Source organism: Bactrocera dorsalis, chromosome 5, assembly GCF_023373825.1.
Source record: "Bactrocera dorsalis isolate Fly_Bdor chromosome 5, ASM2337382v1, whole genome shotgun sequence".
Classification (NCBI taxonomy): Eukaryota; Metazoa; Arthropoda; class Insecta; order Diptera; family Tephritidae; genus Bactrocera; species Bactrocera dorsalis.
Window position 1 is genome coordinate 45,615,767 of NC_064307.1, and position 144,179 is coordinate 45,759,945.

General features: G+C 34.4%; 2 protein-coding genes across 4 annotated transcripts in view; one reads left to right on the plus strand and one right to left on the minus strand.

Moving 5' to 3' along the window:
* The first annotated feature begins 14,580 nt into the window (after positions 1 to 14,580).
* On the plus strand, positions 14,581 to 102,699 carry LOC105223629 (lysosome membrane protein 2). 2 transcript variants are annotated; one of them, XM_049457539.1, is made up of 10 exons: positions 14,581 to 15,413; positions 56,763 to 57,033; positions 86,060 to 86,151; positions 86,712 to 86,869; positions 99,302 to 99,440; positions 99,508 to 99,711; positions 99,832 to 100,087; positions 100,160 to 100,413; positions 101,677 to 101,802; positions 101,958 to 102,699. In XM_049457539.1, the coding sequence occupies exons 2-10, from the start codon at positions 56,772 to 56,774 to the stop codon at positions 102,297 to 102,299; spliced, it is 1,833 nt and encodes a 610-aa protein (XP_049313496.1). In that variant the 5' UTR covers positions 14,581 to 15,413; positions 56,763 to 56,771; the 3' UTR covers positions 102,300 to 102,699. The 2 variants fall into 2 exon arrangements, with proteins under 2 accessions (XP_049313496.1, XP_049313495.1); XM_049457538.1 differs by lacking the exons at positions 14,581 to 15,413; positions 56,763 to 57,033 and adding an exon at positions 80,813 to 81,119.
* Positions 102,700 to 122,390: 19,691 nt separating this feature from the next.
* The window catches only part of LOC105223617 (LHFPL tetraspan subfamily member 3 protein), a 30,155-nt gene continuing 8,366 nt past the window's right edge, over positions 122,391 to 144,179 (minus strand). Inside the window, exons 2-6 of one of the 2 annotated variants that reach the window (XM_049457581.1) lie at positions 130,420 to 130,620; positions 127,713 to 127,846; positions 127,329 to 127,455; positions 122,984 to 123,226; positions 122,391 to 122,877 (exon numbers count right to left, since the gene is read on the minus strand). In XM_049457581.1, the coding sequence (XP_049313538.1) occupies positions 122,711 to 122,877; positions 122,984 to 123,226; positions 127,329 to 127,455; positions 127,713 to 127,846; positions 130,420 to 130,561 (813 nt within the window). In that variant the 5' untranslated portion in view covers positions 130,562 to 130,620 and the 3' untranslated portion in view covers positions 122,391 to 122,710. Of the gene's footprint in view, positions 122,905 to 122,983; positions 123,227 to 127,328; positions 127,456 to 127,712; positions 127,847 to 130,419; positions 130,621 to 144,179 lie in introns of both variants that reach the window. The other variant, XM_049457580.1, reaches the window with a different exon arrangement.

The window sequence follows — 144,179 nt, forward strand, 5'->3', positions numbered from 1 at the left end:
ACTTAAAACGCAATAACTTCACTTCCAATCAATGAAATGTCATGAAATTCTCACTGGACAATCAACAAAGATAGCAGACTCTAACGCACTAGTCGACACGTAGATGGCGCCACCAGGGTACGCTAGACTCAAAAAGTCCTGCTTACTTTGGAACGTACTTTGAGATGTCAACTGAACGTGTAAATCATGAGAAAGCCCTGTGCAAAGTGGATGGCACGCCCCCTTACTTTTGAACAAAAAAACGACGAGTTGATGATTACGAGCAGTGTTTGGAGATGTTCAAGTGTAATAAACTCGAGTTTCAGCGTCGATATGTGACAACGGATAAAATATTCGAGTGAATTGGGTCGTGTAAAGGACTAAATCGCCGAAAAATGCCGCATTTGAAGAAAAATAATGTGCTGTTTCACTAAGGCATTGCACCCTGTCACAAGTTAGTAAAAAGGATATGAAAAAATATTATGAATTGGGCTTCGAATTGCTTCTGCATTCACTGTATTCTCCAGATCTGGCCCCCAGCGACTATTTCCTGTTCAGATCTCAAAAGAATGCTCACTGAGAGAAATTGTAATCGAATGAAGAGGTGTTCGCCGAAACTGAGGACTATCAAGCAAAGGACATTTCGTAATACAACAAGTAAGGAAGGACTAAGTTCGGGTGCAACCGAACATTTTATGTTCCAGTAACGTGCAAGAATCCAAGCCAGGGAAATACCTTAAGACGTAATACGTCAACTAGTGGATGGGAATCCAAGCAATTTTATATATATTATAAACTGACCAACATATTCAGCATAAGGTTTTTCGGAAAAACGAAAATCAGTATTAGTGGTATGTGGAAGTTGGAGTGGTATTGGCCCGATTTTATCTATTAAATATTATCATGCCACACACTAAAAAAGTGTTCTCTGGGAAACAAGCACAAATCATTTGGAGTAAAGTCAGCCGGATGTTCGAAATTGTAGTTATATGGGGGCTAGATCAAGCTTTCGATTCGATTTTATCTCTTTTTCATTGATATAACTCAAATATTGGCTGATATATGCAGTATAAAGTCATCCGGGAGTTCGAAAATCTTTATATTAGGTATATGGAAGCTCAGGGAATTATTGACCCGATTATATCCATTTTTAATAGACAGAGATACTGTTATGAGGAGAGGATTTTCTATAAATATTAATTGTATATCATATACATTGACCGATATTTTCGGTGAACTGTTGAGACCGGAGTCCACATATTCGGTATTTGGGGGCTTGAACAGTTTTTGTTGGATTTGAACACTTTTTTGTTAGAAGGAGGGATACTTTAAGCAACTATTAGTGCAAATTTTATTCAGTGTATTATATTAATTGCATCTTGATGTGTGCATTGAAAAGTGAAAGAATCAAGTAGTTGTAATCCGTAACATATAAATTTGAGGGGAATATCATGTACTAAATTAAGTCCAAATTGGTCGGTCGCGTACCGAGATATGTGAAGTGGGCGGTGCCACGCACTTTCAATTTTTACCCCATCCGAGGTTATCTTCCGATTTTAAACACTTTTACAACAACAGTACGAGGTCGAATTTGGTTGATGTAGCCTCAGTGGTCTTGGAGATATGTATGTGAAACCTGTTAGAGGGCGGGGCCTGGTCCACTTTTTCAAAATTTTTAGCCGCTGCGATCCCCTGTGGCAAACTAGAGTTCTATATCTTATTTTATTGCTTAGTTATGGCAGTTTCGGTCTCCGTCTTAATTTTTTGTCAAGCAAGATGTGTACCAAGTTTCATTAAGGTATCTTTATTTTCACTCAAGTCACAGGTTGCATGGACGGACAGACAGACAGTCACCCGCATTTTAACTTGTCTCGTCATCCTGATCATTTATATCGCTAAGTTTTAGGTAGTATATACAAACATTAGGTGAACGAAACTTTTATGCTCTGTAGTGACATTGTTGCAAGAGTATAAAAATACTTTACATGGTCCAAAAATACTGTTAAATATTCAGTTTTGTAGGAGTCGGACGTTAAGGATTTCAAGTTCTTAGATATATTTTAAAACGAAGCTTATAATGAGCTCAGGTAATCAGGTTAGCTCCGCATGAAACTCAGAGATCCTCTAAGCTTTAAACTAACCTCCCACTGAAAAGTTTAAAGAAAATAACCTTAAAACTTATTAAGACTAAAACTCAATAACCAAATCAATCACCTTGACCGTAAATTGCGACCTCATTTCAACACCATAAAGCGCTGCATTTATCATAATGAGATGATGTTTTCATATTTTATAGATTTTATTACTTAAAAATATTATATAATTTAAATAAAAGCGTACTTTGTTATTTGGTTTAAAGGAATTTAGGCTGTTTTTTGTTCATAAGGGCATATCGAAATTTATAGTTTACCCACAACAGTGAGCATAGCTATGACTGCTCTTGAACTATGTAATGGCGATATACATACATACCTAAATACAAGTGTAAATCAGTCTGATAAACTAGAACTATGACATTGCTAAATAAGGCGCTAAAATATGTTCATAGACTACATAACCTTCCGCTAAAAAATGTAAAAAAAAAATAAATTCTATAAGTACGCCCCCCAAAAAACCTTATTATTAAGATATACATACACAATTAAATACATATATATGTATATGTGTATATATAGTCCACATGTAATATATGCTCTTGTTTTAAGTACGAACGACATATTTTATTTCATTTCATTTAATTTTACTTAAAAACCTTAAACTTAATTGTTGTTAAGTTGTTATAGACATAGTTGCAGTCGCTGTCGTAGTTGTTGTTGTTGCATTGCCATTGAAATGTTGCATGAAACACTGAAATGAAATATTATGATTGTAACAGTTACGTTAATTAAGTTATTTTAATTGCTTTAACGAGAAACCGAAAACTCCTCTAAGCATCAAAGTAAGTAACTAAGTCGGCAAGTTAGCCTGTAAGTTAGCATTCTCATCAAAAAATAAAAAACGCAACGCACTGTGACAAACAGCAACAATTGACTAATGGGCCGCGCGGATGAATCAAAACTGACCACAAGCTCAAATCCACACACACACATATGCGTGTATGTGCGTGTGTGTGCAAGTACTTGAAAGCGTAATTAATTTTCGCATTGCTTTATATTTTTTATATATTTCATTACTGAGCAAGCACACACTTATCGCTTGAAACTTTGAAGCGCCAGTTTTGACGCGCCGCGCTAGCTGTTGTTGTTGTTGCTGTCGTAGCAGCGGTAATTGTTATAATCTTGACGCTTGACGATTAAGCTTCAAGACAAGCAAGCATTTTAGAAATGCTGCTTATTATTCTTGTTGTTGTTGCGCTTTTGTTTTTGCATTGTAATGTGATGGTGTTTGTTGTTGCAAAATCTAGCGCAGTCACAATCTTTTTAATGAAATAATTTTTGTATTTTTTCTATTTTTTTTGTTTTTGTATTTTTTGTTTTTGTAGTTTTGTTTATGTGTATGTACTTGAATTGGAGCATCTTATTCGCGACACAGTGACATGCAAAGTTGACTTCAATTGTCATTATTGATTTGTGGGGTGCCATCTCGCAGGCGTGGGGAGTTGTAATTACGGGAGCTAAATGAATGATTAGCAAATTGGAGCAGACAATTGATTGTGAAAATTGTGTTTTTTTGTGTGTGTTGTTTATAGTGGCAGATTAATGTTATATTAAGCTAACTATAGATAATTATAATAATTATAAATTAGCTCAAATTGTTTATTAGTAGATTGCATTAGACAAATGATAATAATACACCAACATATTAGCAATACCGTGATAAGTCCCTCTAAAATTTGTAAATTTCATTCCAATTACTCACTTATTAATGTGATTACTTGTCAATTAATAGCCTAATCTGCTCAATTATAGATATAATTAATATTAATAAGAAATTGATTACGCTCACAGTTGATAAGCCAGCAATTTTTCATTTTTGTATTTTTATACTCATGCAACATTTTGCTAAGGATTACATATATCACCTAAAATTAAACGGGATAGATATAGGGTTAAGAATATATAAATAATCAGGATGGCAAGATGAGTTGAAATCCGGATGACTGTCTATCTGTCCGTCCATTCATGCGTGCATGCTGTTGAGATATCTTGATGAGACTTGGTACATATGATCCTCCGCATTATAAGAAGTTTGACATTTTAGATGCCCTGCTGGCTCCCCAATCGTCATTAATTGAACCTATATTTTTTCGTCATTAAGTCACGAATTACGATATGAAACTGTAATTTTGTACAACGAAGCGCATTAACGAGAATTGTTTGTGGTTGGAAAATCTTTAAAAAATTTAAAGTATGTATCTTTTAAAATATTCCGACTACAACCACGCCTACTCTTTATATAACGAAATTTTAAACTCCATCTTATTTTTTCACTTTCCAGTATACAACTCAAGAGGCAATTTGTAAATCCAGATAAAACTTTGCACGAATAGTGCTTTTGAGGTGTGCTACCTTATGGTCAAAAATTGCCCAAGTCGCACCGAAACTATTCAAGCTCTTAGATTCCGAATATGTGGACTAGAGTTCTTATTGCGAACTTTTTACCGAACACGTCGGTCAACCTGTCAGATATACGACTGAAATTCGACAAAAATTTTCCCGACTTTGCTCCTTGCAAGTTCTAAGAGTACGAAATGTTCGGTTAGCCCTTAGTTACTTTTACGATTTAATTTCACTTTAATTTTTTTTATAAATTTTGAAATCAAAATTTCAATATATAAATAGAAATACCTGATTATTTATACAGACGAAGAAATCAAATTTAGAAAAGCACCTTAAGATGTTAGATTAGATTGGTCTGGCCAACTAGTAATCCTTCTTTCTAATCTCTATTAGCTTCGAATTCTTTTCAAAATTCTGTTATTCAGAGAACTCCAAGCAAAACACATACATGAACTTTACATAAATTGCTATATCACGTAAGTGTAAAATATTGTAAATTTGTTGAAAACATTTGTTGTTTTCACGAATAATTCGTAATCAATATTTTTAGTCAGATGATGTACATATGAAGCATATAGTCTAACTGTAAAAGTGAATATAATATACAAAAATATAAAATACAACTCACCTAAGTGTTGACCATATTTATTAATAAATAAATTACGAAAAAGGAAAGCGTTAAACCTTCTTATATATCGTCTCAAGTTGTATGCGAAAGTACTTACTAACGCTAAAAAGCGAACCGCAAACTGCTGAATTAACTTAGAATGTTTGTTGCTGCGTCACCGTGATAAGTTCTAATATACAAGTATATGTTAACTATTTCATTCGATTAGCTAATTATACTAGTTTAAAGTCATTTTGCGACTGTGTTGTTAGAGGTAAAGGTAGGGGTCAACTCACCAACAGGTGGTGCGCGAAAGTCGAGAGTAGCAAGGTGGTCAAGTGTCTTTCCTACTGGAGAGAGGAGAGTATTAGACGATAGGACTTCCCTTTGTTGGGTATTTCTCTTTGAAACTCTCGTCCTTATCGGCAAAAAACTGGTACAGTCGATTTCCACAAGCTTCTCTTTTTCGCCAGAAAAATCTAGCGTCATAGGCAGGAACAGGTGGCAGTCACTTGATGGCAGATCCGGACTATAGTTGGAAGCATGGAGACCTCCTAACCAGGCTTTCGGCAGCTCTATCGGGTCACTATGAATGTGTTTGGCCTGGCGTTGTTCTGATGGTCAAGGCTTCTGGGCGATTATATTCTTCAATCCTGGCTTATTTATCATTTACGCCAGCTCACTGTGATTCAACCACGAAAGGTTTTGCTTGACGCTGTCGTAAGTTACCCACTTTTCATTACCAGTAACAATTTCTTTAAGAATAGATCGATTTGTTGCGATTTACGCAACTGGCATATTTGCTCTTTGTTAATGTCTTTGATGCGTATTCAAACCATACTGCGTCAAGCATTCAGAAAACTGTCCGAGAAATTTTATTGAGTAGACAATCTCACCTTTTTAATTGTATTGTAACCCAATTTTATGTAATGCGACATAAAGAGTATCCATCTTTTTAAAAATAATGAATTTTTTTCACTATATCTTTCGTGCATGAGTAAAAAATCCATTTTCTTTCTAAGCAACTACGTACCTTTAACTTATTTAAAATCATATTACTTTAAATAATATGTATATGTTTATGTCCTTGACTACTCACTAATAAACATGAAAGTTTAATACGTTTGGCAGAAATGCTTGTGGATACATGATCCACTGCGCACTGATACCGTTAATATTACAATTAAATGAAATCTCTTAATCGATCGAGGTAAACCGCTTAACGGATACATAAGAAACTTGAAGAGCCGCAGCCGAACGAAGTTCAGTCATTAAAATGAGGAAGCACCTAAGGATTTTGTTTGTAATGATTTACTGAGAGTGCACATTGAATTACTTTGCTTTGGCATAGCCTCAAATTGTTTTGAACTGCCAAAAATAATACCTCTACTTTTTCATTTAGAAATCTGTAAATATTTTTAAACATTTTCGAAATTTATCTACTTTCTTACATATATACATATTGTATAAACAAATACGTTCAAGTAATTATTTGCCAGTTTTTATACACACAATTGACAATTCTAATTGTTTCACCTCGAATCAAGTGTAACCACTGGAGTACTTGGCACTCGGTCGTCGGCCATTCATTGCTGGTTCCTCGTTCCGCTGTTTTTGCTAAGCATTTTCATTAACCGCAGTCGACATTTTTGTGCATGAACAACTATAATCACAGTATGTTGATAGGTCGGTATGTGTGTGTGCTAATGTGCTTGTTTAACGCTTTCGACTTAATTTAGTTGATTACATATTAGATTTGTAATCGATATTTGATTTGTTTGCATAGTATCTAAATATTCGCAACGCCTCATATTTTGTATGTGTATTTGTGTGTGTATCACCTGTCAGTCCTTATGTTGACGAAAATATGCATCAACAGGCATGAAAATTTAGATTCCACAGTGAATTTTTATACAGAAATAGCAGCAACCTACGCGCATGCGCACACGCTTATCTATATAGGAATGCGTGAGTATGCGTTATAATGTGGAATCGCACAAGTTCAAGTTCAGTGTAATTGCCGATCAATTGTAGATTTAGTCATTTCACTATTTACATTCATTTCAATCACCTCAATCAATTTTTCAAGTATAATTGTCAATATTTAGATTAACCAGTCAGGTTATGTTATACCAAGTGAGTGTGTAATACGTAGAGGCTTTGGAAGCTTCTATAAATAACGAAAGTTATTACCAAGAAAAAGTTGTTTCAATATTATTCCACACAATATGAGTTGCTTATAATTAAAAAAGCAGAAAAAATAAGGAAATTGCTAATAATTTTGAAAATTTGCATTGTCTCTGATATATTGTCCTTAATGGTGGGACTAACTCTCCTTGACATTTTGGTTATATGTTTATATAAGTGTATATCTTGGGTTTTCTTGAAGTACGTACTTAAAGTCCTCTCGTGGAAAGACCAAACTCTACAAGTCACTCATCATCTTCGTCCTGCTTTCGCTAGGAAACTCCAATCGGCGTCAAACAGAGGATGGAAGAACGACGGGCGCGTTGTTGCAAACTCAGCTATAATCGCGTAAGTGGTGTCTACGGCAATAAAGAGGAAGGAGAAGACATATACCATATAATATAAGTCGCCATATATCAATGATATCTCGTCCAAGTCCTCACAGAAAACTTTTTATAAAATTAGAGATGTACACGTAGAGTGGACCATTTCAAGACGTCGATGAGCAAGCGAGTGATGTTCATCTGCGAAAAATATTATCGTAGTTTTGCATAAGTAAGGTCATCAACGACCTGCAAGGTATGTAGGTAGAAGGTTGCATTGCCTACACAGACATGTAACACTCTTCATCAAGGTAAAGTTCCTGAAAACCGTGTATGAGCAAATTCACAGGTACCTCAGCATTTGAAAACGTTCGCGTTCAAACTGGAAGTAAAGTGAATAATTTTGATTTTTTGAGATAGGAAGCTTTCTTGTAAGCCTAATAGCGAGTAGATGGGCTAGTGGTAAAAAGTAAAGTCTCTTACCAAAAGTAGTTTTGTGGCTTTACAATAACAAAATTAAGCCCATTATATTCTACGGGATCTCTGTGAGGAGGAGACCATAAGTACTTTCCTTAAGAACACACAATCCGCTGCACTTAATGCACTCTTTCAAATATTAATCGATCGAAGATATAATAGAAAGGCGTATGGCCACAAACATCGTTCAATACCGGCTTTAAGTTTCGCGAATGTTGTCACCGGATATTGCTGCCATCAATGTAGCAGTGCCAGAGCACAGCTTTTTTCATGGCAGTGACTATCAGAAATATAGCGAACTGCAAAGTTGGCAAGGAAGATGCCCACAGGTCCGGTTACCAATTGCAGAAGCTCTTCGTAGGAAGATTTTAACACTTATTTATTGCTCCATCTAAGCTGGTGGGATTTGAAATTAAATTCTTAAGTAGATTTGTGGTGGGTACAAGGCGTTTTGACGGCACTTAACATCTAATTCTATCCCTATTAGAGTAATTTTTCTGAGTTCAAATAGGACCGATCATAATCAGTCTAAACGTGGTCCTTCTTTGGGGTCAGCCCTATAGCTTAACCTAACCTAAACTTCCCATCAGAAATTGGTGGCAAGACAAACGGGATCAAACGTATAATACGGTTGTTTCTGTACGAACAGGCTTTATTAAATATTTCTCGCAGTTTATAGCAGCCAGGAAGCAAAGTCGTACGTTGCGTGACGAGCTGAGTCGATTAAGGCAATATAAATTTCCGGAATAGCCTTCAATGCGCATAACAGTTCTCGTTTAATGTCCTCAATTGATTCAAAACCGTTTCTCCGGAGCGGCCGTTTGACTTTGCTGAGCAGCCAGAAGTCCCACGGAGCTAAATCAGACGGAAGCGGTGACTGCGGTACGCTATTGATTGAAAATTTGGCAAAAACTCACGAAGAATCAATGCAGTATCCGACGGTGCTTTATAGTATTGCAAATAATTTCGTCCTCTTCTTACGCATAGTTTCGCGCAAACGTCGCAAACCTACGAAATAGTATTCCTTGTTGACAGTTTGGTTAGTCGGAAGGACTTTGGAATGCATCACACCTCGACAATCGAAGAAAACTGTCAACATACCTCACCTTTGCAACGACATTAGCCCAATTGATCATCTGTTTCTGGGTCGTAAGCATTGATCCAAGATTCATTGCTAGTAATAAGACGTTTCATGACATCCTGGTAGTCAGAAAGAATTGTTTCACAGACGTTAACGCGACATTTGTTTTATGAAGAAATTGAGTAATTTTGGTACCAATCATTCTTTCACTTTTTTGTACCCAAATGATCTTTTGAAATAGTTTTCACTGATCTCTCCGATATTTCAATAATGGCAATAAGATCTGTGACTGCTAATCGTCGATTCTCAAGCACCAATCCTTTATTTTCTTGTCGTGTTGATCATCAGTTGATGTTGATGGCTGTCCTGGGTATGGTTCGTCATCAAGGCGTTCTCAACTTTGAATAATTTGTACCAATCTAAAGCCCTTGCTTGCGACAAAAAATTATCACCAAAGGCCTTTTCCAATATTCTGAACGTTTCAGCATCAGAACTTTGATTCCGCAAACAAATTTTAATGAACTTCTTTGTTGAATAATTTTACTCATCGTAAGAATCGCCTAATGCACTCTATGTACTTCTGAAAGGTAAGCGTATGCTAAACACAAATAATTATTTTGATGCGACATTTGGCACAGATGTCACTGACAGTTATAACAATCTGAAAAATAAATATTTCGAAGAATTGGTTGTCAGGCAAACTTAAAAAAAATAAAAAGTCTTACTCTTTTTTGCCCATAGCATTTAGCTGCCATAAAAACTGAATCATGAAAATCAAGTTCTTGTATTAAATCTTTTGTATTTGTGAAGGGTATTAAATTTTCGATGCAACCGAAGCTTAGTTTTTTTCTTGTTTTAACTAAAGTAAGATAATATCTAATTAATATAACGATTTTGCTAATGTAAAAAATAAATAAACACAACCATTGTTATTACTAAAGAATGCCGTAAAATGCATCACAAGAATTCCGTAATTTTATTTGTTTTTGTTGGAAATAAGATTTTTGCTAATAAATGTTTAATTCATAATCAATTATCATTGCTGGGTCATATTCCAGCCACTAATTAAGCGTTTAATTTTAATTCTTATTCGATCGCTCACACGTGACTTTTATAATAGACACTTTTTAGTTGCTTCGTAAATATACAAAAGTATTTTCATAGTTTCATAGTGTCTCTTTAATGTGAAGCACGAGCCGGTTGAATTTTGTGAATACGTGTATTTACTAAATACTGGAGAGGGTAAACAAAGTGATGACTCCATCGGATTTGCGATTTGTTAACTTATTTGTTAAAAATTGCGGGTGTATATGAGTGCATATGACATTTTTCAATTAATTGAATGGATTTGCGGAACACATTTAATAATTTTTTCATAACATGAATTATGAAAATTTACGTTAAAGTAAAGGAATTTTTATGTATTTATATTATTTAAAATATATTTATAGCAAGCAGTAATTTATTGAAAAATAAATTAACAAACAAAGTTAAAATAATATTTTCTGGTTAAGCTTATTCGATTTCACTATTATATTTTTTGTCCTTTGACATTTTCAGTTAAAGTATATTTTATATATTTTAGTAATATATCACGTTCAAAAACACCGATGTTATTAATGTAATTTGCGTTTTATTTATGAAACAATATTTCCTACAAATATGTACTTTCACATATGTTTTTTACGATATATTGCGCCGACATTGTCGTGTCTACTTGTCAAAATCAACGCTGTTGGATTCTGTACTCATAAATATATTTCCCGGAACTCATTAACTTAACGTGAAAACTGAGTGATGGCGCACGATGGGTCTGTGGTTAATTTTTTAATAAGGAAGATAGTTCAAAAAGAAATTTTTGCCAACAAAGTTACGTCCAATTAAAAATTAGTAAGAACGCCAGTTTCCTAGTCGCAACTGATTTAAATATTTCTAGTCAATTATGCCATTTATATATAAATTACATTAACAAAAAAAAATGTAAAAGGGTATAAATCGGAGAACTTTGCTATTTTTCTTCGTCTTCCATATAAAAAAATATATATATAAGAATGTGCAATTAAAGAGTATTTATTTTCTTATTGGTATTGTTTGTAATATTTAATGTTTAAGTGCACTTTTAATTCAATGAATTTATAAATATAAAACAAGAAAATAGTAATGTTCGGCTGCACCGAAGCTATAATATCATTCACATGCGTATTTATTTTGTAGCAAAAAAGTGTATAAAAAGTTCTTTATAATGATTTTGATCGGTTAGTTATATGACAGCTACATACTATAATGGTTCGAACCAAACAATACGTATACGTTATGTAAAATGTGATACATTTCAAGGTTCCTTACTTCAAAAAAAAACACGGAAACTTCATATTATATTTAACGGGGAATATTTATTATTATTTGAAATAACAGTCTTTGGCATTTATTTTTTGAAGATTATCTCTTTCATCTCGGTAGCATCCAAAACATGAAATTATCTGCTCACCGAAGTGTTCTCTTAATAAATCCATTGACTAATGCGATGTGTGGCAAGTAGCACAGTATTGTTGAAAGTAAATGTCGCCAAGATCACAAGTTTCAATTTCAGAAATCAACTAGTCGTTTACCATGGTGCGAGAATTATTACATTCTCACCGGCATCATTTTTGAAGAAATGTGGATCGATGATTCCACCGGCAAACAACTCACACGAAACCGTTGTTTGTTCTCAATGAAAAGACAGCTCTTGAATCTCTTCAGCATGATGTTCGTCACAAATGCGGTAATTTTGCTTGTTTACATACCCACTGAGCCAGAAATGAGCCTCATCGCTGAACAAAATTTGGCTCGAAAACGTCGGATCTTCTTGGAACATTTCAAGAGCTCATAGAGCGAAACTATGTCTCTTGGGAAGGTCGAACTGCTTCAGTTCTTTCAGAAGCTGTATTTTGTACGCTTTCAATTTAAAAACTCGACGTAAAATGCGTCAGTCGTTCCATACGTGAAAGAACTAGATCGTTTCCCTCATTATTAGGGCGGACATGAATTAGACAGCACTTGCTTTATGGGGGATTGTCTATACCCAGAAGAAGGTCTCTATAAAGCAAATATCTATAAATGAAATGAGCACCTAGTCGTCTTTAAAACTATTTTCAATGTAATTCTATTGGCTATGATTACCAAACAAAACATATTCAAGCTATTTTAACAACATTTCAATTGTACGGTTGGTATTGTGCGATAATTTTGTATGAAACTAAACTATGCGCTGCAAAATAATGCTAACAGAACATTTAAAGTCACGATATTTTTCAGTTTGCCAAGTATTGGAGACTGACGAATCCAACAAACACAAGACACACCGCACTATTAAGTTAAACTGATATAAGCAAAAAGAGATAGCAAGCGAGAAAAGTGCTTGTCCTACGAGAGAGATCCTTTCAAAAATTACTATTATTGCCTTAGAATACTAATCTTAACTTGAATACGGTCAAAGTTCCAAAGCAACATATTGACTGAATAAACTTCTGAATAATCCGGACATAATTGACGGAATTATCAACTTGTTTTCCATCTCAGCAACTACTTCCTATTTTCAAAACTCAAAAAGTCACTTCCTGAAAGAAATACTTCATACAAATGAGAAGGTCAAGTGAAACCAAATGTCTATTTTGAAGGCGTGGACATTTAACTCTATAGATACAATATCGAAAAGTCAGAGAAATGCAATACACAAGAGGGATCTCTGTCAAAAAAAAACTTACATATCATCATAAAAAAAAATATTTTATTGAGCTTCAAACAAATGATAAAAGCAAAAGATTGTCGGAGACTCTCTAAACATTCGTTGCGCCATCGTTGACTCAACGAAGAATGTTTAAGCAAAATGGGTTAGTTCAGAAAAGTAAGAATATAGTAGATAGGTTCTCAAAAATACAGTCTTGTACTGGAAGTCACTGACTTCATTAAGCATTCTCGTACTTTCGCCAAGATGAATTCTGCCTCAATTGAAATATGTAAGTTTTAGCAGTCATGCGTTTTGTTGTACTTTCAAGTTTTTACCCTCAAATTGCACATTTTTGGCAAGCCCATATTTTTTATTGTTACCAGCTTGAGGGGAAAAACAGTTCACAGATTCATCAAAGCTTTGCGCGCCTCATAGATTTTGATGTTTGATTTGAATTACGTGAAATTCGCAAGTATTGCGAGCAATTCGCATGTGTCCTTAACATTTCCAAGAATTTCGCACAAGTTGCATGTAAACGCTGCTGTCAACACGGGGTGCGAGTACGCTTTTGAAAAATATTTCCAAAACAAGCAAGTCATTTAGACAACTACTTCTATGTGCACAGCCATACAACCGAGCACAACTGAATACATATGTATATGCCTATATATAGTTTTAAGTATGTATATTTATTTGACACAAACAACAATTGAGCAAAAACAAATCTTAGCTCTCAGTAAACTCAAAAGATAAATAAACATATCGTAGAATGATTCAGAGTCAAGCGGAAATCCCCTTGCAGCAGCAACAACAAATAGGCTTCATGAAAGCCTTGCAAATGACTGATGCCAAATATTGCGGTAAATTATGCGCTCTCCGCTCAATGAAAAGGAAAACTCACCACACCTGCTAAGAGTACTTGAAATCCACGACAATTGAGCTCTAACTTGAACTTCAGACCAGCTCAAAGTGAGTTTCTTAAATTTAAGCTGTGAGTAACTTTTTAAACAATTGAAAATATTGAAATGAGTTATAATTGTCAATGAGTTTTTCGCGTTAAACGCAACTAAAAATAATATAAAACTCAATAAAAAAACGGAGAGATTCACTGGAATCACAAAGCGCTGTTTAAAAATAACTCTCGGAGATAAGCGCCGTTAAGAAATATGAATAAACACAAGCATACATGCCTTCACACCTCTTAACAGCGAGGATGGTGTCACTTTTCGTGCACATATGATCACAATAACGGTATTGTATGCCTTTTGTTATTTCATATACACTGTTGTGTACCTTGAGCCCGGCTTACGGAGTTGTACACAAGCAAGCTAAAGCTGCAGCGCAGCAAACAACACCCTCGTCTACCAGGCGCTCGCGACACAATCACCGATCGCTATCAATCAACTCGCTTGCAAACGATCGCACGTGCCGATGCCGTATGCTCACCACTTCGTCTTTAACTTGGCTAACTAACTGTAAGTTCGTGGTGAAAATGCAACGACACAAGTCACTTGGGAGCCCGACTAGGCTAAATGCTGCGACGCCGCCGCTGCGCAACTGACTTAGTCGGCGCGCTGTGATGTCAAAGCTTTGCGCTACGCTGCCGCTGCAGCGATACGAAGCAGCAAGCCAAACATCATGCATGCGCGGAGTAGTAAGCGTTGCGTCGGGCAGCACTGCTGTTGCCGTAGTTGGGATTTCGAAAACTTCAACAAAACCAACTGACAACTGGCGCGGTCCATTCAAGCGAGCTTTTCATTTCGTCGTGATAACTTCAAAACGAGACACGCTCGCGCGCGCGTCCAGCTTGATGAGCACGCACAGTCGCAGAGATCGGTTGGTTGGCTAAGAGATCACTGCGTTTACTACGGATAAATATGACATTAACGGGAATGCAATTTTACCAGAAAAATATAAATAAATATAAAAAATAAATGTAAGCAAAAAACAAGTGAAAATATATAAAAGCATTTTAGTTGTGCCTTAAAAATTTCAAAAATATAAAAATATTGATACATATTAAGTGTTATAACTAAAACATGAGAAATAATATAAAATAGTGTTTTATTAAAAGAAATTTAGTGTTTAAGTCTAAGCCACGACCGAATAGTACAAAGGATACGCGCACGCGTCATAGTCGTATGTGTTGGCTGAACTTTGAAAAAAAATTAACAAATAAATTTATGAAAGTGCAGTTTAATGTTCCGCTGTCAGTTGCGCTTTTACAGGATATTTTTAATAACGGTTTGTTAATAGTTTTATTTGTGTGTGCATAAAAGTTGTTGTGCAACTTTTTTGGCCGAAATTTGTGTGATTTTTTGTTGGAGAAAATTTCAAGTATATTATATTTCAGTAAGTCTGCAATTCTCTACGCGTTTGAAAATTTGTATTAATATTTTTTTCGAAAAAGTGTTTGCTATGTAATCAGTGTGTTTGTAATATAAGCTTTATAAAACAGAAAACCTTTCAAAGTAGAACGCTTGGCGATTGAGCGCGATCGTGCGGAAAGTGTATTGAGCTGAACTGCTGATTCTTTCACTGAAACTTACAAGTAAGCTAAACTATTCTTATTGTTTTTTGTTAACTTTTAGTTTTTAATTGAACTTAGAAATCACCTTTTGAAGAGTTTCGAAATTTTTTTTTAATAGTTTAAGTGGTTAGAATTTTAAGGATACTTTGGACTGGATAAGGATATTAATAACAAAAAGTAATAATAAAAAAAAATAAAATAAAATAATTTAAATATACCAATAGCAGTAGTAGTAGTAAATAGTAAAAAAGTGGAACTAAAGTAATATAGTGTACTCAAAAAAATTAGATTCGTCAGTGTGAGGAATGTGAAAAAAAATAATATTCTTCAATTTATCTAAAATATATACATTTTAGAACACGAGAAAAATGAAAAAATTATTTATTTTCACAATTTAAGTAAAATAGTATTTTTTTTTAATTTTATTGATTGACCTTAAAGTATTTTCCTAAATTCGAAATTTAAATAAAACTACCGAATTACTTAAAATAAATTTTTTTTATTAAATTTTTATAATGCTATGTTTCAAAGAAATGTTTTTAACTTTATTTCTTAAAATAAAAAAAAAATGTTGTTCATATATATTTTTAAACATCAACTCGAGGTGCGCTAATAAAAGATATAAAAAAATTAGGAAAACGGTTAAAAATTTATTAGTGTGATGTTTTTAATATTTATTAGCGCAGTGGTTTGCCATTGACGTTTTGTATAGCAAAAGATTTGCTAAAAATTTCGTATAAATAACATGTTTTTTTGGAAATTTTAAAATATCAAAACAATATACCGTAAATTAACGGCAAATCGCATTCCAATTGGAAAAAAACAAGAACAAAGTTTTAAAAAAGTCATTTAATTTTATTCAATTGAAACATGAATAATAAACGAAACACAAATTTTCCTTAAAAGAACACAAATAAAAATCATAAAAACACTAAAATTGATTTTAAAAAATGTGAAAATAGATGAACTTCATTTTAATTAATTTTTAATTAATTTTTTTCACATAAAAAATTGTAAAATTTATTTCTTTGATAGTTTATATACTTTTCTGCATTTATTGTTTTTTTTTTTCAACATCAAAAAAAATTTCAATATTTTTAAATTTCACTAAATTTTATTTTTTTTATGCAAGCTTTCAAGAGCAGAGTTTTTAAAATACAAATGGAAATTAAATTATTTGGGCTTACAAATTCATTTATTTATTTTAAAAAAATATAATAGTAAAAGGTTATAGTGAAACTAAAATTATTTTGACTATTTTATTTATTTGTTATGCAACTTTTTTAATTATATAATTTTTTTATAAAAATAATTTTAAAAATTTTCGATTTCATAAAAAACTATGAATTTTGTATTACATTGAATTTATTAATTTATTTATTTGTTATACATTTTTTACATTTACTGCATTTTTTATAAAAATATTTTAATTTCCGAATTAAAAAAATATTGTTTCAAAATTTTGGCAACTAAAAGTTTCGAAAATTAAAAATTAAGTTGAAAAAGCTATTGGAATCTTTCTGTGTTGTCTTAAGTTTTATTCTCTGATTTTCTTTTCACATTACTTCTAAACAGCCATTTTTTAATCTCATAAGAAACAAAAAAATTTAAATAAAAAAATGCGTGTATAAATATTTCAAAAACTTTAAATTTAGTTGAAAAAAATTACAAAAAAATTTAGTTGACAAATAAATTTATTATTATAAATATTAACGAAAAAAATAAAATAAATACAACAATTCAATTATAATTATTATAAAAAAATAAATACAAAAAATTTTCAATTTCAAACAATATTATAAAAACTCAAAATTAGGTTGAAAAAATAATTATTTAAAAGTTTAAAACATATTAGTTAAAAAAAAATTATTAAGATATTAAAAACAAAACTATAATACTCTCTTTAGCAACTTTGTTGCGAGAGTATAAAAATAAATAAAATAGATACAAAAATTTTTCAATCTCAATTTTTTTTTTTGTTTATAAAGTTTATAAAATTTCAAAAACTCCAAATTTAAATTAAACAAAAAATTTATTAAAAATTAAAAAATAATCTTTGTAGTTTTCCGCCGAATTTATGTATTATATGTATATTTTATTTGCATAGTATTTTGTACAAATTTGTGCCAGATTCCATTTTTTATGAATTTTAATGTGCAACTCATTTACTATATAAAACAGCAACAATATCAAAGAATAAAAATAAATTCAATCCATAACTTTTGTACAATAAAATGCAAATAGAACAATAATATTGCATATATATTTTTCACAATGTATTAAAGAAATACATATGTACATATGTATATGCATTAACAACGGTTCTTTTCATCTTAACCCAACTTCAACCAAAATTTAGTGATCATAAATTCCAAATAACTTAAAAAATTATGTATGCAACTATTAGACGATCGTAGTAGTAGATTTAGAATTCAAAAATACCGGAAAGACAATATAAAATTGCATATTATATTAAACTGATTAAATCAATTTTTAAAACAAATATTTGAAATGAAAATTGATTTGCATTACTTAGGACAAACTCGAAGATAACCCAAAAATAATTCCAATTAGCATTTCATATGTTAAATTAAAAAATTTTCACTAAATACCTCCTCTGAAACAACAATAACAAACTTCAAATGATAAGCGCAGTAGCCAAAAGCCGAGAAAAACAATTCAAACCACGAAGTTTAAACTAAAAACACAAGCACAAACACACACAGACATGCACAATCACCAACTAGCCAGCAATTAATTGATCAGCCCGCGAATGTGATTGACGGTGGTCGCCGAGCGCCGCCGAGTATCACCATAAATTAGGCGTATTTCGCAAATTTTGTAATAACCAGTAAAAAATAACAAGAAAAAAAGCAACAAACGCCAAAGAAAACAAACAATCGACAGCGCACAATAGTTGGTCGCAGCATCAGCAATAACAACAAGTGGGGTAAATACAGACAACAACAAATATTAGCCGTTTGGCAAATGTCGCTACACATTCGACGTCCAGCACAACGAGCTAATCGTCAATCGGCTAATCACCGTCGTCTGCGTTCATTTCGCGTATAGGTATTGGCTCTGCCCTGCAGTCGCTACAGCGCCTCATTACGGTAGAGCCGAGTGGCCGGCTGCATCTGCGGCGCACTCTTTGCTTACTTTGCAGACACTCTCCAAATCGCATTGCCGGCCACAATAACAATAACAGTAGCAAGATTAACAATTAACTATGCTCAGCCTGCGTCGACGACGGCGTCTGTGTTTTGGCTAGTAATGAGTAAGCGCGAGCAGCTACGCTGATTTGGCCGCATTGCCTGCATCGAATTGGCAAAATTGCGTTAAGCTGCCGACTACTCTTCTGCTGCTCGTCATCGTCATCTTCAATTGGCTTTTTTGCGATCCAATGTTTTTTGCTACTTTACAACTTTTTGTTGTAATTAATTTCAACTGCTACAGATTAAGTGATGACTGTTAATTGTTTTTTCCTTTTTATATGAGTAAAAAGCTTTAAGTTTAGAAAAAGTAAAGAAATATTATATTCCAATAGTATAGAAGTGAAAAAATACTAATTATGATTTTTAAATGAATTTTGAAAAATTAGCGTTACTTTAAGTTTTATGGTTACAATTTATTTTAAAAGGCAATCTTTTTAATAATATTTTGATTCAAATATCTTTATAGATGATTTTGTGCTACTTTTTAAGGAATTTTATAAAAAGTATGTGAAGGAGCAGGTTTTAAGAAAGCTCTGATTTTACAAATACAAAAGTTTATCCAAAATAAATACTAAAGTGAAGAATAAAAACTCAACAATCGTTGTCATGTCTGAATATTAATGACCTACCCCATAAATAAACTTACATATATATTTCTGATATTCCTTATTGTGTTAATAATATTAAGTTTTTATATGGATTTCTTAAATGTTTAGCTTGCAAATACAAGTGCAATATTTGGTACTCAAATATGGCGGCTCATGAAAAATACAGATTTTATCAATAACTGTTTGAAATCAATGAATTTATGACTATTCCGGAAGTAAAGCTTGAAGTCAAAATTTTCCTAGATAACCATAAAATACCAAATTATGAAGAAAAAGTGAAAAATATGCTGTCAAGTTTTATGATTCTAATAGCAAATATGAGTATCAAGTTAGACTATATCTACGTCATGGAAAAATTGTTGGTATATTTTAAGAAATTAAAGTGAGATACAGAGAGAGGGGTTCCCTTTTATATAAAAGTGATGGAAGAAAGGTATCAAGTTTGATGGGATTGTGCCATTGTGACAGATTATCAACTGGAAAACTATAAAAAAAGAGCTCGTAAAAGGCGTTTAATGCTCAGATATATGTTAACATACTATATGTTCCCTAACATTTGACTCTCTGTGTATTCATTATCTCTATTTTTCATAAAAAAATTGCTATTATGAATGTATGTATATGTACGTTATTTTGTTTCATGTTTTCTGATTTTCGTAATGTAACAATGAAAAATGTTTTTTTTTTTTTGACAGATGTCTACACTAAATAAATATTCAGTAAAATAAATACATTTTTAAACATTATTAATTTATTTATTTTGGGTGATTCGTATATCAATATTTTTAATTTTCTTACTATGGGTGAAAATAAAAAAAAAACAATTACTTTTTTTCAAAAATAATAGTCATGTGTAATAGATTAGCCAAATACGACTGTGGCTTTTAAGTTGAAAAATATCTCAACATTTTTTTTTTAATTATAAAATATCAGTAAATGTTTAAATAAGTTTTTAAAAGAATTTTGATATATTTTTTTTTTTATTTTGTATATTTTTTCTTAGTTCACCTATAGATTTAAAAATAACAACCTCAAATTTAGTTAATATATAAAATTAATAAATAAATTTGCGTTACAACTTTCAAAGCTAAGTCCGGTCATCTTAATCATCGCCATCTATAAATGTGTTTTTTCTCAAAACTAAATTTTTTCAAATTAACTGAAGTTTTAACTCGATTATTTAGACTTTTTCTTATATCTCTCTGTAAAATCCTTGTTTTACCTACCAGTTTTCCAAAGCCAGCAAAAAGTAGTTTAGGCGAGTTCATGTAACATTTGAGGAATATTCATTTATAATAAAAATTATTTTCATAATAATTATAATAAATACAATGATTTTTTTGAAAGTCTGCCATTTGGATCAATTTCATATTTTCAAGCAATCGAAAACTATTTTTTGGTCAATAGCTTACATAATATTGTGTTTTATTATTTTGGCCTTAAGCACAATCCCAGCAGAAGTGGAGAACTCAACAGTTTTAGTAACTTTAGATTTAGTGAATAATTATTATTAATTATTTATTAATTTTGTAAAAATATATCCTCACCTTTCATATAGTAGTTATCTTTCAGCAAATAATTTCCGAAAATTACCTTTTTTAGGCTGTCACTCTTTTTGTGCCCCTGAATGTGACATATTTTCGAAAAATCAGAAAATTATATTTTTTTTATAAGGATTATGCGAAATTTGTTATCAGAAACAATAGAAAACAAATTTCAAAAGATAACATTATAAACTAATCACAAATAATGTAAGATTACCAAAGTGGAAATCACATCAAAATAGATGCTAAAATATAACTATTGAAGCAGCTGTGAATCAAATATCATCATCATAAATTTCACAACCCGGTGCGAGTCCACTTCCTATTTGAATAAAACATATATGAGCAACAAACAAAAATTAATGACTTTAAACGCAGTCTTTGAACAATTTACTAATTCAGATCTAGAACCATAAAACAAAGACAGAACAAATCTGAAAAAAAAAATGTTTTTAATTTTAGAAAATTATCTTAAACTTTTTCGACCTCCTCGACTCATTTTACGATTTATTGCCTTTTCGTATAAAAGTCAACGTAACCAGTGACTACCATATTAACCTCAACTACTAAATTTTACAGTTCAAGTTTGCTATACTTCATAAACATATTAAGTATGTCTGTATACTGTTGTCATTTTTTACTTCTTTTTATTAATTTTCCATTTAAAAAGTGTTTCACATTTCCATTTTCTCTACACTCACTTTGCATTATTCACCTGTCACGCATATTCATACACACGCACATTTACACAAATAATGTATATTTTTGGCAGTTATTGGCTAGTATTGGTGTTGTTGTTGAACCGCTGCCGCCCGCTGTCACTTAATCATTTGTTGTTGCTGCGCTTAGCGCTGCTTCGCATTTACATAATTAAATCGATTTGCAAATACTTGTACACTTATGTACAAACATTGTCTGCCTTTGCTGTTGTTGGTGGCTTACGCGATTAGCAACAGTTGCGGAGTGATGGCAATGTGGTTGTTGTTGCAGGCATACTCATATGCATATGTTTCTATCTCACATAACAACATCGGCGTTGTTTACACCGCTTTCAATTTTGACATTTGACTTGACACACACACACACCTTTAAGTTAACCTGTATTTGTGTGTATGTATGAAGTGTTTTAGCTGAATTTTGGCAAATTGTTTGCTCCCTTTTACTTTAAACGCGCGCTGCTTTTGACTACTTGGAGGCTGTGTCACAGAGTTTCAGCGTTTTGCGCTTGTCAAAAGCCGAGTTTCGTTGGAGTTTTAATAACATACAAAATAACAAGTGTTTAAGCTAAAATTTTTGCTTCTTTTGCGGGCTTTTGAGAAGTGTCACGGCTAATTGAAAGATACAAAGCAAATATCACAATGAAATATAGTGCAAAAGTGATGTGCTTATAGTATGTGTGTGTGTGTGTGTAAGTACGCACATGCATGTGATGCTTGTCAAACTAAAATTTTAAAGCCAAATTTTTATTATATTCATTTGAGCGCTCAAACATGTCAGCAATTATGCAATTTAGAGTGCATTAAGGTGGTGACTTAAAGTATTAACTTATTAGTCTAAAAGCTCAAAACTGCTACATATTTATATTTACACTCTGAAAAAAGTATATTAGGTTTGTCACGAAGCTTGTAACAGCCAGAAGGTAATATCCGAACTTGTCCCTCAGCTTTTGAGTTATTGATTCGAAATTTTGCAAACGTCCTTTTCTCACCAACCAGCTGCTTATATGTCGGTAACGTCGATATCGGATCTCTTTAGCGCATACCTATCATACAAATTGACAGTCAAGTCTTTCTATGGAAAGCTTTTATAACTACGAGACATCTTAATGAAAGTTGGCATAGGTTATTGCCAGAGGCAATGGTGCAAACTCTGAAAAAAGTTTTCAGATCGAGTTACTATGGCATATAGCTGCCAAACAAACTGACCGAAAACAGTTTTTCTAAGGAATCTTTTTTTTTTAACGGTATTATAGCTTCGATGCAATCGAAGTTTATGTTTTTCTTGTTTAGGAAATATTTTGTCCTAATTGTCAAGGATGTCTAAAATTTCCTGACGATAATATTTATTTGCCGAGCTTAGGTGCGAAGCATCTTGAGCGTCAAATCACAAAATTCAGCGAGAGTAGATAAGTATGGATAATAGAAAAGTCAATAGAATCGTTATAACTATACAGATGTTCTTAGAATACATAAAGTCGTTGATGAATAAGTAGAAGGTAAGCAGAAGTTACCACGTTGAATGGAATAAAGTCATAACCAACCAAATATTTGAGAACAATACACTCTCTACCTTGACCTATACAAGATGCTTAAGCTTAATATTGAAATTATGACCATTGAAAGTAAATCATTATAACTTCCTTCTGTTCAACCTAGAGAAGTCAATTCCAAGTTGGACAAAGAAACGAAGCAAATAGGTCTGGCGACGAAGTCGAAATATCTCCTATCATCAAACAAACAGTCGTCACATTCGCGACTAGGCTTCTACGTCACTGTTGACAGTCATATCTTTGAAGTCGTAGACAATTTCGTGTCTTGAAATAAATCACCAAAGAGTTTCTAAAAATTATTACATTTCTATTTCCGAGCATTATAGATCATTAAAATATATCTCTTTTATGCACAACAATATCGACAATTAGCTGCGATTTTAGGTATTTTTCTATCAAACTTATTTTTTTCTTGTATCACTTACCTCCTGGAATAAGCCGAACTTTTAGTATACAATATAATAGGCAACACTCACACACAGAAATCGATTATAAATTGTATTTTTCTTCCCTCGCAAAACAATCAATTTTCGATTTTTATATATCTTGTTGCTCTTCTGTTGCCCAACAGCTGATTTCGGCAAGATGCCTGCCTTCGAAAGCATATAAAAACAAAATGAAAACAGCCAAAAACCCAATCGTGAAATGGCAAAGGTAAAAAATCTCCACACAGCAACAATAACAAAGGCAAGATAGCGAATTTCTGCATAAATTAAATTATTGGCGGATAATGGGCAAGCCACCGACACATATGTATATGTATGAGCGCGTATTTGTATTTTCAGCGTAGAAAGCAGCGAATGACCAAAAATATGTCTGGCATCAGGTAATGCAAATTAGCCGAATGTAAGTCAATGTCAAAGCTAAGAAATGCAAAATTTCTTGCCAAAATAAAAAACAAGGAAAAAAGTTACAAGATACGAGTTAAATATAGCGATAAAAATAAATGTGGCGTTGAAGAAGAAAAAAAACGAAATTACTATAATTCACGCATGAACTTCAGTGCGACAACAACACAACTGTCAATCGCTTAACAAACTAGCAAAATATAGCAATAATAGTAAAAAGGGGAAAATGCAAAAAATTGCTCACTTGACAGACACACACTTTTGTGTTTGTGCGTGTGTGTGTACAACTAACAACTTTGTAATGGCTTGTAATAAAAACTGTGCCCAACGGCAAGGCAACAGCCGCTTAAGTGTGTAGGTCAAGCACGTTTCCTAGTTTTTGGGTTTTTGTTTTTGTATTTGCTATGTTTAACTCTTTACATACACACGCTTACATATACATATACATACATATATATATATGAATATATTATTGGGATTAAACTTTGAGGAGTTGGAGTCAAGCGGAAGCGCAAAAAAATTTGAACTTTGCATAGCTGGTGAAATATGTGTGCACATTAGGGTGCGTCTGAAAACGTTTTTCTTTTTCGCGCTTGGTACTTTTGAAAAATAGGTTCTTAAACAGCTTTAGAAAAACCTCTCCAAGAATGAGAACTTAATTGTAACGGCCTGGCATATACATTAGGGTGGGTTAAACACTTTAAATTTTTTTCTCGTTTGGTAGCCTGAAAAATATGTTCTTAAACAGCTTTAAGAAAGCTTCTCCAATAGCATAACTGGTGAAATATGCATCCACCTTAGGGTGGGTAAAGAACAGATTTTTTTCTCACTTGGTACATTAGATTCTTAGCCACTTTAAAGAAAGTCTCTCTAATAATAAATGATAATAACGGTTAAAATTTGATTATCTTAAAGCAAAGTTTTAATGTTTTTTCTCTAAACATAATTTCTAGAAAAACTGTCGCCCTTATATAGGCATCTACATATGTATATACTATATGTACTTGTATTTTATAGATATGTATTATTTCTGTCCTTTTGTACCAAAATTGCGCGCAAACTATAAAAAACAATAGAAAATAGGAATTTTATTAAGCAATAAGAGCTGAACTATGAAGTAAAAATACTCTCTATGTCTATATATTTATACATAAAAAGTAACAAAATATGTATTTTGCTATGTAAAATAAATATATATATAAATAAATTCCAGTAATATATTAAAAACACACTCGAAACTTCTCAATGGGCATATACGCTTACCAAATGAGCGTTCCAGACGTGCGTCTATTTCAGAAGCGTCGATCTTTGTTGTTGTTGTTAACTGATTTGCATCTCATACATATGTAGAGTACTTACTTATACATCACTCTCTAATTGCTGTTACTAAATTATTTGTTATTTTTTATTTCAACTTTTCTTTTCACTACTTTCTTCTTTGTTATCATTTTTCGTTGCCATTTTTGCTTTTGCCTTATACTCAGCATCATTCAAAAATATTTGTGTATACATAAACATAAATATATATATATGTATATATATACTATAAATTTATACTATATACTATGCCGATCACATTACATTTTGCTGTCTGTTTGCACAAACATTTGTGCTCTCAAGCGCAGCAAATCATTCTAACAGAAAATTTTCCTCATTTAAATAAGCTCCGTACTGTAAGCGTTTGCGTATGTGTCTAAGCAATTACATATAAATAATAAATTGCATAAACACAGTTAACATTAAACTTCAAAATCTGTTGTGTCACCAAAGCGTTAAGCGCACATACATCAATTGTTGCCCGAGTCAAATGAGCAACAAAAGACTTAAGCAACGAACTTTGTATTTTTTTCAAAAGCGAAATCTTTAGCAAATATGATGAGTATTAGCTAACCCAAATGACGTCAAAATAAATCAAGCTCTATTTATAAAAGCTACAAATGTGAGTGCAGTGCTTTCGGCAATTAAATTATGTCTGGCGATTAAGCAGCTGATTAACTGAATATTTGAATATGTATATACGCAACAGCTACATAATTTTCTTTAAATTGGGATATTATTGTTTTTGTTTTAACAGAATATGAAACTGAAAATAAATTTTTTTGCCAATTATGCTATTACAAAGCGGTCTTATCATTCAAATTACTTTCTTTTTTGGGTTAACATATTTAACATTTTATTGAAACCACTCGGTTTCACTCCTCGTAAAAGTTGAAAGTATTAATATTATAAGAAATCCTCTCGTATTCCTAACCCTAGATGTCAATGTGTTTCATGCTGGCTATTATTTCATCAGCGTCACTTGATATTGTTAGGAAAGCACTGATATTTTGATGCTAATTTATCTGGCATATGCTTTAATGCCCAGCGCCTGGATCCATAGTGGAGCCGCATTTAATACAACCGATCTATTTACCTTTTCGAGTAAAAATCACCGGCTGGTACGCACATAGCCTTTATTTACCATCATTCTTCATAAGGGACTTAGGATTTTATTAGCTTTAGCTGCAGTGTATTCTATGTGATCCTTAAATTTGTGCTTTGAGCTATTATTACTCCAGATACTTTAGTTGGGGCTGTGAAAGAATTTCTCACTCACCTATAGTGAGGAATATACTTTTCTCTACCTTTCTAGTACTTATGAGCAAAACTTCTGTCTTTTGCTAAGTCAATTCTAAATGCATTGAGGAGAACCATTGGCGCAAACCGTTTATATGCTAATTGCATTTGCTCCGGAAGTCATCTGGATCACTGCTACCAAAATAAGGTCGTGCGTGTGGAATTAATTTAATGGCTTTTGTTTGGTGTCTCCGTAGCACCCCCTCATACATTAGATTCCATAGACGGGGGTTTAACCGATCCTTGCGATGCTCCACTCGAAATAGAGTAGATGAAAGCACCAATTAGTATCGAATAATAGTCGCCTGTTTTCAAACTAACTTATAGCAATTTTGATAAGATATTGAGGAGCGCGTTTGTCACATAGAGCCTTGATTATGTTTCACAACCAGGGTGATCAGCGTGCAATATTTTTTTGTTCCTTCTTTCCATCTCTTGCCCTTTACTGCGCATTTCGCAGTGTCAATGACATTGTTTAGCGCGTCAATGGTAGATCTCTTGTTTATAAAGGCGTATTGTCTTTCTGATAATCCTCCGGCTTTCTGGATTATTAAATCCAAGCGGTTTCTTACCATACCTTCGTACACTTTGAGATTTGTGTCAAGCAAGCACAAAGATATGATGAAGGTTCCTTCGGAGGCTTTTTCAGTTCAGGAAGTAGAACCAATCGCAGGATTTTCCATGGGTCTTCGTTTGCTTTCACACAGAGTTTTTAAAACAATTATTTTCACTGCGGCCAATGGTTGACTTTAGAAGCTTCTTCTGACTTTTAAATACTCGTCAATCGGTTATAATCAAGGGTCTGTATAGAAATCTTTTCTTTTTGGTCAGATATCTTCATAAAATTTTGTCAAAATTATTGTTTGAGTTAAGGGTACAATCTCTAAAGAACTTGTTGACATCGGATCACTGTAATATATAGACCCCATACAAACGGAGTGATAGAAATAAAGTTATTGTATGGAAAAGTTTTTTATTTGCAGTGGCGGATCCACATGGGGCTTTTGGGGGTCAAACAAATTGATGTCTTTAACTTACGTTGACTCAAACTAGTGTAACATATTGTCAAAAATAAACTATAAAGCAATGACTAACAGGTCATTTCCAGCTAAAACGTCAATGAAAATGTAATAGCAAATTTGTATATGTATAAGCAAAATAAATAAAACTTTATAAACATTTAATACACTAAACTGCCACAACTACATTTATACATTTGCGTAAAAACAATCAAAAAGGTACTTACCTTTGTTTTGACTGCGGTATTTTTACAAAGGTCTTCAAGTACTATATAAATCCATACCAATACACTTTTATATGTGCTTAATTTCCATTCTTAAATGGATATGCTTATATAACTAGCAATCCACACACATACATGCTATAAGTACCACCAACTAATAGCAATTGAGGCGAATTGGCAACTCTGCGTCGTCTAACGTGCGGTTTGCGTGTCGCATCGACGCACTGATGCGTAACGCGGCAAGTTTGTTTAGTACACTATCGTTGTTTTTTGTTGTTTTTCCTAAAGTTTTCCACGCCATGGTTTCTACAACAAATAAAAATCGTTGCAATCGAAGGATTGGCAATAAATTGAAAAAGTTTCTTAAGCAGCGATAAAACAAAAATATGCCACAAATTGTAAATGGCTTTAGCTGTTGTAATATAGCGATATTTTAATCGATTTCTTATTATATATATAAATATATATGCAAACATATATATTACCTTAATATACATGCATATGTATTTAGAATAAATGTTGGGTTCGAAGTAGTGTATGCCTTACTTTTTAGAGGTTATCGAAAGCTTGGTTTGATCGCTGGCTTTTTATGCGCTTTCCAAACATGTTTTTTTACAAATAGATAAATAAAACAATTATATAAATATATTTTGCTATTACTTTCCGCTCTTCCTCCCACCACAGCTAATACAAAGCAAAAAATATTATAAATATAAATATTTGATTATTGCGCGCATTCTTGGTTGGTTCGTTGTTGAATAGTAAAAACCCACAAGAGCCATGGCACTGACAGTGTGCTCGAGAATGCAGCGATGCGCCTTAAGGTAAATGGTGTTAGTTACCCAACACGCCTTTACTAACACACACATATACTTCTATACTTTGACATATGTGTGTATGTAGCTGTTTATTTACGATTTTTTGTGTATTGCTCTGCTAAGTTGTAGGTCCAATGTCAAATGGCGTACTTCAGCATTCGCTTTCAATGTTTTTCTTTGAATGCTACAAAATCTAGATGTGACAAACGGTCACGCCCGCCACGCACCTCACTAATATCAAGACTTTTGTATCCAAAATAAAAAACACAAAACATACAAAGTACAATAAAACAACTGAGAATAAGAGATGAGTGATTAATTATATGTAAAACACTGTTGTTGGGTTAAAAAGAATTATATAATATATGTTATGTCACTTACGAATAATGTCCATGCTCTCCTAGAAGCAGGCAATGTGTTTGAAAATGTTGATTGCTAATCTCACGGCTTATTTAATTGAAGCTATACGAGTATCAATGAGTATGCGAGATAAGTGAGCGTGTTTTGTTTGAAGAATGATGTTTGCTTAGAAAAATGAGTAACAACGCTTTATACATATACTATATTCCTAATATTGTATATAACATGTATCCCTAGTATATCATTTCCATTCAGTTGACATTAATTTAAATATCTGCTTTAATTATTGCTGCACATAAATTGATCACAAAAAGGGCAGAAGTCATTTATAAATTCGCTTTTAATATAGACTAAATTCCGAGGAAACATTTTTATACACTGAATATATATTCCGTATATTCCGTCTGCTATGAAATTTGTTAGACTTAGAAGGAAACATCCGTGATGCTTTAAAAAATATATATGTATACATGATCAATATGACAAGCTGAGTAAAAGCGATATATGCAAACTTATCCTTCAAGTTTTGAGTAATAGATCTGAAATTTTGCAACCGTCTTTTTCTCACCTTCTCATTTGTTGGAAGGACCGATGTCGAACCATCGTAGCATACAGCTGCCGTACAAACTAAGCGCTCGGAATAAAGTTTTTGAATGGAAATCCTTTCCATTTGACGAGATATATTTTAGAAATATTATAATGTCATGGACAACGGTGTAAACTTCGAAGAAATTGCTAAAAGCGGATCACTGTAGCATTTAGATGCCATAAAAACGAAACATGAAGTTTCTGCAAGTAATATTTTGTAGGTGGGAAGGGTGCAACCGAAGTTAAATTTTTTCGTGTTTAGAATATAAAGCCTTCAGACATATGAAACGAGATATTTTTCGCGGTTCCCAAAGTAATTTTTAGCGCGTAGAGGACTGAAAAGCCTGGTGATCCGGATAATGATTATTAAGAATTTTTTCATGATTTTTAAGAGGATATATGGGCCTACGGGTTAAAAAAAAAAATTTTTATCTAATTAATTTTTACAACAGCTCTAGAATATTATCCTAAATTTTCAAGTTGATCCGAGTAATAGTTTCAGAGATACAACTCTAAGAACTTGTGCGGTCGAGGCTAGCTGAGCTAAGAGCTCCGTCTTTAAACGCGTTTTTCTAGAAACTGTGTTTTTGAAGTCGGTTGGCAAGATTTCTCAGAATGTGAAAGAAATTGTTGAAAAAATGCTGTTTTTACGCAAGGAAACCCATATAATCCCATAAGCCAGTTTAGACTTTCTATTTATGAAGACGCCCATATTCCAACAAAAATTTGTACAGCTAGGGTGAAAAAGAATTTTTTTCAATTAAAGCAGGTTGAATTAGCTTCAATGGAAAGCACAAAGTGAAAAATGAGTCCAATGTTGGCTCAAGTGTTCGTTCTTCCGGTAATCCAATTCAGCAATTAAAGTGACGAGCAGCTGCATAGGAAAAGAGGAAATTTCACTTGGCTAAAATAATGTCCTCGACGTAACAAAAAGTAGAAAGTTTACAGATGTGACTTTCACAAAAAATCCATTCGGTTACTAGGAAGTGATTAAAGTGGACGATCTAAAGACCCACGTAATATTTCTCCTCGCTTATTTGTTTCCACGAATTATATAAATGCTTAACTATACCACGAAAAAACGTATTCGTCATCCATCAACAGTTTTTACAAACTCTATGAGCGACTTTGTATATACTTTTGATATTTAATCTATTCCCTTGAACTGTGTAGCTCCTAGATATCTAATAGGAGTAGTAAATAAAACGGGAAAGGACCATGTGAGATATTCCAGCGTTTTTTGAATGGCAATAAGTTTTGATCTTTAGACCAACAACCAGCCTGCGTTCTTTTCTAGATCGAGTGAGCAAAAAACATAGGTGTTTTCTTTGAGGCTCTAACACATGATCTTGGCGATCCTGTCTGATCTTAAGGCATTTTCACTCGGATCCGTCTATCCGCCTTTTCAGAAACTTGATTACGTATTGTTTCCAGCGGCTTACGTATTTCCATTACATGCACCGGTGGCATTTTTGGCAATGACATTCGTCATTTCATTTTTCAGAATTCCTTTGTGACCTTGAGCCCAATATATGCAGCCGCTTTCCAGCAGCCACTACATCTACTGCCTTTCCACTTCCAAGCAACATTCTCTTAACGTGGATTTTTGAAAATTTTAAATATCGTTTATTGGTTATCAATAGAAACAGTTATAAATAATATACAAAAACCCTATTTACTTTCCATTTCTTTTCCTCCCAACCGTTTCATTAACAAATTTAAGTGCTAATTGCAAATTGTGCGTAAATTGTTTCAAAACACAAGCACATGCCTCAGCAACAAAATCAATCAACGAAATTAGGCAAATAATTATTTACCAAAATATTTTAAGTAATGAAATGTATCCATAAATTAGATATGAACTGCGTGATTAAAACACTCCATCAAGTTTTGACACCAAGTCAGATGCACAATTCGCATCGCTTTGTTGTTTTGCGGTGTTTGGTTAACGAAGTTGCCGCGGGCTTTGGGCCAACGTGCGTCTTTGACTTGCCCATAAATACCGTATGAAGTCAATTACACTTCACAGCCACCAAAGTGTAATCAATGTCTTGAATTTTCGCAAACGCACAAATTGAACTTTTGGCATTTGGCAACGCCAGTTTATTGACACCTCCGACGCCGTGTGACGACTGAGCCATTTGCCCGCTCGCTGTGTGCGCAAACTGCTGGTAATGTTTGGGTTTATTTGGGCTATTTATTTTGCAGATATAACACAGTTCACTGTGTCAATATCACACGTCATTTCGATGAGTTGCAAAAATCTAATAAATAGATAAAAAAAATCGAGTTAAATTAAAAGTGAAAAAATGCCGCACTCATGTCGGGCCCTTGGTGTCTGCCTTGACAGTGACGTCTTGTTTTGCGAACAGGTGTTTGTTTATTTACTTTTTTTCCAACTAGGAGTCACTGAAATCAGACTCACTTTCGTTACTTCATTATCACTCTTTTACCCGCCATTTATAAGAAATCTTTCCTAAGTGAGTGCTAACCAAAGGCAAATAAACAAAAATTTTAAGCAGGAAGGATACTAAATTTCAAATGGGCATAAAAGTTGTTGTTGTTGAAAAAAGTTTATACTTTTATTATTTTTGTAGTACTACTTGTGTTTTAGGAAATTTTTGGAAGTAGTTTAGTTTTGTAAATTTGAAAAAGCGAGTTTTTAAAGATTATGCCTCTTTCTCAAACTTTCCGTAAATCAGCTGAAAATATGCTATTTGTTCTTTTCGTTGTATTATTGTCGTTTATTACAAGTTGCTAATAAATTAAAATTTGCTAATATTATAAATTAACACTTGCAATAAATCAATAAATTAATTTTGAAGAGAGACGTCGATTATGTTAGCGATAAGGCATTAATCATATTTTTTTTTTGTTTTCGGTAAAATACAGAGAGCTCTAGCTTCGAAGGTGCACATACCCTACTGTTATCGAAAAGTATGTAAATTCAATATTTTTTCTTCCAAATCAATTTTATCCCCTTCGGAGTAGTCCCCGTCCGATAAGACACACTTTTACTAACGCTTCTTACAATTTTTGGACGGTATAGTCTTTTTCCTTCTTTTATTCGGCTTTGGTCCCTCGATCGTGTCAAAACGGCGTCCGTAGATAAACTTTTTGAGTTTGTTGAAAAGACATAGGTTGCACTGAGGCAAAGCAGGCAAATACTGTGGCTGTGGCACGACATAAGTCGAGTATTTGGCAAAAAAGCAGCGAAGCACCAAAGCAGCATGCCACGGTGCATTATCGGGATGAAATAATTAAGAGTTGTTCACTCATAATTCTGACCGTTTCAGACGAATAACTTTGAGCTATGAGCGGAAAGAATTCATAATGCACCACAACAAGATATTGTCACCTAAAATGCAAAACAACGTATCATCCAAAAAAATCAAAAATCGCTCTCAGATATAATAGTCAATATATAATCATTTTATAATCAAAACACTAATTTGGTTCCAATGTGATTGTATGATAATCAATATATAAGCATTTTATAACCAAAACTTAACTTTCTTTTCAATATCAGTGGTTTTTATTGTAACGTTTTTTCTTCGCCTGTAATCTCATGAAAAGTTATGTTACGTTATTTTGCATTTTAAGTTACCATATATAATATTAAATGGTTAAAAATATTTTTTTAAAAAAACCATTTCGGAAAAAATTAAGTGGATTCTGAACAACTTTAACAACTTTATAAACAGTGTACTTTAGCAACCTTTATATATAGGTTATGTTTAATATTTCGGGATTTGTCAACGCTAGTGTTGTCATCTGGCACTCGCTCATCTTTCACGCAACCTTATACATTTTTGACGGTGTACATACTCAGAACGTATTGGGTTACGAGCGATATTTGTGCTATTTACAGTAACTTAAAATATTCAACTGTGCAAAAATGGAATTAAATCGCTATTTTTGATATACCTTGCGACGGAAATTAACTCATCAAGAGCGCACAGATGAACTTAATTCAATTTTTGACTTTGAAGCTCCATCAAGGACTTGTTATTATCGATAGTATGGTGAATTCAATCGAGGTTCTAGATGATTTTATGACGAATTTCGGGAAGGTCGTACAAATTCTGTTAATTTTCCAGAAAATAGATATTGCTGCTGTGCACAAAATGATATTGCAAGAATATCATCTTTAATATTTGCTTTTGTTCTCTAATCTCAAAATATTAAAAGTTACACTAGTATAGGGTGATAAGTTTTTGTCTGCCATATTTAATTAGAAACATAAAATAATGGCTGAAAGTGCTTAATTTTATTACATTGTAATGTAGGTCGTTTAATAATTATACACTCACAAAATTTCGTATATTTGTATAAATTTTCTTCCTCTTAATACTAAATGTAAGGATTTCCAAGCATCGTTTTGTATATCTTGTCCAATCAGTAATATATATCTGTGGACATTTGACAAAACAACCTCTTTCAAAAAAGCAAATTTTACAGGAGAGCGAAAAAACATGTTTAAAGCTTTGCAGTAGAAATACCTCTTACTATTAAAGGACGAAGTCAATTTAAACTGGATGCAGATCAATAAAGACACGTTTTCCAATCAATTGATTTAAATTAAATATTTTACTTTTCTAGATAAATATAAATCAAATAAATAAGACTTATTGTCAAATGCTTTTTCTTACTGAAAATCAACTTACCTCATACAAGCTGTTTTGTCAAATTTGATTTGTGCAAAAAAAAATCCTCTTTTTTATCTTATCTTGACTTGAAAAGCATTTCTTTTTAGATATGCATTTGACAAAAGAACTTCAATCGAAAGAAGTTATTTTGTCAAACGCCAATTTCTGATTTTACTCAGACGATATATAGAGACAAGCTTTTTTGATAAATGTACGATATGATTTTACGTTTGAAATTCCAACTTATTCGAGACAAGCTCTTTTGTCACCCCGAATATTTGAAAAATTACGAAAGAAGTTGTTTTGATGACTCCATAATTTTTGAACTAACGGTCCTAGGACAATGGCGATAAGACAGAAAAACGCGCCTTGAAAATTCATACATATGATAAAAATCCTGGAAAATTGTCTTATTTCGAGAGAAGTTGTTTTGTCAAATGTCCACAGATATGTATATTATCTTTGTGACATCAACTTAATATACAAAACGATGCTTTTAAATCCTTACATGTACGTCTCTTTCTGATTATTATCTTATAAAATAATCTTATACCATCTTTCCTATGCATATATAATATATCAAAATAATTTCAGAGCTGCCCGCCGATAACTTGACAAATAAGGTAAAAAAAAATTTTTTTTATTTTTTTCGGAGAAAAATTTTAAGTTTATTGATTCAAAAAATTCTACGCATATTATGGTATCTTTTAATTTTATTTTAAGACTTAGTATTGATAAAAATATTTTCTTGAAAAGACGTTTTGCGGTGATCACTAAATCTCTGAACTGGATCCTTTGAAATTAAAAAAAAAATACCAAACAGATTTCGTTAAAGTAATTAATAAACAAAATAAAATTTCTTGACAAAATGGCGTTTTCGAAAAAAAGTAAATTTTTCACCAAAATTTCGGAATTAAATTGTTAAAAAAAATATTTAGTGAATCGATTTTTTGAGTTTTCTAACTAACTGATAAATACATATACCAAAGCCAAAGGCTCTGAAAAGTATGTCATGCCATTTTAGTTGTTGTACTATTTTGGTAAAGGAGTCTAATTGTAGACAACATTTCAGAGAAGCTGATAGCTCAAAATTGAATACCTGGCGCAATAATTTTTCAATTTTTTTTTAGCCTGTACTGGGCATATTAAGCTTGGAAAGACAGAGTCAGAGACCCTACAAATTGTTTTAAATATATATGATATTGTATATTTGCGATATCTTCATGAAATTTGTATGAGATAGTGCCTAAGCCAGTGATGCAATCTCCTAAGTAATTGTTCAGATCGGATTACTATAGCATATAGCTGCCATACAAACTGAATAAAGTTCTTGTACGGAAAACTTTTTCATTTGACAAATTATTTATAAGATATTTGGCATGAAGTTTTGCTAAAGATAGCCCTATAATCTCCGTACATATTTGCCAGATCGCACCACTATACCAAATACCTGCATACAAACTGACTGATCAAACTTAAGTTTTAGTAAAACTTCTTTATTTGTGAATGGTATTTAGCTTCGCTGCAATCGAAGTTAACTTTTTTTGTAAGTGTTACTCATCACTATTTTGACTGAATAATGGCAATTTCATACTTACACATACATGTTTATATTTATTTATGGCATTTTGAGTTTCTAGGAAATATGTAAAATATTTTAAAGACAAGTTTCAATATTCCCTTCAATTTTCGGGCATGATTAAATTTCAATGACTCAATTTCGTCAGTTCGTCTCCTAATTGAAGGGGTTTTCAATAAAAGCCACTGATACTTAAGTGCCTTCAGGGGCAAATATAATGTCTCTATATACACGAGAAATATGCCTACGAGTGCTGCCAGTTGACATGCCTTGAAAAGACTAAACGGACTGCACATAACTTAAAAAAAACCCTTATTAAGAAAATCGCATACGTTTACTTAAAGCAAAATGCGAATTTTCGAGCTATAATAACGGTGCAGCGGCTGCGAGTGCGCTCTACTTAGTGCGAAATTAAATCAAATTAAACAGTAATTGTTGCACCGAAAAAGTGCAAACAAAGCGCAACAAAAAATATTTACAAAAAAATTACAAAAAAATTACAATAAAAACTGAAGTAAAAGGCGGGAATGTTAAAGCACTTAAAAACTGCAGTAAATATCATTGTAGCAATATATTTGCACCAACACACACACATACAAACACAAAAACCAGTGGTAGCAAATATTTATCAAGTTGATGTGCAACAGGTTCGTACGACGGCGAACAATGGAGAGATGCCAGCAAAAACGGCGATAATAACAAGGCAGTGCGAAAATCCAAAAATGCAACAGCGACAACAAAAACAACCAAAGCAAAAATGGCAAGTGACCTTCGCACTACTTTTGAAGCGAAATTATTTAATCAACCAGCGGACACACACACCGACTGGGAGACGAACCGGCCGCGCCGACCGGTGAAGCAGGCTGCGCGCGCTTGCCGTAATTGACAGCGAATCAGTGAAGCAGCAACAGCGGCAGCGTCTGCTGCATGCCGCTTGCTTTACAGTAGCCACGTTGCTGTTGTTGTTGCTGCCACTACTGGTTTTGTGCAACATTTCTTTGTAGCTATAGTTTTTTTCATATTTTTTCGGTTTTTTTTTTGCTCACTGCATATTGCCGCAACACGAAAAGGCTAGCAATACAACAACCAACGCAGACAGCAACTTGCAATTATTTATTGAAACATACGCTGGTATTTACCGAAAAACCCTACGATCACTCACGCACACACACAAGCACTCATGTGTGCACTTTACATTTGTTGCTGCTGTTGTTGCTGCCGATCGCGCTAAGTATTTGCCTCTTTGCCGTTTGTTTGTTTGTCTGCCTCTACAATGTAGACTGCTATTTCATTGTTTACTCCATTTTTGTTAGGTTTTTGTTGTTGTTGTATAGAAAAAGCTAACAACAAAGACGGGGGCCAAAAAAGAAACAAGTGCTGTGCAACGTGCAACAACGGCGCGAACGTTAGTGATCATAATGAGTGGCAAACTAGTTGGCTGTTGGGATTTCCAGCGCACGATCTTTCACAGGTGTGGTGAGGGTAAGCTGGGAGTGTTCCTGCAAACATATGAGTATACTGAACAACCAAATCTGTAGTATAAATTCTTTTCAAGAGGTGGGGAAATTTAAAGTTTAGTAAGAGCACTTTTTCAAAGTTATTTGCTTGTAGAAAAATTTTAATCTTGTATAATTTCAGCAACAACTTCGGACAGTTGTCTTCAATTCGATAAATATTGAATAGAACAAACGATTGATATAAGCTCTAGTCGTTCCGGTATAATCAAATCGAGATATAAGCAAACAGTTATACCAGCTTAATGAGCTATCTTCTTTCTATTTTATATTTTACTAGAGGACCCGTCCACGCTTCACTGTGGCTGATACATAGATAATACTACTACCATCTACATGATTTCTATTAGTTGTATTATAACTATTAGTTAGTGAAATAAAGCATTTTTGTGAAGCAACTTATGTTAGTTTAAAAAAAATGGATCATAAAGCATTTCGTGTGTTAATAAAGCGTTTGGTTTTTTGGGGAAAATACTGTTGAATTTGGGTTGAGGGAAATCCACCGTTGAAAAGATATTTGCTTACCTGGAAACAGGCGAAACGAGCAAAGTAGGTGCCTCGCAAGTTCATTATCCAACAAAAACAGCGAATAACTGATTCTGAGAAGTGTTTCAGTGCTCTCTAATCGGAATAAAGCCGAAATTTTTCATCAGTGATAGAAAGATAGCTCCATCATTTCCCACTGGAGTCCAATCGACAGTCATTATATTGGACTGCACGTGATGAACCTGATGAACCGGTTCTCAGGCGTGGAAAAACGAAAAAGGCGGCGGGAAAGGTTATGACATCAGTCTTTTGGGATGCACGTGGTATAATACATACTCAACGACTGATTACTGAGCCAGTTATAATCTATATCAATGAGTATTTGGTTGCAGTTCTTTTTTTCTATTCCAAATATTTAGCAATTGTGTTATTTTTGAGAAGACACTGTTTAAAATTGTATGCACAGGAAACAAACATTTTAAAGAAATGCTTATGATTTTAAATATAATTTTTGTATTTATGAGTTGTATTAAACTCTCACATAAAGAGATAAAAGGCATCATATGTCCTTACCCTGGTTCTAAGCTACCTCTCCACCTATTTTCAGCCAAATCGGTTCCGCCGTTCTTGAGTTATAAATGGTGTAACTAACAACAACTTTCTTTTATATATATAGATTATACTGAAGAGTTTTGTTGTTGCTTGCACATATAAATATTTTGACAGGAAACAGAAATTGATGAATCGAAGGTAGCTTATATTGTACTTACTGTAAGGAAAAAAGTTGAAATTTATGATTTACCTTCATAAGGACTCCTGCAAGGGAAATCCATCGTATATAACTTGAGGGTTATCAATAATATCTCCTTATTTTGTCCAACATGGGATAGGATAATCAAAAATTAAAAAAAAAATTCTACAACAAAATAATATTTTAACAAGCGGATATCTAAAGATTTTAATTTTATTAAGATGAATAAAATACAGTGGCTATGTATAATATTTAGAGCAAAAAAATGTTATTAATATTAAAAAGTAAATACTGAGATATATCTACATTGGAGTCGGTTTTTTACAGCGCGCCAAAAAAATGGAAAAATCTCGTTTGCGGGAAGCTTTCAATGAATGTGTTCTGAATAACTTTGCCTAAAAGATAAGGGTTAAGGGGTTTGAGGGATCGTAAGAATGTGTTCACCAGTTTTTGAGATTTTCGAATAAAATTGTATACGTTGGCGGTGGGATCCGATCAGACAACTGTATCACATATGTATATCCCATACAACGGACTATTCAGATTTTTAAAATTTGCCTTAAAAGTCTTTAGCTCGAAACCCATAATCTCTTAACAAAAGTTGTTCACTCTGATCCCAGAACATTTTCCGCATACCCGATTTTATAGTAAAAAATCTAGCCCGAAAAATAGACTTAAGAACGTAACCGTATTTTTATGCGGCCAATAACTGTCAATTCGAATACTGAAAATAGTCAAAATAATTTGTGGAATATTTTTTTTTTGCTGCAACAACAAAATAGTTGAAGACATCTCCGCGCTGTACCTTAATCAATTAATTGTAAAAGATACAGATTTTTAACATTTGAGTATATTACAATTAGGTTGGTTGACATTTATAACCGAATTTGCATTACATCATCAAAAGTTTCGAAAAGGATATATATTGATATATTGGGTCTATATCTAACTTTGGGCAGTTTTGTCTTATTAAATTTAAACGGTTATTTAAGAAAAACATGTCCAATAGCATTATTAAAAGTATTGGCTATCTGAAGCCATAATATTTTCCCAAAACTCTGGCCATTTATGTATAACAAATCATAATAACTGCGGCTTGACAACCAAGAATGAATGACTCGTATTCCAGTGAGGTCATTCTTTGTTGAGCGGAAGGAATGGTTATTAAAAGTAATAAGATCTGGGTTCTAAGGTGGGTGAGGGAAAACTTTGCAGCCACTGTTTTCTAATTAGTTTCAAACTGCTCTTTACAACATGAGGCTGAGCGTTGTCAAGAAGGAAAATTATTACCTCGTACCTATTCCCAAACTTTGAACTTTTTGAACAACCGCTAGTTCTAATGGTGTAGTTATTGTTGGTAGCAATTCTTATTAATGGTTTCACACAGTTTCATTATATCTCACGTTCTGCTAATTCCACCAAATACAAAGCATAACATTACTCACCCTAGATATTCGGCTTTGCCGTTATTTTCGCTCGTTGTCCAGATTTCACATTAGAACCCTAAACGCTCTCGCGCTAAATCCATTTTTTATCATGTGTTTAAAAATAGATTTTCTGCAAAACTTCTTTTCTTCAAACCATCTGGTTGACTTCGAAAGACTTTGCAAGCGCTTCTTGGGCTTGTCAAAAATCTTAATCGTAATTTTTGCTATTTCTAATCTTCTAACCGCCCAGGGCGGTTTTGTATTCCAAGTCAAAATCACTACTTTTTAAATCGTACAAGCCACTTTGAGCCCATTCATTCAGCCAGATGGTGAACATAAACTTCCACCAAAATACAACGACTTTGAGCTCAGGTGTTCCTAACATTAAAATAATGAAGACGAACTTCCTTTCTCGAACACAAAGTTTGACATATTTTAGTGAAAAATAAATATTTTTGTGTATACTTCAAAGGAATGACATCTACTAAGAGCAAAAAATAGTAATACTTTGTTCATAATTTTAAAATGCATAATTTATTGATCAAAATCTATATTTACATCTCAAAGTAAAACCCCTTGACTCAAAACGGTTTCCTTCTAGCAGTCGTTTGAGTTTTCTGAATAGCCAGAAGTCACATGAAGCTAAATCAAAAATCGGTGCATTATTAAAAGGTGCAAAAACCAAGAGTTGTCGTCCCATAACTCCTGCCACTTTTTACTTTACTATTCGCGCAAATGACACATAATACTCAAATAGTATTCCTTGTTGACAGTTTGGCCGGTCGGAAATAATTTGGAGTGCACCACAATTCGATAATCGAAGAAAACTGTCAACATAACTTGTTTTTTACCTGATTTGACGTGGTTCTTTCGATTTCGGCTCACCTTTGCCACGATATTCGACCGATTGATCATCTGCTTCCGAGACGTAAGCATAGACTAGAGACTCAGCGCCTGTAATATCAGGTTTCACGACATTCTGGTAATCGGAAAGCATTGTATCACAGTCCTTAATGCGACGGTGTCTTTCGCAAAAATTTAGTAATTTTGGAACGAATCATAGCTTCACTTTTAATAGGCTCAAATGGTTTTTAAAAAGGGTTTTCACTGATTTGCTAATATTTCAACGATGCCAGTAAGATTGCTGACTGTTAATTGTAGATTCTCAAGCAACAATTCCTTTATTTTATTGACGTGTGGATCATTGGCTTATGTTGGTGGCCTTTCTGTACCTGGTTCGTCATCAACGCGTTCACGATCCTCTTTGAATAATCAAAACCCCTTGCTCGCGACAAAAAATGAAATCAGCAAACTTGTTAAGTTAAAAGAGAACTCTATATTCTAGTTTCTAAAAATACTCAATTTAGATCTTTTAAAGTAATTAAAGAAACTAAACTATACAATAGATGTCTCTAGGGTCAAGCACTGGTCGATTAAATCGGTTTATATCTATCTTGGACATTTGTGTCAACATTAACTCAACAAAATATTTGTAGAGATCTGTTTGCATCCCTAACTTGTTCTCAACTAAAAATGTCACTTTTTGAGCCGAGTTCTCGACATTTGCGACTGAGGAGCCGTCCACGCTTAATGAGGCTGACACATACATAGATAATACTATTACTCTACTACTACCATCTATATGATTTCTATTGGGTATTAAAAAAAATATAGAATTTTTGTAAAGCAAAAAAAAATGGATCATAAAGCATTTCGTGTCTTAATTAAGCATTGATTTTTGAGGGAATAAAGGAAAACACTTTTGGACCGTTTTTACACAATAAAGCCTTAAATTTACAAAAAAACGGCGGAAGCAAAGTTGTAGTTGTATAATTTTAAAAAATAATTTATTTAAAAAAAATTATATTTATGACTATACTGTACTATACTTTAGCACTTTTTAACTCTGTCTTTAGTCAGATCTATAAATTCAAGTAGGCAACAATATTTCTTAGAAACATTAAACTTACTCTCTATAACTGCATGCGCATTAGAATAATATTGAAAAATTTTAAAGCCTTTGGCAATTTTCCCTCAACTGTAATAATTTATTGTATTCTCCCGCTCACTCCGCCACAAATAACACTCAGCACTCATTGTGCTATCAGCAGTTTAACTAAATTAATTCTGTCAGACAGCTGAAAGTGCTGCCGGTAAAATTCAGCCGTGTGCTGACCGTCTGTCAAAAGCAGCCAACTGCCACAAGTCCGCCACTCAGCACATGCACCGTTTGCCACAGCAAAAAATGTGCTATTTTATTGTTGTTGTTGTTTGGGAAAACCTGATCCAATGACTTGAGCGCCACACAACAGTTTACTTAGATTCGCGTATAATTTGTGTGGCCATTTATGTGTCTCTGTGCCTCGACTACGTGTGTGTGTTCGTTAGTGTGCGCCTGCTACTTTGAAGCGCAGCGTAACCGGTGTCGGTGTCGTGAACGAAATCGAAAGTGTTACAAATGCTCATTATCACCGCGAAACTTCATTACGACGATTGACCATAAACAGCTGACTGGTTGCCAAGTTGCCCGACTGCCTCAGTGCGCGTTGATCGTTGGCTGGGCGGCGAGGCGGTGTGGCAACATGTGGCTGGCTGCACTGTAGATGCCATGGCTGGACGTTGTTGCATGCACTATCGTTTGCACTGTGGCATTTTCATTCAGTATTTTTAGTGAAATGATTACAACAATCACGGTGCGATCACTTATTATGGCACCAATTGCGAAAAACGCCGACACACACGAGCAACGCAAACGCAAACGCAGCCGCAGACGAAGAAAGTGTAGACGATGTGGCGATGTTGCGATGTTGCAATACCGGCAAAAATTGGCACAGCTGATGGCTGGCTGGCTGATGGCGTGTTTGTCAATTCACGAGCCATTAGTAGTTATTCGAAAATTAACGGTTTCTTAATCACGATTCATGCATTGATGGCGGGCGATAGTCGAGCGAGCGAGTTTCGTTCTTAAGTCTTTGGTTTGCCCGTTGAAAGAAATCGACACACTCAAATTTCGTTAAGTAACTGTGTAGAGTTTTTGTTGTAAATACAACAACCTTACAACAACAACAAATGACAACAAGTGCTCGGCATTTAGTTGGACAGCGTTTATCAATTGGTGAAGGTGTGGTGCAGATATACAGGTACACCCATCGACACCTAATAAATTTGCAAGCCTCTGAGCATGTGTGTGTGTGTTTCTGTGTCTATTGGCTGGGCGTGCAAGCATATCGCGCGGCATAAACCAAATACAAGTATATGCAGATTTTTGCTTTTTTTACATATTTAAAATAACTGGCTGCAAATCGTACGCACTAACTCAACAACAACAACAACGCAATGCTGTTGAAGCAGTCATAGTCACAGCTTGTTATATTGGCTTGGTATCGCCTCTGCAGTCTCGCCAATCTTAAATTTCGCAGATTCAATATTTTTAGCTCGCATTTTTCTTCTTCTTCTTACTTACATATTACATAATGGGCAAAGAAAAGGCGGGAAAGAGTGAAATAAGTGAGTTCGCAAAGATGTTGACCCAATAAAGAGGACTTTAGCAATCGGCAGAAAATGTTGGCAAATTTCGCAAAGACACAGATTTTTATCTGGCTGTAAAATAGTGAATTAATAGTTGTCTGCCAAGGAGTAAAACGGTTTTAGACGTTTAGTTTTTGAAAGCTTGCATAAATACTATGAAAATATAATAATAGAAAAATATTTATGAAAAAGAGAGAGAAGAGAAGAAACTAAAATTGCATCCGTTAAATTTTAAAGATAACTTATGTAGAACAAGATGCTTTTCACTCCAACGACTCCACCAATAAAAACTAAAAAGGAGTCTAAGTCAACAAATAATTCAAAAAAAAGTTCCTTGTAAAAATTTAAATGTACAACAGTTTTCCTTTATTGTAAAGATAATCTCTGGAACTCGAATGTAATCTAGATGAATTACTTCTCATCCACTATTTCAGAGGATTAACACATGTACTGGCTATAAAGTCATTGGCATAACTGACTCAGTAATCTCTAGAATATCTTGCGCAGAGTCTATATGATATTTGGATGGGCTTTGAAAGACATATATGTACATATATCTATCAGCATCTCAGTTGCGATACAACCTTTATGAAGGAAAGGTAAATTAGGTGATTTCGGGGTCATCTATGGGTAGATTCAGAAAATGGACTATTTCAACCATATCCAATCGTAGCGAAAGAGCTGATAAATGAGTCAGCATTATTTTCTGCCGCTCCAAAAACAACAGCTGTTGAATAAGTGGGTTTTAACTACATAAAGGTGGCTTAACACATAGATTTATGGGTCGAATATATCAGTGTCTTGCCTAAATTTTAAGAAGGTTTGCGTGCTGCAATCTCCCCCTAATAATTACTCTAACATGGCAAGATAAGCCGTACTCGTTTTCTGTTATGGGATATTCTTTAACTTCATGGACGTCGTTCACCAGGAGTGGGTCCATGAAGGTGTCAAAGGCTCTAATGTGAATGACAATTAGACAATTGGTTGATTTTTGATCAACGTATTGCTAAAAAGTCGAATCGAATTCTGGGGTGGTTTTCGTGAAATAATCTTTGTAGAAACCACTTTAAAAAAAAATTCACTATGAAACTTCACTGGGAAAGGCATTCCGGAATTGTCGGGAGTACAGTATTCTGAGGTCTGTAGTTTCCTTAACTATAACTTTCGTGTGATTTTAGTATGGTTAAGTGGTTACATGGGCTTACTCGGGTAAAAACTAGTTTTTTAGCAGTTTTTTTCTCATTTAAAAGTTAAATATTTTATTACATTTTTTTATTTTTACAAACATACACTAATTACAAAGAAATTCTAAAAATTTTGGAAAATAATATTTTACTTCGGAAAAAAGATGAGCCCGCGTTGGCAGAATTACTCCAGACATGGAGTCTTTACCTTGTTTCGCTCGGTTTGGTTGACATAACTTTAGTAGTTGGGAAGATATGTATGTACGAGTATTTGAAACATTTTGGAAGACCAATTCTCATACTTCTTGCATTATTATGAGAAACCCTTATAGGTTTGAAGAAAAAGTGCTGTAAAAATTATTTTTGAAATAAATAATTTTTTTTCCTCAGAAAAAAATTATTTCTTAATTTTCACGCCAGCTCTCAAAGTCTCTACACTGTTAAATTATAAAACTTTAGCTTAACTTCAAATGAAATACCCAGAAAAAGACACATCTATTCAACTTAACTCAATAATTACATATTTATATGGTATAACTGCATGAACATAAAATTAATATTTGGGTCAACTGAGTCAAAACTCTTGGCAGATAATAATTAAAATTAATAACTCAAAGCCATAAAGCACTTTACAACTTAAGTAGATAAATATATACAAATGTACATACGTGGTATATACAATGATATATATTTTGGCAGCATTAGAAACTTCAATACACTTCAACTTTATGAATTTCACACATTATTCATATTCATTACTTTAAAGCAGCAACTAAAGCTCGCAGCGCTTATATGACATTTACTTGATGTAATTATACTGTCTGAAAATACACATGTGTTTCAGTATATATGCATAAATACAATGTAGATATCCTTCAACTGTTGTAGAGTATGCACTTCCTTGGCTCACAGGCAATTAATAGAGCAAAGTAACCAATGCTATTGCTTTTTATATGCATGTATGTACATATGTCAGTATCAGCATATGAGTGTGAGTGCAATTAAAAGCAACCTTAATTAATTGTTAGCGAATTATTAAAAACGCATTTAATTGTGCTGCTTCTCAGTTAGTTGCAGCAGTATAAATAGAGCTTAACCTAAATATGTAAATGTAATTAAATTATGCATACATGCATACATTTCATACATATGATTAAACGACGAACCAACAGACTCGCTTAAACCGCCGAGCAAATGTCAAAAATGAGCTAAATAGCTAAGGTTTTCCAAATTTAATAGTGCGAATGAACTTGCCAGCAAGGTTTCATATTTCCAGCTGAACTGAAGTGCCATTTTAGTTTGTTTTCCGTAAATTTTTAACTCACAATATTCAAATGACAGCAGTTGATATGATTTGTCCAGTTTAAATTGAGCTTTATTGCTACTTTTTTTAGAAAATCTAAAGTGCTTGTCACTATTTGTGCGAACTGTGACTCAATTACTATTTGTGTGTTTATTTCGCACAATATTCGCAGGCTAAAGTACAGCAGTTTTTTCACAAAAACTTCATACGACTTTTCTTATGTTTTTGTTGCTTATTTTTGTTGTTTTTTTGTTTGCTCTACAATGACATTTTTCATAACGAACGTCGGTTTTAGGATGCCAGATGTACTATCTGAGCTCGCTTACACACATCAGCACACTTCTATGAGTATACATACCATATAATACAGTATACCTTACAATACATATGCGATTTGCCGGCGAATAGCACACGCAGCTCGCTTATGCGGCAGTGTTTTTGTGCAACAACGCGGCGAAATCATTTTAAATGAGAATTTCGCACTACAACAAACATAAATACAAACTAAAGCGTTACTCCGACTGGCACAATTAATTGTACGCAGTCGCATTTTATGTCAACAGGTGTACAAATCGCTCATACATACATTATCTTATATACACTATCTGATCAACGCAAGTATTATATTGTGTATATGAATATGTATGCGCAAACTGCCAGGCGGAAATATTTTTGTGCTAGTTAACTCAGCTGTTGAGTTGACACTTGACATATATCGTTGTCATTGTATGCTGGATTACGAAAATGTTCTCATACATAGCTAAGAGAAGCATGATACATTACTTGCATATAAAGTTCATTGCTTAAGTCTTTTGTTTAAAGGAGATTTAAATTAATGTTTGTTGAAAGAAATTTTTAAAACCATACAAAAATGTCATTATATTATATTAAAACTTTAAACTTAAAACTTAAAATTTAAAACTTAAAACTTAAAACTTAAAACTTAAAACTTAAAACTTAAAACTTAAAACTTAAAACTTAAAACTTAAAACTTAAAACTTAAAACTTAAAACTTAAAACTTAAAACTTAAAACTTAAAACTTAAAACTTAAAACTTAAAACTTAAAACTTAAAACATAAAACTTAAAACATAAAACGTAAAAATTAAAAATTAAAACGTAAAAATTAAAACTTAAAACTTCGAAGGTAAAACTTAAAACTTAAAACTTAAAACTTAAAACTTAAAACTTAAAACTTAAAACTTAAAACTTAAAACTTAAAACTTAAAACTTAAAACTTAAAACTTAAAACTTAAAACTTAAAACTTAAAACTTAAAACTTAAAACTTAAAACTTAAAACTTAAAACTTAAAACTTAAAACTTAAAACTTAAAACTTAAAACTTAAAACTTAAAACATAAAACTTAAAACATAAAACGTAAAAATTAAAAATTAAAACGTAAAAATTAAAACTTAAAACTTCGAAGGTAAAACTTAAAACTCAAAACTTAAAACTTAAAACTTAAAACTTAAAACTTAAAACTTAAAACTTAAAACTTAAAACTTAAAACTTAAAACTTAAAACTTAAAACTTAAAACTTAAAACTTAAAACTTAAAACTTAAAACTTAAAACTTAAAACTTAAAACTTAACACTTAACACTTAAAACTTCGAACTTAAAACTTAAAACTTAAAACCTAAAATTTAAAACTTAAAACCTAAAATTCAACGCTTAAAAGTTAAAACTTTAAATTTAATTCTTAAAACTTAAGACTTAAAATTTTAAATTTAAAACAAAAAAAAAATAAAATAATATTAAAAACTAATAAAAAAAATAAAAATTAATAAAATAAATGATGTTTAAAATTAAAACATAAAATTAATTTTTTATAAAACTTTATATTTAAACAAAAATTACTTTAAAGTCATATAAATATTAATTTTATAATTAAACTAAAAATTTAATTAAATTAAGAAAAATTAAATTAAAATTAAAAAAATTAAAATTTAATTAAAAATTATTTTTAGTAACTTTCATTTTACGTGAATATAAAAAAAATAAAATTATATCAAAAATTAACATTAAATTAAATGAAAACTAAAGTATCAAATTATATATAAAATGAAAATATAAATTTAATTGCATAAAATTAATTTTGTATTCAACTTAAAACATTAACTAAAATTACTTTAAGGTCAATAACACAATAACTTTTATTAAAACTTAATTATATTAGCAAAAGTAAGTTAATTAAAGTAGAGAAGTAGAAAAAAGTTTAAAATTCAATTGAAATGAAAATAAAAATTGAAATAAAATAAAAAAATTAGGCTAATTATAAAATAAAAATTTAATTTCTATTAATTATAATTCCAAATTTTATATTTTAAATATTGAATTTATTATTTATTTTTATTTTGAGATTTTAGCAACTGAACTCCGTCTAGCATCGCAAAGGACTAAAACATAGACCAGTTTTATAGCTTATTGGCATACCAGATTAACATATACGTAACCTAACCTATTGTCTTATTCAGTGTATAATATTTATTTATTATGCTTATGTACTCATAATTTCCACAACTTCACATTTGACGTTGTATCACGTTTGTTCTCCGTATATTAACTACATAATCATCAATTGCGCGCAGATGTGCCCTCATGCACCTATTTACCCACAATATACTATACATATATGTACTTTCGTCTTCAAGCCATCATTGCATTTTGACTTTCAAATTTTTATACTGGGAGCATTGCAGTTGTTAACAGATTTTGAGCACATAAGCCTATATAAATATGAAAACTAATGCCTGTAAAGTCTTTGACATGTTTAATTTTCTAAACAAATAAATAAAATAGATTTGCACACATTAACACCTTAGCAATGTGACACTTTTATAACCGACTGTATATGTTTACAAATTAATCGCCTCATAAATTTGCGAATTCGAAGGAAAGCGGCTGACGTCAGAAAAATAAACAACAAAATAGTGTATAGATGAGTCTGAGGTACACTCATATTGCATATATGTGTGTAGGAATGTATGGACATGTATGTGTACCTAGTACATTGAACTAAGCAATTGTTTTGAAATCGCTTAAAGTTAATTAGACGGTCAGTGGTAAACAATTGTCGAAATTGAACCTTAGTATAAAGGAAATATATACTTAGATCATCCGCAAATGAATAATGTACTGAATGTACTATATATGTACATAGGGTCATTTGAATTTTAAAGTAGAATCAGGTGTATTTGATCGATATACATTTTGACAAGTACACGGAAATTGTAAACAAAAAATATTTAATTATTCAATACTTATTTTGTCGCCTTCAAAATAATCCACAGTCAGATGTAATACCCCTATGCCAACGATTTTTTCAATTCTCGAAAAACTTTTTTAAGCACTTTTTGGGATGGCCTTCAGCTCCTTCAACGAATTTTGTTTTATCTCTTCGAACGGCTGAAAGCAGATTCTACGGGGCGGCACTTTCAGTTTGGGTAACAAGAAAAAATCCCACGGAGCCAAATCTGATGAATATGGTAGTTTATCGATGGTATTAATAACGTTTTTGGCTTTACATTCGGTTACAATGGTGGATCGACGCGATGGTATATTATTATACTTGTTTACAGTACATTTTTTGCCGAAGAAATTTTAGCTGTTGCTGACTACATATAATATGCTATTTCCAAAAATATAATTTAAATATTTTTATCAGCTCTAGTTTCAGCTATGTAGGTATTACACAGAAAAAAACATGTACTTATTAAAAAAATTTTATTAAGAAAAATAATTAATCATTAAGTTCTAAAAAACTTCGTTTTAAAGCTCTTCCCCGATGCGTAGACTTTGGAAAATGACGTATTAGAGGCTAACAATAGTCAGACAACATATTTTTATCTCAGAAACCCTGATAGCGCTCTTCTATGACGCATAAGTCTTGATGCATAAGCTCTCCCTGCTCTTCGCTCATATCTCCTAAATTTTCCCGAAAGCTCTCTAGGTGACTATGGAAGAAGTGGAGTTTTATACTCATGTTGCATCCCATATTTTTTAATTGTAGCAGAAGGTCTTCTACAAGTTCAATATAATTTTCGGATTTTTTATTTCCGAGAAAATTCTGCATCACAGATACGAATGCTGTCCAAGCCTTTAGTTCTGATTCAGTCATAGAATTTCTAAATTAAGTATCTTTCGTAAGTTGTCTAAATTGGGGGCCATCAAAAATTCCGGCTTTAATCTTTTCCATAGTGAGCTGCGGAAATTTTTGGCAAATGTAAGAAAAGCAGTTCCCATCTTTATCTAGTGATTTTACAAACTGTTTCATGATTCCCAGTTTTATATGTAATCTTGGAAGGATAATTTTATTACGAGCTACTAATGAATTATGGACTATAATGTGCTTTCCAGGCTCCATTTTTTCTATCAAGGGCCAGTTTTTTCTCACCTAATGCTCTTGTTTAGCTCTACTGTCTCAAAGACATATAAAACAGGGACACTTGGTATAACTACTTTGTTGACCGAGAAGAATGTTGACCATTTTTAAATCGACACAAATTTGCCACTCATGGTCATTGTATTTTATTTTGTTCAAGACTAGCGAAATGTTACAATATTTCTCCTTTAACTTTGTGCTGTGGGCAATAGGTACCCCAGCGTATTTATTTCCATTATGTAATAGAATACATTTAAGGATACGTTTTGAGCTGTCAATGAATAAACGCCAGTCGTTTGGTTCGTATCGCTTCAAGCCCATTTTTATCAACAAGTTTTTGATATCTGAACAAAAGGTAATGCCGTTTTCTTCGGAAAAATAACGCCGTAATTCTGCATTTCTTTCACGATAAAAACTTATTTTAGTATCCGAGGATAACAAGTTTTTTTCTTTTAGTCTTGATGCTAACAATTCTGAAGCTTGTTTAGAAAGATTTAAATCTCTTACAAGATCATTCAACTCATTTTGGGAAAAGCGTTTTGGCTCATTAAACATACCTTCAAAATCAGCATCATTTTGTGATGAGCTTGGTCCTTCAATGTCTTGTTCTAATGGTTCAGCTTTTTAGGCTCTGAAAAGTTAGGTGAACGTTGCACTGCACGTTGAACACAACTAGTACTTGTGTACTGCCATTTAGCTCGATTTTTAGTGTTTAAACCGTTTATGTTCACACTACAAAAATAACAGTCTACGAGATGATTTCGTGGTTCTCGCCAAATAGTCGGCGTTCCAAATTTAAAGACACTTCTCTTACCACTTTCCCATAATCTTCAATATTCCGCACAAGATTTACAAACACAATTGGGAGCCCAAGAATTCTTATTTTTATCCAAGAGCACCCCAAAATACTCAAAATAGGTATAGGTAATAAGTGAACAATATCAATCGCAGAATTCGCGGCAACAGACAAAAAGTTCAATACTGTAAACTAGTGTTATCATCGTGCAAAATCCATGAATTGTTCTTCCACAATTCCGGCCGTCTTCGATGGATGTTCTCACCCAAATGCGTCAATATGGCCAAGTAGAACCCTCTATTGATTGTCCGTCATTCCGAAACATATTCATGATGCACCAAGTCACGAATATCGAAAAAACTTATGAGCATCGCCAAGATTTTTCCCCCTCCATTCCGATGATTGTTGACTTGTTTGTATGTCAAACTCATAAACCCATGTCTCATCGTTTCATACTCAAAATATCAACCAAAATCATTCGAGCGAATCATTTGGTCATCAATAAATTAAAAATATACACATATCTACTTGCAGTAAATATATTGGATTATCACTTGTATCACTATCTAAATTCTATTCAATGGCTACAAATATTGCTGACCTCATTCCTTGAGGTAATAAAAATTAATTTTTAACAACACCTCGTTTCAATAATAATGTCCAATTAGTGAATAAACCTTTTACGCAAAGATAATTTTTCTCTCATATTTCTAGGCATTACTTTCTAATTGAATTTTTTACATAGGCATCTATTTTGACGTCATTAGTTTCCGCAATATTTTTTTCGCCAAGTGATAAAGCAAATAATTGAAGACCATATAGTTCATAAAGAAAAAATATTAATTTGTGTCACGTGTACATTTACAAGTGTATTAGCAGTTTTGCGATTTATTGCCGTAAATCGCTGAGTCAATGCGACAAAATTTTATGGTGTTAAAAATGACAAGAGCTGTGTAATGTACACTAGCTAACACAAAAATAGGAACGTATGTGTGAGAAATAACGGGTGATTTTTTTGAGGTTAGGATTTTCATGCATTAGTATTTGACAGATCACGTGGGATTTCAGACATGGTGTCAAAGAGAAAGATGCTCAGTATGCTTTGACATTTCATCATGAATAGACTTACTAACGAGCAACGCTTGCAAATCATTGAATTTTATTACCAAAATCAGTGTTCGGTTCGAAATGTGTTTATCGACAAATTTTGTTCAGCGATGAGGCTCATTTCTGGTTGAATGGCTACGTAAATAAGCAAAATTGCCGCATTTGGGGTGAAGAGCAACCAGAAGCCGTTCAAGAACTGCCCATGCATCCCGAAAAATGCACTGTTTGGTGTGGTTTGTACGCTGGTGGAATCATTGGACCGTATTTTTTCAAAGATGCTGTTGGACGCAACGTTACGGTGAATGGCGATCGCTATCGTTCGATGCTAACAAACTTTTTGTTGCCAAAATGGAAGAACTGAACTTGGTTGACATGTGGTTTCAAGAAGATGGCGCTACATGCCACACAGCTCGCGATTCTATGGCCATTTTGAGGGAAAACTTCGGACAACAATTCATCTCAAGAAATGGACCCGTAAGTTGGCCACCAAGATCATGCGATTTAACGCCTTTAGACTATTTTTTGTGGGGCTACGTCAAGTCTAAAGTCTACAGAAATAAGCCAGCAACTATTCCAGCTTTGGAAGACAACATTTCCGAAGAAATTCGGGCTATTCCGGCCGAAATGCTCGAAAAAGTTGCCCAAAATTGGACTTTCCGAATGGACCACCTAAGACGCAGCCGCGGTCAACATTTAAATGAAATTATCTTCAAAAAGTAAATGTCATGAACCAATCTAACGTTTCAAATAAAGAACCGATGAGATTTTGCAAATTTTATGCGTTTTTTTTTTTAAAAAAGTTATCAAGCTCTTAAAAAATCACCCTATACATGAAAAATATTTGAATAAATAAGGAATTAAATCATTTCTTGTTTTGATGAAGGAAAGAAAATAAATTTAAATAAATAAAATAAAACATATTTTTTATTGTAAAAAAATATTAGAAAAAAAAATAAAATTAAAAAATAAAATAAAATATATAAAATATTTTTTCATTAAATTATTTTTTATTATTATTTTATTTTTTATTAATCATATGAATTCTCTTTTCTTCCAATAAAAATATTAAGATAAAGAACAGGATATTGTTTACCCTGTATATGTATTTCTTTCTCTATATTTCTCTGAAAATTAGAGTAAGCTAAGTTCGGTTGGAATGGAACCAATCCTTTTGAAATCATTGGAACCTAAAACGTATGAAATGTTCAGAGATATACCTTGACTGAATGTGCCTAGTTTCTTGCTCGTTAACAGAAACGTGAAGTCAGACGAACCCTTTGAAATGAATATAAACATTATACAATTTGTTAGTGAGGTGTGAGTAAATTTTCTTAAATTGTAGTACTTAACTAAATATTCTTACGTAAATATTAATATATGCTTATGCCCTCCCTCAACGAACGCAAACGCTTTTAAGCGTTTTATTACATTTTTATATAACACAGTGACAGTGCAAATTCAAAATAACATAAAAACCTCCAATGAACTTTGACTGTTGGCGCTTTGTTTTACTATAGTACTAAACGAGCCCTTCTGACCGAAACTAAATTTGATAGACTTATGGCAAACTTGAAGTATATGGTGCTGAACTTGAACCGGAAATGTAAAACAAATTGTAAACAATTCAAATGGAAAAATTTTGTCTAATTGAAAAAAAGATACGAAAATATTAAACCAGTCTTTTTTTATTGGCGTAGACAACCCTCACGCGGTTATAGCCGAGTTTAAAATTAGTCTCTCATCCGAGGCAGTTTTCTTTTTTTCATTGTGGGAGTTTTTTTACATGGCGGGTTCCAAACTCAGCGCACAGCCCTGGGAAAGGATGTTTCACCTTTTCATTTAAGCTCGCCTTCAAACGGATACTTTTTGGCTACCCAGAAAATACTTGGTCTAAGACCGGAAATCGTAATCTGCTTAAGCCACATGTAAAATAATTATTTCTGGTCACTCTCAAGTGAATGGCGTTCAGAGAACTTTCCTCACTTGAGTGAACTTCTACACATGACTCCATCCTCCTACAACTAGTGTTTGATTTTAATAAAAAATAACAAAAAACGTTAAACGTTACTGCACCGAAGCTATAATACACAATACAATACAACGAAAAGTTTCCGCAAGAGAACTTGATTTTGATCGGTCTGTTTGTATGGTAGCTACGTGCTATATTAGTCTGATCCAAACTATATATTCGAAGATTGTAGTACTGTCTTTAAAAATAATCCAAACCAAATTTCGTTAAAATACAAGTATCTCGTGAAATAAAAAAATTCTACATAAGGACAGCAATTTGACGGCTTAATTTGTATATCAGCCATATGATATAATGATTCGAACCGAAAAATTTCTTCGAAGATTACACCATTGCCTTTGAAAATAATTCTTGCCAAACAGCATGAAATTATCTGGTGAAGTAAAAAAACTTAGAGGATTGAAATTCCGCACTCCGGCTTTTGATGCTTTCCCCAACTAAAAAAAAAATAAAATAAAAATACTTTAATTTGTCACATGTCGGACTATAATATAGGGGGTGTCGTATTTTAGCCTATGGAATTGAATTTCTGAATTGCTATCCAACTTAAGCAGCTGCACTCTCATGAAATCAACACCTTCTCTAGTAAATACATTTATAGCCCGTCATTGGTAAAATATTTCAATTCTTAATAATGATCAGCAAATTCCTTTGTCACTGCATTCCCATACAAATCTCCAGTTATTATTTGTTTATTTGCATATAACCACATAAAATTAATTACAATTGTCAAAAGTATTTAAATATGTTATTAATATCTGAGACCACTTTGAAAATATTTCTAATGAAATCGTGACCAGTTCATAGTTTATGGAGCAACTCGCGCTACTCATGCAGTATGCTGTGCTTATGGAGTGAAATATGTAAATATGGTTATAGAAGATTAGAAAACAGGCAAATTATAAAATAAGCATGATCTTAATTTCATTAAGATATAAGCTGGAAAAAGTATATACATAGTTATTCACTCATTTAATAAGATAATCGAAAATTAAAAAATATATATGATAATTTGAAAAGAAAAGATTATTCAGTATGAAATGCTAAATGTAAATGAAAAAAAAACTAGACTTAATCTAATAAGCTTGAAATAGCCACAAGTTAATTCATAAAGCCTTTGGAACGTTTTGTAGGAAAATTGGCTGAAAAAAGCATTTATGATCCATACATATATCATGTTAATTATAAATAAATCTATACAATTTTGACAGTCATATTTTCTCAATGCTGTCGAGCACATTTTAATATGAATTATATATTACCTCCAATTGAAGAATTTCTTAAAGAGGTGTTTTTTTTTTTCAATTCAATCTAACCATAAGCGATCCGATGGCCGTTATCCGAATACCATTTGGTGTTTATAAGTAATTAAAACGATAACCTCGATACTTGTTGTAGAATAGCTTCATTTTGATCTGCTTTGGTTTATTTTCGCCACAAACACTAAATGTCAAATTTGCTGAGGTTTTTAATAAGTCCATGTTGCTTATAGTAAAAAATCTTCAGCAATTTAAATATATTTATTTAATAATAAATACTTGTATATCACCTTCTTCAGCAAAATTTACAACAACTGCTTGAGTTTTGAGGCGATTTTTGCACTCTTCGATAAAGCCTCTTTACTTTTCTACTAACACCCGCTGCCTAGTAGTAAAATCACAGTTACATAGCCTTCTTCTGAACGGTATGTTATTTCCAATCCATTCTTTATTCATTCCTAATCATCTACAGGTTTTATCATAAACTTATTAGTCATTTGTATGTACAATATATCAAATCGGCACTTTCATATTATACCTTAAAACAATTACTACAAGTATCTCTTTATACTAAATTAAAGAAATATTTCTCCTCTAAGAGAAATTTTATGAGTTTTCCACTATACCTTCTAAGATCTCAAAAAAAATTCTCTTCGGTTGGTATGCTCAGTTTTGATTCCGAGAAAGACGGGATTAACTATAAACTCCAGGAGTTGGTTTAACTGAGCAATTTAAAGAATTATAACCCAAAAACTATTTCAAATGTCGATTAGAAGTTCATAGTAATAGGTTATCCGGGTAGATTTTTTCAATAGCCTTTTTTGATAAATCTCGCGAGAAAAAATATGTGTTCTTTAGTATGATAACAAACATTCCCCATTAAATTTGACGTTTATGTGTACTTTCTTTAAAAAAAGTAGGTAAAGAATGCTTCTGTGAGAAATGGCTCTATCTCAAATGCTTTTTACAATCTTGGCTTAATAAATCACATTGGACAAGGGTCAATAATATTTGAAAAAAATAAGTAGTAGTAGGATAAAGCCGTTTCGAAAATTTTTCGCAAAACTTTTTTTTGTGAAAAATTTAAGCAATCGAGTTTTAGGTTATTTACTTACTGTTTAAACAAAAACAAAAAAACAAATGAACTAATTATAAAAAACCTATATCCAAAATTTTTGGTTTACTAATTAAATCAATAATTCTCTTAACTCTTATTAATCAAATGCAAAAGCCACAAACTTATTAGAATTATTTTTTCAAAATTTCAGCACTAAAACATGGGGTTACAAAAACACTACCTCAGATACGGACGCAGTGCGCGGGATCACATATTGGGTTTGGCGGGCGGAGGGCGACGCAATACCATTGTGAAAACCACCGGCGATAATGGACACAACGGCCACAATAGCGGCCATGGTACACATCATCGATCCGATGGTGGGGGTGGTGGCGGCGGGGAACACGGTGGTATGCCAAATTTAACCAGCCGCCCCACCCCGCTGTCCATGCTAATATCACAAGGAGCTAAAATCAATAACCGTAAGTAAAAGCCACTTAATTAAATAAATAAAACCCAAATTAATTTAATATCAACTACGTGCGATAAGCAAAACAGAAAAAATCATAATAATAATAAATAAATTAAATACAAACAGCAACAGTAAAGAAGCCACACATTGCATATTTTAGCTTGGAAGGCAAAATCTTCTCAAGGAAACCGAGTTAATTTTCCGGTTTGCAAAAGATTTTCGGTTGCCGATATTGCACAGTGGAAATTATACACATACATACATATATACGATATTTATATACATAATTATTTGTTTGGCATGTGTGCGTTTGTACATATGTAATTATGCATATTTCACACTATAGAAAATGGCAATTGGCTTTAAAGTCAATATCACTTCAATTAAACAACAACCACTAACAATGACAACAACAAATCAAAAACTTGTGAAAATTTACCACAATCACACATACTAACATACACATATATGTATATGTATGTGTTATTCTTAAAACCAAAACAGCACTTGGTGCGCGGCTCGGCTCGACTCTGCTCGGCGCCGTCAGTGGCAATGATACTTGCTGCGCGTAGCCCGCGATCTTTGCGATCTTTGCGCAATCCAACATTCTAAAAACAAAACTCGGCGGTTACATGAACGGCACACTTCCGAAGCGTAGGCCATCAAGTGCGCAAACATTGCTAGCCGCCGCCACCGCCAAGCATACAAGCGGCTAATGTGAGTAGCTGAAGTAGCAGCTAGAAGCGGTAGCCAAAAATTGCCAAAGATCGAGTCTTGGCAATTTGCAGCTTGTTGCATTTATTTTCATTCTCAATTCTCATTTTTTTGCTTTTTCAGTTTATTTCATTTTATTTATTTCGCTTTTGTTGCTCTGCGCTTTATTGCTGGCGCACATTGGCAATTTCGGCAATTGCAACAGTTGCTGCAGCACAAGTTCATTTCAACATTTTATACGCGGTCATTTGGTCTCGGCGTGCGGCGCGCTCGGCAAACTCCATTGCAGTCTTATATAATTGGCGTTTAAGTCTAAAAATTCACGTATGGAAAAAAGTTTAAATACAAAAATTACAAAAATAAAACATAAATTGCCACCAACCACAAATCCGCCGTGCTACTGCCGTTGCTGATGCCCATACTTGCTGTTTGCCTAGACTCGTGCATGAAAACTTGTATTAGAAGTCTGCCGCCGCGAGTTGCTATAAACGTGATCGTCCACGTTGCGGCGATGCTGCGATTGGCGGAGCCAAAAACTTGTTGCCAAAAATCTTATAAAAGTGTCATGACATGCTATATAATACAAGTAATGTGTAATTTGTAATTGCTTGCTGGCGTTTCGCGCTTATGTAAGCTGGTGAGTGGAAATCTGAATCTGAGCCGTGCAAGTCATGGAGAGTATTTGAAAAATGCAAATATTTGTTTTATAATTTTTTTTTTAATAGAATTTAATAAAATAATTTTTTTGTTGCCGCATTAACAGTATAAACATTGCCGATGTCTCTTGTAATGAATGTCTTTACTCAAACTAATCTAATCTCACTTTATCAAACTTATAGCTTAAACTCCATTGGTTTATTCTCCTGTTATTATGTTCATCCATTGTTGCTGAATATAATTCGAGATTTAGAAAATTCTTTTCTAAAATTCATTAACATCTCTCAATTTGATAGATCTTTCAAATAAAAAACTAGCACTTCCTTTTCTTCTTCTTTATTGGCATAGAGTTATAGCCGAGTTTACAACAGGACGCCAGTATTTTGTTCTTGGCGCCAATTGGAGACTTCAAGCGAAGCCAGGTCTTTCTTCACCTAGTCTTTCCAACGAAGTGGAGGTCTTCCTCTTTCTCTGCTTCGCCCGGCGTGTACCGCGTCGAATACTTTCAGAGTTGGAGTGTTTTCATCCTTTCGGATGACATGACCTAGCTGGCTAATTCTCTTAATTGGCTGAACTACTTGTATGTCAATTTCGTCAAGCTCATCGTTTTATCGACTGCGGTATTCGCTGTTGCCTATGCGAAAAGGACCATAAATCTTTCGCAGAACCTTTCTCTCTAAAGCTCGTAACGTCGACTCATCAGCTGTTGTCGTCGTCCATACCTCTGCACTATATAGCAGGACGGGAATAATGAGTGACTTGTAGAGTTTGGTTTTTGTTCGTCGAGAGAGGACTTTACATCTCAATTGACTACTCAGTCTGAAGTAGCAGCTGTTGGTAAGAGTTATTCTGCGTTGGATTTTGAGGCAGACGTTGTTGTTGGTGTCACTACTGGTTCCTATTATCTATGACTTCGCAGTTATGACTATCAACAGTGACATGAGGGCGTAGTCGCGAGTGCGATGACTGTTTATTTGATAACAGAAGATATTTCGTATTGCCCTCCTTCACTGCCAGACCCAGTTTCTTCGCTTTTTTATCTAGTCTAGAGAAAGCAAAAACTAACGACGCGGCTGATGATATCAATATTATACGCCAGCAGCTGTACATTCTTATTCCTTTAGTCATCTCTGCAGCTCGAATTATTTTATCCAGTAATAGATTGAAGAAATCGCATGATAGGAAGTCGGCTTGCCTGAAACCTCGTTTGGTATCGAACAGCCCGGCGAGGTCCTTCCCGACCCTTTTGCTTTTGGTGTTGCTCAACGTCAGTTTACACAGCCGTATTGGTTTTGCGGAGATACCAAATTCAGACATCGCGGCATAAAGACAGCTCCTTTTCTTGCTGTCAAAAGCAGCTTTAAAAACGACGAAGAGGTGGTGCGTGTCGATTCTCTTTTCAGGGGTATTTTCCAAGATTTGGCGCATGTTGAATATCTGGTCAGTTGTTGATTTTCCAGGTCTAAAGCGCCACACTGTTAAGGTTCAATCAGTTTGTTGATGGTGGGCTTTACTCTTTCACACACTACGCTCGATAGAACCTTATATGCGATGTTGAGGAGGCTTATTCCACGGTGGTTGGCACAGATTTTAGGGTCTCCCTTTTGTGGATTAGGCAGAGCACTTCATACCAATCGTTGGCATACTTTCGTCCGACCATATTTTACAAAGAAGGTGAGGTATGCTTCTTATCAGTTCTTTGAAGCCATGATCAGCCAGCAGTGCATCGGCTCCCGCCGCTTTGTTGTTCTTCAGGCAGGTAATTGCTATTCGAACTTCTTCATGCTCGGGTCTCCTGGTGTTATGTTTCCACTGTCACACAGCAGACTGGAAAAGTGTTCCCTACATAATTTTTGTATGCTCTAGGCATCAGTCACTAGATCACCTCTGTGGGTTCTACAAAAGTATGCTCCGGTTTTGAAACTTTTTGTTAGTCTTTGTTATATTGCGTAGATTTAATATGAGATTTTGGACACCTAATTGTTTATAGTTTCTTTTTTTCGCAAAGTGACTGGCGTGCTGTTGTTAATTCGACTCTAACCGCGTAAGCGGTTTCCACGCCAGTAAAGAAGAAGAAATTTTTTTTATAGTTTTTATCCAAAATTTGTCAATAATTTCCAAATATATTAAACTTGAATTAGCATTCATGTTGAATGGGTCTTCAGACTCCTTGATTTATTGCTGACATTTACGCTCATAATAACAAAATTTTTCCCTAACGTTTTTAACATTTTGTGAAAATGCCCGCCTTTGAAAAAATCACAGCAATATAATGAATACAAATAATAAAAATAAAAATTCAGATTCCTATCAAGCAATAAAATATTTCAGTAGCGAATGTCTAAATCTAAAAAATATTTTTCTCATGGCTTTTGCCTTGAATAATTTTGGTTATAGAATGAGCAAATAGCTTCAATATTAACATTTCTGTACCGTTATTTGAATTGATTCCTTTAATTTCAGCAAACTATTTCTTAATTGCCAACGCCAAAAACGGCATTTCTCACATCGACTATTGTTTCCATCTACATTAGGTTATACGCATGGTGTCATAAAGAGCATATGTAAACTGCGAAATTTATTTTATTTTATTTTATTTTATTTTACTTTATTTTATTTTACTTTATTTTATTTTATTTTATTTTATTTTATTTTATTTTATTTTATTTTATTTTATTTTATTTTATTTTATTTTATTTTATTTTATTTTATTTTATTTTATTTTATTTTATTTTATTTTATTTTATTTTATTTTATTTTATTTTATTTTATTTTATTTTATTTTATTTTATTTTATTTTATTTTATTTTATTTTATTTTATTTTATTTTGTTTTATTTTATTTTATTTTTTTATTTAATTTAATTTAATTTTTCTCTATTGCTCTTTTTCTGTCAAATTTAATTCCTCAATCAACAGTAATTTCATGATATCTCACTTAAGTCATAATACATCACAATATCAGCACCCAATCAACACCCTACCCTCCCACCTCAAATCACAAAAAAATTTGTCTTATTCAAACTTACAATCCAGCCACACACATGCAAGCACCCATAACAATTTTTTGACCAGAATAAATTAAATAACCAATCAAGGTTTAATCGAAAACACTAAAACTTGTAATTACATGCTCGTAAACAAGGCAATGAAAATGCGAGCAAATAAATCCAAAATCTTAAGACTAGTAGGAGCTGTCGCTGTGACTTAGCATAGTTGAACAGCCGCAGTGGTGCGCTTATGCAGATGCAGATTATGTAGCGAGCAAGCGAGCTTAAAATATTGCCATGAACGTTGAAGGCGTCGAGGTCTTCCAAAATCAAACACACATACGCGAGCAATTTTATAATGCGATTTGTAAAAATGTAAACAAAGTGGCAAGGCAGGAGGCATTGCATATGCTTTGCGCGTTCATATGTGAGGCAAGAAGGGTTCAGCATGTTAGCACACACATGACTGATTTATAAATAAACTTGTATCCAAAATCCGCAAACGCCATTGATCGCTTTATTACTTTGTATAGATTGTGTATGGCGTAGATAAACATAACTCTTTGTATTTAAGCGATAGAACATATGTATATGTATATATGTGCATTCATGCAGTTGACCGTCGCATTGGCTGATCGCAACGACGTTTTGCTATTTAATTCTGTCAGCATAAAAGAGTTGCACTTGACAAGACCTCGTTAGTACCTGCCTGCCTATGATTACCTTAATTGCAGCTTATTAAGATTATTTGAATGCAATTTTTCAACTCGTTTGAATACAGGGGGGTTCTAAACGAACTGTATTTGTTTGGAATTTGAGAGAGAGCATATGGGAGTAATTTTAAAAAGCAAAAAAAACTAGTTTTTTTGTTTAACGGAATGTTATGGAAAGGAAAAAAGCTAACATACCATAGGCACAATAAATTAAAAAAAATTTTGGAAAATTATTATTTTATTTTGTTTTCTTTTATTTAAATTGTCTAAATATTATTTTACGTTATTTTATTTTATTTCATTTCATTTCATTTCACTGTACTTAATTTTTGGATTTATTTAATATAAATTATTTTATTTTATTTTTATTATTTCTTTTATTTATTTTGGATTTTTTTATTTCAATTTTGTTACTTGATTTTGTTTTATCTTTATTTTTTCGATGTTTATTTTAATTTTTTTCAAAATATTTTGTTTTTTTAAATAAAATTTAATTTAATTTTATCTAATTTTGTTTTATTTTATTTTATTTTATTTTATTTTGTTTTATTTTATTTTATTTCATTTTATTTTATTTTATTTTATTTTATTTTATTTTATTTTATTTTATTTTATTTTATTTTATTTTATTTTATTTTATTTTATTTTATTTTATTTTATTTTATTTTATTTTATTTTATTTTATTTTATTTTATTTTATTTTATTTTATTTTATTTAATTTTATTTTATTTTAATTTTTTATTTTGCCTTATTTAATTAAACATTTAAATTTGTTTTGTTCTATATCTTATTTCACTACATTTTATTGTATTTTTTTATCCTCCTCCAGAAGAAAAAAAAATATTCCTTCTATTTTTATTATACATTTTATCTTCATTTCTCCTTTTTAATTTTTTATCAAGCTTAAACTTTTTATCAACACCTAAATAATATCTTGTCAATGAATACATTGAAGATATATATAACGTATACGCCGTGTAGCTCTGCTAAGGATTATACTCCCTTAAGCACACTGATTGGTTGTTATTGTAATTCATTTAACGTTAATTGAATAAACACAATGACAGTTGTCGTTATTATAGTTTATGAAATCAAATAGATCCAATAAAATTATTTTTCATATTGCACCTAAGGTCATTTAAGTGAAAAACAATCGCGCTAATCGGTTAGAATTATCGCCTATAAAAAGCGGTTTTGCATAATTATATTAATTGCAAAGCACCTTTTCTTGTTTGAGAAATGCCAATTAAACGATGAGGAAGTATTTATTAATTATGTCTAATAAATTTTGCAATATTTTCTACTTTAGTACGCGTATTTACCTAAGGTCCTTTATTAAATAGCACTTAATAGCAATTGAAAGACATTAAGAAGAGTTTATTATAGTAAATTACAGTAAACACTAACTATTTACAAAGAATCAATAAATACTTTATGAGTAATATTTTATTTAATATTCAAATTTAGAGGTTAATGTCTAATCTCTTAAATAAATACTATATACTATATATAGACTAATGGATCCAGCCACGCGTTGCTCTGGTATACATTTTATACCATTATTCATATAATAAACTATTCATTCAGTGAAAATTTGATTTAAGACTGTTTTTTCAATTCTGGTTACCGGCCTTTCTGTCCAGTTAATAGAGTTGTTCGCTTAAGAAAGCGTCCATATTATAGAGATTTAACTATATTTTTTATATTTATGAATTGTTTATACTATCCTATCTTCTAAGTTGGTTCTAACTAGACACAGTGTGCTAAATTTTACTAAAATCGGTTCAGGAGTTTAGGAGTCCATCGCGGACAAACAACGTGACACGTAATTTTTATATATAAAGATTTAGTTATATCTAACAGGGAAACTATTACTGGTTGAAATTGAAAATAATAGTAATTTTTTTATTATTTGTATATTCTACCAATGAACTCTGAGGATAATTTTTCAAAGATTTTTTCTTTGCTACAAAAGTTTTTCTCTTTTGTCACAAGAAGATATTTTGCATCCAATATCTACCATTTGTGCAAAAGTCGCCATCACAAATCATCTTTCGCGAGCTGTTCTTAAATAAAATTGAATAACAGCTAGTTTCGCTGCAAAATCGGAATTCGAAGACCACAGTTTCTAAGCCCCACGAATATACTTGTAATTATCATTTTTTAAAAACTCTGCGAATTTAGTTTTTTAAATATTTCCAGTTGTTTTTTTTAACGGAAAAATCTTGGATTGATATGGTTTTGTGATGCCATAGTGTAGAGGTAGATGTATAAATGTACCAGACACTCGATCACTGTTGTTTTCGAAAACGAAATGTGAGGGATCCCCGACGGTCCTTTTATGGTTGATGTACTTGTGTGTGTGTGTCAATGTGTAGTACTCTCATGAGTAGTGTACGTTATAATGTGGATTGTATGTGGTGATGTGGTGAGTGTGGTGAAGATTGCGTATCAGTGTTGTAAGTCTGAGTCGATGTAGTGAGCTAGTGTGGTGTGTATGTTGAGGTCGAGGGATCATGCTCATTTCTCCAAAGCTAAACGATTTTTTCTAAGAGATTCTTTTAGTACAAAAGCCCAAGTTTGGAGCGTTTTTTGCAATTAATAACAGAAGCAAATGAAATTTTTAAATTTCTAATTAATGTTTCAAGAATACACATAATAGATTTCCAAAAAACCAATATCATAAAAAAAACATTTGACGGATTATTGGTCAGTTCAAATGTCATTACCAAACTAGCCAATAAGGCTGAAAGGGCAGTCAATGTAGTGTAGTGACGACGGCAAATTTAATGCATTTCGGACCATATGGGCATTCCGAGAAACATATAACTGATGAGCTATATAAAAAAATTTCCGAAAGTACTGATGAATCAGGGTGAGCTGGAAGGCCTTAAGAATATTAAGAATCGTCAAGATCATGTGCAAGGGCCTCGAAAAGGGACTAGATCAGGTATTAAAATTATATGCTCTTAATATTTATAACACTTTGACGTCCTGTATATTCCAAAATTCTAGACTAAATAAGGTATATTAAATTTGCCACAAAGACGCACAGAAGGAAACGTTTGAGACCCCACAAAGTATGGATACTCATATCTAGAAATAGTCAGTGCAACGAGCTTAATCATTTAAACCATGTCTGTTCGATTGTGTGGCTATTTGCCTTTATATACGCTAACTAGTCTCTCAGTTTTTGAAACATCGATCTGAAATTGTGCACAAGAGGTTTTCTTTGCAGTGAGCAGCTTCTTTTGTCTGAGCCGCCGATAAAGTGATCCTGATTAAAAAATGATCTTAAGAAATACATAGCTGCCATACAAACTTATGGGATAAAAGCTTCACAAAAGACTTTTTTCAGTATTAAGCAACTTTAACGCGATCTCATCGAACATAGAATTATATATAATAACATGGCTTGAAAGGACTAGCAAAGTATTTTCCGTTGGCCGGTACAGCTTAAGCTAACCTTTGTTCTTGTTTTTCCTTTCAACTTCCACTTTTCCTAAATAAAAAAACTCAGTTAATCCTCAGCATAACCACACATATTTCAATTTTATAACATTGCTACTAAATTGCAACCCATAATTGTCTATATTTTCCTACGAAATTTGTCAGATTTAACGCTATTACAATTTCGATTATTCACATAGAGATTTTGGCCCCTGCAAATTAGCGCCCATTTAATAACAAAAGCCATCGAAACTTATTGTTTACCGCTAAAAACGCTGTTACGACATTGCCACACAATCGCAAACGGACAATATGCTGCAAGCTACGTAAATTGCCTCGGCAAATACTCATCCAATTGCTTTTGCTAATTTCTTACAAAGTCTTCAACTCGACAGCTACAGCAATAACAACAAAAACAGCACAAACAAATAAATTAAAGTCGACTGCATGATTCTGCAAATACTCGAGACCGAGGTACTTGCGCCCGGCTTGTTTACTGCGAACGCCCAGTAGCAGCTGCTTTTCGTTAGCAAATACACACATACGCACACATAGGCAGCGGCATTTAGCATATTTCACGTATGTGTATTGTATGTATGTGAGCAGGTGAATGCATTGAATGCACTTTGCAGCGAATGTGTGGCGATTGTATGGAGTGATAAATAACAAATGGGCAACAAAGCAGCAGTGAAACTCCATTGTTGTTGTGTTTAGCACAGCACAAATGCGCGGGTATGTTTGGCAGTGTTGCTGTGGTAGTACAAAGTAGTGGTGAATCAACACAAAAATTAATAACAACAACAAATTTGCCACCAAAAAAGCTTGAAAGCATAAAGACAAGAGGAGTAAGTGCAGCAGAAGTGATAGAGAAGGCAGAATTACATGGGCTGCATGGAAAATGAAAATACAGCGATAACCGCAAATCTTTGTAAGATAAACACAAGACCATCAGTATTGCCAAATACATTTCAAATAAGCTCGGCGCATGCCAAAAATTAGTTGCGCACACGAAGTGAAAAATTAGCACTTCATAAAATAAATTAAAGGTCGAGTACTCGTGACCCGGTCAAGGAAATATTTGCAATGTTCGAAAATAATTTTCTGCTAAATGTGGAATGGTCAACAGATAATAAATTTGAAAATTGAGAGTGCAGTTCTGATTGAAACATTTTTTTAAGGGGCACACGTTGTGTGACAGAAGATATTACCCATACCTGCGGCCCAAAAAAACAAAAATTAATAAAATTATACGGTTCAAATTTTAATTTTACTCGAAATTTGTTTGTTTTTTTGACTGGATAAAGTCGAAAAAAAATATGTCGTGAAATTTTCACCGAAATTTTAATTTTGGTCCATCCGCTGAGTCCAATTTTCGATTACTTGTTGAAGCATTCGACTGGTAACTGATGATTGAGACGCGTGAATCGAAGCGGGGCTCAAAACGTAAAATTATCAGTTCGCCGAAGTATTCTCTCAATAAATCCATTGATTGATGCGATGTGTGTGAAGTGGCGCCGTCTTGTTGAAACCGAATGTCGAGAGATCACGGGATTCAATTTTAGACAACAAATAGTCGGTTATCATATCGCGATAACGGTCGCCATTGACGGTTACGTTCTCACCGTCTTCATTTTTGAAGAAATATGGACCGATGATTCCACCGGCTCACAAACCACACCAAACCTCGGTTTTTTTCTAGATAAAATGGCAGCTCTTTAACCACTACAGGTGGCTCTCCGTCCCAAATGCGGAAACTGTATGTTGTACGCTTTCAGTTTAAGCTCTCGACGTAAAATGCGCCAAGTCGTTTCATAGTTAATGCGAATGGCGCTGAACCGGTTCTCCACGGTCTTCGTGTATGCTCCCAGCTACGGCTGCAATATTTTCTTCACTGCGTGCTGGTCTTGGTCTATTCGGTCGAATATTATTGAATAATGAATGCTGGGTCTCAAGATGGGTGATGGTGTTGCGAATAGCTCGCTTAGTAGGCCGATTATGTTGACCATAAGTTGAGCAAAGCGCGCGTAACACATTCTTTACAGAACGTGAATTTTCGTAATTAGGTTGAACTTGTAAACGTTGTTCAGACGTACATAAGTCTTTTCATGATGAAATGCCAAACAAAACTGAACAAATATAATTTGACTGCTTGCATCGACTCACGCATGATCTGTTAAAAACGAAGGCTATTGAAAAAAATATCTCTTCTTGGATCACCCGTTACATATAAACTCAGGACTGTGATTTTATTATATTCAAACAGCTCTAAATACTGCTTAAAATCCTCAACTTATGGTCGGTTATGAGTTTATATGACTTCCACATTGCCCAGAACTAGCAATAACCAAATATTTCTTTCAACAAATTCTATTCATATTATATTTTCCAAAATGTAAGTTACCTCAAGTTAAATCGGTTTTATGGGTGTGAACAATTATTTTGTGGAAGTTTTGTACAAATAAACCACTTTTGGTCGCCCACCCGTTTAACTGGATAGGTCAAATTTTACATGGGTTTCCTCGGGTAAAAACCCGCCCTTATCTACATTTTTTGCCTCTTATTAAAAATTAAACATTTCATTCGAATTTTTTATTCTTACAAACATACACTAGAAATTCTGAAATTTTTCGAAAAGAAATATACTAAACTTGCTCGTTGCGACGCCATTTCTGGTAACCTCTCGGAAAAAAGATGCGACCGCGTTGACAGAATAACTCCTTGGAAGATCATCTAAAGTGAAAAAATACGTTTTTTAGTTAAAATATTAACTTAAAACTTGAAAAAAAAAATTGAAAATTGTTTTTTTGGCAGACATTTCTGTAAAAAATGAAAATTTCGAAACAAAAGTTCTCAAGAGTATATCTCCGAAGCTAATATTACTTGGATCAGCTTGAAAATTTACGATAAGATAAGAAACGCTACAAAATTTCCAGCCTGCTTAGTAAATGCTAAAATTTAGTAAAATACATTTAGGACCAAAAATTTTCAAATTTTATATAGACATTACAGATTCGCTCTATAATTTCATAATTAAATCTCATAATCTTAAAAAAATAGTTTGCGTCTTGCTGAATTTTACCAGTATAAATAAGTTTAACTAAACAAGTTTTTATTTTATTTCGTATTTTTTTTAATTCACCATCTATTTTAAGTGACATAAACTAATGCAGCGAGAAAAACGTGTAACCGCAGAAATCTTGATTGTGCGCGCTATCGCGCAAACTCAACACCTGCCGCGGCGCTGCCTTGCAGCCGACAATTCTAAGCCGATGTGCAACTAATAAACTCTTGCTTAGCAGCGAGTTAGTGAGCAGCCAGATTCGGTTAGGCACTTCGTTGATTATTATTTTTCTGCTTCAGCTTCTTCTTCTACTTTTATTTACATTTGATTAAAACGGCCAGCAACAACAAGCAGGCATTGCATTGGATTAAATTTGTGCAGGCGCAGCAAGCAGACTTGCATTTCACTACAAAATACCGCATAAATGTGCGATTGAATGAATGCCGTGTGCGCACGCGAGCCAGCGATTTTTAGCACAAGCAGCGCATAATATATAAAATGTATACAAATATATGTATATATATATACTTTTAGGCATTTCTGTGCACATTCGCTCTCTGCTTGGCCGCTGCTTTATTGTATAACACGCCGGCAACGCGACCGGCATTCGCCGCGCAATGCAACAAGTTGACAAATTACAACAACAACTAGCGGCTATATTTGCCTATATGCGGTGAGATAGTGACTTAAACACTAAGCTGTCAGAAAATTTTCCTTTTCACTGCAATTTCATTAAAAAGCATTCTACAATTGTTCCCTATGAATTGCTAACTAAACGCTCGCTAGTTGTTGTTTGTAATTTAATCATACTTGTAACTTACAGTTACAGAACTGTAGCGGAATTACGAAAAATAAGTGAGTGGTTATATCTCAATGCGTAAACAACAATAATTAAATTGCCGTCATAGCGAATATGTAAATATTATACTCGTACAAACATACAGCCATACTTTAGTGTGACCTTAGGCTCGAGTGTGCATGAAAAAACCCGCTATTATTGAGTAAATTTCCATTCCACACGTTATCGATACGGGTTCGGTCAATTCGACTTGTTATTGGCAGCCAAACAGGATGGCGGCAGTCCTTGTAAGCATACATACATGCACACATTTGTGGTAAATGCGATACTCTTTCATGGCATGCTTAAGGTTAAAAATCGCAATTGGCACTTTAACTGACAGTCAGCCAAATATTTCGACTTGGTTATGCATATGTATACGAGGGTGGGTCAAAAATTATTAAATGATTAAAAAAAATGGAAAAACGTTGATTCATTTTAAATATCCTTTGAGCTCGATGTTCTCCTCCAATCTTTAAACCGACTGCAAAATAATTTCGCTGGAAGTCTTCAAACTCTCAGTCGCCTCCAAATTTTTGTTCGGAGAGACTTTTTCAACTTTAGACACAAAAAAAATCGAGAAGACGTTACCAAATCAGTAGAATATGTTAGATGTGACAGCAGTTCATAGCTGCTGGAGGTCTTCTAACTCTCAGTCGACTCAAATTTTTGCTCGACAAGAGACTCTTTCAAGTCGAGAAGACGACGCCAAATCTGGACAATACCGTGAATGTGGCAGCAGTTCATAGCTCAGTTCGAAGATCTATTTTTCGACGCCAAATTAGCTCAGTAATAAGTTGAAGCAGACCCTTATTTTCCTTTTTTTGCCAGTAGTCGATTTAGATTCCATCTTGTGAATCCTAAAATATGATCACCATCGATTTGCGGCCTTCTATGAAGTATTTTAGAGGAGTGCAGTCCAATATTTTCACTATACCTTGATTTCTATTGTGTACCAGTGGGCCACGAAAACTTGTACAAATTTCTTCGGATTAATGTCTAAAAATGGCGGCCGTCAACTTTGGTTTCCCGAGTGATGTTCGAGTATACCTTGATATCTGCTTTTTCTGCTTATTTTTAGTGGAAAAATGGACAATGGAGTTGGTGCTGGAATACACTGTCCAGAGTTAGACATAAGGCAGCATACTGCAGTATAATTCAAGTTGAGATCTTTGCTATTGCGAAAGCCGTGGCACCAGGGAAACAATGAAGTATTTCTTATGCACTTGTCCCGCATTGGCAAGACTACGCTATAAAGATCTTGGGTCCCTATGATATGCTGTACTGGAAGAGGTATCAATTTAATTGTGATGCCACAGAGCCTGTTAACATTCGCAACAAGCGCAGGCATCCTAATCCTCATGGACCAAGTAACTGAAATCCATCTGGTATCGCAAAGGATCGAAACTGGTATTTGTGTGCCTTATTGGCCTACCAAATTAACCTAATCTAATCTATCCTTACTGGTAGCCATTTTCGGGGCATTTTGGCGTCGATTACCACAAATATGTAAAAGAAGAAGAGAAACCGTATACAGAATCCAAAAGCTCTTTGATTTTAATGCGCGATTTCTTTTCGAATAACGCTCCGATATTGCCCTCCATTCTTAATTTTTCTTCCATTTTTTATAGTCCGCGGACATGCCAGCTTCCCAAGCCATCAAAAAATAACCACGAGTTTGATTCGGTTCCCATTTTGACAGTAATCGTCTACGATAATATACTTTCAAATAGTGTATATTTCTTGCGAAGGTGTAGTCATTGCCGTTGAGTTTAAATAATTAGTGGACCACCCTCGTATACGAGTATACGTGGGCACCTTCAAATTTAGTCTCACGTAAACCTGTGTGCCTCTTGAAGCACTGCTCCACCAACCTTTTGACAATTTTTTATATTTTTTAAAATATTCGCACATTCATATGCATTTACTCGTGCTGTAATGGCCATTAATAAACGATAACACTAATTAGCCTAAATACGCCGGCAACCGATCACTTTATTCACTCGCCTAGTTATGAGCATAATATCACATTAAAATGTAAACAAAAAAAGAATATTTAATATTTTAAGTGAATTTTAATGAAATTGCTCAGCGTATGCGGAAGTCAATTCTCTGGAGAGACACAACGCATAAATCAGCCAATTATAAGTTGTATTGTAATGACAATTACCTTCTACGTAGAAGGTGTCGTGGAATTTTTAGCATTGTCCACGTAAAATAAATTATAAATGAAATAAAATTCTTAACTTTTTATTAAATTAATTAAAACACTTAGAGCAGCATACAAACACACACTCATGTATGCAAATATCACCGGTGTTTTGTCCATATTGTACGTGATCGAGATTTTTCCATATAAGCCGCCGTGAAAAAGTAAAGCAATTGTTCTATAAGACAATCGTGCATAAACAATAGAGAAAAATATGCATATAATAACGATATCAGGTTTGAATTACAAAGCATTGTTTGTATTTTTTAAATGTTTTAACTACTTTTACGCGGTCAGATGAAGAACGCGTTGTAGATAGAAGCGATTGTAGGTATAGATTCCACAGGACTTTATAGACGTACTATGTACATGTCGTTACAAGTGAGCATTAGATCATTGTAATTGTATAAATCAATACATATTATTTTGCTAATTTTCTTAACCAACTCAGCCAAATATGTAATATAATATGGCAACTGTATTGGTGTATTGGTGATGCGTGCAACAATTAGCGGCTCAATTTCATTGTATGTACCCACTCATTATCACAACAATTTCAACCAAAACAACAACGTACGAACCAAACCAACAACAAATGAACCAAGCCAACAAACTGCAGATCATTTAAGTACTAACTGTCTTGGCCATTTGTCTGCCTGATCGCACAGACCAAACTGCCGCGTCATTTGGTTTTTCACGCCAATGCGAATTTGTGCAACATTCGCGACGCGAAAATTTGCAGCATGCATTTCCATGTTCATGTGTGCGTGTGTGTGTGTAAATATGGGCATGCATTTGTGTTACACGTGAGCTTTGAGTTTGAGTTTTTGCTAACGGCAGTGAATTGAGCATAATAATAGTATGTATAACACTACTTTGCCTTTGGTGCATTGTTTGGTGACACCACTTCACCACTTAACATTGTTGTTGTTATTGCTCACCTGTTTTGTCATTGTTTAGGGGTGTTGCTGTCACTGGCCGCAGGTGGAAAATATATTTCAAGTTGACTTTTTCACTTTGCTTTGCCAACAACAACTCGCAGATAATGACAGTGCAAAATGGATGGATATATGTATAAACCGGTAACTTTTTGCTTGTATTTCACTATCTAATTGTTTTGACTGTATACAAAAGCCATTCTCGAAGCTCTCACGACTCATGCGACGTTTAGAAAAAAATTGCATCTTTTGTGCGAGACAATGCAAATGTGCAACATAAAACACGGTTACTTTAAATTGGTGCAAATTTAGACTGTCTATTTAACTGGTTTGACGGTATGGACAAACAATTTTTTTTTTAAGTTTAAGAAACTTGATATTTTTTAATGAATGAAGAGCGCCAGAGAGCAATTTTTAAATTTTTTACTACTTGGCTTTGCGCGATAATTGCTATGTTGAAGGTAACTCTGGGACATGCGATTTTCACAAGCGCCTCTTCAGGCGAATTGTCCACTAACAAAATCATTCGCCATAGACAAAAGCAAATAGTATTCACTTAATTCAAAGTACGGACTATATGATAGATGCATAAGAACTCTCACCTAACTCCCGAAGCTTCTGATGGCTCACAAGCCATGTTTGTGGCCTAGTGTTGTCCTAATGGAGCACAATTGCTCTTCTATTCGACTAAAATTTCAGAAGGTCCTATTATTGCTAGTACAGGTCCGACTTAAAAGTTCGCCTGTAGGAGAGCAGCTCATAGTAGATGGTTAACCGCAAATCCCATAGCGAACCCTTCCTAATCGTCAGCCTTGGCTTGTCCAGTGAACCACCTTACATCACCGGTTACCATCTGCTTCAGCAATGGATCCATTTTGTTGCGATTCAGCAGCTAATCACTGATGAAAATTAGGTTCACGAGGTTTTTTGGCGATAACTTGGTTGGCACCGTTACCTCGAGTTTCTTCTTGTATTCAGCTTTATTTAAATGAATCCAAACACTTTTTGGTGCAATGTTTAGTTCATGAGCAATCGAAATAGTACTTAAATTTCGGTCAGACTGTATGATTTTCAGTACTTTAGCGATTTTTTGAAAATTTACATATCTGAGCGCTGTGCATCTTTGACATCAAAATTATCAGAAGAAAATCGCTGAAATCAAAATTGCGCTTGATTGGTGAGGTCCATAAAAACTATTCACATAGCCGCCTGTCTGGCGTATTTCGTCTTTAGTGTTACGGCTTCTGCAGGACCCAGACTTTTCTGTTTCTATAAGGCAGACATAAGATTTCAGAAAAAGAGAAGATTCCTTTTTTCTTAATATCAAGCTGTCAAACTTTAGCTACCATTTAATTACTCATAATAATAACTTTAGTAAATATCTGTTTAAATCTGAGGCTCATCAAATGCACTGAACTCGATCAATATTTACTTAAGTTGCGCCGATTCTAAAGCTCGGTTTTCTATATTTCTCCTGTGATTCGGATTCACGATTGATTTGGTTATGATTAACAGTTCTAGAGAAAATCGAGGCTTGGCTCTGAATTTATTTTGAAAACGATCCTTTCCTGGCATATATTTATTTTAAGGTAATACATATACTCCATCTGATTCTATAGTTGAACATAGAATTTTGAACATTTTTCATTGAAGTAATTCAAGTTAACATAAAAAATTATTAAATAGAGATTAAGATGTGCAGACTTTCTATTAAAAATATCATTATAAACACTCTACTTGGAAATGTTTTATTAATTTATTTAAGCGAAATACTATTACAAATAATTCTGCTACAAATAAAATATAACATCGCTAACCTTCGGCTCTAATCGGAAATATATTTGTATTACATAAATTATAAAAGTATAGGCATAAAAAATAGATCTCGCTTTCTGAGTCTATTATACGTACCTTGTTGTTATTGAAATATAAAGTTATTACGCGCTAAGTGCGCTAATAATAATAAGTGGAGCTCTTTGTATAAGTGGATATTTCCTCACTCAAAACAGTAACAGTCAAGTTTAAAGCGATTCGTATTGAAATTTTGCAAATCACCATTGCAAGTGTGCTCAAAAAATGCACTGCCGTAAATCGAGCTGTTTAAAAGCTAGGGTAGAACTATATGATATGGCGGTGAGACTGGTCCTCTCTCTATACAAATGCTGTGATTTCAACTGTTTCTCTGCATATAAAACCAGAAATTTGAAAAGCGTTCTTAACTTAATGTGAGTTTATTTATAGACATAACAATACATAGATTATAGACCGATGTTATGTGCTGCCGTTTTTTCTGTTTCTTGATACTTGGCCAGAAAAAAGTTTGAGCTCAACCTAACTAGTTAGTGACCGGAAAAGTTCCAAAAAAAGGTTCGGGCTCAACTGTTAGTTACGTATATCTGGCCAGACCTCCGGCCTGACATTTTGCCAGGTTTTAGTAAAACATATTCCAGTCTCATATTAGCTAAAAGTATACAGAGAAAGGTGTACATAATGGTCTCACCGATATAACGAAACGGAGAAATTTTTGAGTAAGACAACTTACGAAAGAGATTTATTTACATTTGCTTATATTGCATTTATAGCGCGTACAACTTCATCTTTGCCACTAGTTCACTTTAAGCCCAGAAACCACTACTTAAACTAGTATAATTCGGATTAGTTGAATTGTAGAAGATATCATTTTATTGTTAGCTAGTTTTTATTTTGCCGGCTAGTTAAAAATTCAATATATGGCTTACGTACATGTATATACAATACATATACTCTACTGTACAAGTACTGCTATATAATATACTTTAATAAGCCTATTGAATTAGAAGCAGACTACTTATAGAATAGTTTACATTTCATCTTGCCCTAAATGCTTATTAGCCATATCGTATTAACCAGTCACTCATGACAATGATTATTGCACACATGAATATATAATATATATCTACTTGTGCATGCATATGTACATACAGGCATTCCTAAGTAGGCTTTCGGCAGCGCATGCGCAGCAATAAAACTTCGTTCAAAATAACTTTTGTTGGCTCAGGGGCGGTAAATGCGCTACTGTACAGTCAGCTTATCGCAGGCGCACACAAATTTCAGTAGCAATAGGCATAGACTATCATTTAGCGATTTTTAGTACCTGGGCCGAAAGTGTTGTTACTCATGTGTCACTCCTTTTGCAATGCAATGGCAGCGTAATTTCATCTTTTGCTTAAAATATTTACCGAAAATCGACTTGCGATGCTCGAGCTTAATGCTAAACTTACTGACACACTCATACACATCCAAAGTAATATATTATATGTATATATGAGCGTATGTGCTTTTGTAATAAATCTGGAGGTGTTGCGCATGCGTGGAAGTAAATTGGCAGCTGTGCAGCCAGGCAATGTAGAAAAGCCAACAGTTTGGAGCAACAGTGGGGCAGTCGAACAAGCAGCGGCCGTGCAAAATATTTAAGTGGCAAAGCGCTTAAATATTTAAACGCCTTACAAAACTCAACTGCCAGACACCAGTAGTGGATCCAATGCATCTAATTATGGCTGCGAGTGTGTTGCTGAAGGTATACTTTTAGTTTATGGCCGCGGTTAAACACGAGCAGGTAATTGTCGAATATGAATATCAAAAGGTTTCACTAAATTTTTTTGAATATTTTTTTAAATATTTTTTTTTATTTTTGTATTTTTTTTTTAATATTTTTTTATTTACTTTTATGTTTTTTTAGTTTTTTTTTTCTTCAAAGCGCTTTTTTATTATTTAATTAACGGCAACTTGCCGGAATATAACGCGAAGTATGACCGAGTGGCATGAATGGCGCGGCGCTGTGGAATTCCCTTGGCCTTGAAGATGTTGTCTTAACGCTTTTCGCTTTTATTGACCATTTTTCGGTGTATTTGCGCAACTTTCACTGCGTCACCGGCGAGCGAACGAGAAGAAGCACTGACGCAGCGTTTGCCGTGCTAACATACGCAAACCAAATTGACCATGCTAATGTGTGTGGTTTACGTTCAGCGGCAACAGCAGCAACTACAATAATAAAACCGTCTTTTGGTGACAGCGGTGAGTGTCGCCGCCGCAGCGCTGAACCGTTTTGGTACGACAATACCACGCCATTATAAAAAATTGCCACTTTTTGTAACAACAACACAAAACAAAAAAGCAAATGCAAAACAGAAATCTCCATATTGTCTCGTTCGGGTATCGCTGTAATATGCAATAAAAGCGCTGAAATACAGCAGCTAATAAAAGCAACGCTTTTGCGAATTCAAGGTCGCCGCTGATGGCTTGCGTCGCGCTCAAATTGTTACCATTTTTTTCATGCTTTCATATGGTTTGCTGCTGCTGCGGCTGCCCAGAAAATTATTATAACTTTTGTGACATAGTTTGGCTCGTTTGCCGGCTATTGGTCTTTCAAGCGCTTTATATTTGACCTATTGAACTTTAACGCATACTTTTGTTACAATTACTTTATTGAAGTTTGGATGAATATTTGCTGGAAGTATAATATATTGAGATATTTTAATTTTATTTTTTCATAATTAAATATACACACGCTTTATTTTAAGGGAGGCAGCTTAGTGTTGCTTTGATTTATGGGGTAACATGGTCTCTAGGGTAAAAACAGCCTTTCTCTGCAATTTTTTCGCATGGAAAAAATTAAATTTTTTATTAAAATTTTGTATTGTTGCAACTATACTCTATTAACCAACAAATTCTGAAATTTTTGTAAACAAATTTTAAACTCCGCAGTTGCGACGCCATTTCCGGTGACCTCTCGGAATGAAGATGCGCACACGTTGGTGAAAAAATACGTGTTTTAGTTAAAACTTTAGAACTTGGAAGTTGGGAAAAAAAACTAAAAATTGGATCTTTGGCAGACATTTTTACAAAAAAAAAATTAAAATTGCAGTGAAAATTTCGCACAATTTTTTCAAATAGTTGTAATCGAAAAAAAAAAACACTTCGTCCAAGTATTTAAGAATTGTATCCCAAAGACCTAATTACGTACTTTATAGTTATCTAAGAAAATTTCGATTATCATCACTAAATTTATGCGTGCAATAATCTTGAAAATCTTTACAATATTCTTTTTATACTCTGAACACGGTATATTAAGTTTGCCACGAAACTTGTAACACCCAGAAGGAAGCGTCGGAGACCCTATAAAGTATAAATATAAATGATCAGTATGTTCAGCTGAGTCGATTTAGCCTTGTCCGTCTGTCTTTCTGTGCGTCCGTCTGTCTATATATGTATATACGAACTAGTCTCTCAGCTTTTAAGATATCGTTTTAAAATTTTGCAAACGTCATTTTCTCTTCAATGAGCTGCTCATTTGTCGGAACTGCCGATATCGGACCACAATAATATATAGCTGCCATACAAACTGAACGATCGGAATCAAGTTCTTGTATGGAAAACTTTCACATTTGACAAAGTATCTTCACAAAAGTTGGCACAGGTTATTTTCTAAGATAATAACATAATTTCTTTTACTATATTACTATAGCATATAGCTTCCACACAAACTGGAAACATAGTTACTAAAAGAAATGCACCTGTGAAGGGTATATTAGCTTCGGTGCGCCGAAGTTAACGTTTTTTTCTTGTTCTTTTCTAACTTGATCACATATTATTCCACTGAGTTCAATTCGATAGCAGATATTTCACCTTCTTATTCGCATCCATTGGTATATGATACCAATTTCTGGGTATTTGGCGACATTAGTGTGTCTGAGTAGTCAATGGAAATTACTTTTGAAAGGAAAGCGAAAATTTCTTTGAGTAAAATAGGATATTTTGTAATCTGTAATTCTAGATATCTCTACTGTAAAGTTTCTGTCTCCCACTGTTCGATTATCCAACTATCGGGTAAAGTACAGGTTAATTACCCAAGAGTGTCACCAGAGATTGCTGTTAAAGTTTCTATTGGTTTCTTAAGGACAAATTGACAAATCTAACCAAAACTATTGTGTAGTTGTGATCGTCCATTCCTCCATGCATAGGACTTCTGTGTTACATGGTGTGTATGTGTTAGCTTCCACGATATTGCTTTCAATGTAAGAGAATTTCGGTTGCCGTGACTTGCTGGACCGATTAAACAAACTGTGGTTCCCCGCTTACATTTTGACACTTTAAATCTTGATAAAAATTTACCAAATTGATTACTTTATGGTAGTAAATTTGGAGTAAAGCATTGTTTTTTTCAATAAGTGGCGGTGAGGTAAATTTTTATTCTTAAAATTATCCTAAGCTCAATAAACCAAAATATGTATTTTTACCATAGATAAATATAGCTAATGATCGAGTGTTGAATGACTTGTCAAAAATGGCGAAAAAATACGTTTTTGGTAAAAAAAAATGACGCTTTAGAGAGATTATTGTTAACTAAAAAAACAAAAAAAAACACTTCGGCCACTCCAAAAAGTTGACATAGGTGCTGCTCCAAATGAAACGACGAGCCGTGATTGGTTTTGGCAATTTCAAAAAGAACGGTCTTTCGCGAGAAGGAATGCCAAAAACCTTCGAAGATGGTCAATTAGAGACGTTGTAAAACGCAAGAACTTGTTTCAACATCGGTAGTCACCCACCAAGCCATTTCAAAACAACTGCATACCCTGGGATTGATTAAGAAACAAGAAACTAGGGTTGCTTAAAACCTCAATACCAGTAAAGGCACGTAAAAGTGATTCTGCCGCATGACAACGTCGGCCTCACCTCACCAATCCACTTACCTGAAAATGCTTGAATGGGAAGGCCTATTTAATAATTCCCAGATATTGCATCGTCCGTTTATTATTTGTTCCGTTCGATGGCACAAGGTCTGGCTCAGAACAAGTTTCACTCACAAGACGACATTAAAAATGGCTTGATTTTTGGGCAGGAACATAAGATAAAAAGTTTTATGGTAATGATTTTGTGCTTTGTCTGAAAAATGGGAAAAGTTATGAATAGCCATCGGTAATACTTCGAACAACTCGTTTGTATCCATTTCCTTACAATATAATTGTATTTTTATCAAAAAAGAAAACAGCGAGAACTTTGTTGTGCACTTAATAGTTTCCGATAAAAATTAGTTAAACATTTTTGAATAATAATTTATAACAATATTTATAGAAATTGTACGGAACATCAACCCTCTCAAAAAGCCTTTAAATTTTTGTCATATTTTTTTGTTCTGTTCTTGGCCGTTTAGGCTCTACAAATATAGAAGCTGTTTTATGTTTTTGTAGAAGAACTAAAAGAACTAAGAACTTCTCTAAATTCATTCCTCGCAAAATATATTCCTGAGTATGGTTGCGGCCTTAGAAAACAAAAACTCTGCATCTCTCGAGATTCGAACCCACAGTGTGTTGAATATTAATCACTCCACGAATTTGGCGGTACCGAGATATTTTCAAAATTTAACCACAAAATTTGCTAAGTGTAATGGGCAAATCGTTAAGTTTTTCCACTATGGCCAAACGTTTTATTAATGCCATAATTATGCTGAATATACAAAAGGTCGACGGCAAAGAATTAAAAAAAACCAGCTGAAGTAGCAAAAATGCATTCGCTGGTGAATTTCGAAAGTGCATACATACATATAGACCTACTTGTATGTATGTGTATAGAAAATTAAATTCTAAAGACATAATGAATGCAAAAAAGAAAGCACTCACTCGCGTATTTACTTACCAACTTTGGTTGCTAAAAGGTCGCTCGAGCATTTTTCGACAAGAAATCTTCAAGTGACGTGGATTTTAGTAAAGAAAATCGAGTCTTAGTGCTCATCTAACATTAAGTGTTTGCAATATTTATCAATGCTAGCAAAATACTGCGCAATATTATTATGAAAAATTACCAATAATTCTAATATAGAAAGTGAACAGCAATAAACGAACAAACTGAAAAATATTATGATTACTTATATGATTACAAAATTAAATTGCCGTTTTTATCATAATTGCAACTAAATACAAATAAATAATTTTTTGTCAAATAACATAAAGCAAAAGTTAATCACATCATCGTCGCCGTCGTTTAAAGTTCGTGTGTGCATCGCATGTGGTAAAGCTTTTGTTACAAGTTTTCTAAGTAACAGTAAGGGTAACGGTGAAGTGCTTGTGTATTATTAAGGTGGACGACTATTGATTGATTGTATTTATTGACAAACACATAAGTCTTGTGATATTTTTTTTGCATGCAATCGATGATTTTTGCCATATTATAAAGCTGAATCACTATAATTTTAGTTTTCCAAAGAAAAAATGATTCTACGCCGTGAGAAATCGGTGAAATCGGCGCAATTTAATGCAATGCGCTCGTTGCTGCGCTACATTTGCGGCCTTTGCTCCAAACGCGTCGCGTCACAACAACAACATTTACCAACACAACAACTAGAAAAGCAACCGCAAACGAAAAAATTGCCCAATCATTATGAGAATACGAATATATGGGTGGATATCGTCACTTGCGAGTCGTGTGAAACATCCTTTGTGCTGTATACAAATGTAGAAACCAAATTGGTGGAGGTGAAAATTTGGTCATTGGGTGAGAAGTAACAAGTTAATATTTATACTCTCAATAGTGTATATTAAGTTTCCCACGAAGTTTTTAACATCAAGATAGAAATGTTCTCGATCCTATAAAGTGTGTATAAAGCAGCAAGTAGACGATATAAAAATTCTCAACCTGACGAGCTGAGTCAATTTAGCCTTGTCCGTCGATATATACCCGAACTATCCGCTCAGTTTTTTAGGCATCCATCTTAAATTTTAAACACGTAATTTTCTCCTCAAGAAACTGCTCATTTCTTGGCACCACAAACCGATCTATCAAATTCAACACCTTAAATTGAAAACCTTACTATTCCACAAAATATTTTTATAAAAATTTTTATATGAATGAATTGAGGTTCTCAAACGAAATTATAGTGATTGGTTGTACCAAAAGCAATCTAAAAAGATTTCTCAGAAACTCTTTGTTTTTGTTTTTATAATCTTGGCCCATTTATGAACTCACGATTCATTCTTTATATGGCTCTCGGCCAACTCAGCTACGACGGCTACACGCATCTACAAGTATATATGGAATAAGGAACTGTCTTCTTAGCTCGCAATTGAATACAAGTAATCTGTGTATTCTTTTATATCAAATTTACATACTCTCTCCAAAATTCCCCGAATATTCCCACCAGTCTGTAAAGATTTATACTATATTTTAATATGCCATATCTAGTTTTATATTAACTAACCAGTCTAAAAAGGTACCTATATAGAATGTCGATGCTTTGTTCTTGATTCCAAAATCCAATAAGGCTTCCTTATCTTCAACTTTAAAATTACCTCTTGTAGCAGGTACACGAGAGCTTGTACCAAAAATTGGTATTTTCCAGTCAGAAGTATTTCGTTTTGAGATAGTGGACATCATGGTATTAATTATTCCTGAGTGTTTTACCTTCTCAGTTCAAGTCATTTTTTCTAACTATCTGTAAGAAATATCAACTAGGACCGACTGAACCACCGATATTTGTTAATCCATTTTACTCAGAACTTTAGTACAGTACAACTTCTTGTCTACTGTCAGAAGTGAGTTCGAAGTTGGCAAAGGGACAAGGGAAACCAAACAATTTTTTTCACAATGTAAAAGTTAGATAAGTATCTGCTCAATCTTAGAGTTTACGGGTCTAAAGCTACGCTGATGGGCTATAACCGTGTGAGCGTTGTTTACGCCAACAAAGAAGAAGAAGCAAGCTACGCTGAAGAGCTCCAATAATTTCCATAATGTTTTCAATTCAACCTTATATTCATTTCAGAAACTAATTTTACGATGAAATTGTGAAAATTATACTCAAATTTCGTTAGAGAGGAATTTTTGCCTCAATATCAACTTCCTTATATCATGATTACATATTTTTGGGCGACTTTGATGTGGTTTTTTTGGGTTCTGCTCATTTTTGGGGCACCATCGCTAGATATTGGATAGCTTCATATTCATAGTCATCATATTCATACACCAACGTCTCGTCACCAAAAATTATACGTTTGATGATTGAGCTGTAGCTGTGGACAGCTACGTTGTCACGCATTTATTCAGCGACCTCAAATCGATGTCGGCTTGGCAAAGGACTCAAGTCTTTTGATACGAGTCCGGCATTGACACGCTTTATACCCAAAACTTTAACCAAAATTATTCAGTTGATCCATAAGAGATTTTGTGATCCTCTAATATCTCTCTCATGTGCCACGACCATTTTCTTTCTTTAATTTCTTCTATGTTATCGTCCTTTGCACAAAACACCCACTCATTGACATATGAAGATGAAACTTCACACGAACATTAAAAACGGTTGTAGGAATCTAGGATATTGATCCATTTGGTTTGCTTGCGGAGTTGAAACGGTTCATTTTGGCTCAAATTATGGCAGTTCAGTCAGGGCTCGTAACTTTCTTATATTTTAATCTTAAACTTTCTAGTCATTTCTGGCATTCAATACAAAAAATTGTAGCAGGGCTTCTTGAAAGTATGTTTTATAGGTCGACTATCAAGTCTTCTATCATTTAAAATTGGGTTAAGCTTTCAACCAATTTTCCATATATAGAGAAATACCTAACATATATTTTACAATAATGCTCCTTGTCAATCATAATAACACTAAGCTACAATTTCCAAGTAAACAACTGATGTTTGGTTTACGAAAGATGTAGTATTTCCATGAGTATATGAACACTTTTGCTTTCTGTTATACAAATTTTTTCAACAAATAAACGTTACTTTTATTACCTTTTAGTAATGGTTAATTAACATTCAACTAAGTGTGTTTCATAACAGAATAAAATTGTTTTACTATGTTATTATTGCAAATAATTAAGTAAGTAATTATTAAAAGTATACTAAAGGGTTCTAAAGGCTTTTAAGCTCTTATGATAGTAATCAATAAAACTAGTAATTATGTATGTATATGTTTGTGCAAAAAAGCCAACTCATTCCTGACTTTCGGCAGCTCTCAATACACTTCACCAAGCTCAAGGCCAATGCCGAAGTCCTTGGGGGAAGTTCCGAAAAGTAGCACAATACAAGTGTTGGTTGTGCAATCGCCGGGGTAATAAAACACCGTAAATTATACGCAACGGATGATTCGAAAAGGGCACAATGTCACGTGTTTTACGCTCTCAATAAACGGCTGTTCCTAAAATTCCCAACCGCAGAGCATAGCATCGCCCACTTTTACAACATCTTTCGTCATTTCAAGCAAACATACATACACTTATGTAAATATATAGACGTCCGCTTGCATTGCCGGCTATTAAAGTGCAAGTATGGTATATGATATTTACTCATGGTTTTTGTTGCCTTTTCTGTTCAATTAACACATTGCGGCGAATATAACTACCCACATATGTATGCATATATCCATGTACGTACATATGTGTCTGTATAAACATTTACCTATATATTCGTATGTACAGAAATCGAAGTGTGACATCCGCTCTCAGTTAAATAAATAAAGGCGAATATTCGAAAAGGAACACAGATTGAGATACAAGTAACTACGTAGACGGGAGGTTGCATTGCAGTGAGTAAAGCCTTCTTTTTTGAGCTCATTGTGTAGCGCTAATAACACGCAACGGTATATATTTTATAGTCCAAAACATTGATAGAATGATAAGACAAGTAGAAGTCTAGAAAACAAAACCTTGTTTACTATTCTACCACAGGTGCAGGCTACCTGATCATTGCAGAGTCTTCCAAGCGTAAATAATTTCACTGGCTTCTTGCGATTGACTACTGAATTGGTTGGAGTTCCTTCTCAACCAAGGTAAATCGTAAGAGATCTATTGAGTTGATCGTCTTGCAATAGTTTTAGTAGTTCTAAGTGAACACTGACGGATGAGGTTCATGCGGTAAGATGAAAATTTTACCGGATGCCAGTTGATTAAGCTGCATGGTAAAGATAGAGATAAAACAACTCTTGAATGACGGCGCTTTTAGCCTAGCTAGCCTCAAGCGCATAAGTTCTCAAGACTGTACCGAAACTACTACTCGGATCAATTTGTAGACAATATTCTAGATATGTCGTAGAACAAGACATAAACCGATGTAGCCCCTTGATTCTCACAACATGTATATTCTATAACTTTATTACTTTTATAAAGAGTTTTCCTATCCCTCCTCCATATAATATACATATAACGGGTGATTTTTTTGAGGTTAGGATTTTCATGCATTAGTATTTGACAGATCACGTGGGATTTCAGACATGGTGTCAAAGAGAAAGATGCTCAGTATGCTTTGACATTTCATCATGAATAGACTTACTAACTGCCATCAACGTCGAATTTTCAGTGAATGGGCCCTAGAAAAGTTGGCAGAAAATCCGCTTTTTTATCGACAAATTTTGTTCAGCGATGAGGCTCATTTCTGGTTGAATGGCTACGTAAATAAGCAAAATTGCCGCATTTGGGGTGAAGAGCAACCAGAAGCCGTTCAAGAACTGCCCATGCATCCCGAAAAATGCACTGTTTGGTGTGGTTTGTACGCTGGTGGAATCATTGGACCGTATTTTTTCAAAGATGCTGTTGGACGCAACGTTACGGTGAATGGCGATCGCTATCGTTCGAAGCTAACAAACTTTTTGTTGCCAAAAATGGAAGAACTGAACTTGGTTGACATGTGGTTTCAACAAGATGGCGCTACATGCCACACAGCTCGCGATTCTATGGCCATTTTGAGGGAAAACTTCGGACAACAATTCATCTCAAGAAATGGACCCGTAAGTTGGCCACCAAGATCATGCGATTTAACGCCTTTAGACTATTTTTTGTGGGGCTACGTCAAGTCTAAAGTCTACAGAAATAAGCCAGCAACTATTCCAGCTTTGGAAGACAACATTTCCGAAGAAATTCGGGCTATTCCGGCCGAAATGCTCGAAAAAGTTGCCCAAAATTGGACTTTTCGAATGGACCACCTAAGACGCAGCCGCGGTCAACATTTAAATGAAATTATCTTCAAAAAGTAAATGTCATGAACCAATCTAACGTTTCAAATAAAGAACCGATGAGATTTTGCAAATTTTATGCGTTTTTTTTTTTTTTAAAGTTATCAAGCTCTTAAAAAATCACCCTTTATTACATACCATATATATATAATCAGTGCATATTGCTTATATCGACAGTATTGCGATGTCAATAACTTCAAAAACTGTAAATAAAAAATATTTTTTTAACCAGTACACTTGCATGCGCATGTGGTATCGAATTACCGTTTGCCATGAGGTTGACACAAATAAGTAAAAGCCAGTTAAATATATTTTGTCTACTTGTTTTGTCTAGAAATTCTTACCACAGCGATCGACAACATATGAAGTACGAACGAGTAATTAAAATATTTTTTTAATTTGCTTACGGACTGTGTTCTTTATTTAATTTATTTTTATTGATATTCATTATTTTATGTTAATTACATATTTTATTTTTTTATTTTATTTGCAGATAGACTAGCTGTGATAATTATTGGAATAGTTACATTAATTTTAGGTATATTGCTATCAACAATACCATGGTTGGATTATTTTATATTAAAGGTGAGTGAAAAAATCTTTAGATTAAAAATATATGTTTCAGCTGCCCCATAATTTTATAAAAAATTTTATTTATTTTAAAAGCTTTTACAAAGTGGAAAAACATTGTTTGTAAAGTAAAAGACGGTTCGAAAGACCTTTATCGAATAAACGCGGGAAGATCATTTAAAGCTTGCTTCATATGACTCCTACTACATTTCAACCAAAGAACATCCAGAATATGGCCTAAAAGACTTTTTTTCCAACGAAAACTAAACCAAATTTTTCAACATTTTAGTTAAAACCTTGACTTAGAACATGGGTGAAGGAAAAAAACTGAAAATTGTATTTTAAGACATTTTTACAAAAAATTAAAATTTCGCGACATTTTTTTTTGAAGTAGTTATAATCGAAAAAACCCTTCGTCCAAGTCTTTAGCTTTGATAGCTATCCGCGAACGCACAAATTCTCAAGGCTGTTTCTCCGAAACTGGTCTGATCTACAGAGAACGCACCATACAAATTAACTATCTCTTAATAAACTTCTATTCTTCAATACTTCACCACTTTTTATCTTGTTTTCAGAATTTAAGGCTATGGAATGATACGTTAAGTTTTCATTACTGGCAACGGCCAGGTGTCGTACGCTTAACAAAAGTATATATATATAATGTCACAAATCCCGATGGTTTCCTGCAAGGAGAGAAGCCAAGATTGACGGAAGTGGGACCATTTGTTTATAGGTGAGTAAAATTGTGACTGCACTTTATGATTTATCTATTTCAAGTAGTTATAATATAAAATTAATGCACACTTTTGTACAAAATTTACTTGAGAAAGCAACAACAAAATTGATTCAATGCAAGAGAGCCTGAAAATATCCAATTAAAGTGTTATTATATGCAGCTCGCTGTTATATTTCCACTTAGGATGCGAGCATTTGTGTTTCTAGATTCGCTGAGAGCACGCTTAGAAGCTTTTGGAAACAAAAAAGTAACCTATAATAGTTGTTTATTCGGTTGCCACTTTCCAAGCGTCCTTGGAAATGATAAAATGAATAGAGAATGAAATAAAAATTTTTTAGAACAACCGATTGAATTTGATAATTTGAAAATATTTTGATAGATGATTAATCTCTACGTAAAAATATCCTTGAAATCCAACTTAATGCCAATCATTGTAAAATATGACGAATTTGGTCAAAATGGGATTATTTTTGTACCGCCAAATTTATTTTTCTCAAACGGTCGAACAAATGAGAAGGTCATTACATTGAGAAAGATTAATAAAACAAATCAAAAAGAGCTAAGTTCAGTTATAACCGAATAATTTACACTCTCGCGTTGATCAAAATCGAGGAAACACTTTGAGGTATCGGCAAAACGGTTAAAGGATTGCAGTCATGTTTGGTATTTTATTAACATATTTTATAAGTCGTAGACTCACTAAGCCGTAATATTTCTACTGAAATCAATCTATCCTCAAATGATATATTTGTATATATAAGTGAGATAAATTCAAAGTGCCTGAAGTCATTCCTTGGTGCTTAATTTGTTTTCAGTAAAGTAGAAAATTCATGTGGAATTTAAAATTGTATTATATGGGAAAGAGGGCCGGTTGTGGTCCGATTTCGCCCATTTTCATACAATTACATTAGGAATTTTAGGATAATGTTAGGTACCGAAGTTGGTTGAAAACAGCTGAGCAGACGCTGAACTATGGGCTCTTAGCTTAAAGTGGATGGTGCCACGCCCATTTCTCCATTTTGATACCAATTTATGCTCTCTGTTGCAATATGTTGTGAGCCAATTTTAGAATAAAGTTTGATAGAAGTGCTTTTAAACATGATTTCTAAAGGGTCATAACTCCAAAATAACTTCAAATATTTACCTAAAATTTTGTAATATTATTATTATTATATTTTATCAAAATACAAAGAAACAAATATAAACATATTTTTCCGAAATTCAATAATTTTGCTTCATCTCGCATCCCTTACTTTTGACTGAGTATAACGAAGTTACTAGAACCAAGCATTGTAGAAGACATATTCTACATATATGTAAACTCGTGTTCATTAAATATGTTTATGCTTTAGAATTAGATTTTACAATAACAAAATAAACTTCATAGTGTTAAATTAATATTCGGTACTTTTTTGCTACTCTCCACTTTATTTACGTCAAAATGTATGACTTTAGTCGGACTTTTGACACATGTGTGTCTAATTGTTAGGCCGGCCTCTATTTGGAGCAATTCTCTTCACCTTTGTCTCGTAAGTTTTCCATTAAAAGTCACTGAACTAGTAATTTCGTACTTATATGAATTGCTATTTTCGGCCAAAAAAGTACCCAAAGTCGCGTTAGGCCGTCTAATGCTTTCTATACTAAACGTTGTTGCAATTTTGAAGCCATATTAAACTGCACTTGTGGCCAAAGTGTGTTAAGCAAATGTTTCTGCCTTAAAAGCGCTCCTATGGAAAGTGTACTGTGTACTGTCTATTAGGCGTTTTGTGCTTTCAGCGCTTTTATCACTTTCAATAACGCAAGTTGAGCATTTCATTTGCTAAATGCTTGCACATACATAGCCATAAACCTATGTGAGTTTTTCTTGACAGCAGCAACAAAATATAGGTCAATTAAAATTACAGTGTATTGGCAATAATTGCAATATTTTAAGTAAAAATGTGCGTATGCATTTTGCTGCTGTTGCTTTTGCTGTACATTGCAAGAGAAGTGTATGAAGTTGCTGAAAGTTGCACATGTTGCAATGGCGGCTTTTCGCCAACGCCAGCGAAAATATACTTTGTTAATAAAATTTGCATTCATTACTACGACATACACACATACAAGTACATTAAGGTGCTTCAAAACATAATTTTTATTTTTTTAACACTTTCCTTCTAAAATGTTTCTATTTGATCGAAAACAAGGAAAACTTCGATTCTTCGGTTATAATGGGGTTGGCTAGGATTAATATCCAAATATCAAAAGTTTTTCACACAAAAACTTAATTTTGATAGCTCAGTTTGTATGGCAGCTATATGCTATGGTCGTCCGATCTGAACAATTTGTTCGGATATTGTTGGAATACCTGGGACAATAATTCACGCCAAATTTCCTGAAAATATTTTGCCAAAAAGATAAGTTTTCCATAAAATTTGATTTTGATCGATCAATTTGTATGGAAGCTATATGCTATATATTGAACCGTCTGAAAAATTTCTGCGGAGATTAGGGCGATGTTTTGGAAAATATTATATGCGAAATTTTGTGGAGATATCTGGTCAAACAAAAATGTTTTCCATACAAAGACTGGATTTTGACCGACCAGTGTGTATGGCAACTATATCCTATGGTCGTTCGATATCGACAGTTCAACAAATGAGCAGCTTCTTGCAGAAAAAATAATTTTCGGAAATTTTCACATCAAAACCTAAAGGACTGCAGACAGACGAACGCGGCTAAAACAAATCAAAACTTGAATTTTTGAGATTTTTTAAAGATAATTACAGACAATTATTTCCATATAAGTCCAATTTTTTGTTTTTATTATTGATTTTTTTAGTGTAAGTGAAATAATTTGAGAAAGTAAGAGTGAGAAAAAAATTAATAAATATTTTGTTTTGAAGCACCCTAAAGTACATACTACATCCGAGTGAAAAGTTAAGCAATTTTCTTTAATAAATACTTTCATGTCACTTCTTGTGGTTTTAAAATTTTGTTTTATTTATTTTTTGTAATTTAAAAAAGTCCTTGATAATATGACAAGCAACAGTTTCACCAAAAATAGTTTTTTTTTTCAATTGTATTTTCAGTTTTTTTTTTTTAGAATATTTTCCTATTATTATGCCCAGTAGCTGTTTAAAAAATAACAGTTTCTAGAACTTTTTACATTTTTATGGGAAAGCTGTTTGAAGGTCGATTCAAAGAGTTCAACTCTATGAAAATAATACTCAAATATTTTTGTTCAACCTTTAGCATTTTCTGCCATTTTTCAAAACAATAAAAAAATAAAATATATTTTTCTTTTTCTTGAACACACATTCAATATTATTTCGAGAACATATTAATATGTAAATGTAATATGTAAGCGCACACACATTTATTTCAGAATTGAATTTCCCTCACCGTCACTATCTCAATCTATATTATCTTTGCCCACCAATCACTCAAATCAATTTTGAATTACAACCCAATTTTCCAGCTACAACTCAAGGTCATTGGGGCTGGTAAAACTTGTTAGCAGCTGATTAAAAACTCATAAATCTTAAGGTTATTAATATTAATTATAACAAAAAGCGTTGCATACATAATTGTTTGTTTAAATTTTTAAATACCGCGACATTAAACAATAAAGCGCACTAAGCTATAAATAAATGAAAAATTGTAAAATAAGCAGTAAAAGCAATAATTTGTTAAAACCATTTTTCATCAATTATATCGTAAAGTAGCATAATTTTTGCTCTATTTTGTGGGTAAATAATCGGTATAAATGAAAAAGTGTGGCTAAATTTGTACTAGAATTAAGTAATCAAACCGTTGACGAAACAAAGCTTAACAGCTTAAAAAGTTTACTAAGTGTTCTCTAATAAATATGTTTAAAGTGTTGCATTAAAGAAACAACTACGAATAAGTATATAAGTTATAGTTTGTAGTATGAAGTGCACCAGTTAATGTACATACGAATTTTAATCAAAGGTTCTCGCCTACGTCCGTTTATTACCTAGTTAACTAGCGTAGTTTTCCACCAAACGCATTTGAAGGAAGTAGCTGGACAATCCAGTTATAATCTTTGCTTTTATCATTCCTCATCCCTACCAAAACAATGGCAGTACTTGAAGTAATTATGGAGTAATCACTCTAGAATCGTTAGCTCCATTATACACAGCATATATTCAACCGTAAGAACGGAATTTAATTAAATAAGTGTAAAAATCAAGGATAGGTTTCAGTTATTTATATTCCTAGTCATGTGTCTTGGCAAGTTGCTAATGGGTGGTTACAGCCTTAAAAGGTTTAAATATGTAAAAAAAAACTCCCTGGGGAAAAACTGCAGCTACTTGTCTGAAACACCAGAACTCCTGCTAATTGACTGACAGCAGCCTGCAGGCGTAGTATAAATGCCCTTGGAGTCATGTTTCCAAATCGCCTCAATAGCACCAATTTAAATATTTTATGGCGCTAGGTGAGACGTTGTGACTTAGGAGAGGGCATAATAGACCCTAGAACGCGGTGCAATCCGCATTTCCTTAACTCATCTAATCTAATCTATTCTTCTCGAAAGCGTTGCAATTCTAGAGGTCTGATTTTGATAATATACATATATATAATATTTTTCAAGAGAATTAACATATACCAAATTTAAACCAAGTTTATAACATCATAGTAAGCAGAATCAAATATATTGTTTATAATACTTGTAATAAGTTTAGAATATATACGCTGTTTTTTAGAGGCACTTAAGTCCTAAAGGCATGACTGGCAAACCAGCTGTCAAAGTGTTCTAATGGGTCTGCGATATGTTCTTATCAATCAAAAGCCTTTCAAGATTTCAAACTCGTGGATATTCAAAATTGTTCCAGAGGTCATTTTTAAAAATAACTCCTTCAGCTGTACAATATTAGAGTTCCGGACAATACAACAACACATAGAACGCGTAAACCCATAATGTAATTTGTAATTTCCTTTTGTCAGTTTCAGCACCTTCTAGATAAGAGCTACATTGAAAAAGGGAAATCATATCAAATAATGACAAAAAGTAAACAAAATAATACCTTTCAAATATAAAAATGATTCCATGCAAGAACTTTATTTGGATTGTTCAGTTTGTATGTCAGCAATAATGATCCGATATGGTTAGACGACTCAAATCGATATCTCAAAAAATGTGGCACGAGTTTGCGGCTAAATCGGCTCAGACCTACCCACTGATCATCTATATACCCTGTGTATTTCGTTGGGTCTCCGACGTTGCCTTCTAGGTGTTACCAATTTGATGACAAACCTACAATACCCTTTTCTTGTTTTAATAACTAAGCCCAAATAATTTATTGATCATTTTGCAGCTTAAGAGCATAAAATACGAGTATTGATTCAGTCTTGATCATGTGTGAGAAGATCCTTAAAACTCTTTATATAAATCAGAGTAGCAACTCCAAAGTTTTATTTATTTTAGACGTCTTGCTCAATTATCATTTTCAGTTATAGTCTGAGAAAAGTAGATAATGCTGTAATGCAAAGTTTCGTTATAAGCACGAACACATAAGTAGCCTATTCCTGCTGCCTGTTAAGATCGATCAAAAACATATGTTCACCTAAAATGCAAAAACGGGCATCATCAAAAAACAAATCAAAAATCGCTTTCAGAGATAATAACCAATATATAAGCGTTTTATAACCAAAACATAAATTTTGTTTAATTTTGAATGGTTTCTATTCAATCGTTTTACCTTCGCCTCTAAACTTATGAAAAGTGATGTCAGGTAATTTTGTATTTTAGGTGACGATATATTATATAACTTATCAAATAACCGTTCATAACCTCAAATTCTTCTTGTTTTAATAAGATACTGTTATTCTAGACTTCATATTTTAATAAGTTACTGCTATTCTAGACTACTGCATGAGTTAAATTTTCGCTGCGGATAACGGTGCCTCAGAGCTACACTTCACAGATTCTTCCGATCAATTATGACAGTTACAATACTCAATAATTCGATTGATTGACAGCACTTAAGCCGCACTTTAGAACTTAGACTTCCGTTGTCCAACCCCGTTACTCAAGTAAATCTTTAATTAACTCAGTCGTTGGCGTTTTTTACTTGTCTAGCGGTTTTTATTAGTCTAGATCTGTTATTATTAAATAATTAAAGTATTATAATTAAACGATTTATTAAATAATGATTTGTTTACGGATATAACTCACTTCTAACAAATTGTATTCACAACAATATTTGTCTTAAAGAAACTTGGAGAGCAATATAAATATGAACACGCGCGTGTTTAAAGTATTTTAATTGCGTAAGGTCCAGCGTGCCGGAACGTGATCAGTTTCCATGTTAAGCATTGTCGGATGGAAAATATAGCTTTATTATTATATTGTGCAATATACATTGTTGTAAACGCTTTATATTGTATGATAATTCAGCTAAAGCTTTGCTCAAACGCAAAGTTTAATTACAATAAAAGGAATAAAGATAAAATTATGAAAATTGTCAGCAATAAAATAAATTGAGTATAAGCAGCCTTTTTTCTAATATAATGCTAATTTATTTGTTGTATAATACCGACGTCATTTAAGTGAAACATATCAGCGCGATCCAATTGTTTGTATCAAACATTAAATATTTGTTGTAGTACTAAACTATTTTCAACCACAAACACATTTGTGAAGTTTTCTATTATTTTGTTGTACAAAAACTTAAATAAAATTTAGATCTAATTGAGAGCTAACACGAGTATATGTGTTTATTCTTAAGCTCTCGCAAAGCCTGAGTCAGTGTGTAAGTAGCACGCGCGAAGTTCAAAATTGATTAGTAAAATCTGGAATAAACTGATAACCTCAGTGTCAACAACAAATCTGAAACTAGGGTAGACATACCTATAAACACATATACATACATATGTATATGTTTTATACTTATGTGCAGAAATAGCATTAAATTTATATACTCATGAATATTATCTTACCCCGAAGGAAATGTCAGACACTTTTTCAGCTAAATTAAGAGATGTTTGACGGAATAAATTTTTTGATATATGAAAACCAAAAAATAATAAAATTCACATATGAAATTCTAGATTTAAAAACAAAGAGCAAAACGCCACCATCTTTGCAAGTGTGTTTACTTTCAGCGCTTATTCAGTTTAAGAAATGATAGCTGAATAACTCCAGATCTAGTGTTTCAGGTCTTTTGCTATTCAGCTCTTAATCAGCTTAAAAATTAAGACCTAAATGTGAAAATACCTGAAATACAATACGGAGTTATACTCTAATATCTTTGTCATCAGTAATACTGACCATTTACTCGAAGATATTGAATGAGACAATTGCAATCTTTAGCTGAATCTAAACTACTAATAACAGAATTGGTATTACAAATGTTTCTTTCGAGAAAATATCAGTGTATTTATTATTTTAATACTTCAATATTACTTTATATTAAATATTAAATATTTGTTGTAGTACTAAACTAACTAAATTTCGGTGCTATAGTCGCATAAAATACTCAATAATTGACTCAAATATAGTGATCCCTAATTTCCTTTCGGGTAGAGTTTCGTGAGCAAAGGAATATGTGATCTTCTGTACTCCTAATTATTAAATTAATCTTTATTCATTAAACGTTCTCGTAGCTCTTCATTTAATCAGTTTTAATAGTTAATTTAAGTTGTCGTAGGTCTAAAATTGTTTTCTGAAAAAGATAATGGAATATTAATTGCGCTCATATAATCAATAATAACAAATCGTCTCTACTTGTAGGCGTTTCTAAAACAGCATACAATATCCATGACAATTTATACAATATCTCATGCTAATTGTGGAATGCTATGTAGGGTATTTTCATAGAGACGCAACAAAAGTAGACCAATAGGAAAGCAAACGACGCCATATTTTTCAGCTCTTTTGACATTTATCTTCAATAAGGTTTGTCATTTCATCATGGAAAGATATACGCTCCAACTACGAGTCGAAATTATTAAAATTTACTACTGAAATTCGAAGTCAATGGCCTCAACTCTAAGAGCGCTACGTCCAATTTGTGGTCGTCATAATCGTCTTATCAGATCAACAATTGAGCGTCTAGTATAAAAATTGTAATCCACAGGCTCAGTACAAAATATTCCCGTTAAAGTGAGACAAAGAAATACCCGTATTGTCGAGAATATTGCTGCCGCTAGCGCATCAATTGAGGAAGAGCCAAATCAGTCTCTCACACGTCGTTCTAAAGCGTTGGGCATCTCTGTGACGTCGTTGTGGCGAATTTTGCTAAATGATCTTAACCTACATTTTTACAAGATCAAATTTATGCAAGAATTGAAGCCGCTTGATCACCAGAATCGTCGTATGTTCGTGAATTGGGATGAGCAAGATCTTGAAAATGATCCGGATTTTTATCGAAAAATCTTCATCACGATGAGGTTCTGGCTGAATGGCTTCGTCAATAAGCAAAATATGCATTATTGGTCAGGCAGCAATCCACACGTACTCCTTGGGTCACCATTGCATCCCGAAAAAATTACGGTTTGGTGCGGTTTATGCGCCGGTGGCGTCATTGGGCCGTACTTCTTCCGTGATGATCACGTCCGGCACGGTACTGTGAATGCGAATCGCTACCGCTGAATGATAACCGAATATTTTGGCCCGAATTGAATGAAATGGACTTGGACGATATGTGGTTCCAACAGGACGGTGCCACAAGCCACTTAGCGAATGTCACAATCGATTTATTGAAGACCAAGTTTGGTGAACGTGTTATCTCACGAAATGACCCAGTTAATTGGCCGCCTCGGTCGTACCATTTGACGCCGTTAGACTATTTCCTGTGGGGCTACGTCAAGTCTATGGTCTATACCAAAAAGCCAGTGATGATATATGAACTTTGTACGAATATCTCACTTGAAATTGCAGCAGTACCGATTCATGTTTGAAAACCGTTAAAAAAGGGTTCAACGTTGAATAATATAAGGGAATAAGAAGATCTTTATCTTGATTTTGATAGGTCGGTTTGAATTCTAGCTTGTGCTATATTGTTTTGAGATTGTATCAATGCTTTAGCTGTTAATCTATGCCGAATTCATGAAGATACCTTGTCAAACAAAACAGTTTTCATAAAAGCACTTGATTTTAATCGGTCAGTCTGTATGTCTAATATTGCTCATAGCGGTTTCACTTTTCTGGTAGCAAGCACAGCTTTCGAAAGCTATAAAGAAGTCTTCTTCCGAGATCAGTTTTCTAAAGGTCACTCACAATCAATATATAATAAAATCGCTATCAATGAATCAGACCATGATTTCGTAACTGATATCATTGTATATCTCATTTGAAATACAGCAGATTGGGGGCAAATAAACTTGCGAAAACGACACCGCAGCAAAACAAAGGACTGATGAATGTTCAACAAACTCAGTTGTCCCTCCCTGCGTAAGTGCGCCATAATTGCAAACGACACATTAAAACTAAACCCGTAAAATCGTTTACAGTCGACACTAAAAATGTTCAACCGCAAGTCATTTCTTACGTTTGTCGGCAAAAAAGAGGCGACTCTATTAGCGGCACGTCACAGCAACACATGCTTAAGTACATAAGTAGATACTTAGGTACTTAGAGGCTGCGCCGAAATGATGAATGAAATGCGAAGCCGCACTTGAAACGTTTGAAAAAGTAAAAAGTTAAAAAACGGCTAAAACCGCAAAAAAATTACAGCGCCACAAAGTCAAAAAAAAGCAAAATAGTAAATAAATGACTGTTAGGTAAATAGAGAGACAGTTCCTCAGACAAGTGCACAAAAACATTGACGGCGCTGACAATAGGCGATTGTAAACAATAATAAATATTTAAATGTAGAAATGCGTGATTAGATTTAATTTACACCAGCACGGAGTGTACGCGTCTGTGAGACAGTGTGTCTCACAGGCAACAACGACAATAAAAACAATGGCGAAAATCGAAATGACAATAGACATAAATGCGAAAGACCTACAACCACAACGGAACTCAGCCGATCTTTGAAGAGCACAAGTATTGTAAATAATAATGGGCATTTCCGCACCGAACCGCACCTTTGGTATGTGGGTTTACTGACAGCACCGCGTAGGGTGCGCGCTCTTCATTGCTGTGACTTTTGTTTGTCGTTGAACTTGACATTCAACTCATTGTTTGTGAGTGATGAGCGCCTATTAATAGCTGGGTTAGTGGTGTTGAATCGTCGCATTAGGAAAGCTTTGAGGCTGCGCTTGCACGTGTTGAGACCTGTGAGCAGCTAGCTGCGAATTACCTTGACTTTTGTGCTATGATAAAGTTCAACACACATAATGCTTACGTGTAGTGGAATATTTCGATAATTTGACTTCGGCAGGTTTAAGGTTAGTTGGTCTTATGGTGATATAACCGTTCGAAGTGAGCTTAAATTTTCTAGATTCTACAAAATGCCGGAAAACAAGGAAATCAAATCTATACAAGGAATAAGCCTAGCTATGCATATAGAAGATGTGCAGTTGGCTTTGAATACCATCCGATCTGATTATTTTTAAGAAAGTAAAAAAAGTTGGGAATAAGTAAAGAAGAAACGGGGATAGAGACTTTTCTAAGAATTGTAGCTCGATTATTTCGGAATTTATGTAAATGAGAGAAATGTCACTATATTTTGAAATGTCCCAGCATATATAAAATATTTATATCACGAGTTACTTAATCTGTCGACAGTACTTTTCTCAGCAAAAATATTATATGTGTACTTACCATGTTTCCATAGCCTCTTTGTGTCTCTTCGTGCTATTGGCGGGGTATAAATAGTCCCTGAATCGTTTGGGAAATGATTACGAAATGATACTCGTAAGAGTTAGGGGAAGAGAGAAAATATGTAGAGATGGGAATTTATGGATAGAAGATTAGATGAAGATTATCTGCAGCACCCAGAAGTGACATCGGGCACATCATAAAGTACAAGGTTTTCCAATAAGAATGATATGGTTAAAAAACAAAAAAAAATAAAAAACACCCACTGCTAAGAAAATTCCAATGTTTTTTGTTTAATGTGAAGTTCGATCAATACATAAACAAGTTCTGGATACAACATCATTCAAATAGCCTCTACGACTTCTTTTGCAGAAAGGAATTCGATTTCCACTAAATAAAGTTGTATGTATGTCAAGAACAGCAGGTTCAGTAATGAACTTGGAAGCTTGAAGAGAATCTGGTTTATTCCTAAAGACCAATGACTTCAAATAATCTCTCAAAACACGAACTATACCACTCTCTACTGACCGTAAAGGTGTCACCAGTTTCAAGAAGAAAGAAGTACGGACTAATGATTCCACCAGACCAAAACGCACACCAAACTGTCAATTTAGGTGAATATAATGGTTGTTCATGGATTTTCTTTGCACCAGAATCGACAGTTTTGTTTATTTACCGCAACACTAAGATGAATGTGAGCCTCATGATGAAGTTCTTACAAAATTTTTGCCATTTTTAAGTTGTTCCAAAGCAAAATTAGTAGATTTGCGACGTTTACGGTCATCCAATCGCTTCAGTTCTTGAGTGAGAACAATTTTATACGGATTCAAGCCCAAATACTTTTTCCAAAATCCACCAGCTCATAGCTCAAGACAGTCGCACTTCTTGAGAACGTCTTGGAATCTACAAATGGCGGTCTTCAGCAACAATTTTCTGAACGGCAGCATTAATTTCTTTACTCTTGAACTATGTAAAGAAAATTCCCGCATGAAATTTTTAACAATCTGACGAACAGTGAGCACAGTGAGCACCATAAAATGACAAAAGCGCACGAAAAGTTGCTATTGGAGAACGATTAAACGATTGAAATTGGCTGAAGCGACATTTAGAAAGCATCTTCCCTATTGGAAAACCCGGTACATATACATACATATATAAATGATCATCGTGACGAGCTGAGTTGATTTAGTCATGTTTGTCTGCCTCCTTGTATACATGCGAACTAGTCCCTCAGTTTTTGAGAATACGATCTGAAAATTTTACTCTCGCGCTTTTCCCATCAAGAAGCTTTTCATTTTTCAGTATCAAGTGCATGTATGGAAAACTTTTTCATTTAATGTTATATCTTTTTGAAATTTGACACGTATTATTTTCTAAGGCAACGGTGCAATCTCTAATAAAATTACTTAGATCCAACCACTATATCATATAGCTGCCATAAAACTCATGACAAGGTATTCTCACGAAATCTGACATGGTATATTGTCTAAGGCAACGGTATACTTTTCGAAATATTTTTTCTGATAGGAAAACTGTATAATATATACATTTTGTTACCATACAAACAGGCTGATAAAAATCAAATTTTTGATTGGAATTTTTTTATTTGTTAATAGTACCTTAACATCAGTCAATTTTATAATTATTTAACCTTTAGCTTTTGTAAAATTAAACACTCTAGATTAATTAATTGATTTTTTCTATTTTAATTATAGAGAAGACATGCAGAAAGTGAATATAAATTTTTACGATAATCAAACAGTGTCATATCAGCACAAGAAAATTCTGCAATTCGTGCCCGAATTGAGTATAGACAAGAATACACCAATAGTCACACCCAATATTCCTCTATTGGTGAGTAACCAGACTACATTATGGTTAAAGTAAAAACAAATGTTAACTTACACCATCTCACCCACAGACGCTTACTAGTCTCAGTCCAAAATTAGGTTATTTGCTGTCAAAAACGATTTCCGTAGTATTGACCGCAGCCAAGTTCAAACCTTTCATCAACGTGACTGCCGATCAGTTGGTGTTCGGCTACGATGATGCGCTCGTCAGCTTGGCACATCGATTTTATCCAAAACATATGCGTCCAATGGAGCGAATGGGACTGCTACTTGGGGTAAGTCTGAAAAATGTTTGATAACTGAAAATGATATGTTACTATATGAAATCATCTTGTATTTATTCACATTTGATAGTAACTCGTATATTAATCGTTTTTCTCTCCCACTCTCCACAGCGCAATGGTACACTAACCGAAGTCTCAACAATCAAAACTGGTCTTCAGGGTATGGAAGAATTTGGCTACATAGACCGCCTGAATGGACTCGATCACCTGCCACATTGGCATAAGCCACCCTGTAATCGTATCGCCGCCTCCGAGGGCTCCTTCTTTCCACCACGTGATATAACAAAAGCGGATACAGTTTATGTTTATGACAAGGATTTATGTCGCGTCATACCTCTACAGTATCAAAGAGGTGTGAAAAAAGATGGTTAGTATCTTGCTGGAATTATCCGACTGTTGATGAATATTTTTTAAATTTTCCGTCTTCCTTACTACACAGGTATTGGCGCTGATCTGTATATCTTACCAGAGAACAGTTATGGCGATTCTTCGAATAATCCGGAAAATGAATGCTTTGATTCAAGTGATTATGAACCGATAAAAGGCCTACAAAATATAAGCCCCTGTCAGTATGGTGCCCCTGTCTACATATCAAATCCACATTTTTATCAAGCCAATGAGTCGTTGTTACATTCGGTGGAAGGTCTCAAGCCGAATAAGGACGAGCATGAAACTTACTTCAAAATACAATCGGTGAGTTTTAAAGTTTCAAGTACATCAAAAAGTATATTTAGCAGCATTAAGTAGTTCAGAGGTAATGAAGTAGAATGGTACCTCCAGGCAAAGGAAAGTTGAAAATTATGTCGAAAGTGTTCTACAGGAATACAAACAACTTAGTCGAGGAATTCTGTAAAAAAGAACTGATATGGAGGATAACCTAAAAAAATCGTTTCATATAACTATGGACCTTAAACTCAATTTCAAAACTTATAAATCTCCCGACACTCGCTAGTCGTAAGGAGATGCTTGGTATAATATTTCTTGTAAAACTCATGAATGGGTCAGTCTGTAGCCCATCTCTCTTATCTGATATTAATTTTAACGTTCCCGCTCGCTCTACCAGGCAGTTTAGACCCTTACTTTTAAAATTTTCTAGAACAAATTTTGAGTTAAAGGAAACATTCCGCCGTATATGTCATGATTTCAATTCTCATTCCAGCACATTTAATCTAAAAGCCTCACTATTTACCATTAAAAAAATTATTTTATCTACTCTCAACAAGTAACATTTAAAAATTATAAACTTTAATTTAATTCTTAATTTTGGCTGTTGAAATTTTTGTTTCTGTAGCTGAGCAGCTTAAGATCGCAACGCTTAAAACTCTCTTGCCTTTTATGACTCGGCTAATTGCGCTCGTTCCCGGATTGCGTCCCTCGCGTCGGTTGGGCGGGAGGAGGTTAATCGTATTATTATATAGGTACTGTCATATCTTGACATTCTATCCGACTGAGACACTACCCACTTTTTATTTATTAACTATTCTATCGATTCTTGCCGGAAGAAAAAGGTCATTATAGAAGAAATTAGTAGATTTAATAGGATAGAAATAAACAAAACGATTAAAAATTTGCACTACCACTTTCGAGTCTCTGTACTCGATCCCAACTTCCATTAAAGATCTAAAAATTTCGGTGGCGAATTAAACTTCGAAGTTTCTCTCTGCGTAGTAGCAGTTCAAGACGGAAAGTCGAAACTCTAAGCAACGCGGTTTTCAAGATTTATTCCTTCAAAGTTGGTGATTAAACTAGCATAACGGTAATTCTTACCAGTGGCGGGTCGAGAGTTTTTTTGGCAGGTTCACCTTCCAACATATTTTTAATATTAAAAATTAAATATTTTTTTGCTCTCTGATTTTATGGAGGAGTTTGACTCCCCAAACCCCTACGAATCCTCCGTTGATTCTTACAAACTTATATTTTTCTCTTACCGCATTTAACTGCTTCTCTTCCTTTCAGAAATTGGGTGTACCACTGGAAGGCAAAGTACGCATTCAACTCAATCTCAAAGTGACGCGAGCGAAAGACGTGTATCCAGTTAAGGATTTTCGAGATTTCATCTTCCCGGTTATGTGGCTGGAAGAAGTAAGTTTCTAATAGTTTTAAGAACTTAAAAAAAATCGTGAATTAGGGAAAAATTAGATATAGGTATGGGAATATGTGATTTTTATGATACCATTCAAACAAATAAAAAAAAATAAGTTTAATTTTAAAATAATAATCTTTCCGCCACCCTCCAGGGTATCTCCGAATTAACACCGGCCATCCGCCGTTGGATTTACTTGGCCACCGTATTTGCGCCGATCATCATACCAGTCGCCTCGTATCTGATGATATTCGGCGGCGCACTTGCCATTGTCTTCGTCTTCGTGCGCGCATATCAGAACTTCGTGTTCGCACGCGATCCCACATTGGAGATACTCGAGATGGGCCGACGCTCGCTAAGGCGTGGCAGCAGCTTCATCGCGCAACATCAGCACAAGTTCATGCATCGCGAAAGCTATACGCTGCTAAAGACGGTGCCCGGCGACCTGCTGGACGACAAAGAGGACGCGATACCCATAATGACAAACAGTTCATAGTATTCCTAACAGCACAAAAGAAATATGCATAAACAAAATGAGCCGAGTTGAGTGTTCGGCCAGGCATTCGATCGCGTCTCATGAGTAATTGCAAATTTCGTATCGAATTTAGTTTTTAATTAGTTAGTTGTTCGTTTAGAGCTAAGTAGGTGTGAATGATTTATCTCAATGTAAATATGTGTATGTGTGATGAAATGGCGTAAAAATCAAAAAAGCAACAACAAAAAAACATAAATATGTGATCTAAGTTATTACTTTTGAACGTGTTTGTGTGGGTTTTTTTATTGGATATTTTTTGTGTGAATTGTTTGTTGTTGGTGAGCGCGTGTCTGCGGCCTTTAGTGCGTTTTAGCTCTAATTCTCCAAAAGCAAAGAAGAAAAAATTTAACAAAAAATCTAAAAACTATAATTTATAGTTAGTACAATATGTATTATATATTTATATATATATATGTATATGATAATATGGTGTTTAGCTTTCTTCTTCTTCTTCCTATACTTGTAATCGCCTTATACAAATTTGTGAAATTCCAGGGTAAGTGGTAGATTTAGTCTAACTGTAAGTATGCACACATTTTCTACATAACTACACTCACATATCGAACAAAAACCAAGGACAGAATTTGTATTCTTCAAATAATTCGACAAGAAGTTGATTATAAAACTCAAGTGATAAACCAAATTATAAAAAAAAAAATAAATAAATAAACAAAATTTTCATTCAGAATTTTTTTTATAATAATTATGTCACAAATTATAATAAATTGAGAAAATTATAAACAAAATATAAAAATTACAAAAATTTATTGTAAACTGTTTGAAAAAAATTTAAAAAATTGTTCTTGCCCAAAACCAAAATGTATTTTTAAGACCAGAAATCAACGAATTATAGTTTAAAATACTGATTTGTAGGTGTCAATTTAATATAATTTGATACAAAATAAAACAAAAACATATTTTTTATATTTTTTTTTTATATATTTTATTCTAATTTCGGAAAGCATAATTTATTAATTTTTTATTTTTTAAATTTATTTAATTTTTTTTCTGTTGCCACTTTAATATAATTTTATATAAAATTTACAAAAATAATTAAACATTTTTATTTTGAATTTTTTAATTTAATATGATTTTTTTTTTATTAATTTCAGAAAGTATAATTTATGAAATTTTTTAAATTGTTAATTTAAATTCATTTTATAAAACTTTAAAATAAAATATTTTAATAATGAAAAATAATTATTGATCGTAATTTTTATTTTTTTTCATTTCGAAATGTAAATTTTTAATTATAATTTTTTTTTTTATTTGTTAATTAATTTATTTTTTTATTAAAATTGAAAAAAAAAATATTTCATAATAAAAAATATTTTTGAATACATTTATTTTTTTTTAATTTCAAAATTTACTGTTTTTAGTTATTTTTTTTATTATTATTAACGTAATTTTAATTTTTTCAAACATAAAAAATATATATTTTTAAATTTTTTTAATATTTTTTCAATTTTGTCACCTATAATTTGTATTTATTTAATTTTTTTTTCAATTTCGATAAGTACACTTTCAGATTAATTTTTTTAATTGTTAATTTATTCAGAATAAAAAAATATTATTAAAGTGGTTTTAATCTTTTCATTTATGAAAATTTTTTAAATTGTTAAATTGAATTAATTTTATTAAAATTTAAAAGAAAATATTAAAAAAAAAAATATTTTTCAAATGTAATTTTTTTTTTAATTTTGAAATGTAAATATTTTAATAATTTTTGACGTAAGTTTAATTTTTTCAAAAATAATAAAAAATAGATATATTTTTAATTTTTTTTGAATTCTTGATGAAGAATTTATATTTTTATTTATATTTTTTTCCAATTTCAATAACTTTACTTTTTAATTATTTTGTAATTGTTAATACATTCAGAATTAAAAAAAGATTATTTTTGTATCAATTTCTTAACTTAAAATTTGAAATCAAAATTTTTTATATTTATTTTAATATTTTTGAAATTTCTATGATTTTTTGTTTTCATTTTATTTTAATTTTTTCTATGAATTTCGAATATTAAACTTTAGCCCAAATTACCAAAAACCAAAACTTTACATTTAATATTCAAAACTAAGTTCAACCACATGCTTCTAATAATTCTAGTTTTTAAACTCTTTGTACATAGCTATTTATATACTTACATATTTCCAATTCAATAATTAATTTTGTATGTTCGGGGGTAGTTCATTACACTTAATCTTCAGCATAGCAATTTTAATTATTATTGACTAGTTGTAAATTAAATGCATTATGTTGTAAGTTGGAAATTAATTTTTAAAACAATTTTCAAATATAAATATTTCACTAGTCATTTTTACGACACAAAAATGAGAGCAGATTATTATCCGTAAGCAGTTTTCTTAGTATTTAACTATTTTAAAAGGTTTTTATACAAAAATAATGTAGTTCTAATATGCATACATAGTCAATTTAATTTTATTTTAAGAAACAAAAACATACAAATTATTTTTTGAGGATTGTTGTCGAAATGAAATATTTTTGAAAGAAATTGTTATTTTAGACAAATAAAAATGTAAAGCTACGAAAATAATTTGCAGTTGTTTGATTGCAAGGTTTTGACTTAAAAACATTTCTGTGAGTAATGTTAATATTCGATGGAAATTGTATTTTTCTTATAAACAGCGATTCTAGGAAGAGGGAACAAGTGGGAGTAATTATTACCATTCAAAAGAACATTATTGAAGATTATCTCTTTCAAATGTTGTCTGCGGCTATATTTCAACTGGAAACTGTGTGATGTTTTGCTTCAAGGCCTGAACCAAAGCGGCATTGTCTGCATAGACTTTACACATTACATATCCCCACAGGAAAAAGTCTAACGTTATGATATCACACGATCTTGATGGCCAATCTACCGGCTCAAAATGTGAAATTATCGACTCACCGAAGGGGTTTCTCAATACATCCATTGATTGATATGATGTGTGGGAAGTGATGCCGTCTTGCTGAATCCAAATGTCACTGAGATCACGAGTTTCAATTTCAGGCATCAAATCATCGGTTATAATGACACAAAAATGGTCGTCATTGACGACTATGTTCTCAAGGGCATATTTTTTTTTAAATATGAACCGATGATTCCTCGAGCCCGCAAACCACACCAAACCATAGTTTTTTCCAATGAAATGGCAGCTCTTGAATCTTTTCAGGTTTCTCTCCGTCCCAAATGCGGCAATTTTGCTTGTGAACATACCCATTAAGCCAGAAATGGGCCTCATCATCGAAAACGTCGAACTTCTTGAAACTTTTCAAGAGCTCATAAAGCGTAGCGATGTCTCTTGGGAAGGTTGAGAAGGTTCAATTCTTGCACAAGCTGTATTTTTTACGCTTTCAATCTCGATGTAAATTGCGCCAAGTCGTTCCGAGTTGCTGCGATCGTCGCCAAATCCACTCTCCACGATCTTCTTGTACACTCTCAGCTAAGGCTGCTATACTTTCTTCACTGCGTGCTGGACTCGGCTAACGCGTGAACTGTTGAAAAGGGTAATTGATAAAGATATCTCTACTAGGATCACCCGTTATATAGCCATATGCTTTCTGATGTAAAATCTTGCTCAAAATTTATCCATCTGCAATAAGACGAATTATTTGAGATTCGTGTAATTTACTTCAGGCCAACAATCCCTAGCGCAAATAATAAAACTTTACCAACAACGAAGTTCACGAAGAAGAAAAATTATAATAGACTTTACCGTCAAAACTTTTCTTGCACTCCGACCACTTCCTAAAAAAAACCCACTGCTTTCGTTCTTCAACAGCTTTGTATCGAATGTATCTCGAAATAGGTTGATGTTTTAGTGATCTATATACTTAGGTTCGGAGCCGAATTTTTGAGAAAGATTGATACTTTCTAGCATTCAAGTATTCTATTCGGATTTATCGTTCGATCATTCGATTTCGACCAGAAGAGAGGAAAGCAGTTGGTACTGTGAAGAAGGAAAATAAGCGCTGTTTCGAATTGGAATAAAGAAATTGAAGGCTAACAGCACTGATCATTCCCCCATGTTCATTCAAATTTTGAAACAATAATCTTTTCGGAGTTCGTCTTTTTGACAGTTGTAACTTGATGTTTGCTCAATTTAGTTTGCCATTCCATATTCCGGGAAATGTTTGTAAATCGTACAAATTTCTTACCAAAATAATGGTTCAAAATGGCATAGTGCGCTGCGTCCGATATTCGGTCGACATAATTGCCCAACACAGTCGGTAATTCGAGTAACCACGGATCGTTTTAAGACGGCGCTTACTCTAGTGAATAATGCTCATCCTCAGAGACGTCGTATATTGCGTTGCGAAGACGCTATTATTGCTGTGGAGCCATATACCGAAAGAGACCCCTATAGGTCCATCGCCATCGCACGCAATAGTTGGAGCTGTGCTCATCCTTTTTTGAAAGATTTAGGACGAATCTTAGTTTGTGGGCTTATAAAACTCGTGCAAGATTGCAGGTCGCAAAACGATATGGTAACCGATCCCGATTTTCACAAGAAAACTTTCTTTATCGATGAAACTCAGTTTTTCACATTTTTCAATGCGCACAGGGAATCTTTGGGCTTCGAATTGTCACCTTATTCACTGTATTCTTCAGACCTGGTTCACACCGACTATTTTCTGTGCTCAGATCTCAAAATATTCCGCACTGAGAAGAATTTTTTTGTCGAATGAGGCGGTGATCGCCGATACTGAGGCCTATTTTGAAGCAAAGGACAAATCGTATTATAAAAATGTTATCTAAAAGTTGGAGGGTCCATATAATTAGTGTAGTGGGTAATTTAATGGTGATAAAAACGAACTGTGTTGAATAAACAAAAACGAATATTCCCAAAAATATTTGTTTTACTGTGTTAGACCAAGGACTTTTCAATTGACCTGTTATCTAACTCAATTAGTTTTAGATTAATAAAAACGACTACTGTAATTTTGAGCAACATGTGTCGAAAGAACAATAAAAAATCTTTGAGTATTTCAGAAACCATACATGTGTATGCACATATGCAGCTATTTCCTAAAAATTCTAGAGAGTTTTCAATTAGTTCATTTCACTTGAAAAATAAATGCTTTCCAATTACGGTAAATTTAATAACAAAAAATCATTTTCTCAAACATTAATAATTCTTTGAAATTTTTCTTAGAACAAACTATTTTATCTAGGAAAATACGAGTCACGCACCAACAATTGCCATTGAAGTAACAATTGAAAAGAGGAAAAAACACTCGAATTTACCTGTGAAGCTGTGCATTTTGTGTTTTTGTTTTTGTAACTTTATGAAAACTGCAGTTTTACGCCTTAAAGGTTTCCATTTAAGTGAATGTCAAAAGCAGAAATTGCATAAAACGAAAATGGAATGCTACTACTACATGCGCACAAACATAGACGCAATTCGTCCATAACACACACACACACACACTACTACAGAAATATGCACATAAATATTGAATGTGTATGTGTGTGCATATACATATGTGCGCGAGTTGTATTGTATGCAAAGAAAGTTTTTCTTCATCTTGAAATTTACTGGAAATACAGTTAGAAACAAAAGCGTACAACAACAAGTCGTAAATTGGTTGCACTTTCGTAATATATTTGAGTGAGCGAGTGCTTGGCGCTTTCTGCTGACCCAACGGCTGATAAGTGCATCATATATAAAATTTAGAAACAATAATTCTCATTCAACAACATACAACAAAATCGCAGCGACCGTTGTTGTGTGGTCGAGAACGTAAAAAAGTTAATTTATCGTGACTAAAGCGGAAAGGCAACAAGAAAAGCAAAAAAAAAAAACAAAATAACGAGCGAAAAGTAATAAAACAAACAATTGTAAACATCAAAAAGAGCGTCAATCAAAAGCTTCAAAACATTTCACAGTTCCTTCAAATTATAGTTTCACACAATAAAACGGAGAATAGAAGAGAGACCCGAACCAAAAAAAAAATCAGCAAATCACGACCACACACGCAACACAAACACACTTTCGCAGTCAAAGCAATTTGCTGCGTTCGCTCGCCCACTGACCAGCGACCTCCTTCTGCCACCCCTCCCACACCCACTGTCACTGCTATTGGCCATGTGGCAGCAACATATGGCGGCGCTTCGGCACACTGCAGCATCGGAGCTTCACCAACAACTTCCATATGAAGCTGTAAAAATACAAAAACTCACACTCAAAGCGAAGAAATATATTGGAGACCCCCCACCCCGTTCATAAATATTGAAGAACTAGCTGGTAAGGGGGCGGACGTAATTCTCAAGTGAAGAAATATGCTGCCACAAGTTAAAAATTCGTAAATCATATTTCAACAGGCCAACTCAAAGTGGTCAAAGCGGCGGACTTTTGTAACGGAAAATGGTATCGAGGGGGTGGGGGCAATATGGAAGCAATCAGTGGCACAGAAAAATGACGCACAATACTACCATACAACCAGCATGAAATGAGAAAATACGAGTAAGCACAAAGCACCGTTATTGCGGTACTCTCGCACAGTCAATACAACTGACCTCACAGTGGGGAGCGGAAGTTGTAAAAAAAATTCAAACAATCGGAGCTTTGGTGGGGGAAAGCAGTTGTATAAAAAATACATGAAAGGAAATAAAAAACAGATTCCAAATAAAGAAGTACACGAATTCACAACTGTTAGTTTTGGCTATAAGGTTTTAGGAAGGACGAAATGTCGTTTTAGTATAATAATTTCTTACGACGGAGGTCCGAAAAGTAGCATAAGAATACGAAAATTTTAGAAAACATATGGTTTATTTCCGAATATACAGAACTTTTAGCGCGATACACAACGAATCTTCAATTTCTTAGTCTCGTCTGACAAATGGAGGTGTGCGCAGTAGGTTCCTTAATCGGCGATGAACTCCTCATTTCACGAAACTTTCTCCCCGGCGAGTGACTTTTTCAAGTTTGGTAACTAAAAAAGTCGACCAGAATCAAATCTGGAGAACGTGGTGCATAAGAGATCAGTTTGTAGATTAATTCGAGAAATTTAACATAAGCGACGAAGAAGAACATGCAAGATGAGGAAAGTTCTCTGTACGCCATTCACGTGGACCTGAAATGATTATTTTACAAATGGCTCAAGCAGTTAACGACTTCTGGTCTTAGACCAAGTATCCTCTGGGCGACCAAAAAACATCTTGAGGGCGAGCTAAAGTGAGAAGGCAAACCATCCTTCCCCAGGCTTGTGCGCTGGGTTTTCCGCCGTAAAAAAATGCCACCAATGAAAAGGAAACAACAGCCTCAGAAAGATCAAATTCTACAAGTCACTCAAAATCTCCGGTCTGCTATATGGAGCAGAAGCATGGACGAAGACACATCTGTGTTGTGCGAGTTTTATGCGTTGTCATGGAAGAAGAATACTTTTTCCTTGGTCAAAGGATGTTGTTTTCCTCTATTTTCAGTATTGGATGGGCCTCGTAATTCACCATCGAGTCGACCACTGTGCTGAATTTATAGGTCGACTCGATGGTGAATTACGACCGCTTGCGCCACACCTTGTGAATTCTAGAAAACGGTTACCACCATCTTTTTAGTCGTTAGGATAGTCTTTGTCTTTTCGAAACAGATACTACAGGTAAAATACGCTGTTTCGACTATTTCTTGGTGTTGTATACCAGAATTCGGTTTTGAAAATTATTTTTATTTATTTTAAAGTACAAAATAAGCATAAATTCATGACCACTTCACTTTTGCTCGATATTTTGCCTTAACTATGGCCTTGAGACGGTCCAAGAACGAATCGCAAGCTGCCCGATTCTGACGTTCCAGTATTTTAGCTCACTCACAGACAATGGCTTTCTACAGCATCTCGAGACTGGTGTATTTTTTACTTCGGACCTTGCTCTCTAAAATGGCCCAGAGAGAATAATCAATTGGATTCGCATCTGGTGAATTCGAGAGCCATTGTATGATCGTAATAAAGTTCGTTTTTTCAGCCATTCTTGGTTCACTCGTGCTTTGTGAGACGGTGCTGAGTCTTGTTGAAACGTCCATGGTTTGCGACCGAAATATTTGTTTGCCCACGGCTTCAAAGCACCCTCCAGAACACTGTCGCATTTACTTTGATGCCAGGCTCGATGAAAACAATTGTAGAGCGCCCATCTGCGGTGAAAACGACCCAAACCATTATTTGTGGCGGGTGCTGCCTCCTGATGGCCAACTGATGACTTAGATTCTCGGTCAAGGAAACCCTATCGTTTTGAGAGTTTACGAGTTGCTCAATTGAAAAAATTTTTTCGTCAGAAAACACAATGTTCGAAATCTGACCGCTTTCTGCCAAGCGAAGCAACTGCTTGGCTCTCTCAAGTCTTACTTGTTGCTGCTTCGGTGTGAGATCATGGGCCTTTTGGAACTGGACTTGACCTTCAGCTCATTTTTCAATATGCGTCGGATACTGCGGTCGGATATTTTCAGTTTTTTAGACATTTGATTGGCACTTCGTCGTGGGTTTCGCTCAAATCGCTTCTTCACTTTCCGAACCATCTCACGTGACCTTGTAGTCTTCTGATGACCACCTCCATGGCGTTTTTCGATCCTACCAGTATCATTGTAACCAAAACTTTATTCACATTAAGGTATTTGAGCTCACGAAAACTTGCTGGCTGTGATTTTCCAGCTAAATATAAAGCAATCACACTAATACGTTTGAATTCCATCGCTGATCACTTTTTTTTTGCGTTCACTTTTGGCAAAACGCATTTGTACACTTGTGAACAATTCTCCGAACTGTCATTCAGCTAATTTATAAACAGCTGATTCCAGTGCGACTGCTGCGCGAACGGTGTAAAGTTGAGTGCCGGACTCGCCGACTGTCACAAAATGATACTTGAACTCCTTCGGATTACGCTTAAAGTGTTAAGTGAAGTGATCACATAGTTACGCCTGTCGTCGAATCGGTGAAGTTGAGTACTTAACGGGCCGCCCTGTTTTGATAATATAATAGTCCAGTCACTATAGTAAATTCACCTCGAAATTCGAGATTCTTACCTAATTTAAGCTTAAATGACTGGACTATAATATTTAGTAAAGACTCTGCAAAAGTTATATTTTTAACAAAAGTACTAATACTTGTAAATAAGATAAAAATTATTTATATCAAAAAAATTAGAATAAGGACCTCCTTAAGTTACAAAAATAACTTATAAACCACCCTCATTTCAATACCTGTACCTCTAAAACGTCAAATATTTGTTTTTTGGGTTCTTGACTTTCTTAGGGTAGATACTAATACCAAGAAAAGCATTCTCCTTAAACTTGTAATATTTCTGAGATTTTTCTCTAATTCTCGCAATCACTTTCTTTTACTCTATTGCGTTTATTCTTGTGGTGAATCTATTTTATTTCTAATTGAAATTAATTATGTAAGCGTTATAAACGATGTTGTTCGAATCTGATGTTTCCCTTATGTTTTTTGACATTTCAGTGTGGAGTTTGAATGTGTCAACAGCAGATGCTGCAACAATGGAGGGTGGCATTATTCGTTGTTAAAGGCCATAACGACCATTGCAATTATTATCTACGACTAGCTTTCAATAAAAATTACTTAAACGTTGCTAATTGAGATTTCCCCATTTTGATTATGACTGTAATGGATCGCTAGAGCTTCTACTTATCTAAAATTATTTTCCTTTTGGCTTCATTGACTCTCTATGGGTTAAGTTTAATAAGCAAACGAAGCAGATTGTATCTTGAAATGTATTACTTTGTATATTGCAGTTATTTCCTTTACGAGAGGCTGTGAGCTGAATCAACGACTTTAAGAAAGATAGTTGAGTTCATTAGTTTCTTTCTAGGATCTAGGATTAAACCAAAAAAGTGTTCTACGTTATCTTAAAAACCTTTAGATTCCTAGTCGAAAGATCTACAAGTATACGCTAAGGCTTCATGGTAGATTTCTCATCGCTTAAATTTTTGCTCAAGACGGTTTCCAGAGATCTTCGACTGCATTACTAGGGACTATGATTTCGGAACATAGCAGAACTGCTTAACTTTAACTCATGGTCCGAAATTCTGGATATATAAAGTATGAATCATTACACAAGTCTACAAATAAAAAGCGAAAAAATGCAACTGTCTTGGCTATGCGTGCATCGTTATCTTTGAAGGTTCCTAAGTTTGAATTAGAAGGTAAAAAAAAACATCACGTACAGTTTTCCAGTTACATCAAAAAAAAGTCTCTTTGAAGAAATATTTGAAAAATGGCCTGTTGACTAATATACTGATAAAATTTAAAAATAAAAAAAGTTTTTACTTTATGTAAGACGTTTATTATATCCTTTTTGCAAATGGCGATTTTTTCTTGTATTCTCTATTACTTTCTCTCATTAAGAACCAACAATAATCCCCCATCATTGCAGGATCTCAGCGGCCTTGATATCTCTGTTCCATTGTTAAAATATCTTGGTGGAACCTCTCTCCCTGTTCATCACTGACGGAACCCAAATTTTGTGGAAAAAAACTCAAATGTGAATGTAAAAAATGAATTTTTAGTGACATTCTGCAACCCATTCTTTGGTAGTTTTCCAGTAACTCGTCGATTAGTTCCTCATACGTGTTAGACTTTTTGTTTCCTAAAAAATCCGAGACAGTGCTTCTAAATTATATCCAGGCTTTACGTTAAACGGGGTTTAGTTTCTCTTCAAACTGCTTGTCCTTCAGAATTTTTCGGATTTGGGGTCCAATGAAAATTCCTTCTTTTAGCTTGGCGTCACTTAACTTCGGGAAAACTTCTTTGAGATATTTGAAAGCTTCGCTATTCTTATCTAAAGCTTTAACAAAGTTTTTCATCAATCCGAATTTTGTGTGTAAAGGGGGCAGCAAAACCTTACGAGGGTCAACTAGAGGTATATTCTTGATGTTAGCTTCACCCGGCACGAAATCACCTCTTTGCGGCCAATCTTTTATTTTGTAATGTTTTTCTGTTGCTCTACTGTCCCAAAGGCACAAAAAACAGCAGTATTTAGTAAATCCCCCTTGAAGCCCAAGAAGTAGTCCTATGACTTTAAGATCACCACATATCTGCCACTTGTATTTGTTGTAGTTTGTGCAATTCAAAATCGATGACATACTTTCATAAGTTTCCTTCATATCAACAGCGTGGGAAAGTGGAATTGAAGATTTAGTGTTGCCATTATGTAGCAAAACGGCTTTTAAACTTTTCTTAGATGAGTCTATGAATAAATGCCACTCTTCTGGATTATGTTGATAGCCTAACTTCTCCATAACACTTGCAGGATCAGTACAAAAGCAAATTTTATCTTGTAATGTAAAGAAAGAGGCAAACTCTTCATTACGGTATCTAAACGCGGTGACCTTTGTACCTTTGGCCAGTAAATTCCACTGCTGTAACCTTGACGCTAAAAGTTCTGCATGTTTTTTAGATAAGTTAAGGTCACGCACTAAATCATTAAGTTCAGGCTGCTCGATCAAATGTGTTTTTTTCTTTTCTTCTTCATCTTCGGAAATCTGATCTGATCTCTTTGCTTCTTTTACGGGATATAACATTCTCTTCTATAGCATCATCAACAGCACAACGTCCAATTTTTGTATCTAAGTCCTGTGGCAATGGTGAAAAGGGAATTGGTATATTTTCGCCATGAGGAACGGGTCGCTTAGCTGAAGATATGTCGGGATATTGAATTTTGTGCTTATTTTTTTTTTGAAAATCCACATACGTTTGTCATACAAAAATAGCAATCGGTAGCATGGTTTGTCGGCTCACACCAGATCATCGGAATAGCAAAGGGCATTGATGATCTATTTCCATTAAGCCAGTGGCTTAAGTTTGACATACAAGTCTGGCAAGAAATATGAGGAGTCCAATTCCGATCTTGATTCACTATAGGAAAACCAAAATACTTGAGATATGCTAATTCAGTCACTTTAGTTATTAATCTGGCATGAGATTTAGGTGTATACAAGCCACAAACATAACAAAATGAAACAGTCGATGCATTACAACCACGTTTTCGTACTTTAGACATTTTAATCAAAAAATCTCACTTTCCACGGCTATCGCAATAAATATACAACTACCTTCAAGTTTTAAATTGATAAACAAGAAAGAATACAGATAAGACATACGAGAAATGTCATAAATACTCTCGACTAACAAATAACTCAAAGTATATATGGATTTGGCGCAAGTAGAACGAAAAATTTACTTAATACTACGTAAAAAAAATTATTTTGAAATTCTTAAAAATCTTACGTGGTACAGAATTTTTAAATATGAATTAATTATTAGTACACCTAATTTAATATAAAAACACCAATAGCCAATCAGTTGCATATTGCCTGTAGACTAGTGTTATCAAACCAGATTTATATTATAGGTTGCTCACCGTTTTACTCACAAGCATTAAATACTTGCAGTCTCATGCAGTCACCTATTAACAGAAATACGAAAATCTCCTAGCGCTCATATCTCTCCTTGCTGGAACAACACGACCTATACAGTTTTAAGCCTTTGGTATTAAGGACATAATTTTATAGGGACACTACAGATCTTTGAGTCCTAGGATCCCTTCTCCATCTACACATTGCTTATTAGTAAAAAATACAAGGAAGATGACTGTTTAGTCTAAAGCAACCCAGATCTGGGAATAAGAAATAGTCACTGGGGGCCAGATGTGGAGATTCCGATGGGGGCGGAAGCAATTAGAAGCCTAATTCTGTTGATGGTCCTTTCTTTTACAAGGTAGTCAATAAAAAAATGTTCCATACGCATCCGAAAATACAGACGCCATAACCTTACCAGCCGACTGTTTTGTTTTTTTCACACTTTGGAGCGGGTTCATCATGAGTAGTCCACTCGTATGACTGGAGACTTCGGAATGAAATGGTAGAGTCATGTTTCATCCATAATCATATAACGGGTGATTTTTTTGAGGTTAGGATTTTCATGCATTAGTATTTGACAGATCACGTGGGATTTCAGACATGGTGTCAAAGAGAAAGATGCTCAGTATGCTTTGATATTTCATCATGAATAGACTTACTAACGAGCAACGCTTGCAAATCATTGAATTTTATTACCAAAATCAGTGTTCGGTTCGAAATGTTTTTTATCGACAAATTTTGTTCAGCGATGAGGCTCATTTCTGGTTGAATGGCTACGTAAATAAGCAAAATTGCCGCATTTGGGGTGAAGAGCAACCAGAAGCCGTTCAAGAACTGCCCATGCATCCCGAAAAATGCACTGTTTGGTGTGGTTTGTACGCTGGTGGAATCATTGGACCGTATTTTTTCAAAGATGCTGTTGGACGCAACGTTACGGTGAATGGCGATCGCTATCGTTCGATGCTAACAAACTTTTTGTTGCCAAAAATGGAAGAACTGAACTTGGTTGACATGTGGTTTCAACAAGATGGCGCTACATGCCACACAGCTCGCGATTCTATGGCCATTTTGAGGGAAAATTTCGGACAACAATTCATCTCAAGAAATGGACCCGTAAGTTGGCCACCAAGATCATGCGATTTAACGCCTTTAGACTATTTTTTGTGGGGCTACGTCAAGTCTAAAGTCTACAGAAATAAGCCAGCAACTATTCCAGCTTTGGAAGACAACATTTCCGAAGAAATTCGGGCTATTCCGGCCGAAATGCTCGAAAAAGTTGCCCAAAATTGGACTTTCCGAATGGACCACCTAAGACGCAGCCGCGGTCAACATTTAAATGAAATTATCTTCAAAAAGTAAATGTCATGAACCAATCTAACGTTTCAAATAAAGAACCGATGAGATTTTGCAAATTTTATGCGTTTTTTTTAAAAAAAAAGTTATCAAGCTCTTAAAAAATCACCCTATATAAACTCATTGTTTTTTTTTTCTCATATCCAAATATTCGAGAATGATCGATGCTCTAAAGCGTTCCACAGCGGAGGTCAGCTTTGTTTCCTTCCTCGAATTCCTTGACGATCTAAAAATAAGTAAGTTTTTAAAGCCTATAACTTAATAATTTTGTTAGTGGTTCATATTTGGCACAAGCTTTAAAAAATCTGAGCCAAAGTTGACATACATTTGTTAAAGAAGTTCTAAAAGTAAAGCGAAGACAGCTCCACATTAAACCATAGGGAATTATCAAAAAGAATGGCTCAATATAAACTACATATATTCTTAAGTGATGTCATTGTGCCTCATGAATTCCCTTATATATTTAATCTATACAAAATAAAGGAAAACAATTATAATACGATGTCAAAACATGTCAAGCTCACAACAAATACACCCTCAACCTCACTCCGATCACGCGACTCCACGTTATATAGAATTAATTGCAATTAAATATTTCTATTTGCATACAATAAGGCATTTAATTTCCCATTCAGTGACCGATAATAATAAAACTTTGCCGCTGAATGTCAAAAACCGAAAATCAACCAACAACGTTGGCAATCAACCACCCAATATCCAGAACGTTTAGCCATTTTATTGAACCACCGAATGAGGAGTTGATTGGTTAGCTGATTTCGATGGTCGGTAATTTCAATAACAATTTCCCGAAATTATTTGTATATGCCCATGTAAAGTGCCAAACGCCACCTGCCACCACAACCACCAACGTCACTGCTAAAACCTAGAAAAAGTGAACGAAAAAGAAAACGCAAAGAAAATGAGATGCAGGACGCGTCGACAGAGAACCCAGAAGCAGCCGTTGCTCCATTCAACGCAGACATCTTAATTCCCGCCGAAGACACAGTCGGCGAAGTGCGTGCAGTGATTATAAGATTTGCTCGACAGGCCAGCCGTTTATCCACTTACCTCACCACTAAAGCCAACTGTTCAAAGGCAGCGACAATAGAAAAAACTGCGCTCGACCAACGGAATTGAAATATCTCGAGAGCGGATGTAATAAAAAATGTTTATTATTTGGAAGCGCAAAGCTTCGCGATGTGCGAAGTGTGCTAGGAGTTGTGGCGTGGATGGATCCTTCGGATGTAAGCAAGTTTATGAGGTCACGCACATAAACGCGTGGAACGAAGGGCCTGTAAGAAAAACTTGAATAACTTTATATAAATTTGAGAAATTTAGACAAGTAATTCTTGGAATGGTAATTTTGTTAAAAATACCACCCGAAATAAAAATTTATATCTAATAACTGATTTTCCGTCTTTGGAGAAGCGACTTGACTTGGTGTCAGGAGACATGAAAGATATAATTAATGACTCATTAGTCCATCCATCTATGGAAAATTTGAAATGGGGGGGTTCTTTTATGTGACGGATCCCAAACACAGCGCAAAACCCTGTGGAGGAGGTGTTTCGCCTTCTCACTTTAGTTCGCCTTCAAACGGATGTTCTTTGGCTACCCAGAGAATACTTCGTTTAGGATCGGAAGTCTTGAGCCGCTTGAGCCATATGTAAAATAATCGTTTCGGGACACTCCTGCTTCACTTGCATGAACTTTTACACAAGCCTCCATCCTCTCTACGGTGTCTACGCCAACAATGAAAGAAGAAGGAAACCAAATTTTCCTCCTATTCAGGATCTTCAGAATTATGTTAGAGAAGAAAGCTTCCCCCGCCGGTCGCTTTTACATAACCGGAACTGACCCGAATTACTGCAAAATTGCTTCTATTGTCTTGTTAGTGGTTTGAGAAATTAGAACAAACACTATGAAGGTAATTCCTGAAAAGAAATCCGCAAACTTCGGGCTTTATGAGTCTGTGAGACGATCAGGGAGGAAAGCTTAAAAATACTTAGAAGATGTATTTGTATGATTGTAAGATTATGTTGTTGGAGACATTAGAAAATCGTAAATATATCAAAGGATCGTGTGGATAAAATACTCGTAGTGATGAAAAGGAGGGTATACGAAAGCTCTATACAAAAGGTTTCCGCACTAGCTAGCAATTGACCAATTCACTATGTCACAAGTGAATGATAGCTAAATGAATAGGTTTAGAAAACTCAATGGTATTCATCATTACAACCATTTTTGGACTTATTTAAGTTAATACTGCCAAAGAGTGCCAGTTTCTAAGAGTAGTAATCTCTCAAAGGTTTACCTTTGGGTTCCCTTGAATTATACCGACTAAAACGCATGAAGTACGAATATAAAGTCGTCTAAATCATCAACAATCAGCATTCCTTTCCTGCACGGGCATTACAGACGTAAATGTGTATGTGTGAAAGCGGATTTAATATTCTTGTATAATTCATAAGAAATTCTATCAACGCAAAAGAAATGCGTTAAAATATTCTAAGTGGGCAACAAGCTGACGCCACTCAATATTGAAGTAAAGCAAGACGGCGCTTACATACATACACACTTCGGGAGTACATGCCTTATTAGAGCGCACACTGATTGTTGAATTTAAGCGCAAGGTCTCTGTTATACATACCAACTCCCCTACCACAGATCCACCCACCCACCGACTGGCTGAGTGACTGGCTTTGGCTTTTCCAACCACCCACTCGATTAGCTGCTAAACGCCTGCTAAGCTTTATTCACCCCACGTGTAGAGTGTATGCGTCAAGTCGGCTGGCGGTTTGTCCGCTTGACTGCCTGGTGGGTCGCTGGGTTGCTGGGTTGCTGGGTTGGCTGGCAGTGGTGCCACGTATTTTCCGGTGCGTTGCACAGGTTATTTATTTACTAACGATATCTTCGTTTTCATGGCCCAATGAGAACTTTTCGAATTGGCATCCAATTGCAATCACCGCCCTCCTCTCTCTGTTCTATGAATTGATGGCATACAGCGGAAATTATACCATGCGCTGCAACATATTGAGAGCGTTGGCTGGCGTTGGCGGTGACGATGGCGTCCTTTTGCAATTGTGACTTTATGGCGAAGAAATTTGGCGTTTTGTTTCCGATAAAGTTCTGCTGGCATTTCATTATTACTTTCGCACACGGCGCGAGTTTGATACCCCAGTGACTGGGTGTAGTCTACCGCTCCTCGACTGTGGGTCACATAAAAGTTGGATTATCGTATTGTCGGGGTATACGGAGGAGCAGTGTGATGCTTGGCCCTTTTTATGCGGTAGCAAATTACTTTGATATACAATATTTTTATTGGATTTTATAGCATTCATAAACGAAATTCGGCATTCTTTTTTTATTGTGGCCAGTTATTCGTGATTTGGCGAAATGTTTTCGGTACTTTTTATGCCTAAATAATGGATAACATAAAGTTATTGCAAATTATTCGATATACGAATATTTGATGGTCGTCAGTTGGTGCTAAATGATTTTTTATGCCCCATAAATACAACAACAATAACAGCGATAAGCGAAATAGTATACATACATATATACATATACTTACATTTTGGTATAATAAGTTGAAATATTGAGTTTTTTTTATTCAACGTAGTTCCCTTTAAAGGTGATACACAGATTACGTGAAGTCGTTCCTTTCAATAGTGATACCCTGATTATAGCAACCATCTAACTTTTTCATACCATTTTTATAATACGATTTGTGCTTTGCTTCAATAGAAATATCACTTTCAGCGGTCACCTCTGCATTCGACGAAACTTTCTTCACAGCGAGCATTCTTTTGAGGTCTGAGTACAGGATATAGTCGCAGCGGCCCAGATCTGGACTTTACGATGGAGGCGGAAGAAATTCGAAGCCTAATTCTGTTGATGGTCCTTCCTTTTCCAAGGTAGTCAATAAAAATTCTTCCATACGTATCCGAAAATATAGACGCCATAACCTTGACAGCCGCCTGTTGCGTTTTTTTCACACATTGTAGGGGGTTTATCATGTGCAGTCCACTTCCGCGGGACCCACAGAGCTTTCTCACATCACCAACTTGCTATCACCAATAACCTCAATTTACAGTCAGCTAATTTATTCTATTTATTTGATGTTTTTGTCGGTAACAACCTATTCTGGAAGGGAACCGCGTTCACCGTTTTCGGTGCTCATCTCAACACATCACGTTGATGAAACCGACTGCCTATCTCGCAACTTTACAATCGACCACAACTCGTGCGGGATTCGTAGATACCGAGAGTTAAACAGGGAAGCGAGACGCATTTGCAGGCAAAAAAGTATGAAACCGAAATGCGTTAGTACGAAGTGCTTGACAAGCTAGCCGGCAGTAGCAATTTGCAAAAATTCTACGAACAGATGCGGCGACTAACAGAAGGTTTTGAGGCTAAAATCAACTCTGAAATTTTCCAATCGACGTTCCATTTCCCGACCATGGCGAAGTTTGAAAAGCAATTACCGTTCTGAAGAACAACAAACGGCCGACGACTTGTCGCAAAACTGATAAGGAGCGCGCACCAGCTTCTTTCTCTTGCTATATGGTGCGGAGCCGTGGATGATGAAACATATAATGAGTCGGCATTACGAGTTTTCGAGAGAAAGGTTCTGGGGATGATTTATGGTCCTTTGCAAATTGACAAGGCGAATATCGCATACAATGGACCGATGAGCTGTATGAGATATACGACGACATTGACATAGTTCAGCGAATCAAAAGAGAGCGGCTGCGACCTGTGAAACATTAGTTCTGACGATATACTAAAACTTGAAAAGACATACGAATTATAATTGTAAGATTATCTTTCTAGATATAATTCCAACAATCCACAGAAAAGGCGTCGAAAATCTACTCCCAACCTAGCAGACTAATGGCCAACATAGGAGGGCCCACCAAGAAACAAATAAAGCTCCTAATGTCGACAACCATGAAAAAATTACTATAAGGATCAGAGATTTGGGCTGATGTGGTAAAAGCTGAAAAGCGGTTTAAAGTACTGGCCAGACACCGGAGATCTAAGCGATGCGTTAACTAACCGATTAATGTGTTATAGGAAGTATATGAAAATAACAAGAGTTGGTTTGAACAAATAAAGAACGATCAGATATCGGCACGACAACGAATACATGATAATGAGAGTTGCGGTATATGAAAGGGCATATACATATTTGATGGACAATATAAGTTTGTATGGCGTAGAAAAAGATGCGTGCAAAATTTCAGATTCAGATAGGGCCTCCAATGTTTCCGTCTGGGTATTACCTTGTGACGAACTTAATATACCCTATTTAGGGCATAAATATCTGGAAGTAATATAGGTGTAGTAAATGCTTTTATCTTCCGAAGAATAAGAGTAATGATGAAATGACAAGTACACACAAGAATCGAATCTAAAATGGGTTTATATTACATTATATCGAAATTAAATATTTTAATGCTTGAACCCTGATACGTGACAACGCTTTTCCAAAAATGAGTGAAATGGTACTTTCCCGTTAATTTTACTTCCTACCAACTGAACATAGATATTCTTTAAGCCTTAAAGTATGCAAGCAAAAATATAATAAAATCATACAGAAACGGAGACGGATATGCTGTTGATATTGTCACTTCCGCAAGTAATAGAGATTTTACTGCATTGGTTGTGAACTTTGGTAAATATTTGCGATACAGGGTGTATCAAATACTTTTATAGACAAATACAGAGTGACAATAAAGTTCACCAGCGCTTTTGTTGATGTTTGGGATAATTGTAAGATGTTGCATGCAGGTAGCTAGATACTAGTTTTGGTTTTGTTGATGTTGTTGTTGTAGTTTAGGCAACAAGTCTGGATTAGATACAATTCCGTACTAGTTAAGTAGACCCGATGCCAGTAGCAGCCTTTGATTTGTCGCGAAATTTATGCAACCATCACTCTTTTCCGCGCCGAGTTCGATAAATAAGTAATTACCCGGCCATTCAAGAGATTTGACACCGTTAGCCTTTTTTTGTGGGCTACAAGTACAATGTTTCAGCTATACAAAATTCATTAAGGTCCTTGAGACAAATATCGGCTTTTTATTGCACATTTATTTTACAAATTCTGCTTTAAGGCCTTAGATTTCAGACCTTTGGTCATCCAGGTTCACTAATAGGAATAAAAGTAAAACGTCTAAGCAAATATACAATATATCTGGGTTCAAGAAGCTTTGTCGATACATAAGAACCAACAATAAGAGTTTACAGGCATCACAAACAACTACCTTAAGAATAAAACATAGAACCTAAAAACTTTGTAAAATTGCTAGTTTAGAAGAAATCGCAATTTCGCTCAGATAATGACAATAATTTATTTAGCTGTAAACTTATTTTCTATTGTACATTTTACATTTTTTAAAATACATACAATAAAATTACATGTCTATTTATCGTATATATATGTACAGATAGCCACCAAGAGAATGGCATAACTTTTATTACGAGGTTTTAATTTTACTTTTTTTCTCAGTCCATAAAACCTGCATTGAGGATGTTAACAGAAAACAAAGGAAGAAAAACAAATCAAAATAAGCACAAAACGAAAAAATAAAATATGAAACACACAAAAGGATCACAATTTCGGAAACGCCGGTTCGACAATTTAACTCAAAACTGATGCATCGGATAGTCGGGTCGATATCGATGGTTGGGTGTGCGCGAGGAGAATTGCGATATCGTGTCATCGCCATTTGTGGGCATATTGTGTGGTGGCGCCACCAGCAGAATTGGCTGCAGATTCAGCGATTTCCGTGAGCCGGCCAGGCTGACAGCGTCTGTAATGTAAGCGTTGTTAATCTCACCTGGCATGAAGGGAGGGAATTATGGTATGTATTTGAAGTGTGAGTGTTTTTCCTTTCTTCTTTATTGATTGCAACTCACCTTTGTAGAGTGAACTCTGATAGAGTGGATCGGGTTGTAGGCGCACATGACGCGTGGCAAGTATGAAGGCGAGCGTGGCCAAGACCACACCATCGACACATCCAATTATGGCAAGCGGATAGGCCCAACGGATGCCGCATAGACCAAGCTCAAAGCGATTCGCATCGGGACCGCAGATTTTTCGAAAATCATCAGAGTTCCAGCCGAACGGAAAGGCGGCGCAGGCAACAATCATGCAAATCGCTATAATAAATGTGAGAGAAAAAGTTGAAATATTTTCACATAAAGAGTGAAATTCATAGTTTTTTATGGGTTATACATCTTTGTTCTAATTGTTCATACCACCTCCTTGTTTTATTACGTCTTATAGTTCTAGAGAACAAATTTGTTAAGCAAAGTTTCTAGTTAAGCTTTTGCTACTACTATGTATTACTGCATATTCTTATGGTATTCTATGAAAAAGGAAAGTAATCTCATAAGAATCGCTCAAACATAATCGAAATGAACCTGGTTTTAGGACAAACAAAAAAGGGAGTCTTAATAGGATGGAGCTGACAGAACGAGAAGGCTGCAGACAATGTCTAAAGCAGGGCACCAGCTAACGATGAAGCATCTCTTGTGTACTTGGTCCGCCATCGACACATCCAATTATGGCAAGCGGATAGGCCCAACGGATGCCGCATAGACCAAGCTCAAAGCGATTCGCATCGGGACCGCAGATTTTTCGAAAATCATCAGAGTTCCAGCCGAACGGGAAGGCGGCGCAAGCAACAATCATGCAAATCGCTATAATAAATGTGAGAGAAAAAGTTGAAATATTTTTACATAAAGAGTGAAATTCATAATTTTTTATGGGTTATACATCTCTGTTCTAATTGTTCATACCACCTCCTTGTTTTATTACGTCTTATAGTTCTAGAGAACAAATTTGTTAAACAAAGTTTCTAGTTAAGCTTCTGCTACTACTATGTATTACTGCATATTCTTATGGTATTCTATGAAAGAGGAAAGTAATCTCATAAGAATCGCTCAAACATAATCGAAATGAACCTGGATTTAGGACTAACAAAAAAGGGAGTCTTAATAGGATGGAGCTGACAGAACGAGAAGGCTGCAGACAATGTCTAAAGCAGGGCACCAGCTAACGATGAAGCATCTCTTGTGTACTTGGTCCGCATTGGCAAGACTACGCTGTAAGCATCTGGGGTCCCCACCGTAGGATACACTGGAGGTAATTCACGCCAAGCACAGTAATTTTAAATGATGACTACTCCTCTTGGACTTTGCAACTGAACTCCATTTGGTGTAGGAAAAGGCAATAGATAAAATGCAGTGCCTTCCAAGTGGAACCTTTAAAGTACCAGTATACATATATACTGCTGTTGAGCGCATCCTCTTTCAGAGTGGGGACTATCCAAAGGTGGCTAGTGGATGCATGTCTTGACTCCTTATCTCTGGTATCAAGTAGCTTCACGCATCGTTTTGATTGCCTGCAAACTGTAAGGCTGATGAGCTCGATGGGTCAGATACTGCAGTCTCACTAGTTGCAGAACGAGAACAGGTAGGATCTCCACTATCTTCTTAAGGTTCAGTTCTGGATGGTTGAGTTTCAGATAAGCTCGGCAAGCGCTGGTTCGATACTAACAACTGTGCAATCGGAAGGTCCCTCTGGACTAGGGTAAAACATAAAAGATCTTGTGAGCTTCTAGCCCTCAGCAAAGACCACCTTAAATAGTTACAGGAGTTCAAACTGGATACCGGCCGGTCGGGACTCATGAGTGAAAATTTTCAATTTGCAAACGGTGCAAAACAGGGTAAGAAAAATTCGCTTGATTCGCTCTTGGCCGCAAAACCAGGGCAAATTGCCAAAAATATGGAAAATATTATAGCTTCGAGCACTAATTTGAATAAAACGATTGGTTACTCTTGCAGAATCAGAGGTGATCTAGTGACTGATGCCCAGAGCCTACCAAAATTTTGAAGGAAACATTTCTCTAACCTGCTGAATGGCAATGAAAGTATAACACAAAGAAATGGTGAACCCGATTCTACAATTGAAGACGATTGGAACTTCAAAAGTTCCATTTCCCGACCAAGAAGAAAATCGAATAGAAGTTACCCGTCGGAAGAACAACAAAGCGACGCACATAGGTTTCTGCTAGTGCATACTGCGGCTAAAAATATAAAGAGTTGTCGCAGGACAATGAAATTTGGTACATCATTGGTTTGGATTCCAATCAAGAAAAAAATGAAAAAATTTTTTTAAAAAATTTTATTTTACGCCCACCTCCCATATAAGGTGAAACTTAATTTTTGACCTACAGCACTGATTTTTGGTACATAGCATTTTTATGACATTATATATGTTGGTGTTAAATTTCAATAATATCCGCCCACTTTTACGCCCACCTCCCATACAACTAAATTCTCTTTTATCAAGTCTCTTTTAGCAACTTTCAAACATCTTCGTGACATTCTGACATTGTTTTTTTCAAGGGGGCAATTTGGGGCAGCTGAATTTTTTTTTTATCGTTTAGCTGAGACTTCAGGCTTTAATTCGGTATATGTATGTGGACAGCGGTAGACAGCGCTAAAAAGATGCACCACTTTGAATTTGAAGAACATTGAAATTTTGACGTCCAAATTATGTTGTTCCACAAAATTTTTTATGCATTATTTTTTTCAATAGATTTTGATGAAAATTTTTTCTTTGATACATATTATAAATGAAAAATAATAACAAAGTTGAATTTCAATAGTTGTTTTATTGTATCAATGATTTGACTTTTGAGTAAATTTTTTGCTAATTTTGATGTTCTCTACATTCACCAACTTTGGGTATTTCTGGACAAAAAACTAATGCAGATAGAATCCTAATACTTTGGGAAAATAATGTATAGATAGTTGGTAACAAACTGTGAAATTTTCATTCAAATCAGACAACATGAAATTTTTGAATTTCGGCCACAGATATCCCAATGTGCGACGGGGTCCCATGGATTGCCGGCCGAGATATTAAAATACCTCGGCGAAAGACTGATAAGGAGCACGCATCACCTTCTTTTTAGAACGAAAGCATGCCCGACGATTGGAATAAGTGTACGAGGTGTGTTCAAAAAGTATCGCGAATTTTGTGTTTTTTCAAAAATTATTTATTTATTCATGAATATCTATTTTGTCCCCTTCAAAGTAATCCCCATAAGATATTATACACTTGTGCCAACGGTTTTTCCAATCTTCGAAGCACTTAAAAAAATCATGTTTTTTTATCTTCTTCAGCTCCTCCTTCGATGCCGTCTTTATCTCGCCAAGAGAAGCGTAACGTCGTCCTTTCATTAGCCTTTTCAGTTTAGGGAACAAGAAAAAGTCACAGTGGGACAGATCTGGGGAATACGGTGGCTGCGGCATCATTAGTGTGTTGTTTTTGGCCAAAAAGGTGGTGCAAAAGCCAATTTTTGTTCTTCCACAAATCCGGGCGTTTCTGGCGGATTACTTCGCGCAAATTGCGCATAACTTGCAGGTAATATTCCTTATTGACCGTTCTTCCCTGTGGCAAGAACTTATGATGCACCACGCGCCTGCAATCGAAGAAAACTGTCAGCAAACTGTCGCGATACTTTTTGAAAACGCCTCGTATTCTGCCCAATCCACAAAAGGAATACCCACAATCGGCACCAACTACCGTAGGACAAGTCTCCTAAACATCGCGTATAAGGTTCTATCGAGCGATCACAATCAACAAACTGATTGGACCTCATCAATGTGGTTTGAGGCCTAAAAAATCAACAACTGACTAGATTTTCACTAGAGTATTCGGGAAGCAGAGGAAGAGAAAGACCACCACTCCGTTGGAAAGGCTAAGTGGAGAAGGACCTGGACACTTGGAATCTCCAATTGGCGCCAAACAGCGAAAGGAATAACGACTGGTGCGCTGTTGTAAACCCACATGAATACGAGTGTAGTAATAGACCAATATTTCAAGTTAAAATGTTATTAACATATTTACCAAAAAATCTGACTTATCAGCATATTTATAAAATAAATATTTTATTACGAAATGCCGCCGTTGCATTTATCATAAAATAAATAAAAAAAATGTCTTTGCTGAGACAGCGTTTCGAGCTTGTTTCCAAGCGCATTTCTCTGCACACGATTTTCGGTCAACAAAATATTGTCCCACTTGTACTTGTATGTTACTAAATATATAGATATGTAGATATATGTATGTACACCTGTAATTGTACAAATAATGCCAGAATATGCAGGTGCGCAAATATTTAATTAAACTCATTAAATACATACATATATGAATATACACATACATATGTATATTGTATTTACTCACCTGATATGATTTGCATCCAGCCGCATATGTGAAATACTCTCGTTGACTTCATGAAGATCAAGAATACCAAAAAGCAGATTGTCAGCAAGGCCAATGCCACCGCCGCAACCATAAAGAATGTTGCCAACTGTATACATGTGTTCGTGTGTATCATGATGATGATAAAGATGATGTTGTTGATATTGTTGATGATGACATTGTGGTCGGTGGTTTTTTGTTGCAGTTGGTGAGCGCAAACAATGGTTAATTAAACAAATAAAAAATGAAAGAGAAATAAATAAATAAAATATCTCAGCAACAAATTACAAAGGTAAATACTCATATACATAAGTAGACAAAACAAAAGTCATTGGTGCTAGGCACGAATGTGTCTGCGTTACGCACTTGAAACGAGAATGTCGGCACTGTGAGTATGGTCTCCCAACGTCGCTTGCAATTGTCGAATATCTCATCACGCTGACACATCTGCCACAGACCCAAGCGGCCCGCACTTTCATTGTCCGGATCACCGACCCATTCTGTAAAGCAATTCATAGAAAGTAAATAGAGTTTTAGATACAAGAAGGTATATTATGAGATAGTTTATATAAATGATTTACTTTAACAATATATTTATGTTAAGTGCAAATAATGTTGATTGAAGCATCGCAGAATTCCTGCCAAATTGATTTCAAAACGTATGCTTATAAAATTGTTCTGACTGATCATGAGATAAAGCGATCTGCGGCTCCTTATTTCTTCAACAAACTGCTCATTTATCGGAACCGCCAATATCGGACCACTATAGGATAGAGCTGCTATACAAACTAATCGTTCAAAATCTAGTCCTTGTGCGGAAAACTTTTTATTTGAAAAATTATCTTCACGAAATTTGGCATAGTTTATTTTCCAAAGCAACGCTATGAACTTGAAGTATATTGCTCAAAAAGGCTATAGCATATAGCTACCATAGTATGGCACTTTGCTATAGTAAATCTTCTGGGAACTTTTCAAGAGCCCATAGAGCAAAGCGATGTCACTTGGGAAGGTCGAACACCTTCAGTTCTTGTACAAGCTGTATTCTGTACGCTTTCAATTTAAAATCTCGAATTGTACTTGAGGTTTAATTTTGAATATGTTCGTAGAAATAAATTTCATTAGAAAAAATAACGAATTTAAAGCTGCTTTTTGTCTGGTTACCAGCCTTTCTGTCCAGTTAATAGAGTTGTCCGCTTAATAAAATGCCATTTAATAGATCTTTCACTGTATTTTTTATTTATGAATGGTTTTACTATTCTATCTTCTAAGTTGGTTCGAACTGGGCACTGTGTGCTAAATTTTACTAAAATCGGTTCACTGACAGAAACGATATCAGATACAAGTATATGTAGTAGCTGCCATACAAACTTTCCGATCAAGATCAAGTTGTTGTATGGTAAACTTTTATATTTGCGAAGGAACTAAAAAGATTTCATCATTTTGAAGAAAAACACTAACATTTTACAAAAAATGAAATTTTTATCATCATAGGTGTCAACGAAATCAATACACCTATTAAATGTGGTCTTTGAACTTTCGAAGCTACTTTGGGGTAAGGCTGAGCTCAGGCTACTACCGGGGTCACAGGTGGCGGATAGTGGACGGCCTACGCTAAGTAGGTCAGCTGCGATTAATAATATGCATCCCCCGACCAAGGGCTGCAGGAGAGGAGGGCTTCGCTCAAAACGCCTCACGCGCCCAATGAATCTCCCGCGAAGAGGCGAGAAGATGCCGCCTTTAAATGAGCGTCCACAACCCCCACAGGGGCTGCACCGAGGGAGAACCTACCCACGAGAGGGAGGCAACCAAGAGACGAGGAATACAGCGACCAGCACCAAATGTGCACAGAAAACAACGAAAAACCCTGGGCAAGAGCCCATCAGAATTGAGGCCAGTAAGATTCTGATTATGGCGTACTGGAAAACCGAAACGAATCAGATCGACAAAGGGCTGGGGAGGGCAGTATTCTGTCACCTCAGTAAATAAGAGTGACATCTTACCGAAATAGCTAGCAGGCTAATACTGCTCTCACCTCCGGCTCGTTAAAACCATGGAGGGCCTTCAAGTACGTTCAATGCACGTCGCCATAATTTCTTTGGCCGTGTAGGTTCGGTGAGACGAACTCCTGATTCGTGCCCGAACCCGGCTCTGAACATAAGCTCCCATAAGGACTTGTGCCAACTCTTGCGTGGCCTCCCTGCCTGCATAGATAACCACGGGGTTCATAAACGGCAACTGCTACAACGCGGATTCCATTGGTCCACAAACAACACCAAACCGGTATTTTTTCTTGATGAACTGACAGCTCTTGAATCTCTTCAGGGTGGTCTTTGTTCCAAATGCGGAAATATTTGTTATTTATAGTCCCATTGTACTTGAAATGGGTCTCAACGAAAAAATTTAGCTCTAATCATCTTGGAACTTTTCAAATGACATAGCGATGTCGCTTAGGAAGGTCGAGCGGCTTTAGTTCTTGCAGAAGCGCTCGTTTTTACGCTTTCAAATGAAGATCGCGATGGAAAATGCGCTAAGTCGTTCCATACGTCAGTCCGAGTCTGAACAAAAATAACAATCACATGACTAACGCGTTATCGGTCAACAAAGACTGTTGAAAAAGGTATCACCCGTTAGCATATAGCTGACAATACAAAGCTCTCTCATTTGACTAGTTATCATAAAAAAATTTACATGGATTCTTGTTTAAGACAACGGTGCAATCTCTGTAGAAATTTTTCGAGTCGGATAACTACATCATACAAACCGATCCATCAAAGTTCTTATAACAAATTCAAAAATTAAATGCCAAAGAATCTTCTTTCGAATAATAGTAAACATTCTCCATTTATTTTGAAGTTTTTGTGTTTTTTTGGATCACCCTTTATATCTATCTACAATATTCAATACTATTATAAACTCAAAAAATCTTAGATTTTACCATAAAAAGTCATATAAATTATACGCTGACAAGTGTAAAAATCAAAATCAATCAAAGTTTACCAACAAACAGTTCGCGACACATGCATACATATACATTTGCACATCTATTATTTATACGATGGACTGACATACTAACCTGGCGTCACAAAGGCAACAATGCCGATAATAGCGTAGCATATTGTGAATATCGCCCAGAGTACAGCTATGGCCTTTGAGTTGCGTATGTATTTGGTGGCATAGAGATGCGTCGTGTCCACGTACTCGATCTTTGTGCCCATTTTTCCACACACTCACACACAAGTGTTGCTCCGCGCTCACGACTTCACTGTGTATTTGGCTGCAAAGCAAAGAAGTTGGAAGTGAGTAAATATTTATTTTTAATTTTGCTGTCCTATTATATATAATATAAATATAACAACTTTTTGCACACAATAAAAAATACACTTGTGGTTTTAATTAAAAATGGCACATCATTAAAAAGTCCAGCGACACAGCTACAACCAAGTACTGCCCGCTGAAAGCTTGTAGTTGATATTTTAAGCGGCTTATTATTTGGTGTGGAACAAATGGTATTTTACGCGTATGACTCAGTTGAATGACCTCAGTCGCAACCAAAGTTACTTGCTGATGGCGATTTACTTGAAAAATAAATTATTTTTAATATTTTTTGTCTAGCGGCTGACATTCTTTGATGCCAACTTGCAACTAATTAATCACAGATTTGCCTTAAAAACCTTAGAAATTCGTTAAGTGTTTTTACGAATGTTTGTATAGGTGTTTACACTTATATATGCATGCATTCACGATACGAAACTTTGCTTTAGTCATTAAAAGCTCTTCGTCTAAAGAAAATATCGAAATTTTTATAATGGCAATTGTTGAGTCAAAATATTTCATACTGCATACAGAATTGCTTTTGTGAAGTAGGAATTCAGGAAGTTCCACAAAAATCTTTCTGCTTGACAGTAGAGCTCTTGAAAAGTAGATTTATTGTTAACTTGCTATGGTCCAAGGTTATAATCTGCAAACCTAAAGTTAGAAAAATTAATAAACTTCAGGAAAATAATTATTTAAAAACTGTCGTAAATATGAAAGATTTAAATTTTGGCTGTGCCCTACATTCCTTTGGTTATCTATAAGCTGAGATGCACATTTGGCTTTGAGCAGAGAGAAGTGAAATGCATACCAGGGACTATGGTTCTGTTAATCCTGAAATCTGAAAAAGCTAATATTATCAGGTGTTGGCAAAACTTTATATAAAAAATGTTCCAAAGAATTTATTATTCGTTCGACAAAATTATGAATAGATCAACATGATCATTTGTATTTGATTAACATTTTTTAGACTGAAGGTCATAGATTCAGTTAGTTTTATTACTATAATATGCATAATAAACATCCGTGAAATTTTTATATTCAAATCATTCTTTTTAACTTAAAAGAGATAAATGTCATATAAACTTAATCAAACGGACAAAATTTAAAATATGGCGAATAATATCCGTTTGAAAGCGATCTAAAGTCAGAAGGCGAAACATTACTATTATAAAGGAGCGCGAATTCGGTGTGGAAATCGTGGTGAGAGAGAGACTCCGCCGCGGAGTCCTAGCATTCATTCCGGTGGATGAACGTCTGGCCAAAATCCCCATCAAAGCGAAGTTTTTCAACACTTTGCTGTTTTGCTCCTACGCCCCGACGGATAAAACATTCCTAAAAGGGTTGAGGCTGATCGAGCATAGAAAAATTCATCAAACACTATTGACAGCCATAACTTCGAAGTTGTAGATAATTCCTTTATCTCGGAACCATAATTAACACCATCAACAACGTTATCGTCGAAATCCAACGCATTATAACTCTTGCCAACAGGTGTTGAGTAGGCAATTGAGAAGTTAAGTTCTCTCTCGATGAACAAAGACAAACAAACTCTACAAGTCACTCTTTATCTCCGTACTGCTATATATTTGGTGCAGAGTTATGGACAATGACAACATCTGATGAGTCAGCGTTACGAGTTTTCGGGGGAAACCCGCAGTCGAAAGAACGATGAGCTGTACGAGATATACGACGCCATTGACATAGTTCGGCAAATGAAGAGACAGCGACTACGCTGGGTGGGTCATATCGTCCGAATGTATGAAAACAAAGAAAAACAAGTAAGGAAGGGCTAAGTTCGGGTGTCACCGAACATTTTATACTCTCGCACGATAAAGTGATAATCGAGATTTCATTATCCGTCATTTACATATTTTTTTATTTTGCTGTAAAATTAATTAGAATTAAATTCTGAGAGATTTACCGATATTTTCGGTGAAAAATTAGGTTAGGTTAGGTTGGGCACTGAGTTCTTCGTGTTCGATATCAGGGACCTTGAAAAGTTATAGTCCGATCACAACAATTTTTCCACAAGGGATACCTCAGCTCACATACCGTATTTGAGTAAAGTTTTATTCCGCTATGATCATTGGTTTCTAATGTATATATTATACAGAGAAGGCATCAGATGGAATTCAAAATAGCGTTATATTGGAAGAAGGCGTGGTTGTGAACCGATTTCGCCCATATTTAGTGTATGTCATCAGGGTGTTAAAAAAGTATTATATACCGAATTTCATTGAAATCGGTCGAGTAGTTTCTGAGTTATGGTTTTTGATTCATAAGTGGGCGACGCCACGCCTATTTTTAACGTTTAAAAAAAGCCTGGGTGCAGCTTCTTTCTGCCATTTTTTCCGTAAAATTTTGTGTTTCTGACGTTTTTTGTTAGTCGGTTAACGCACTTTTAGTGATTTTCAACATAACCTTTGTATGGGAGGTGGTCGTGGTTATTATCCGATTTCTTCCATTTTTGAACTATATATGGAAAGGCCTGAAGGAAACGGCTCTATAGAGTTTGGTTGACATAGCTATAGTAGTTTCCGAGATATGTACAAAAAACTTAGTAGGGGGCGGGGCCACGCCCACTTTTCCAAAAAATTACTTCCAAATATGCTCCTCCCTAATGCAATCCTTTGTGCCAAATTTCACTTTAATATATTCATTTATGGCTTAGTTATGACACTTTATAGGTTTTCGGTTTCCGCCATTTTGTGGGCGTGGTAGTTGACCGATTTTGCCCATCTTCGAACTTGACCTTCTTATGAAGCCAAGAAATACGTGTATCAAGTTTCATCATGATATCTCAATTTTTACTCAAGTTACAGCTTGCACGGACGGACAAACAGACATCCGGATTTCACCTCTACTCGTCACCCTGATCACTTTGGTATATATAACCCTATATCTGACTCTTTTAGTTTTAGGACTTACAAACAACCGTTATGTGAACAAAACTATAATACTCTCTTTAGCAACTTTGTTGCGAGAGTATAAAAACCTGCCTACACTTTAAATCTCCAAAAGCGGTGTCTACGCCAAAAAAGAAGAAGAAAAAAGTGAAGGGATCAGTTGGAATTTAAATTAGGGTATATGGGAAATAGATGTAGTTGAAGGAAATCCTAAAGGTAGGGGGTGCCACCTTTTTGTACTATTCTACCAATTGAATAATGTACTTTACGCCTTTTTTTATTTTTTGCTTTTGATTTCTACAAGCTGTCTTCTCACACTTTCTTAAAGATTATGTTAATTATCCAAAATTTAAACGAAAAATTACATAACAGATTTGATTAAAAGTGACTTTTTAATTATTATATTGTTGTAATAAGTATGCAAAAACTAGCGTTCATACTGAGAGAAAATAACCAAAAAACGCTAATAAACCATAAAATCACAAACTAAACTCCAACTAACACTTAATAATAACTGTATTAGGTCGGCACTTTCTCAAGCAATAAAACATTCAAAATCGCATGGATTTAACTGTGCATTTCCATATAGTGATTTAGCAAAAACAATAAATTTTCCGTTTTTAAATGTTCATGGCTTTTTACTTAATCGATTAAAAATTGATTTCTAGCAATAAATAACCACCACCTAGTATAAAGACCATCCAAAGCTTAGCCAATCGAGCGATGTACGAAAAAACGAAAGACTTAAGAAACGAACTCGCTGCCACACAGCCACTAAAATGAGGCGCAAACCATGTGAATGCCAGACACATACATTTAAAGCAAGATGAACGTGAACGTAAACATATTTCCGTTAGCCCATATGCAGCATCACTTAGCGCTTTCCATTAATCAAAAATCACTAAAAAAAAAACATTGAAAACACGCGTTCAACACGAAAACACTCTCACTTCTGTTCCAAAATGGTTTTCGCTTTTTCAACGAGTTTTGCAAGCGCAACTCAAAAAAGGTAATGAGTAAATGAGAAAATGAGAAAAAAATGTCAGACAGCATTCTTTGGCCGCGCATACATATCTCCTGCACATAATCGACCAGATAAAAATGCTACGTGATTCGCACAACTTTTTCGACGCGCAAACATTTTGCTTTATTTTACTTTCTGCATTTTGCTGCTGATTTTCAATTTTGCTTTTATTTTTTTTTTTATTATTATTTTTTTTTTTGCGTCAGCCGAAAATGCACGAACAATTACAATTATGCGCTAAATAGATCTAGCACACCTCATGTTTACGCGCTCAGTTATATACAAATATATCTATATCGATATATGTATATAAATTTATGAGCACGGCCTTTCAGTTTCTTGTATATGTGTGCATATGCAAACTCACATACACATAGTCACATGACACTCAGGGTTCATGGCGTGGCAAATTAAACTTCTGCACCGACTGCTCTTGCGTAGTCAATAAAAGTGAAAAATACTACTTCGATGCATAAAATCGAGAAAATAAATCCATTAACGAACGCCAATTTAATTGTTAAGGTCGTTTGCGTGCTCTGGCAATACAGCAACAAAAATATTGCTTTAACATATAGCCGATAGCGAAAAAACACAAAAATATTAACAATGGAAGCTGGAGCAACACTAAGAGAAATCATGTTGCTTAAACATCATTGCGAAGCATGGACGGCGTGTGAACAACTTATATGGAGGAGAAAAGTGTTAAAAATTATTATGACAAAATTTTAAGTCAATATGGACATAAATATATTGTATGCAAGCTATATACAGAAAATATATCTATTATATCTATAAATACACCAAATGTCACAGCATTAGACACTGAAAGAGTTATCGATAGTGAGGCCGCAGAACCTATTGACTTTCGTGTTAAGCGCTGCCATCTTCAAAGATACGGCATTCAAACTGGCATAGTCGATGCGTAGCTTATTAGCCCGCCAGACTAATCTAACCTAATACATATAAAACTGTATTTTAGTACTGCAATTTACAGTCTTGAGACACTTTAAAAAAACCCTTTGATGAAATTTGACCCCGGTTGGTCCGCTCCAACTACGCTATAAATAATTTTTTCTAGAGTTGTAACAGTTTCTTATTTTCGTTTGCAGTTTGATCTACAGTACATTTGTCAATTAGTGTGTGCTTGACAACAGTTTGTTTAAGACGCGTCTCTTTACAATGAAAAAACAAATTAAGAGCGAGTTTTCTTGAAATTGTTTGCTTATAGAACGACTCAACCAAGGCCGAACTCAAACCAAAAGACCAATGTCCAATAGAGGATGCTTGACAATGTAGCTGATTCATCGCTGGAAAATTTAATTAATTATTGGCACGCTTTTATTGGCTCAGGAGCCTATTTTGATGACAATAAGAAAAGTTTTATTAAAAGACATGAAGAAGTAAGTTTTTCGTTAGTCGGGGCTTAAGTTATGTAGATATATACATTAACATTGTTACAAAAAAGCATTCGGAAATTGTAATTAAATTCCCCGAGTAATTGATATTTCAAAAGAAATTTATTTAACTAAGTTGGTAGGACTGTCCTAGTAATTACATAAGGATCAAATATGAGCGCGATCTGTCAACCAGTTTGTTTACAGCAGCTGCGATACAATGGATAATAATATCAAACAAAAAACTTGTCTCAAATTTTTTGTTTATAACCGAATTTAGTGTGCGAAATTGTTGCAAATGTTGAAAAATGCCTCATTCTGGACGACCTTCGCCCTTTTCAATTGTTCAAACTATCATCAAAGTAAAGAATATGGTACTTGAAAACCGTCCAGTATTAGAGAGATTGCAAGAAAGCTCGCCATCCCTCGCGAGTCCTTTCGAATGATTTTGGTGGATATTTTGGGTATGATCCGCGTTCTTGATCGTCTCGTCCCGATAAAGCTGAAGTTTTTTCAAAAATATTACCACAAACAGGCCTCTTTGGACATGCTTGATCGTCCTAATTCCGATACCACATTCATGGAGAGCATTCTAACTGCCGATGGGACATGAGTTTATGAGTTTGACATGCAACATGCAATGGGATGGAGGGAAAACAACGAACCGAAAACAAAAAATCACACCAAAGCGGCTCAAAAATCAAGATGATACTGATTGTTTTTTTTTTTCAATATTCTTGGCTTGGTGCATCATGAATTTTATTTGAGGCGTTTGCGTAAGAACATCCGTCGAATACGGTCTTCATTGTGGAAGAATAATTCATGGATTTTACGCGATGATAATGCACCTCGCCACGATTTTGAGCGCATATGAAGCCAAAAACGATATGAATGCCATCGATCAACCACCGTATTCGCCTGATTTGGCTCTATTTTATTTTTTATTTTCTTCTCCAAACAGAAATAGGCACTTCATGGAACCCATTTTCAGTCGATCGAAGAGATAAAACAAAATTCGCTGAAGGAGCTGAAGGTCATCCCAAAAAGTGCTTATGAAAAGTTTTTCGAGGAGTGGAAAAATCGCATATGTGTATTACATCTGGAGGGGATTACTTTTAAGACGACAAAATAAATATGTAATACAATTTCGGGTACTTTTTTCTCACAATAATAGGGGGTTAGGGGCAATTTTTTTTTAAACTCTTTTCTTCTAAATGTTTTTATTCGATGAAAAAGAATTATTACCAAATATGAACTCGGGATTATTTTAGTATAGAATAATTTTTTTTTCATATGAAATCCAAAATTTGGAAAGTGATCAGTTATTTTTGTGAAATTAAGGAGATCCAGTCGTATTAATGTTCTACTTGTTTCTGGCATTAAGACTGCCGGGTGATTAAGTCACCACAATTAGTCCACAAAACCATTAACTGGTGGCGCAAGTATTTGAAAATGCCATTAATATTACTCAAAGAGCTCGAAGAAACTCTGAAATAACTTACGTACCTCTTAAAATGCACAAAATAGACGAAGAATTGCTACGCAAGATATTAACACAGGAGAAAAAGAATATTTGAAGAGAAAAGTTTGGGTTGATAGAACGAATAATCTTGCTGAATAAAAAGTAACTCCTGACATCTCATCTGTGATAATGAAGACAATTAAAGCAACTTAGTATATGTGAAAATTATTTTTATATTTTAATAATAACAAAACCTGTCTATATTAGAAAAATTTCAGGTACTTGTGAGTTTTCTTAGACTGATCTTATTATTCAGCTAATACATAGCATATAGCATCAAGTCATAAATATTACTTTGACACCAAAATTTCTTTGATTTAGTCTAAATAATAGCTTTTAGCCAAATATTTCTCAAGTCACTATAATACATTCAAAGGCGTATATGCACAACACCTCTTTAGCTACGCTTCTGTAAGCACCAATATAGTTATATGTGTGTATATTCCCACATCATTGAATTATTTTTTTTTTGTTACATTTGTCTTGCAATCTTTTGACATTTCCACTCTTCTAAATAGTTATGCAGTCGAGTTAAAAATAATAATAATAACAAAAGGTGTGTATGAGCTTCGAATGGTGGCTGATTGGACAATCACACTGGCTTACTACTGTTGTCGTATAAGCGAGTACACAGTTTCAAAAATACCCGCATTTTAGTTTTAATATATTTCTGAATATTATTAATTGAGTTTCTCATGGTGAGGTGCATACATACAAATACAGTAAGGTTTCTAGTAGACGCAAGGGTGTGATAAAATGTTTTAAATTTTTTAAATAAAATATTTTAAATTTTTTAAATTTCATATCATTTAAATTATAGATTTTTTATAATCATATGCAAATATTACTTGCCATATTATTATAATTTTTATATCCTGAAGAGGGTATATTAAGTTTGTCACGATGTTTGTAACACCCAGAAGGAAGCGTCGGAGAACCTTTAAAGTATACATATATATAAATGATCAGTATGTCGAGCTGAGTCGATTTAGGCATGTCCGTCTGTCTGCCCGTCTGTATATATACGAACTAGTCCCTCAATTTTTAAGATATCGTTTTGAAATTTTGCGAACGTCATTTTCTCTTCAAGAAGCTGCTCATTTGTCGGAACGTTCGATATCGGACCACTATGACATATAGCTGCCATACAAACTGAACGATCGGAATCAAATGCTTGTATGGAAAACTTTCACATTTGACAAGATATATTCACGAAATTTGGTATAGATTATTTTTTAAGCCAACAATGTAATCTCCGAAGAAATTGTTCAGATCGGTTAACTATAGCATATAGCTGCCATACAAACTGAACACATAGTTACTAACAGAAATGCACCTGTGAAGGGTATTTAGCTTTGGTGCAACCGAAGTTAACGTTTTTTCTTGTTAAAACTAAAAATACAAAAAGTTTTATTACAAAAAAAAATATTTGCAAATAAATACAAAATTGTTTAATCTTAAAAGTTCAGAATATTTTAGAAAAAATGTGAGTATACAATATATGTAAATTCATAGATTCATATTGTATACAAAAAAATAAAATTTTTGCATATATTTAATGAAATATTTTTATGGCGAAAAACAAATCGCAGCGAAGCAATAAATGAGGCTGCTTATTGTAAACGATGCAAAAATGCATTTTGCTGCATTTTGTTTTCACTATTTTCACGTACGCATACACAGGTCTATATATGTATATAAATTCATTTATGTACATGCGAGCATCTTCAAACGTATGCACATTATTTATATTGGCATTTAGCACACAACCATAAGCACTAATACATACATAAATATTTGTATATGAGTTGCTGGCATTGGCGGAGTAAAAGCTGAAGTTGCATCAACAAAAAAGGAAAGGGAGCTCACTTGACCCAATTTTTACATATGTACGCTCATGCTGAACTACCGCAGAAATGCGTACATACATGCATACATGTTTGTAGGTAAACATACTTGCAGATGAAAGCTTTTACCCTTCTACTTCGTTTGGTGCATCGCCCATGAATGCTTTTGTGGCTTAAAAAGTGCACTTCTCAACTAATTTCGTACTCGGTTAAGACTTTAAATACTTTACTATTCTTTCACCGACAAGCACTTACTTCCTTTTTATGTTTTTTTTTTGGTATTTCACTTCGCTCTTCTCAGCGACTTTTCATCTGCTAATGTACATTAAGTGAAAATTATGTTTTTTATTTCTATTTCCATCGTTGGCCATTAAACAGGCGTCAGATATGTGGCAGCGTTTATTTGCAGCGGATGCGGCCACTTCAGCTGCCACTGCCTCCGCGAGTCTTCCAATTGCGAGGTTGTGAGCTTTTGCTGTGTCATACTTTTATAAAAATCAACTTTCATTATTTTTCTTCTTTACGTACATTGTACTTACACTTTACAGTCAAACCGCGTTAAATGGAACTTATAGGGTTCTATTTATTCAAAAATTTGTCAGCTCAAATTGCACATCACAGAAAAGTTTACTAAAGCATATAGGGCATATATCTGATTTTATGGGAAAGCTTTCACTTTTACATAGAGAAAAATACTTCGATTTAAAAAAGCTGACACGCTTTAATTTTTAGAAGAGCTTTTAAGAAGAGAAATATAATTCGACTTATAAAAGCTCATAAGCTGTGCTTAAAAAACTCTTTTTACAAGAAAAATACTTCGATTTAAAAAGAGCTCGCAGGCTTTCTTTTCAAAAAATCGTTTTAAAAACTTTTCTTAAAAATAAATCTTGCGAGCTTTTTTAAATCGAACGATTTTTAAAATCTCACTTTATCCATCACACTTACTAAATTATAACTTTATTAATGTTATTAGTTGTGACGCAAATTCTTTATTAAGCTTTTAAAAGCTTTTGAAGTCAATAACGGATTGGTTCTTGAATCGCTTAGTTTATTTAATAGTTGGAAGCTCTTATGGTAAGTTTCTCTTAAAATTCTCCTTTTCATTGGTTCAAAATGTGTAAGCTCTACAGTAAAGCTTTTACAACTCGATGAAGAGTAATGTAAACAATTGCTGTGAGTTTCTCATATGGCGTAAACACAACAAAAAGGCGTATCGAGGCATTTCAACACATTTATACAATTATGTGGCAGTTGCTGATGGTTCAATCAACGCTCCCTGATACGCGATGTCAAATAATAAGCAAAAAAGAAAGTTTCGATCATGAATCAAATGGAAACTTAAGCAAATATTGAGTTATTACATATATGTATTTCCTAAAATATTTTAAAAATAATGAAATCAAGAGAAACGTTTATTTCGGTTGCACCGAAGCTATAATATCCCTCACTAATAACGGGTTTTTAAATAAGAGCGCTACAAATTCCTGTGAGAGTACATTCAATGCCGCTATGCATGGAACTCGATTTTTTGCATGGCCACCACGGGTACGCTTGAGGAGGTCCAAACGGTGAACCCAATTTTCGACGGTTTTCAAGCATAAATTGGCCGATACTGCTGCAATTTCACGTTCAATATTCGTACGAAGTTCATCAATCGTCGCTGATTTGTTGAGATAGTCCATAGACTTGACGTAGCCTCACAGGAAATAATCTAACGGCGTCAAATCGCACGACCGCAGCCAATTGACTGGGCCATTTCGTGAGATAGCACGTTCACCAAACTTGGTTTTCAATAAATCGATTGTGACATTCACTAAATGGCTTGTGGCACCATCCTGTTGGAACCACATATCGTCCAAGTCCATATCATCCAATTCGGGCCAAAATATTCGGTTATCATTCAGCGGTAGCGATTCGCATTCACAGTACCGTGCCGGTCGTGATCATCACGGAAGAAGTACGGCCCAATGACGCCGCCGGCGCATTAACCGCACCAAACCGTACTTTTTTCTGGATGCAATGGTGACCCATGGAGTACGTGTGGCGTGCTGGCTACCAATAATGCATATTTTGCTTATTGACGAAGCCATTCAGCCAGAAAAGAACCTCATCGTGAAGATGATTTTTCGATAAAAATTCGGATCATTTTCAAGATCTTGCTCATCCCGATTCACGAACATACGACGATTCTGGTGATCAAACGGCTTCATTTCTTGCATAAATTTGATCTTGTAATGATGTAGGCCAAGATCTTTTCTCAAAATTCGCCACAACGACGTCACAGAGATGCTCAACGCTTGCAAACGACGTATGAGAGACTGATTTGGGTCTTCCTCAATTGATGCGCTAGCGACAGCCGATTATGACGATTATAAATTGGATGTAGCGCTCTTGAAGTTGTAGTCACTGACTCCGAATTTCAGTAGTATAAAAAGGTGCATTTAGAAAAAAAATTCACATAAAATATTAATTTTTGAAATTTGCCAAACACGTAACTTTTAATTAGAAGAAAAGTTTCTTTTTAATGTGAAACTACTCCAACATTTTTTTAGTGCCATTACATTTTGCATTCGCAACTTTTAATGTAAATAATTACACTGTTTACAAGCATTTATGCTTTTCGTTGACGAAGTGAAATTACTATTTACTCAACTTTTATACATTTTTATGACTACAAAATGCTTTCGGTGCAATCATCATTACTGTTTGGAGACAATCAACTTTTAAACAGCAAACGAGCAAACAGCTTTCATCGAAAAAACATCGCAGAAATCGCACATCCAACCAGACGCAGGCCAACTGACCAGACACAACAGCCTCTCCGTTGCAATGACGAGACAAATAGCCAGACAAATTTAATCAGCAGCCAACTAGTCAGCTAACTCATCAGACATTCGATCAACCAGTTATCGAGCAACACCGCGCCTTGAGTGATCCAACGAGCAAAACACGCGGCTGCTGGTCAGTCGCCGATCAAGCGAAACGCAGCCAAGTAACGGCGCACTATATATAAGTACATACATACATATATACACATAACTATCGCCTTGATCGGGAAAAAATTGATCGTTGATCGGGAAAAAATTGCAATCAGCAATTGTTGCGCCACATTGTGGGATGCCACTGACGCCGACTGGCGTTGGCTAATAATAAATGCTGTTATTTTATGGCACGATCAGCAGCAACAACAATAACGACATGCTATAAATTGACGAATGATCGTTGTGGTCCGGTTATACTGGACAAAATCAAAATTCATAAGCGTACTTAGTACTTTAGTAAGTGAGTAGAAATGCCTTAGTAAAACAAGAAATGATGACAAATGAATTTGCGCCATGAATTCGCTGCGAACACTGCGAAACTCGTCTGGCAAGCTTGTGCGCACACTCATAGATTTGTAGGCAGTAAGGCAACAATCGGTAAACTTTACGAAAATTCCGATTACGCTAGTGCGAGTAGTTGAGTGTTTGCATGCAAAGTATTGAGGAAGTAATTGCTTCAATGACTGGTAATTTGATTTTTAATGAAATTGTAATTACAACTGCTTTCTCACAGAGTAGTAAAATATGCTTAACTGTATATATTTATGTATATACATATAAACATCTGTAAGTAGGAGCATAATTTGCCGCCCGCTTGCAGCGGTTTGCATAATTTGCACTCTTGCGGGCACCAGATATGCGCCACTTGATCTATGAAAATGACTCACCGCAGAATGGCGACTGGCTTTTGCATGCGAATTATGCAAGAATGTCGGGAGTAACGGAATATGAAATAATAAACGAGTATCAATTTGGTGGTATTTTGTGTTTTATGACTTGTTTGGGTTATAAAGATTTATCGAAAATTTTAAAATATTTATATGAGAAGAAATATAAACAGGTTGTTGTATATAAAGGGTGATCCATAGAAACTTAAAATTTAATGGGGAATGTTTATTATCATTCGACATAATATTCTTTGTCATTTATTTTATGAAGATCATCTCTTTCAAATATTGGCCACGGCTACGTCTCAGATGGTCCAATTATAGATGACTCGTTCGAGCATTTCGACTGGTAACTGGTGAATGCCACGCGTAATGCTTTGCTCCAAGGCCTGAATCGAAGCGGGATTATCTTCATAGACTTTAGATTTTAAATATCCCGGAAAGAAAAAGTTTAACGGAGTGATATCACACAATCTTGGTGGCCAATCAACCGGTCCAAAGCATGAAATTATCTGCTCACCGAAGTGTTCTCTCAATAAATACATTGAACGGGACTCATCGCTGAACAAAATTTGGCTCGAAACCATCGTATCTTCTTGGAGCTTTTCAAGAGCCCATAGAGTGAAACGATGTCGCTTCGGAAGGCCGAGCGGCTTTAGTTCTTGAACAAGCTGTATTTTTTACACGTCCCATACGTCAGTCCGAGTTGTTACGACCAAAAGCAGGATCGAGAAGGACGTCTCCGAGCCGTTCGAATCGAACCGAACGAGATTTCAGGCAAGGCGATTCCCTTTTGCGCAAGTTCATCAATCTACTCGGGGAAAAAATAATTTGAGCTGCAGAGCTAAATAGTGAAGGTACAATCTTCTACAAGAGTTTCAGCTGCTGAAAGATGCCTTTGGAATTAAAAACCGCGCCGTTAATTCTGTTTTCTCCGGAATGAATAAGGAAGCGAAGCAAATGGGTTTGGTAGTGAACAAAGGGAAGACAAAATATCACCTGTCATCAAACAAACAGTAGTCGCCCTCGCTACTTGGTTCACACATTACTGTTGACAGTCATAACTTCGAAATCGTAGATAATTTCGTCTATCTTGGAACCAGCATTAACAGCAAC

Coding starts and splice junctions, on each gene's coding strand:
- LOC105223629 (XM_049457538.1), top strand. CDS start 80,837: ATGATTCTACGCCGTGAGAAATCGGTGAAATCGGCGCAATTTAATGCA. Junction 86,152..86,711: donor TGGATTATTTTATATTAAAG/GTGAGTGAAAAA, acceptor TCTTGTTTTCAG/AATTTAAGGCTATGGAATGA. Junction 99,441..99,507: donor CACCCAATATTCCTCTATTG/GTGAGTAACCAG, acceptor TCTCACCCACAG/ACGCTTACTAGTCTCAGTCC.